Genomic DNA, 142,428 nt, shown 5'->3' with positions numbered 1-142,428 from the left:
GGTATTTGGTCACAGCGATGAGAAAGTGGCTGATACACATGGTGTCTTGGCATTTACAAAGCACCTCTACCTACTGTCTGCTGAGCTTCATGGCAATCCCACAGAGGGGTGCAAGTGTCCGGCTCCATTATCCTGGGATAAGGAGGCCTGAAATCTCTTTCTGTTGTTATTGTTATTTTGTTTGTTTTTGTTGTTGTTTTGGTTTGGGTTTTTTGTTTTTATTTTTGTTTTTGTTTTGTTTTGTGGCCCTGACTGTTCTGGAATTTGCTCTGTAGTCCAGTGTGGCCTCGAACTCAGAGAGTGAAGTGCTAGGACTAAAGGGGTGTGCCACCACCCACCCAGAGAGGCCATTTATCTGTGCACTCTTAGCTAGAAAGTGCCAGCGAATGGAAACTCCATTCTGATCTCAACGCCAGGGCTTTTCTGGGCTTTAATAACACTCTCACTTTCTCTGGCCAGAAGGGAGGAAGCACTGATTGTTTCGTGTTCCAACTGCTCAAATTTCCCACGGGAGTCAGTCCTAGATTCCTACTCAGAAGCCACAAAAGACAAGACATTCTTCTTCTAAACCCGTCCCTAACAAACTCTGCACTGTGTTTGTGGGGTGCTAACAGCCTTACCTCCCTTAACCAAAGCTGCTTGCAATCTGTGGGTAGACAGCATCATACTCATTTCACAAACACCGAATTTCAGAACTTGTGTACAATTTGTCCTCGATTCCTGCTAAACGGTAAAGCCACTTTCATATAGGTTTGGTTTGTTTTCAAAACTGCATAGACAGCCTCAACGCATGGCTTTTTCTAGAGATGAACTGTCTTCTTGTCCTTTAACAAAGGAGGTTAGGGGCTTCCAGAGCACAGGGATGCCAGCCGTTAGGGACAGCAGACATGTTCACAGGGCCACGTAAGCGCATCCTTGCAGTGACTCTGCCCTTCCCAGCACTTGCAAGTTACACAATTCCATCTTCTACAGTGTTCCTCATTCTCCCAGGTACAAGCAACCCGGACCTTTAGTGCAGAATCACTGGGCTAAGAGCAGCGGAAACATCCTGCCTAGTGCTGCGGACCAAAGGACAGTCCTCATGTCTGCTCATGGCAGACATCCAGAGACGTCTGAATAAAACCCTGGGGCACCTGTACCTGACCCAAATATTGACCGGATAACATTGATAAATGACTTAGGGGGTGTGTGAGCATGGTCCTCAGTTTTCCCTGGTTTTGTTCAGGTGTCGTGCGTGAGAGGCAAGGACTCCATCAGGAAGTTACAGATCTGGCCCCTTTCTTCTCACTCATTTCAAGCTTTTTTCGGTTGGAAATCTGTCCTGAGACAGACAGACAGACAGACAGACACACACACACACACACACACACACTCACTGTACATACACTAACAGGCATCTCCCTTTGCAGGTCTTTGGATTCTGCAGAGCACTTCTGTCCTACAATGTGGAAGCCTCTGATTTGGAAGCCCCAGAAGACACTGTCATCAACTGTGAAGTCTTCGACTTCGAGGTGGGTTGCCTGAGCATTCTTTGTCATCAGAAGGCCTGGGCCAAGTGATATTTCTACACATAGTTCCTTCGGTTCATTTAGCTTTTATGACGTGTGTGTGTGTGTGTGTGTGTGTGTGTGTGTGTGTGTGTGAGAGAGAGAGAGAGAGAGAGAGAGAGAGAGACAGAGACAGAGACAGAGACAGAGACAGAGAAACAGACAGAGACAAAAAATAGGTTTGTTGTCACCAAGAGCATGGCTCCATAGATGTTATTTGTTTGTTTGTTTGTTTGTTTGTTTTGAGACAAGGCCTCACTATGTAGCATTGGCTGGTCTGGAACTTACCATGGAGACCAAGCTGACCTCAAACTGCTAGAGATCTGCCGACCTCTGGTTCCCAAGTGCTAGGATTAAAGGTGTCCATCGTCACTCCCAGCCATATGTACACCACCATGCCCAACCATAGATTTTTTTTTAAGTTAAAGTCTGTTGGTATACAACTGTGATTCCAACATGTGGGACGTGAAATAGAAGAATGCCCAAGTTCCCTGCCAGCCTAAGCTACAGGGAAAGACTCGGGGTCTTTTGTTTGTTTTGTTTAAAAAAAAAAAAAAGAGCTAAAGTTGAGGGTGTAGACAGTGTCATCTGTCCTCTGGAAGAGTGTCTGAGTGTCTGTCCATCCTCTGGAAGAGTTTCTTGGGAATGTGTTGCGGATGTCAGACCCATCACAGGATGCTAGTTTAATAGACAAGTACCCTTCCTTGATAGAGTTTCATCGCTTTTCACTGAAATGAGAAAAATAAGAACAAAAAAAAATTTTTTTTTAGTTGTTCAAAACAGGGTTTCTCTGTGTAGTTTTGGTGCCTGTCCTGGATCTTGCTCTGTAGACTAGGCTGGCCTCGAACTCACAGAGATCAGCCTGGCTCTGCCTCCCGAGTGCTGGGATTAAAGGCGTGCACCACCACTGACTGGCGATTTGTGAAATCTTTGAGAGCCTCCAGTCTAAGTCAAGCCTAACATCTAATTTCTTACATAATTAATTATATTCGCTTTTCTGTGTCCTTTACCAGGAGAGAAACGTGAGTGACATAAAATCCCCTTGTGGCAAACATATGTGCAAGTTCAGTGGATCCGGGGGTCGTCATCATACCCACAAGGCACGTGGACATGGCCACCCACCTCCACCAGAAGGAACACACGACTCAGACAGACCACCACATCAAGGAGGGTCCCTCCCACCACGCCACTCCCATAGACCCCCTCATAATCACAGTTGTGAGCATCCTTCCCATGGACATCACCCACATGGACACCACCCTCCCGGACATGAGCGTCATAGACACCATCCGCATGGACACCCTCCCCATGGACACCCTCCCGATGGACATGATTTCCATGACTATGGACCCTGTGACCCACCCTCTAATAGCCAAGAACTCAAAGAGCAGCAGCATCGGGGCCACGGCCCACCACATGGCCACGGCCCACCACATGGCCACTCAGGAAAAAGAGGCCCAGGTAAAGGGTTCTTTCCTTTCCACCATCGACAAATCGGATCCGTCTACCGACTCCCTCCACTAAATACAGGTGAAGTTCTCCCTAGTCCTGAAGCCAATTTCCCCAGCGTCTCATTGCCAAATTGCAAGAATCCCCTACAACCAGAGATTCAGTCCTTCCCCGAGGTAGCCTCGGAGTCATGTCCTGGGGAATTCAAGAGTGAGTTTCTACAAATTTCTAAGTTTTTTGCAAATATGCCTCCAAAATAAAACCTGATTCCTTGGTAGGGGGAAAAGGGACAATGTCCTGAATAAATAAAATGTGAGCAGTAAGAAATGAAAAGTGTGGTTATTTTAACTTTATTATCATACTTAGGGAAGTATGGGAAGGAAGCCAGCACAAGACAGACAGACAGACAGACAGATGGAAGTGAGAGGAAGGACATCAACCCTATGAACCAGAGCTGAAGTCTGTCACTGCATCAGATGGGGCACATCTCTAACACTCAGAATTCCCCTCTTCCTTGGGTAAACACCCTAATTCTAGAGTCTCTGTTCACACTTCTGCTATGGCGTGCTGAGCTGAGAGTTCACATCACAAGCACAAAGCAGAAAGGTAACTAGAACCAGCATGGGGCTTTTAATCTCAAAGGCTGCGTCCAGCAAGGCCATACCTCTCAAACATCCCCAGAAATCCCCACAAACTGGGGACCCAGTGTTCAAATATCAGCCAATGGAGACATTCTCAATCAAACCACGGCAGTAGGCATACCAAGGAAGTATCTATTACTTTAAAAAAGATGATTATGAAAGTGACTCACATTGTCTCCTGGTGATTTCTCGTCTACATTCCATCATAAAGCACTTAATAAAACTGACTTGTAAGAAAGTTTTAGCATAATCACCAATGTCAATTCAGATGTTCAAGAAGTATCACCCATGTTCCTACTAATTCCCATTTCATGAAGGCACTGAACTGGGCTAAGGGGCACTAACCCTAGTCCTCACTGAAGTCCCTGCCTCTCCCCACACAGATTTGTACCACATAGTGCCACGCCTGGATGGACGCAGAGGGCCATCAGCCTGTGCACATCTCTCCTTGAGGATCAATGGCCACTTCTAGATCCAACTAAAGATAAAGGAGTCCCCAGAAGATCACTATGTGACAAGAGTGCCCAGATGATGCACCCATGGCCATTCCCTCCAGGGATCTTGCCCAGAATGTGTTTCAGAAGGGAGGATCGAGCTCTATGTCTCAGGAACCCTAGACTCTATACTTCCACTGTCCTCATCTCTTCCACAAGATGGCTTCTCTCTAGTCTCAGATGAGTTTGCCTTGTTTATTTTTGGTGCTAGACAATTGTTTTTCTTCCACTTTAATACTCTTCCCCTTTTTTTTCTAAGTCTGAACTCTCACACCTGGAGCCAGGTTAATCAATTTCAGATTTTCTCTACCTCCCAGCCACAGTGGTCATTAGTACTCTAACTACTGAATAACCGGCATGGCCCAGGCACTGACCAGTTCCAGCAACCTTTTAGAACATTTACCAACCAGAAATAACCAGTGTGACCATTCTATGGGGGACAGCTAAATGTTGCCCTAGGGAGACACGTTCGTTTACGGAAGCATGAACCCAGAGTCAGCTGCCTGAGTGAAGAGTTGAGAAAAGGGAGATATCAGGAAGCCAAGAACAAAACAACTTAGGTTAATAACTCCAAATATTATTTTCCCACAGATTTGCTTTGTTATTTATTTATTTTGTTGTTGTTTGTTCTTTTTTTTTTTTTTTTTTTTTTTTTTTTTGAGACAGGGATTCTCTGCATAGCCCTGGCTGTTTGCTCTGTAGACCAGGCTAGCCTCAAGCTCAGAGATCTGCCTGCCTCTGCCTTCAAGTGCTGGGATAAAAGGTGTGTGCCACCCACCACTGCCCAGCTTGGTTTGTGATTTATAAAGCACTCTGACAAATATTTCTTGAGTTTATGAAAATACATCTTGAAAAGCATCAATATTACAATCCCTGATTCATTTTAATAGGTAGCCTATTGCAGTTGCTAAGATAAACAATATAGCATTAAAAGCAGGAAACAAGCTGGGCATGGTGGCGCATACCTCTAGGTCCCAGAACTCAGGAGGCAAGAGGCAGGAGGATCTCTATGAGTTCGAAACCATCCTGGTCTACATAATGAGTTCCAGGACAGTCAGAGTTATATAATAGGGAGAGCTTGTCTCAAAAAACAAGCAAAACAAGAAACGAACAAACAAAAACTTCGGTCCTATAAGGAACGTCTTTACATTCAACGAGACCACACCTACTCCAACAAGGCCACACCTACTCCAACAAGGCCACACCTACTCCAACAAGGCACACCTACTCCAACAAGGCCATACCTACTCCAACGAGGCCACACCTCCTAATAGTGCCGCTCCCTCTGGGCCTATGGGGGTCATTTTCTTTCAAACCACCACAGTTAGTAACCTGTAGAACTCAGGTTAGAGCTCTGATCAGCCTCCTCCAGAGCTGTATTCTTTGCCCACTGGCTCTTCTGATTGTGAGTCTCCAATGGAAACGTCCACAGTGATCCAGGGCCTTCACGATAGTGCACTGTAACTCACTTCCTCGGCCCCATCTTCCAGCTCCTGTATTTCTTCCTCTTCCTCCTTCCACTCAAACTGGAAACTTATCTACAGTGAAGAAATACTGTGAAAACATCTTTTATTTCTTCTGCGAGCCTGGAACATTTGCTGGGCCTCCCAGCCAGAGTTAATAATACACCTTGAAGTCACTTAAGACCTAAGACTTGCTGTCCTACTGTGCACTGAGTATATTTGTTTGACCCGCCTTCTTGAGAACAGTGCAGTAACCAACCTTACTTGCCTTGGATTTCCTATGCAGACAGATTTTACAACCTAAGCTAATGCATAACTGTCATCTTAAGTTGTGTACTGCCCCGATACAAGAGTGATCATGTGTGTGTGCATGTGTGTTATGATAATCTTCGGCTGAAAACAGCAGTTTGAGAGAGGCTTGATAAAATGAGTATCAACCATAAACGTTGGCGGTAACACGGATATTGCTCGATAGCAAAATTTGTTTGTTGTCTGGGTCATTTTGATGTAGGAGAAACTTGAAGTAGTAGCATTGATGCTATAAAGGACTTACTAATAAACATCCTTTAGGAAACACTAAGTTACACAAAGTAGAATTTAGTTAAAGAAGTGCTGCCTCCCATCCGACGGGAAGGTAAGTAGTGTACTGACCAGACTTGTTAGAAACACTAAGAAAATTTTGTGCCCTAATTGAAGTGGTAGTGTGTGCTGTCGTTATAGGGAACCTACACACGGGGAGGCTTTGGCTTGTTCAACCGTGCACTGATACAGCGGATGTGTAACAGCGGCGTAAGTAATGTAACAGTAATCGTACATATTGCACAGCTGGGGTCGGCCTGGCTCCCACACATAGCAAGCAGGTTTTACAGCTTTAATGCTCAGGCTTCCCTTGCTTCCTCACAGCTACGGCTTTGTGTGCTGCTCTTATTTAATAGGACCTCCGTGGAGCTGATAACTTCTGGCTTTTCCTTTTTGGATTTTGTAAGCCAGAAGTTTTGGGCCACAGTTTGGAAGACAAGTCACATAACTTAGACACAAGTAGATGGGCTGCAAAAGATTCGAAGAACGGCTTGGACATGATGGCCTTGAACCTGCTGTTCCTGCTTTAACAAGAGCACCTTACCCGGGTGACATCTGCCCATTCCGCTGTGACTTGTGCGACTCCAGCACTTACCAGCCCTTGTGGAAGCCAGTGCTCTTCCCCGGGCCTGTGGTCTTGGGAGAGCCCTCTCTGTTGAAGACACGAGTGTGTGTGCTTGTGCACTGGCTATCGGGAGAGCCCTCTGTTGAAAATGCACTGGTTTTGTGGAAACTTTTACAGAAGTCTGTATGAATCCCCCCTTATTAGAAAGTGGATAATGTACCCACCAGGAGCGCACGTCTTCCCACGCAAGCTGCCCACCCTTGCTGCTTTTGTAGAATAGTTTCCAGTCTTAGAATATCATAATAGGGAGAGCTTGTCTCAAAAAAACAAACAAAACAAGAAACGAACAAACAAAAACGTCGGTCCTATAAGGAGCATCTTTACATTCAACGAGACCACACCTACTCCAACAAGGCCACACCTACTCCAACAAGGCCACACCCACTTCAACAAGGCCACACCCATTTCAACAAGGCACACCTTGTTGGAATATCATGCTGGACTCTACTCAGACTGCTACAGAACTAGGCTTCTCTTTTCGCTATTAATCTCCATGTCTTTTGGTGGCCTTGTACAAATGTGACATGTCACTTAGGCATATCTTTTGTTCCGTGCAGAGCATCTCATTTTGACTTTTATAGACGTTGCAATCTGTGTAATTTATATAAACCTTCTGACTGTAGAAACTTTTTGCTTCTGGGCTCAGCTTTGGGGAAACTAAAATCAAAGACTGGTGTTCTCTGCCTTGGTTTATCTTCAACTTCCACCTTCTCTTTTCTTTACCTCTGTGACCTGTGGTGTTGGGCTGTTTCATCTGCATGAAAGCTTATGTGTCTCTGTCTTTACTTTCAAATCTTGCTTAAATAAAAGGATTTCCAGTGAAAAAAGCAAAACAACCCCATTAAGATATTATGATTTCCAGTCAGGCAGTGGTGGCACACACCTTTACTCCCAGTACTCAGGAGGCAGAGGCAGGTGGGCCCCTGTGAGTTTGAGGCCAGCCTGGTCCACAGAGTGAGTTCCAGGACAGCCAAGGCTACACAGAGAAACCATCTCAAAAAAATAAAAACAAACAAAGATACTATAATTTCCGCATTCTTCAGGTGAAGAAACTGAGATGGGAAGGTTATGTGATTCTGACTTACAAACACGCATATGGGCATACATACAAACTTACACTCATTCACACCCAGACATGCAAGTACATGGAGACACACACTCAGCCAAGCATGAAACACACACACACACTGGCATACATGCACATGCCTGTACAGACACAGTCATACAGAAGTTCAGGAGTAGAGCCAGACTGACATCCATCTAGGACCTCTAACCAAGTGCCGGTCCCCCACATTGACAGCAACCCACCTCGGGGCCTCTCAGGCAGACTCCATCGCCCACTGGAGATTCCCATCAACCACACAGAATTCAACCTTTGGAACTTTGATTTCTTCTTTCTCTTCTCGTCTCCCTTCCTCCCCTCCCTCTGACCTTCCTTTCCTATCTTCTTTGTTATTGTTATTGTGTGTGTTTATGAGAGAGAGAGGATGAGAATGTACAAGTACAGGCACACAAAAGCCACAGGCCACATGTGGAGGTCAGCGAACTCGCAGGAGTGGGTGCCTCAACATCCACCGCCATGGTAAGATGGTCTCCTTGTTTCTCCTCCTCCCATACGGCAGGCCTGAGAGCTTCCCGGTGATTCTCATGTCTCCACCTCCTGGTTCCCAGTAGTAATGCCAGGACTATAAATGTGTGCCACCATGCAGAGGTTTTGTCTGACTTCCAGGCAGCAAACTCAGGTTGTCAGCATGAGGCTCGTGAGGCGAGCGCTTTTTCCTGCTGGGCTTCTGCTGGCCCCTTCTCTTCCTTTTTCACTTGAACTAATAGAACTGAGCAGAGAGGCTGGCTTTTCAGATGGGCCAGTGTCCTGGGTGGAGCGCCCAGCACTGGGCTGATTGATATTCCTGTGCTTGCACTTTTCAGGTACGTGTTAGGACTGACAGAAGCCTGCGTCTGTACACACCAGTATCCCAAAAGCAATACTGTGTGGGAGGTGTTTGTACATTGTCCCCATTGCTTACACACACAGAGACCTTTGTAACGGACCCAGTAAAGTCACAAGAGGATAACGGAATTAGTTTTAGCTCCTCTTTTATTGGTTTCTGCTCTAATTCACTGGACCAAGTTATGCGATGTTTTGGAAATGTGCTCTGCATTCCCACATTCCCCCGCCCCCCGCCCCCCGAAGGCAGACGGGAAGGTCAACAACCCCAGTGTTGCAATGTTCCAGCCTGAAACCAGCTTGGACATCGAGCAGAGTCCAATTTGCTCTCTGGGAAAAGGTCAAGCAGCTTGTGACAGTAGAAAACCAAGCAGGGTCCCAGCGGTGAGGCAGGACTGGAGAGAACAGACTCACCAGAGAGGCTGCTAAAAGCAGCTTCGGAGTTGGCTTCTCCGGCTCGGCAAAGGCATCCCTCCGATTCTAGAGGGAAACTTAAATCATGAAGCTCATTACTATCCTGCTCCTCTGCTCCAGGCTGCTACTGAGCTTCACGCAGGAAGAAGCCCCCCAGGAAATCGACTGCAATGATGAGGATGTATTTCGGGCTGTGGATGTTGCTCTGAAGAAGTTCAACACTGGGAGAACAATCGGCAATCAGTTTGTGTTGTACAGAGTGACGGAGGGCACTAAAATGGTGAGTGACTGCTTCACGGTGAAATCACTTATAATTGGTGCTCCCTAGCATGGGGATAGAGGACGGGAGATGGCTGGTCCTTGGGCAAGCAAGATTGGCCCTCTGGGTAATCATAAAAGCAGTGTCCCAGAAAGAAAGACACAGCAGGAGATGGAGGTGTTTGACAAGGCATAGTGGGGAGTCCAGCGACTTAATCAGCTTGCAACAGGAGAATGCACTGGGCCTGTGAACTCACTGACCTCCCAGTCTTAAATGAGAGTTCCGTATGCAGATGAATAAAGGGAATAAGAAGTTGGCATTATTGCCTTGGACCAAGTGAATACCACTGAGTATGTGTGGCTGAGTCTTTGAGGTTAATAGCAATGTTTCCATTAGTTTTCTTCAGTTTGGGGGCGGGTGGGGATGCAGAGAGGTTGAGACAGGCTGTCAGGTAGCTTTAGACTAGCCACGAACTTGCTATGTAGTTGATGATAAACTTAAACTTTTCATCTTCCTGCCTCCATCTCCCTAGTGCTATGATTACAGGCATGTGCCACAATGCCAGGTTTATGTGGTACTGGAGAATCAAACCCAGGACGTGCCAGGCAAGGGCTTCACCCACTATACCAGTAGCCCATTTCAGCTAGTTCTTACTATGCTTTCATTTCTGCGTTAGTGCACTCGGGTAGGAGACAAATGATCCTAAATCAGAGAAAGACAAAATCTATAAGAGGTTTTTTTTTTTTTTTTTTTTAAAAAAAAAAAAGCTGGGTGATGTTGGTGTATGCCTTTAATTCCAGCACTTGGGAGACAGAGACAGGTGGATCTCTTAAGTTTGAGATCTACAGAGTGAGTGCCAGGACAGCCAGAGCTACACAGAAAAACCCTGTCTCAAACAAACAAATAAACAAAAAAGAGTTTTTAAAAATAAACTTCACAGACTGGAGAGGTAGCTCAGTGGTTCAGGGCACTGGCTACTCCTGTGGAAGACCTGAGTTCAGTTCCCAGCACCCATGGTAGCTCATAACCATCTATAACTCTAGCTCCAGGGGCTAGTACCTCTTTTGGCCACAGTGGGCACCAGGCACACATGTAGTATACGTACATACACTCAGGCAGACACTCATACACATAAAATAAAAACTTTTAAAAAAAATGTAAACACTTTCAAAAAGATATATAAACAATATAATAAATTTTACTTTCAAAGACTCTTTTGCTGTGGAATAATCCTTTTCTACACTATGAATATGGATTACTCTCCCAGCCTGCCCCCTGTAACCCTCGGGGTTCTATACAGCTTAAAGGAAACAGTTAAACTGATAACAATTTATTAATTGGTTAATAAAAAGCTGACAGGCTGGTAGCTGGGCAGGAAGTTAGGAGAGAAAGCCACACTGAGAATGATGGGGAAAAGGCCGAGTGAGGAGACGCCAGCCAGCCACCGTGGAAGCAAGATACGTAAATATGAGGTAGCAGGCCACCAACCACATGGCTAAACATAGATATAAATTATGGGTTAATTTAAGTGTAAGAGCTAGTTAGTAATAAGCCTGAGTTGCCAGCCAAGTATTTATAATATTAATCCTCTGAATGATTATTTGAAAACAGCTGCAGGATGGGGCAGGACAGAGAAAAGCCTTTGTTTACACTCTTTCTTTGAATAAATCAAGTTACTTCAGCAGGAAAAAAAAAATGTCCAATCATTTGACATGATGATTTAAAAAAAAAAACAAAACCCTAATGTTGGTGGACTTGTTTGTTTTCCAAAGGTAAAACAAAGCCTTTTGTTTCTCACTCCAGCACAGTGTACACTCTGCTTCTTGGCACTCTGGAGCTGCAGTCCACTAGTGTCTCCATTGGGTGACGGATGGGGTACATGGGAGTTTTGTTGTACGACGTCCATGTAGTGGGCTTCCCCTCCCCATCACTGGGGATCCAGCCCAGGGCACACATCAGGCAAGCACTAGGCCACACCCTGGCCTTTGGGTTTATTTGAGGCAGGGCCTCATTCTGTAGCTCTGCTGGCCTTGAACTCAAGGTCCTCCTGTCTCAGTCCCCCAAGTGTGGTACCTGGATTGGGATTACAGGCTTCGCACTATGTTCAGCTTCAACCAGACATTTTGAAGACCCATATATGTACATGTAAACCAGGTTTTACAAAAAAAGAGGGCAGGATTAATACTGTGAATGCTGCTTTGGAATCATTAAGAATACAAGTGTATTATGAACATTCTCCCAAGGAGTATTTCTGCAGATGTAAACTTTGATATTTTAGTAGACACTCAGCTCTCCCTGAGTCCAGTCAGGACAGGTGTTTGTAACGTGTCAGGTCCCACATACTTGCTGCTGGGTCCTCTGAATGACTCCAAGTGTCACCCTTGCTTCCTCAGGTTGCCTCTGAAACGTTTTATTCCTTCAAGTATCAGATCAAGGAGGGGAATTGTTCTGTGCAAAGTGGCCTCACCTGGCAAGACTGCCACTACAAGGACGCCGAGGAAGCCGTGAGTGTGCTCTTTAGGCGAAAGCCCCCAGCCTGCCCCCTGTAGCCCTCGGGGTGCTATACAGCTTAAAGGAAACGGTTAAACTGATAAAACATAAAACTTGTACACATGGCGGGGTACACCTGACGATTTGATCCCCGCGCACTTGTTTAAAACCGGGGCACGGGTTTCCTCAGATTGTCATCAGTCCTTTACGGTGACAAAATTCAAAATCCTTCTGGGCCGTTCTGCCATGAGCAATATCAAATTGTTATCTGCATTCACGCCGCTCTCATCGAACTGTCTGTCACTCAGGGATCCTTGCCAGCCCTGTCCTGTCCCCTGCCTCCCGCTGCTGGAGACTAGTGTCCGGGCCCAGCTTCTGTGACATCACCCTTTGTTGGCTTTTGAAGTCCTGTGCCTACATGCTTTCCCTTACCTGCTGATTTCCAGTCGTCCCCGCCCCCATGTTGCAAGTGACAAGTTTTAATTCCTTACAGTTCTTTCCATTATGTGTACACACCAGCTTCCTTGTCCATTCCTCAGCTACAGACTTTTTTTTAATTACAAGGGGAAGATTTATATTACTGAGTTGGTTTATGAAGGATGCACAGAAACGTTCTAGTACATAGAAAATTTAGCCACATTGTATCTGAATTCTTGGGAAGACAGACAAACCAGGAATGTGCCACTCCTCAAACAGGCTCGTTGTCCACTCATAAGCAGGTGGTCCTAGTAACCAAACAAAGCTCCTGTGTCAGACCTCTGGGAGACAACAGATAGACATTTTGGCTGAGTTCAAGGAAGTGAACTGGTGAAGTGGCTGGTGAAGGAAGAATATTCGAGCTTCAACTATACCGGGTCTCAGTACAAATTTGTACCTTGCCTCCCTCAGTAGGTGCTTTACCCTATTAAAATGAGACGACATTGATCTCACTGGCTGTACGAGGCTGAAACAAGATGAATTATACAAAGGATCTTGTTGACAGCTTAAGTATCTTAAACTAACACCCGATCTAGCACCTGATGGCTGCCTTGCCCTGGTGAGAGGGGATGGCAGACAAGTACCCGGCCCGAGAAGCAAGCCTCTCTTCTCAAAGGCTGGGACTCCCTCTCGGGTCCATGTCAGCATCCTCCTCGGGTCGGATGTCAGCATCCTCCCCAGCGTTTGTTTACACACGGTGGTCGGTCATCCACGCTTGTAAAAGAGCACTGCTCTCCAGATTAGGAGACCAGGATGGCCACCCTGGCTCTGCCCCTCAGTGAGGGGCAGCTGCTCTGCCCTACACAGTCAATCTCTCGGAGCTACCAGGAAGCATCAGGGTGAGCTCTGGCCTCACACAACGGCCCCTGATGCTCAGGAGAGTGGGTGAGACTGAAGAACAACAAGATAAAGGAAGACAAAAAGCATTGTTCATCACTAACAGGGGACAGCCACATCACTAACAGTGGACAGCCACATCACTAACAGTGGACAGCCACATCGCTGACAGTGGACAGCCACATCGCTAACAGTGGACAGCCACATCGCTGACAGTGGACAGCCACTGTGCAAGCACCAACTGTGTGCTGCTTCGTTAGGTGCTTTCTGTGTGTTCGCACATTTACTCCTCACGGTAACCTGTTAAGTACATGCGGTGTATCTCTACAAGGTGGGTAAACTGAGGCACTGAGAGGCACCAGGGCAGAGGGCACAACTAGCAGGCAAGAGAATGGAAACGGGATATTCTAAGAGGTTGAACTGCAGTTCCTGGGAAGAGCATGGACCCACTGACATTGAAAAGGAAACCAAGCAGGAAGCACAGGCTGCTGGTCCTGAGGGACAGACAGTCTGCCTTGGTGACAGAAAAGCAGCTCCAGGACTCCACATAGAGGCTCAAGTTTAGAAGCTTGACTCTGCCTCTCCCCTGGCCCGTGAAGATCAGCGGCCTGCGGAAGCAATCACCAGGTCACAAAAGCGTTCATTCTCATGTCTCAAAACTTTGTTGGAGGCTGGAGAGACGGCTCAGTCATTAGGAACACTTGCTCCTCTTATGGAAGACCTGGAGTAGGTTCCTGGCGCCCAGATGGCGCCCGTAACCATCTGTAGCTCTAGTTCCATGGAATCTGATGCCGTCCTCTGGACTCTACAGGCACCAGGTGCATACACACACACACACACACACACACACACACACACACACACACACACACACACACACAGGCAAAACACTCATACATCAAACAAATAAATCTTGAAAGAATTTAAAAAAACTCTATTAAAAAATATTCTTTAAGCCACATTTAGTACTAGCTAGATGTCTCCATTAAGAAGAAAGATTAGAGCAAATGGCCTCTTTCTTTTCTTTTAGGCCACTGGAGAATGTACAGCAATCGTGGGAAAGAGAGGAGCTAAGAAATTCTCCGTAGCTATGCAGTCATGCGAGATTACTCCAGGTGGGTGCTTCATCTGGGGGACCCGCCCTGCTGGTGGCAGCGGGTAGGAGCCTGGGGTGAGGGGAGGGTAGGTATGTTGGCGTTAATTATTCCTGTGTACCGGGAACACAACCCAGAGCAGACCACCTCGCCCTCCCAGAAGGTGACAATGGTAACGCCCTCTGCAGTGTTGGGAGTGTGGTGGGTGTGGGGGTGGAGTAGCACCGCACCGAGTCTTTGGATTGGGTCAGGCTTGTGTCAATCATCCCCTCAGTCCTATCCTAACTCTTCCTGTGTCGCGTCAGCGGGAACTGGGGGGTGGGGACTGGCTGACAAAGGATGAGGAGACAGGGACCTGCCTCTCCTGCACAGCACCCTATAGGGAGGAGACTGTGGGCCTTGAGGTCTGCCCTGGCCTGAAATCATTCCAGATTTTTATCATCCTCGCTTTCTTTTTTTTTTTTTCCTTGTCTCAGAAGGGAGATAATAAAAGTGCACACTTCACAGGATTGGTGTGCAGGAAAATGAGAGGATAAAAGATGCAATGTCTGGGCATCATAAGACCACAGACACCTAGATGATGACGATAGCTAACACTGTCCGAGCGCTTATGTGCTGCTGTGGATCTAGGGACTTGACATGTATTGACTCATTCGACCGTTACAGCCCCATCAGGGTGGTCTATAGCCTGACTCTTCAAACCAGGAGACTGAGGCTGGAGCAGCTAAATAGCTTACCTAAGGTTATACAGAGACAGTCAGTGGGAGGGTTAGTAGAGTAGGCCCTGTGTACATAAAATCCCTGAAGAATCAAAATAAGGAGCCACCTATAAACAGATACAACCATTACTATCACTTTCAATAATGTAAAGGTACATTACATTATTATTATTACAGAGGGATGGGTGCATATGGGTAATTCCAGTCATGACAGCCTCCCTGGAGCTGGCCTCTTTGGAGGTGGAGAGAGAAATAGAGAGAAATCCAATGACAGTACACACCCAGGAAGTGTGTGCCCAAGGGGTACGGAGGCCTTCAATCCTGATGTAGTGTTTCCGCTGCACTACCCACTCTTCAGCTGTCCACGGCAGGGTGTTTTTCCATCACTTCAGAGGGTCTATGAGAACCCTAAAATCATACGTAAATGTTGCCATTATTGGCATTTTTCCTGGGGAGGAACTACAGCTCTCCTGAGATACGTGAGCCTTGGGTCTAGATAGTGACCGTGCATGCTGTTAGCAGCTCCTGTCTGGAGCACAGCCTTTCTCCGACTGTCCGTAACTCCAGCTGGCCCTCTCTGCATCACGTTGGACGCTACCTCCCGCGCTACTGTCCCTCGACTCATGATTTCTCAGCGCCATCTGTCCCTTCTCCCCCTGCCCCACACATCATGTTGACACCTCTTGCTACCTTCTTCCTTCCAGCTCAGGCATCCTCATCCTATTCTTAGACGTCTTCTCGGATCTCGTTTTAGCTTCCTGTCTTTCCTAGCTCTCGCCAACCCCCCATGAAATGATCTGTCTACACTCATTCTTTTCTACCTGACTGTCACTCATGGACGTGACACTTGGCATCTCCCGACAACCCTAGCTCAGCACCTGGCGTGTGATGGCAGGGGAAGATGGACTTCAAGGAGGGCTCCTCTTAGGCTGGCGAATGAGAACCTCTCGCCTTCTATGCTGGTTGTCTTAGTTAGGGTTTCTATTGCTGTGACGAGACGCCATGACCAAGGCAACTCTTACAAAGGGAGACATTTAATTGGGGTGGCAGCTTACAGTTCAGAGGTTCGGTGCATTATCATCACGGCGGGGAGCATGGTGGTGTACAAACAGACACGGTGCTGGCTACATCTTGATCAGAAGGCAACAGGAAATGGACTGTGACACTGACTGGAATCTTGAGCACAGGAAACCTCAAAGCCCATACCCAAAAAGACACAATTCATCCTACAAGGCCACACCCACTCCAATAAGACCACACCTTCTACTAGAACCGCTCCTGATGAGATTAAGGGGGCCGATTACATTCAAACCACCACACTAACCCTATGAAAACAGAGAGGCAGGTGCACCTTCTTGTCAGTACACAGCCATACATTTTTCTACCTGCCAATGACTTGTTTTAGAGGATGAAACCGTGTTGAATGTAAAGATGAACAAAGTTTAACAAAATTGTGTGCCATAAAAAAAATGGAAATACAAACTTATTTGGGAGGGTCCTTCTCCAACAGCCAAAGCATCAGGTTGAATTTGTCAGGGTCGATGACAGGAAATAAATGGAGTTAGGCATCAAGGAGCTTTAGTTAACACCGAAAATAATGATGTATCTGCAATGTTTTCCTTTTTATAAAATGGTGAGTTAATGTATTACTGTGATCATTAAAAATGCATTAAAATAAGGGCCTAAGATGCACCTCATTCTGGAGGTGGAGGGACCTGGGAGAATGGAGCTGATCAATGAGGCAGACTGAAGTCTCATGCGCTAGCCAACTTTATTCAAAGCTTCAGACAGTTTATACCCTGATGGTTAAGAAAGGTCACATGAGTTAAAGTTCTCATGAGCTCAATCTGTGTACAGTCACAAGGACAAGTCACACTGCAGCAAAAACATGTTTTTCCATAGAGGCCCATAAAGGATAATTTAAACATTTAATTGACTAGCAGCAGCAAGCAATAATGAGTAATCTGAAGTCAACTCGCTCCTATCCGCTACAACCAGGAGGAACACAAAAACACATTCCAAGAAAATTCTGTGTTTTGAAGAAACTGAGGTCACAAGACTCTTGTCTTGTTTTCTTGGAGTGTTCTCATAAGCACTCAGAATTCTCCTCACACGACTCCCTTCTGGGACTGTGTTCTGACCAGCTAGTATGGCTGAAGGCCTGGGTTCCTATCCTTGTCACCTCATAAAGCAGGCACAGAAGCCTGTAGAGAAAAATAGAGGAAGGAGGATCCTTAGCTACACAGATAGTCCCAGACCAGCCATGGGGTATATGAGACCCCTGTCTAAAAAAAAATGAAATAAATAATAGAACATAAAAAACTATTCCCAATACTCTCCATGTTTTCCTCTGACTGCACACGAGTCCTAAAATCTTTCATCGCACAGGAGTTACTGGAGAGTTAGCTTATCAGGATCTTCTAAATGGTTTGGGTTTAAGAGCATGTGTATGAGAGATGTTTTCAGTCGTTAATGCTGCCTTCTTGTCTGCTTTGTCTAGGTAACGGCCCCGTGATGGCGGCCAAGTACACCTGTTTGGGCTGTGTCTTCCCCATACCGACTGACAGCTCCGAACTGGAGCCGATTCTCAAACACGCCGTCCAACATTTCAACAACCACACCCGTCACTCTCACCTCTTCACTCTCGAAAAAGTGAAAAAAGCCCAGAAACAGGTTTGTCTTTTCAGCTTCTCCTGACCTGTGGTAAGGTTAAAACGGTGTCAGATTAGCATTTTGTCACATAAGATAACCCACTGGCAGGAGGAACCAGTCTGGCCACATGCTGGCATGGTGCTGGAGTATCTGAGGTTTCCTGAGAAGGACTCATAAGGCAAGGAGCTTTCTCCTGGGTCCAAGTGAGCAGAGTGACGCGTAAAAAGGAGAGGGTGACTCTCACGTCTTCTTCCCTTGGAGTTTGTTTTAACAGTCAGCATTGCATGTTTTTCCTGGAGATGGAAAAATGAAAATGTCATTCTAGGTTTAAGGTTTTAACACATCTGTATTACTATCTTGTTGTCATTAATGAAACATGGCCTCAAAATATTAAATTGTTCCTAAAAAGGTGACCATGATTTTCTGGGTACACCCTGAATTATACTGCCCACTTCCTTCTGGTGGTGGGGTAGAAACATCTAGTAATCTGATTATTTATTTATTTATTTGTTTGTTTGTTTGTTGTTTGAGGCAGAGTCTGTCAACATAGCCCTGGTTGTTGTGGAACTCACTATGTAAACCAGGAGGTGGGGTAGAAATAGCTATTAATCTGATAATTTTATTCGTTTGTTTGTTTGTTTGTTGTTTGAGGCCGAGTCTGTCTACATAGCCCTGGTTGTCCTAGAACTCACTATGTAAACAGGGCTGGCCTCAAAATCACAGCGATTTGCCTGCCTCTGCCTCTGTAACATCGTCTTCTTTTAGTTCAACTGCCACTAGGTGAGATTTGTACTTCGCCCACCTGTTTTCATGTACAGCAGTTAGCATAACAGGGTTGGGGGGTGGGGGTAGGGGGTGTTGTTCAGCATGGGATGGTGGGTAGTCAGCGTGGGGATGGTGGTCAGCATGGGGATGGTGGTCAGCATGGGGATGGTGGGTAGTCAGCGTGGGGATGGTGGTCAGCATGGGATGGTGGGTAGTCAGCATGGGATGGTGGTCACCTGGGGATGGTGGTCAGCATGGGGTTGGTGGTCAGCATGGGAAGATGGTCAGCATGGGATAGTGGTCACATGGGGTGGTGGTCACATGGGGTGGTGGTCAGCATGGGGATGGTGGTCAGCATGGGATGGTGGTCAGCATGGGATGGTGGGTGGTCAACATGGGGATGGTGGTCAGCATGGAGCCTGCTAAGAACAAAGCAGAAGAATTTCACTATCTGATGACCTGAGATCCAGAGGACTCACCAGGACAGGCCACTCCCATTTCACACTCCTCCGATGCAGAAAATCATATTGCTTCACAAAACTGGGAGAAACATGCCCTCTTGGCAACCCAAAAAAGGAAAAATTGTGGGGTCCTTGTTTGACAAAATATAATATTTCGTATGTATATTTATTCATTTGCAGTTATACAGAAAATATCGGGGACTCTGTGTGTGTAGACACTCAGTATTTACTCAGTGATACCTTTGCCTAGTAATAACAATGGTTTGTATTCCTGGAGCACTTATTATATTCAATTCAATGTTTAAAGATGTTTATAACTTTCACTCACTATAAATGATGTTCAAGCTGAACCTCTAGTACTTACTCAACCTAAAACCGTTTCAGGTGGTGGCTGGACTGAATTTTGAAGTTACCTACTCAATTGTGCAAACTAATTGTTCAAGAAAGCATTTTCGACTCTTAACTCCAGAGTGCAAATCCCTTCTGAATGGTGTAAGTAGGCAAACATTTAATGATCGTCTTTAACATTTTGTTAACAGCATCTACAGGACAGTCAAGCTCTGTGGAAAGAGTAGTTCCCATTCATGTTCACTGGGGATCTTTGGACCCCAAGGTTGGTCAGAGACTCTGCATATGTCACACTGAATGTTTACATTCGTCAGGGATTGGGAACGGGGTTCGGGTTGTCATACTCTCTTAGTCTCCTCCGATGTCGTGTGTGCTCAGTGTGCCGACAGGGTCCTCTAGACCCAGGTTCCTTACTTCAAGCTCTTCTCTTCTTGCTTCCTCCTCTTCCCTCGTCTACTTTCATTTTAATTAACACATTCTGGGATTCTCTCCCTTTGTGGATGACATCTTATCATTTCAACCACGATTACACAGAAATGACGTCAGTGACCTTGCTGTGGGTGGTGAACGCCAAGGTGACTGAGGCACGAGCCTTCCCAGAGTTCTTTAGTGTGGTAGCTCTGTTTTATGAATGGAACAGTGGGAAATCTAGACCACAATATGCTAATTTTGCGTAATTTTTTTATATAGTTTATTTTTATTTTATATGCATTGGTGTTTTGCCTTCATATATGTCTGTGTGAGGGTGTCAGAAGCCCTGGAACTGGAGTTACAGACAGCTATAAGCTGCCATGTGGGTGCTGGGAACTGAACCCAGGTCCTAGGGAAGAGCAGCTTGTGCTTTTAACCACTGAACCATCTCTCCAGCCCCCAATTTTTTTCTTTTGTTTTTTTTTTTTTTGGGACAGGGTTTCTCTGTGAAACAGTCCTGGCTGTCCTGGAACTCACTCTGTAGACCAGGCTGGCCTCGAACTCACAGAGATTGACCTGCCTCTGCCTCCCAAGTGCTGGGATTAAAGGTGTGTGCCAACCACTGTCTGGCTAATTTTGGGTATTTTTAATGATAAAGCATTGAGACAAATTATATATGCATCATTAGGAAATTGTTAGGCAAAATATGGTGGACCATAGATTAGAATACTTTTTACAGAGCCTTTAGTGACATTTCAGTATGTTAAGGAAAAAGCAAAAACCAGGATACAAATTGTACTCACAGGAGCCATGGAGACAGGAGGATTAGGAATTCAAAGTCATCCTCAACTGCACAGTGGGTTGGAAACCAGACTTCTGTACAAAGACCCTGTTTTAGGGGGGAAAGCAAATAAATAAATGAAGGAAGCAAGGGGTCTGGATGTGATGGCCCACACCTTTAATCCCAGCACTCTAGAAGCAGTAGATCTCTGTGAGTTCAAGACCAGACTGGTCTACAAACTGAATCCAGGCAAGCTAGGACTAGACAGACAGACCCTGTCTCAAAATTATTTTTTAAGTAATTTTTTTAAAAGAGGAAGAAAGGGAAAACTATGTATATAGTCATCCAGATATACAAAGTAAAACAAATTTAAACATAAAAAGTGATAGAAAATAGCCAGGCAATGGTGGTGCACACCTTTAGTCCCAGCACTTGGGAGGCAGAGGCAGGCAAATCCTTCTGAGTTTGAGGCCAACTTGGTCTACAGATCAAGTTTCTACAACCAGGATTACACAGAGAAACTGTGTCTCAAAAAAATCTAGATATATAGATGATAGATAGATAGATAGATAGATAGATAGATAGATAGATAGATGATAGATAGATAGATAGATCACCACACTCACAGTAAAAAGGGGGGGCAGGAGTGGTGGCATGTCCCTATACTCCTAGCACCGGGGAGGAAGAAACGGGGGGATTCCTGGAGTTCATTGTGCACATACACAAATGAAGGCATGCCCACCTAGTATACAAACAAATACATCAAACCACACTAAGCAGAAAACTGGTAGGTGACCTTGCAACTGCACTTCCAGGTGTGTCCCCAAAGGAACCCAAACCGGAAGCTCAAACAGATACAGTCATGTTCCCAGCAGCACTGCTCAGAGAACCCAAAAGTAAAAACAACCCACGTGCCCATCAACAGGGGTCCGCCCTGCTTAGGTTCTGTGGCTGTGGTAAAATATTGACCAAAAACAGCTTGGGAAGGAAAGAGTTTATTTCATCAAAGTCACAGTCCGTCACTGAGGGACGTCAAGGCAGGAACTCCAACAGGAGCCTGGGGGCAGGAACCGCAGAACCACAGAGGAACTGCTTCCTAGCTTGCTGCTCACGCTCCTGTTTAGCTCTTCCTTATACCTCCAAGGACCGCCTTCCCAGGGGTGGTACCATCCACAGTGGGCTGGGCCCTCCCGTATCAATTATTAATCAAGAAAATGCTTGAACTGGAAAGATGGCTCAGCACTTAAGAGCGCTTATTGTTCTTCCAGAGGACACAGTTTCCATTCTCAGCACCCACACGGTGAATCAAACCTTCTGGAACTCCAGTTCCAGGGTTTCTGATCCCTCTTATGGCCTCCATGGGCACCAGGCACATAGTGGACACACACATGTATGCAAAACACTCGTACATATAAAATACAATTTAAAAAGCAAAAGAAAATGTCCCACAGACTTGCCTACAAGCCAATCTGATGGAGGCATTTTCTCAGTTGAGGTTCTCTCTTCCCAGATGATTCTAGTTTGTGTCAAGCTAATTAAAATAACTAATCAGAACAGCAGGTGAATGGATGAATGGCATAATCTATATATACAACAAAGGATGTCTGATACACCTACAGCATGAATGAACCTTGAAACATGGTATAAACGAAGTAAGTCAGAAATGGAATTATAAATATTGTATGATTCCATTTATACACATGTACGGTGAGCAAGTTCATGAAGACAGGACGTAGATGAACGTTCAGAGGGGCCGAGAAAGGGCAGAATGCTCATATATTGGGCACTGGGTTCGGCACTTCTGTTGGATGAAAGGACTTTTCAAGGCCGTGGCAATGGCTGTGCAGCAAGGCGAATTTTAACTAACGCCAGCAAGTTCCACAACTTTTAAAGTTTTAGATGGAAAAGCTTACATTTTATATATAGACATCCTATCTATTTTTATATCTTATTTCATGTACACATAATTTTACTCTAAAAATCCATATATGCTAACTCCTATTTAACTGTCAGTTTGGGACGCTTCTGGCAGCCAAAGGCCTCTGGGTTTCTTAGACTTGGCAGCTACTGGAGGCTGTGTGGCTCTTCATACCATGCAGCACCTTTTTTCTGCATCTGTTTACAAGCCATCAGTCTAGTCACCTCTTGACAAAAGGAGGAAATCCCAACAGCTTTGGTACAACTTCTCTGAGACTTCATTTCCCTTCCTTGTAAGATAAGAAATGGCATTAGCAATGATCTCTCAGTTTTTATAATAACTAAAGACAATGCAATGGACAATATTTTGCCCATGGTTGGTAAGATTTAAGCCTTGCTCCTCGGCATCTGCAGGAAGCTAAACCCACATGTCCAAGTCCATCTGCATCCTCACAATCCTCTCAAACGACACCTGTACACACATTGTTTCATGACTGAAGAGGTTTCATGAGTCAGTCTCAATCTGGAAAGCTTACCAGAGTCACCTGAGGGCTTTTGGAAATACCTGCCCCAGGATCCCTAGAATGATCTGGTGTGTGGGCCAGGAGTCAGTGACCCAAACAGTAAAGCTTCTAAGCGAGTCAAAAGTGCTGCTGGAATTGAGAAGGATAAGCTACCACACTCCTCACCCAGCACTAACACATTACAATTGTGATGCCCTATAGCTTTGACACTTGACCTTTATTGTATATGTTGGCTTATTAGAAAGACACATATTGTCTTAAAGCTGTAGGCGATGTAGAAACATGGAGAAGGTTAATATTAAACCACAGTCAAAGGCCTGAAGACATACATCTTAGTGCATTTTCACGTCTTCATTTTGGCAGGGGGGGGGATAGAGAGAGGGGAAGAGTTGTGGGAACTTTTCGGGGACCTTTTCTCTCTTAAAGGTTGTGATGATTTTATTCAATTTTTTTGATTGATTTATTTTATTTCAAGTGTATGGGTGTTTCACCTGTGTGTATAATCTGTGCACTGTGTATATGCAGTGCCTGCAGAAGCCAGAGTGGGCATCAGATCCATAGGGGCTGAAGTTATGGGTGGTCATGAGCTACCATGGGGATGCTGGGAATTGAACCCCAGATCCCCATAAGAACAGTCAGTGCTCTTAACTGCTGAGCATCTGTCCGGCCCTATGATAACTTTACATGCTCTATTTCCTGTCACCTAAGAATTCCCCCATGCCACTAGAAATCTTGGTAAGCTTTTAAAATGACTGTATGATATCCAGGCAAGGACACCATAGGTTGTTTTTACAACAGCATTCCTACTCTGGAATACTGGGGTTATTTCTATCTTTCATATAATTACTAACAGCAAACATTTTTTATTTAAAAATCTTCATTTCTTCATTAGCATTAGCTTTTTGCTAAAATATATCAATTTACATTCTATTGGTATTAGAATTCACTATTTTATAGCTAAAAATAATTCAGTTTTAGTTTTCTCAATTTATAATTAAGTTAATGTGTTAATTTTCCTGAAATGTCTTTTTACAAATGTACTAGAAGTTTATGGCTTGAATTTCTGGATGAGAAATTATCATCTTTGCCCATTCTTTTCTTGGTGTGTGTGGTGTATGCACATATGCGCACATGTATGTATGAGTGTGCTCACCTGTGCGGATGCATGTGAAGGTCAGATGCTCAGCTGATCTTTGCCTCTAAAACAAAACAAAGCCAAAATTGGAGCTGTGAGAGAGTGGTCTCAGTCAGTAAAGTGCTTGTCTTTGTAGACCTATAAACCCAGAGCCAACGGGACAGCAACAGGACCCTGGGCTCACTTGACGCCAGCCTACTGGAATCAGTGAGCTCCAGGTTCAGTGAGAGGTCCTTTCTCATAAATGAGGTGGAGAGTCTGCAGAGGTGGCTCAATCATTGAAAGGAAGCACTGCTCTTATAGAGGAACTGAGTTCAGTTCCCAGCACCCACACCCCACTCTGGCAGCTCACAACCTCCTGTAAATCCAGCTTCAAGAGATTCATCATCCTGCACTTGTCTATACACACACACACACACACACACACACACACACACACACACACGTAGAGAGAGAGAGAGAGAGAGAGAGACCTACTCACTTATACAGTCACCGAGTAGTGGGCATTGTTTCATGCCCCTTGTGTTTACTTGTTACCACTAACACTCTTGTGTGCTTCTGATTTTCTCCTGCTTTCAGACACTGTCTTTTCTTTTTACTAGTCGTTTGCTTTCAAAATTGACTCCAGGGGCTGGAGAGATGGCTCAGAGGTTAAGAGCACTGGCTGCTCTTCCAGAGGTCCTGAGTTCAATTCCCAGCAGCCACATGGTGGCTCCCAACCATCTGTAATGAGATCTGGTGCCCTCTTCTGGCCTGCAGTCATACATGTTGTATACATAATAAATAAATAAACCTTTAAAAAAAATTGATTTCAGTTTCTGATTTTGAACCACCAGGATGTTGGTGAGTGTAGACATAATGCCTTTGTGAATATCAATCAAGAAATTGCTGCCTTCTCCCAGAGCTGTGACCTTTATCCAGGTAAGGAAGCACCTACCGGGCCGTGGTGAGGTAGTGGGGCTTGCCTTCTTACCCAGCTGCCCTGCGTCTGGAAGTGGCCAAGGCAACACAGTTGACAGAAGAAACGATATGTGTTCTTCTCCCGGCCAAGGCAGTCTTCAGGTGCACTGCCGGCTGGCTTTCCTTTTATACAAATTGTTCTTAAATTTGGCGTTTTGAGTTGGAGAGAACTGCATCTCGTTTTTAGCCACCCACAGTGGAATCTTCCAGGATAGAGGTGGTTTTCCCTGTGTGTTACAATGGGGGGGAGCTGTGTGAAAAGCTTATGCTTAAGTCAGCATTCCCCATAAAAGGGGGCCGGCTTCTCTCACACTTATACACAGCTCCGTGCATGTGTGTGTGTCATGACCAGACGCGCCACTGTGCACATGTCGTGGTGAGAAGCACCATGGCACTGTCTGCTCACAGAAGCCCCGCTGGAGGGGCATTCCTTTGGGTTCACTCTGGCCTTCCTCTAAGTTACACATTTCTCTTTAGTTTACAACAAAGATGGGAAGTTTTAAACTGGGCATGGTGGCACACACCTGCAATCACACCAGTCGGGAAACGGAAGCAGGGGGATCGGAAGTTCTAGGCCAATGTTTGCTATGTATAGAATTCAAGGCTGGCTTGGGACACATAAGACCCTGTCTGGCGGGGGGGGGGGGGGGATCAAACCAAGTACAGCATATGGCTCAATATGGTCGAACACATGCTTCCCTAAACATCTGAGCTGCAAGGAGGACAGAGAAGAGAGGAAGAAAGTGACTGTCTCATGGGCCACCTTCCCTTAACCCTGCTCTGGCTACCCCTCACCTTGTGAGATGTTGGGCTTCGGTGTGTGTGAGACAGGAGCCAGGCTAGACTGCTCTTTGGGTGGACCCACTGACTTTAAATCTGCTTTTCCAGGAGAAGATTTGTCACTCCCGGGAGGAGATTTGTCACACCCACCTCCTGAGAATTGCCCCGGATGCCCCAGAAGCATACCTGCGAACAGCGGGGACCTGACAGAGGCACTCGATCATGCTATCAGAAAGCTTAACACACAAAATAACCACCCTTTCTTTTTCAAGATTGACATGGTGAAAAAAGCAACATCACAGGTCTGTGAACAGTTACAAAGGTGGAGGGAGGTCGTAGCCTATGCTTGGTCGGTTGCTGATTTGACCCCTGGTCTTGGTTCTGGTTGAGGAAACTATACCTGGTCACAGGATTTGGTGGTTTAAATTCCAAGTCCCAACTCAGCCATGTGCTTGAATGTCTTGGACAAGTATCTTTAAAATTCTCTGTTTGCCAGAAGATGGTAGCGCACGCCTTCAATCCCAGCAGTCGGGAGGCAGAGGCAGGCAGATCTCTGAGTTTGAAGCCAGCCTGGTCTACAGAGCAAGTTCCAGGACAGTTAGGACTACACAGAGAAATTCTATTTCAAAAAACAAAAAACACCGGGCGGTGGTGGCACACGCCTTTAATCCCAGCACTCGGGAGGCAGAGGCAGGCGGATCTCTGTGAGTTCGAGGCCAGCCTGGTCTACAAAGTGAGTTCCAGGAAAGGCACAAAGCTACACAGAGAAACCCTGTCTCGAAAAACCAAAAAAAAAAAAAAAAAAAAAAAAAAAAAAAAAAGCTCTGTTTTCTACCTGTAAATGTCTGGGGTGAAGCTCAAATTAGGTAAAATCACTTCCAAACTCCAAAAGGCTATATAAAACTCTGGAAACCACTATATAATTAGTAAAATCCCAGAGAGGAAAAGCAAAGCTTCTATTTTCTGCCTTTCTAGGCTCTTATCTCATAAGAACATTTAGTGCCAGGTGTTGTGGCACACACCTATCCGAATCCAAGCCCTCAGAAGCTGAGGCAGGAGGATTGCCACAAGCTCTAGGTCAGCTTGGACTACATAGCAAGATCCTGTTTTAAAATACACACACACACACACACACACACACACACACACACACACACACACGCACTAAAAGAGAGAGAAAGAAATGCTAAACCATTTGGACTCATCCAAATGACTGCCCTTCATTCTCACATGGCCACGTTCTTTCTCCCTCCTCTCCCTCTGCTCTGGATGCCCTCATGTCCTACAACTATATCTCTGGGTGCTTAGCTCTTCTTTCACACCCTATCAATAAAGGCTAGTTACCTTCATCTGGGGACAGAGGATCAGCTCTACCATAGCCTCTATCCTTGGTGACTCTGTGTGGTTATTAAAATCTCAGGCTTTGTGGCACCACATGTAAAAAGAGCAGCTGGATTAGAAAAGCCAAAATAAAAAAAGAGAAAAGGAAGGGAGGGAAGAAGGGAGGGAGAGAGGGAGGGAGGGAGGGAGGAAGGAAGGAAGAAAAGCCAAAATCTCTAACAGTGCTGGCAGTCTATGACCGGAATGTGCAAGGACAGATTCCTACTCTAAAGAATCAAGGCTGGCTTTCCTAGATACAAGACTAAAAAAAAAAAAAAAAAAAAAAAAAAAGTAATCAAAATAGAACCAAGCTGTTACAGAATCCAACATGATCTTTGTAATCTCGTAAGAAAATTCTCACTTAAAAGTTCATACTTTTGGCTTAGCAGTTGGATTTCTAGGAATCTGAAACAAGAGACTTCATACACAACCATAGTCATTGTCGTTTCAATTATAAGAGCAAAAAGATGTGGTAAGCTGTCAAACTCTCGGGCCATTGCGATGGCTCCTGTGATAAAGGCACTTCCTACACCCGCCTGACAGCCTGAACTCCATGCCTGGAACTCACATAAAAGTGGAAGGAGAGATCCGATTCCACGGAGTTGCCCTCTGACTTCTACACGCATGCCGTGGCATGCACACACCCACCCCACCCACCACACACACACTAATGATAGCAGGATCCACAATGGGGAAATGGTTAAATGAAGCCTAGGAGATCCCAACAGTGGAGCGTTAGGCAGAAACTTAAAGGCGTCTTTGTAAGGCGTGGTCGATGGGGGAGTGTCTCGTGCTTTAGTATTCAATACAGAGCAGAAGGTAAAAGTGAATCCGCGTTATGCTCCCCCACTGTGCCGTACAGAAAGCAATACTGAAAAGAGATGAATAGGTGTAGTGTTGGTGTGTTCCTGGGGGTGGTTTGTAGGAGTGGTGTCATGGACTATTTATTCTCATCTTTCTAATTTCCTCAGTTTTACGACCAAAAAGGGTAAACAAATGTTATTACGATAACTCTCAACGGATCCTTGCTCTCTGTATGGTGTGTTACTCCTACCCCACAGTGCAGGGCCTCACTGCCTTCACTGTCCCGTGACCCATGCCAGCTCCTTTGAAGGGACTGCTGGTTTATTGCGCTCTTTCTAGTGCCAGCTTTACCTCCCGCCTGACATGTCTGCTGTCCTATGAAATTCCTTCATTCTTAGCGATGTCAGAATTGGGTGTCATGTACTGCGCACCCAAAGCTTGGGGTCTAGGAGGCTGCCCCTCATTCATCCCCCTTCTTCCCCATCCCCTCCCCACCCCTGTGTGTGTGTGTGTGTGTGTGTGTGTGTGTGTGTGTGTGTGTGTGTGAAGGGTGCCAAGGGAACGCTGTGAGATAATACGTGAGCCCAAGGGACCAGGAAGCAGACAACCCTCCAGCTAGCTGCCAAATCTACTAGAATACAGGATGGATTTCATTTGAAAATATCCACTTGATCCTTAGCCTGATTATTCAAAGCAGCCTTTGACGTAGCAGTTTCCAGGCAATCAATTAGCCGTGAGGAACTTGTTGCCATGCACTCTCTTCACAGAGATCTTGCTAAGTTGCTAAAGATGTTTTGTATAGTTTTAAGCTTGCCTAAACTTGCCTCGCTGTTATTTGTTTAGTCCTATTAGAGTGTGCATCCACTCCAAACTGGATTGATAATTGTAAAACCAAGCTCTAAACCACCACCCTTAGTGAGGAAGGTTTCTGCCACTCCCTGTCACTTCCTGTCACTTGCTCTAGCTCCACTGCTGCTGGTCCTGGGGCTGGGTATGGTGTTCCCTGAGGCTGTGGATGGTGTTCTCTGGGGCTGGGGATGGTGTTCCCTGGGGCTGGGGATGGTGTTCCCTGGGGCTGGGGATGGTGTTCCCTGGGGCTGGGGATGGTGCTCCCTGGGGCTGGGGATGGTGTTCCCTGGGGCTGGGGATGGTGCTCCCTGGGGCTGGGGATGTTGTGCCCCATCTCTGCTCAGATGAACAAATGTTGAAAATCTATGTTCACAGTTTTGAGAATGTTCCTTTTAACATAAGTCCTAAGACTGTAAAAGAATTTGTATATATCTAATTTTGAGGGATTTGTTTATTTGTGGTTCTGGGGACCAAACCCAAGGCCTTGGGCTTCTACACTGAACTAACCCCCAAGTCAACTTGTACACACCTGAGACTTTCGATGCAAACTCCCATGTGAGTGTTAAGGAAACCAAATGGAGAGATGGCAGGTAGGTTCAAGAAAGGAGCTGAGGGCAGAGTGGTGGTGGCACGCGCCTTTGATTCCAGCACTCAGGAGGCAGAGGCACATGAATCTCTGTGAGTTTGAGGCCAGCCTGGTCTACATAGTGAGCTCCAGGACAGCCACGGCTACCCAGAGAAACCCTGTCTTGAAAAAAAGGAAAGAAAGAACCATTTAGGAATGAACTCTGTGCTCGGAGAGAAAACTATGGGCAGACTTTTCTGTTTAGACTGCTGCTGATCAGTTCTGTCCCACCAACTGCTCCCCCAAATAACCCCACAGAATTAATACTAAATATAAATGCTCAGTTGATAACTTAGGCTCATTTTTACCTAGCTCTTATAATTTAAACTAACCCATTTCTATTAATCTATGTGCTGCCCTGAGGCTCATTTACCTCATGTACCTACTACCGATCTTGCTCTCTCTGTCTCATGGTATCTCCTCCAGTCTCCTCAGATTCTGCCCTTCTTCCCAGGGTTCTCTCTGCCCTGAAAATTCTGCCTAGCCATTGGCCAGCCAGTTCTTTATTAACCAATTAGAGTAATACATATTCACAGTGAACAAAAGGATTATTCCACAGCATAGGACCTCATAACAAGGGAGCCAGGATCCAGCCCTTGAGGTAGGAGGTCATAAAAAACAATCTGGTCTTGATTCTACCCTTTCCGGCAGGGACCAAATGTGCACTGGACCAGCAGTGGGTGTCTGCATGCCCTCAGTCCTTGCTGGTGTGGACAACTGAGGATGATGTTACTCTGCTTTCTCACAGCACCTGTCTCTGCTTTTTAGCAACATTAAGCCTTGTTCAGACTGGTGCACGCTGTAATTACTTTTCTGAGATACTCAGGTCCCATGTCCATTTTTCAACGTTGGGCTTTATGCTCATGGCAGTATTTATCCTATGTCTCAGTTTTACCCATTTGCCTTTCCACTTAGTTTATTGTGTTAACTTATGATTTTTAACAAACTTTAATAAACAAATAAAAACATCACAAACCAAAATTAACCACACCCAAATAATTAAATGAACTTAGCAAACATAATTGGCATCAAAACAGAAGCTGCGAAGCTTACATTGTTTTACATTTTCAGTATCAACTGTGTTTTATGTACTTACTCATCACCAAAATCAAAAAGTCCATGACAGAATTAACACTAAGAAAACAATTAGCTTTATATCCTCTTTCTTGTTCTCTTTTCTTCTTCTTAGACTATACTCACATGTACATTGATTTATGTGTTTTATTACCTGGGTTCCTCATAGGAAAACGTGATAAATTTCTTGCTGAGAGTGTGGGACCTTGTTTAATATTCATTCCACATGCTACGTCCATGCATTTTCTGGCAAATTTTTTGTTTCATTTTTTTCTTCAGAGCTGAGTAATATTCCAGTGCACATATATATATATACTAAATTTTCATTATCCATTCATCTGTTGATGAACAACTAGATTGATGTCAATTTTTTGCTGTAATGAATAAAACAGCAACAAACCCGAGGGTATAAATGTCTATGGTAGAGTGTGGAGTTCTCTGGGCATAGGCACAGAGTGAAATAGATGGGCTGTATGGTAGTTCTACTTTATTTTATTTTATTTTTTTAAGAATGTTCAAACTGATTTCTTTAACGGCTGTATTAATTTTCATCCCTACCAGCAGCAAATAAGGGTTCATTTCTCTTCGTATCTCTTCACATCATTGGTTGTTGGATTAATTAATGGTAGCCATTCTGAGCGGGGTGAGGTGTTTTCTGAAAGTAGTTTTAATTTGCATTTTCCTGATGGGTAGGGATACTGAACACTTTTTAAAATAGTTATTGGCCATTTGTGTTTCTTTTTTAAAAACTGCCTGTAGGTTTGTTTGCCTATTTGTTGATTGACAGTTTTATTCCCTTGATATTGAACATCTGCCACGCTTTGTAAGTTCTGGATATTGTCTCATGGGCAGCCGGTAAGGATAACCTCAGACGCTGTGAGCTGTGTGTGCCCTGCTGTTTCCTTTGCTGTATGAGACTGTATGTTCACGCAGTCCCATCTGTTGGTTTCTGGGTCTGGTTCCCGTGCTGTTGGTCTGTTTTGTGGCAGTTGTAGCTGTCCCTGTATCTACAGTACATATATTTGAGGTCAAGAGCCACAATACCTTCAACATTGTTCTTGCTCTTCAGGATTGTTTTGGTCGTTCACTCTTTTGGGGTTCCATATGAATTCTTGTATTATTTCTTTTTCTAAACCTGTGAAATATGACATGGGAACTTTTATGGGCATTGCATTAATTATGTATATTAATTTGGGTAGTATAGACATTGTCACGATATTAATTTTGTCTATTCAGGAATATGGACTATTTTTCTATTGTCTAGTGTTTTCTGTAATTTACTTTGCCAATATCTTGACAATGTCACTGTGGAGGTCTTTGACTTCTTTGGTTAGATATATTCCTAAATACTTTTGTTTTCATTTTATTTTTGAAACAGGAGCTCATTATATAGTCCAGGCTGGCCCAGAACTCACTATGTAGACCAGACTGGCCTCAAACTCACAGAGATCTACTTGTCTCTGCTCGCAAGCGCTGAAACTGAAAGCATACACCACTGTGCTAAGCCACTTGCTCTGATTTTTGAGAAATTATTCTCATCATCATCTATCCATTTAAATATTTCCTTTAGGCTTGCTCCCACCCTTTCTCCTAGGAATGCCCCTCCATATCCTGGGTTCTGATGAGTATTTACTCATTAGTCATTTTTTTTTTAATTTTCAAATACATTTGGAATTTATATTGACATACAGTGTTCTCTACTGGGGAAAAAAAACACACAAAGGAATGAACCTGGGCACAGAGGCTTTCAACTTCATGCACTGGAAACCTTGATCAGAAGGCCACTGGTGGTGGTGGTGTGGATGCAGTCTTAAGACCGTCCTGGGCGTGTTGAATTTGTTCCCCCAAGCTCTGAATCAAGTTGAGCCGTCAGCATCAGGAGGCCAGGATGGCGGCTCACACCTATAATCCTAGCACTGGGAAGGTTGAGGCAGAAGGTAGGTGGTTTCGATGACCACTTGTTCCAGGCAACTCTGAGTTATACAATGAGGTTATACCTCAAATAAAAAAATAAAAATTAAAAACTTGGAGAATATAGCTTAATGGTAGATCCCTGACAGGGTCCTAGCACCCATCCCCAGTACAACAAAGATCAAACAATAAAAGCATAAAGAGCTACAGAAGGTTTCAATTGTTTTTTACAAAATGAGATTGTAGTATCAGTGTGTAAGTCCCCTCTTTTTCAGTAAGAGCTGCCCTTCCAGGTCACTACATATAGATGCGTTCTTTTCAGTAGCTTTGTAATGCTCCAAACACACACACACACACACACACACACACACACACACACACACACACGCATTTCAATCCCACAATAAATAATTAGATCACAAAGCTGGGCTATAGACAACTGTTTATAGACAACTTCATGTCGTGATTAAAACCGTTACTAAATACTTAAATGGGAGGGCTGCCGAGATGGCTCAGGGGCTTAGAGAACTGACTGCTCTTACAGAGGACCCGGGTTCAGTTCTCATGACCCACATGGTGGCTCTCAACCCTCTGTAACTGCAGTTTCAGGGTATCTGATGTCCTCTTCTGGGCTCTCAGGACACTGCTGCACCCATACGTTGCACAGATGTATATGCAAGAATACCCACACATATAAAATCAGGATAAATAAATCTCAGGCTGAGCATGGTGGGGCGTGGCTTTAATCCTGGCACTGGAGAGACAGAGGCAGGGAGATTTCAGGGAGTTTGAGGTCAGCCTGGTCTATACAGTGAGTTCCAAGCCAGCCAGGGCTACATAGTGAGACCGTGTCTCAAACAAACAAACAAACAAACAAATAAGTAGTTTAAACATTTAAGAGGAGACACTGCCAGCTGCCGCCATGACAAGCAGCATGTGAAAACGCCAGTAGGCCACAAGTCACGTGGCAAGGGCACTAACAAGTGCTGGTAAGGAACTGCAGGATAATTTTCTGAAGGCCCTGGCCATGAGAGAAGAAGATAATCACAATGGGAAAGTGAGCCCCTGTCCTGGAAACATAACTCGCAAAGAACAGGCTGGCCTCCAAATCACTCACTCAATCTTGCTGAATTAAAGGCTGGATCCACCATCCACCTGCAAGTCTGGATTGACTGCAACTGCTCTCCTTCCCCAAGTCACAAATCCCACACCTACAAAAGAAGAAATTTAGGAAGACATCTCTTCCCCTCCAACCCATGCCCTCTTCCACAGTATACTCAAATTAATTAATTAATTAATTAATTAATGAAAAGTAAAAAAAACACTTAAGAGGTTTCTCAACATTAAAAATACAAGAGAAACAATAGACAATCTAAATATTTTCCTAATTGTGTAATTTAATCTACATAAGAATTTATGGATTCAGTATTTGGCAGCAAGACAGCAAACAATGTTAAAGAAGATATTTTAAGGCTGCATTCCATACCCCAGATTGTATTGTAACTTAAGCCCTGAGTTACTGGTGAGTGCAGTCTGTAGCCTTTGGACATTAAAATTGATATGTGCATATTAAAGTAAACAGTGTAGCCTGCTTTTCTTCTCCTCAGCAAAGGAACTTAGCCCAACTAATATCTAGAAATCTTAGATATGCACACAATCTGAAAGTCTGTATCAGATGTTGGTAGCCTGAGGAGTATGACTATTTAAGATGATCAATATATAATTAAAATTTCAAGGTTCTAACTTTAAACTCATCGGAGTAAAAAAGTATGATTTATTATACAAATCCTTATTAAACACTTGTTTTGTTCTAACTAACTTTACAGGTGGTGAGTGGAATGATATATACTATGGAGTTCATAGCCAGAGAAACTGAGTGTTCCAAGGAGAGCAACACAGAACTGACAGCCAATTGTGAGGCCAAGCCCGCCGGGGTGAGTAGCACTGAGCCTGCGTGATGCTCTAAGAATCACCTGCTCAGGCGCCTCGTGACTAACGGTTTTCCTCTTGGCTTCTGCTTTCCTGATTAGCAAAGTCTCAACTGCAATGCCAACGTGTACCTGAAGCCTTGGGAGAACATAGCGGATGCGACTGTCAAGTGCCAAGAGTTAGATATGGTAGGAACTCATTCAGTTTCGGTCAGCTTGGAGTCAGTTCTGCCTATTCCAAAAAACCGTGTCCGCGTATTGAAAACCCGTCATTACTGAAATACACTGGGGGAGGAGAAGCTGTCTTTTTAAAATAGGAAGAAGTCGGACGTTTCTCTGCTGATCTTGATGTTTATGGCTGGAAAGGAGAACAGGCAACCTGTTGGTCACTTAACTCATTGTCAGTGTTCCCTGGAAGTTCTGGGGCTCCCAGTGAGGAGCCTGCCCCAGCCCCAACACCTTATTAAACTGAGGTGTGCTCTGCATTGTACATTCAAGGACTTCGTGAGAAATGTGTACTCACTCCCCTTCCACAGTTAATGAATCCTAACCTGCACTTTTAAAAGGTCCTCAGGGGTTTCACACACATGATTCAAGTCTGTAAGGCATTACTCTGCATCGTCCTTTTAGGGCTTTAAAGAACGCCCCATGTGACTCACGCTTTGTTAGTTGTCAAAGATGGAACACTAAGATTTGAAATGCGAGCCATGTGGAGGCAGAGGCAAGCATTTCTCTGTGAATTTCTCTTTCGAGGTCTTGAAAGTGAGTTCTAGGATAGCCAGAGCTGTTACACAGAGAAACTCTGTCTCAAAAAAACAAAAAAGAAGGGCCAGGCAGTGGTGGCGCACACCTTTAATCCCAGCACTCAGGAGGCAGAGGCAGGTAGATCTCTGTGAGTTCGAGGCCAGCCTGATCTACAGAGTGAGTTCCAGGAAAGGCACCAAAACTACACTGAGAAACCCTGTCTTGAAAAACCAAAAAAAAAAAAAAATAAATAAATAAATATAAAAAGGATGTTTAGGGTTGGGGATTTAGCTCAGTGGTAGAGTGCTTGCCTAGCAAGCGCAAGGCCCTGGGTTTGGTCCTTAGCTCTGGGCGGGGGGGAGGGGGGGTGATTTGAAATGCTGTGAGGCTCCAGAGTGAATAACATCACGATGTCTCTTGTCCCAGGCTCTGCACAGCAGACTTTTTATACATTTCCACCAGTCCTTGGGACCCTGAGAGGCAGGTGCTGTTATTTTTATTTTGCAGAAAAGTGAAGTTAGTCTGTACAGCATTGAGTGCAGGTCAGATCAGAGCCCTCCATCTCCATCATGAGCCTGATTGCTAGAAGAGCTTGCCTGACTCTGAAGTCCAAAGTTCTTTTACCTCTGAGCATTGGCTTCAACGGCCGCCTTCTCACAGGTGGTGAAGTGGAAGTGGAGAGAGAGCACCCACAGAGCCACACTTTAGTGCAAGTGGCCACCTCTCTTTTTCTCGTTTAGACCCTTGTCACTTGTATACTATCTCTAACACACTGTAAAAAGCCTTCTGACCACGCTTTGTGAGCAAGCCCTGTGGTGGTTCAGCCGACAAAGTGAAGCTGTGAAGGTGCTCGGGCCTTTAAGGATAAGAACAGCAATGTTCTTGTAATAGAAATGGTATCAGTCATCCAACAGTGTACCCGAGCTATCATGTAGTTCAACCACCCACCCAGCTTTTCCAAATGAAGAAAAACTCTTAGCCTTGGATATTGTTAAGAACAATAGTTGGGCAAGGCTGGGGATGTAACTCAATGATGGAGTACTTGCCCAATATGTACAATGGCCCTGAGTTCAATCTTCAGTACCACAAACGAAGTCTACAAATTTTAAGAACAATCAAAAGAGAAACAATATCGTTAATTCATTTCCATAGAAAATTAATATAGTATTTAAAACCCGGCAAAGAATCACCCCATTGCAAACCAAAATGGCATCATCAGGTTCTTAGTCTGCCCTCATGAACAGCATGGTTCTAACATGATATATTCATTTTAATATTTCCCGTTTAGATTACAATGATGAGAAGGCCTCCAGGCTTTTCACCTTTCCGAGTCATCTCAGTACAAGAAACAAAAGCAGGAACAACTGTAAGTCCGCCCTATACTGCCATGGTGCAAGAAGAGCAGAATCCAGAAAATGAACAAAGACCCGCTCACGGGCATGAAAGACAAACAAAGAATAAGGCTGACCATGCCCAAAAGCATGGGCATGACCAAGGCCATTGGCCCCCACAGATTCATGGCCTTGGCCATGGACATCAGAAACAACATGGCCTTGGCCATGGACATCAGAAACAACATGGCCTTGGTCATGGACATCAACTTAAATATGATTTTCTTAAACCCCAAAGGGAAGATGGCTTTGACCATGGACATACAGTGGAACATGGTCATAAGCATGGTCATGGTCATGGCCACGGTAAACACAAAAATGAAGGCAAAAACAAAGGAAAGCACACTGACCAGAGAACAGAGCCTTTGGCAAGCTCTTCTGAAGACAGTACTACATCCTCTGCACAGACCCAAGGGAGGACAGCGGGAACCACCCCTAGACCTCCCCCAGCTCGGCCAAGTATTACCCCTTCTGGCTTCCAGGACTCAGATTTAATTGACAGTGTGGTGGCTACCACACAACCATATGTCGCAGAGATTGATGATTATTTGATCCCTGATATCCATGTACAACCAGATAGCCTTTCCTTTAAGCTGATATCTGACTTTCCAGAAGCAACATTCCACACGTGTCCTGGACGCCCATGGAGGCCAGTTGGTACAAAGGATCTAACCACAGAAATGGGAGACTTTTCTGATTTTGATCTTGCTGACGCTCTTTCTTAGCTTTATACAGCCTGCTAACTCAGAGAGGCAAAGAAAGCACCCAGCTGACATTTCTCCTCCACCATTGTCCCAGAAAACCTGTCCTCTCTCCTTGTCTCAAATAAGTCTCTTCCAACTCACTCTCCCTCCCCTCTACTTCCTCTGCATCTCTCTGTCCATCCTCCTGACTCCTTCTCTCTATGGTTTCTTACTAATAATCCTATGCTCACTTCCTGTCAACTGGTTGCTTGCTCCACCTCTCGACCTATGGTTGACTTTATTTAATCCTGTTTACACTATTTAAGCAGAAAGCTCTTGGGTTAAAGGTGTGTGCTATGGCTGAGTCACACCACAACTAGAAACAGGTTTTTCCAATAAGAAATGAAATCTTGGGGTTCAGAGTGTGATCAAATATCCTGCAACAATATGGCTTTTTGTACCCACTGGTGAGTCCACCAGGCTCCATTGGAAAGTTCCATACCCATGGCCACTGAGACACTCCAGTGGTCATTAGACAGACAGACAGACAGAAAACCTGAACATGAGACATGGGCCTGTAGGGGGGAGGGGCACTGACAAGTATGGGAGGGAAAAAACAGGGTGTGGGGTATGAGAACAACAAAATTATATATGAAAACTTCAAAGAACAATATATATGTGTACATATAGAAATATATATGTATATGTAAATGAATACATATGTATATATAAGTGAAATTGTCAAAGAACAAATTCAGCTTGTTAAAAATATTATTGATCGGGCTGGAGAAATGGCTCAGAGGTTAAGAGCACTAGCTGTTCTTCCACAGGTCCTGAGTTCAATTCCCAGCAACCACATGGTGGCTCACAACCATCTGTAATGAAATCTGGTGCCCTCTTCTGGCATGCAGACACACGTGCAGACAGAACACTGCATGCATAATAAATAAATAAATCTTTAAAAAAAATTATTGATCATAAACAATCAAACACATATAAAAAATGAAAAGTTTTGAAATACTCTAAGAATTACTGGAGCTGGAGAGATGGCTCAGTGGTTAAAAGCACTGGCTGCTCTTCCAGAAGTCCTGAGTTCAATTCCCAGCAACCACATGATAGTTCACAACCATCTCCAGCAGGATATGATACCCTCTTCTGGCATAAAGTTGTACATGCAGACAGAGCTCTCATATACATAAAATTAATTAATAATTAATTTAAAAGAAAAGAATTACCAAAATGTGAAAGAGACAGGAAGTGACCCCACACCACTGAACAAATGATATAAAGGGATTCCTGATTGCAGATTCGCTGCAAACCTTGGATTTAGAAAAAGCAAAATATATACAAAATGCAATAAAGTGATGTGCGGGGTGGGGGTGGGGGTGGGGGGGTGGCTTTTAACAGTTTAACAGCCAGTCTGTAAATGCTGCTGTTTGAATTTACTGGAAGCATCTGGGCCCTGAGTGTTCCTTTCGTTTCAAATATTGTCTACATTTTAAAATAAAGAGCCAATGACATCAGGAAACATTCTCACCTTGTCAACTGGCTTCATCGCTTTGCAAGCGTTGAGCAGAAATGTCAAATTAACAGAGTTTTGCTATACTTACAGAGGCTCCTAAACGCCTGTGAGTACAAGGGCAGACCCTCGGGGGCAGGGGCAGCGCCACCGCCTGGCAGTGAGGCCTAATCTTCACACTCGGCACAATAGCCCCAGCAGCGACCCCGAGTGGAAGGACCAGAAGAATCATGGGATACATGTAACAAGGAAGAATGTCCCTTCATCACTCTGCTCCTGGGCGAAATAAAATTCAGACTTGATGAGTTCATAGTGGTCTCCTTTCAGCCACACCTATCTTGTAGCACATTGTAGCTGTCATCAAAACTTGAGTTAGGCCACAGAAGCTTACCATGCCACTGTGGAACATTCTAAGTCAGACAGGAATCCTTAGATGAACTTCCTTCCCACTGAGACCCCACGGGTGCTAAGTGGAGGGGTGGAGAGTCGAACTTCTGCAGTGTCTAAGGACTCTCTCTTTCTTCTTCACCATGCTCCTGCTCACCAAGCCAGTGCTAGGAATAATTAGACTTGCTTATTAATATTTCTAAGTCTCAGTAAGTACCCAAATAGAAAGTAATCTATGTCAATATGATGTCTACTACCTTCTGGTTATCAGAAAATGGCCAGTGATCATGGTGGCATATACTTGTAATACCAGCACAGGGGAGACAGGGAAAGGAGGATTGCTGAGAATTTGAGGTCAGCCTGGGTTACATAGTGAGTTCAAGACCAGCCTGGGATACATAGAAAAACACTGCCCCCCACCCCCACCAAAAAAACAAAAACAAAAACAAGCCATGCAGCGTGGCTCGACCTGAATCCCAGCAATTGGGAGAAAGAGGCAGGCGGATCTCTGAGTTCAAGCCTAGCCTGATCTACAGAGAGAGTTCTAGGACATTCAGAGCTACACAGAGGAACCCTGCCTGCCATCTAAGAACCTACTTGAAGCAACCAGTCTCTCCGCAGACAGAGCTCCCCTGCTCCCAACCTCCCCTGCACTTGAACCCCCCAATTCCAGGACCTGCCTGAAATACTTGCTCCCTCCACAGATTCAGCCCTCACCCCAACTCCATCTGGAGCTTTAACCCTAGCCCCACACAAAGCAATATCCAATATCCCTTAATTAAAAAAAAAAAAAAAGCCCTGGAGAGAGCCAGACATGGTAGCACATGTCTTTAATCTAGCACTCAGGGGGCTCGCTATGAGTTTGAAGCCATCCTGGTGATCTACAAAACAAGTTCCAGTCAGCCAGGGCTGTGTAGTAAAACTCTGTCTCAAAAACAAAACAAAACATGACAACGACAACAACAACAACAGCTCCGGAACAAATATATCTCAACACAATGAAGGCTACACATGTCAGGCTCAGGAGCAGGATCATGCTGAATGGAGACAAACTTGAAGCCACATCATGAATATCATGAGCAAGACAAGGCTGCTAATTCTTTCCATTACTATTCAATATAGTTCTTGGGAGTCTTAGCTAGACCAATAAGAAAAAGAAAAGGGGCCAGGCGGTCGTGGCGCACGCCTTTAATCCCAGCACTCGGGAGGCAGAGCCAGGCGGATCTCTGTGAGTTCGAGGCCAGCCTGGGCTACCAAGTGAGTCCCAGGAAAGGTGCAAAGCTACACAGAGAAACCCTGTTTCGAAAAAAAAAAAAAAAAAAAAAGAAAAAGAAAGAAAGAAAAGAAAAGGGATATGAACAGGAAAAGAAATCAAAGTGTTTCCGGTATGATTTTAGACATAAAAGACTCTAGGGGATGACTGTGGCTCATAATAAATTTCAGTTTTACTCAATTATTGAAAAAAAATAGCCAAATGAATGGAAACACATGAACTATGAACCAAAGGCTGAGGGGCTCCCAGCTGGATCAGGCCCTCTGAATAGGTGAGACAGTTGATTGGCTTGATCAGTTTGGGAGGCATCTAGGCAGTGGGACCAAGTCCTGTGCTCATTGATTGAGTTGGCTGTTTGAAACCTGGAGATTATGCAGGGACACTTGGGAGGAAGGGACTGGACCTGCCTGGACCTGTCTGGGAGGAGGGGACTGGACCTGCCTGGACTGAGTCTACCAGGTTGATCGCAGTCCTCGGGGGAGGATTTGCCCTGGAGGAGGTGGGAATGGGGGGTGGGCTGGTGGTAAGAGGAGAGGGTAGGAGGGGGGAGAATAGGGGAACCCGTGGCTGATATGTAGAACTGAATGGTATTGTAAAATTTAAAAAAAAAAAAAAAAAGAACTTAAAAAAAAAAGACTCTAGGGCCAGCCTGGTGGGTCACTGAGTAAGGACTCCTGTGGCCATTCCTGATGACCTGAGTTCAATCCTGGGATCCATACAGTGGAAGGAGAGAAGCAACCCGTAAAGTTGTCAATCAGACTTCTACATGCATTTCATAGTCTATGGCACACGAGCACACACACATAAACACATACAAATGAATAAAGGTAATTTTAAAAAATTAAAAGAGACCTTGAAGATGCCACCAGAAAACTCTTACAGCTAAAAAAAAAAAATACTTTCAGCAAAGTGGCATAAAATAAAATAAATACATAAAATCAGGAGTCTTCCTATGTAGTAATGACAAATATACTGAGAAAGAATCCTGGAAACAATTCCATTCACAATAGCCTCAAAGAAAATATCCTGGAATAAACCTCCCAAGAGATTGAAAGACCTCTACAATGAAAACTTTAAATCTCCAAGAAAAGAAATCGAGGAAGACACAACAAGGTGAAAAAAAAACCACCTGTGCTCAGGGATTAGAACATACGTTGCGGAAACAACCACCTTGCCTAAAGCTGTCTCTGCAGATTGCAGGTCATGGGAATCCCAATCAAATCTCCTTGCTATTCCTCACAGAAATAGAAAAAAAATCTTAAGATTCATAAAACAGCACAGCAGACCCCAGATAAACAAAGCAATCCTAATCAAGAAGAGTGCAGCCGGAGACATCAGCTACCCGATTTCAGATTTCACTGCAGAGCCACAGAAACAAAGCCAGCCCAGTGCTGACATGAATGCAGACAAGCTCATCAACGGGAAGAATAGAAGCTGCAGAGAGAGGTCCATAGAATTACAGCCATTTGTTTTTTTATAACGAGGCCAAGGATGCACGCCAGAGAAAAGATAATGTCTTCAACAAATGGTGCTGAGAAACTGGACATCCAAACAAAAAAGACTAAGAAGAGATGCTTATCTCTCATTCGACACAAAACCCAGCTCCAGATGCATCAAGGGTCTCAGTATAAAACCTGAAACTTCAAGAACAAAGAGTAGGGTATCCACAACAAGACACGGGCATGTGGAAGGGCTTTCTGAGCAGGACCCATGTCGCTCAGAAAATAAGGCCAACAACTGACAAATGGGACCTCAGCTTCTGTGCAGGAAAGGAAACTGCCGATCAGGTGAAGAAACACCCTTCAGGATGAGGAAGTTACACATCTAACAGAGGATTCAAATCTAGACTACACAAAGAACTAAAAAAAAAAAAAATAGCAAGAAAATGGAACTAAACAGTTCTCAAAGAAGAAATACTTGCGGCTAATAAATATTGTTTAAAGTGTCCGGCATCAGGGGTTCGAGAGGTAGCTCAGTGGTTAAGAGCACTTGCTATTCTTGAGCAGGACCTAGATTCAGATCCCAGGCCCCACATGGTGGCTCACAACCATCACAACCACTCCAGCTTCAGGGACTCTGACATCCTGTTCTGACCTCCACAGATATCAGGTATGTACATACATACATACATGCAGGCAAAACACCCATAAAATAAAAAATAAATCTGCAACAATTTTTTAAGTATTCAACATCATTAACCACCAGGAAAATGTTAATCAAAACCAATCTGAGATTTCATCTTAACCTAGTCAGAATAGCCATTATCAAAAAAATAAATGACACCACCACACCTTTAATCTCAGCTAGGTTTTTCGAGACAGGATTTCTCTGTGTCGCTTTGGAGCCTGTCCTGGAACTCACTCTGTAGCCCAGACTGGCCTCAAACTCACAGAGATCCACCTGGCTTTGCCTCCCGAGTGCTGGGATGAAAGGCGTGCGCCACCAACGCCCAGCAAGAGGACCACTTTTACACTGTTAATGGGAATATAAACTGCTGCAGTTACTATGGAAATCATCAGAGGGTTTTCCCTAAATGTTAAAATAGAACTACCAAGTTTAGGGTTTCTATTGCTGTGAAGAGACACCATGACCACGGCAACTCTTATAAAGGAAAACATTTAATTTAATTGAGTGTTGCTGTGGGATGTTCTGTATGTCCTGTGGGAGCCTGTTCTTGGGTTCCTCGTGGCTTTATCCAGCAGGTCCGCATAAAGAATAGTTAGGACCATGGGCCTGAGTGCAGGTGTCTGAGATGGTCTGCACTTGGCTGTGCTGGGGGATGGTCTGTATGTCAAGTTGCTCTGATTGGTCAATAAACAAAACCTGATTGGCCCGTGGCTAGGCAGGAAGTCTAGGCGGGACTAACAAAGAGGAGAAATAAAAGAACAGGAAGGCAGAAGGAGTCACTGCCAGCCGCCTGCCAGGACAAGCAGCATGTGAAAAATGGTGGTAAGCTACGAGCCACGTGCCAATGTATAGATTTGTAGAAATGGATTAATTTAAGCTATAAGAACAGTTAGCAAGAAGCCTGTCACGGCCATACAGTTTGTAAGCAATAGAAGTCTCTGTGCTTACTTGGTTGGGTCTGAGCGGCTATGGGACTGGCGGGTGACAAAGATTTGTCCTGACTGTGGGCAAGGCAGGAAAACTATAGCTACAGAGTGTCTTACAATTCAGAGGTCCAGTCCCTTATCATCATGGTGAAACATGGCAGAATGCAGATAGCCATGGTGTTGGAGAGGTAGCTGACAGTTTTACGTCATGCACAGGCAACAGGAAGTGAACTCTCTCACTGGGCGAGGCTTGAGCATATATGAGACCTGAAAGCTGCCTCTACAGTGACGCACTTCCTCCAACAAGGCCACACCTACTCCAACAAGGCCACACCTACTCCAACAAGGCCACACCTCCTCCAACAAGGCCACACCTCCTCCAACAAGGCCACACCTCCTTCAACAAGGCCACACCTACTCCAACGAGGCCACACCTACTCCAACAAGGCCACACCTACTCCAACAAGGCCACACCTCCTAATAGTGCCACTCCTCTTAGGGGCATTTTTTTTTCAAACCACCACATACTGTATCACCCAGCTACTTCACTCCTGGGCATACACTTGAAGAACTCTGTACCCTATGACAGAGATTTGTATATCAATGTTCATTGCTGCCCTGTTGACAATACCCAGGAAATGAAATCAGCCTAGATGTCCTCCAACAGATGACTGGATAATGAAAATACGGCACAATTGCAAAATGAAATTCTATTCATCACTAAAAAAAGAAATGAAATTTGCAGGAAAATGAGTGGAGCTTGAAAATCCTCTACCAAGTGAGGTAACCAGGGTCCGGAAAGACATGTTGTAGGCTCTCTCTCATATGTGAGCCCTAGATTCAAAGTTTAAATTTCTGTTTACATTGGAGTGAATATCTGCAGAGGCCAGGAATCAAGGAAGGAGCCAAGAGGTAGACGAGGTGGCAGCGTGGAAATAAAACTAAAATAAGAGAAGAGCAAAATGTGTGTCATAAAGAGGGGAGAAAGCTGGAGGTGGTGATTAGAAGAGGAACCATAAGTGAGGGACAGTCTACATCAGATTGGCCTGTGGACGAGTCTCTAGGGCATTGTCTTGATTAATGATTGATGTGGGAGGGCCCAAGCCACTGTGGGGCAGTGCCATTCCCCAAGCAGGTGGGCCTAGGTTGTATAACAAAGCAGGCTGAGCAATCTATGGAAAGCAAGCCAGTACATGACATTCCTCCATGGCCTCTGCTTCAGCTCTTGCCTCCAGGTTCCTGCCTTGAGTTCTTGTCCTGATTTCTCTCCAAGTGAATCTTTTCCTCACCAAGCTGCTCTTAGTTAATGTTTTATCATAGCAACAAAAAGCAAACTCATATAGAGAGTAAGGCCTACCGTTGAAGAAATGACATTTTGGATACAGAACACAGAGAAATTAAGTTAGAAGTGGGCTGGAAGCTTCCTCCCTGATGATCAGTGTTAATGGTGCTCGAAAATTTTATGCAAAATATTTGGGGGGAAAGTCATCAAACATCTAACACAGATATGGACCATTGACAATGGTGGCATGTATGTTCCAGAGGTAACCAACTGCTTCCTGATGGGATCTGAGACATGCTTCATGGGAGGAAATGCGTGCTTCACACTGTAAACACGGTCAAAAGCCTAAGACCACGAACAAAGCCCTATGGAGGAATCTAGTACTGATGTTTTGCTAAATGGACAATTAGCCGGATATGGTGGCATCCCATAATCCCAGCACTTGGGAAGAAGAGGCAGGCTGATCTCCATGATTTTGAGGCCAGCCTGGTCTACATAGTGAGTTCCAGGACAGCCAGGGCTATGTAGAGAGACCCTGTACCAAAACTCACACACTAAATGGGCAATTAAGCTACCTGCTAAATACTTACATTTATAGGTGCAGACTGGCTCAGCTATCAGAGAAGTTTGTGGGGCTGTGAGCAACAGTTAAAGCAGGAATTCATAACACACCAAAGTCATAAGAATAAGGGACTCTTGAGAGCTAGCTACACACAAACTGGGACATCTCTATCACTCCAAGACCCAGGGAGTATTGTGGAAGAGGGTGTTGTAGAGACCATGAGGGCTGGAGGGTAGAGGGAAATGCTATAAAATGGCCATGCCATCATAGGTATATGGCAGCTGTGACCACCTGTGCCAGAAGGGCGCACACACAGAGACATTACGGTAAGAGGGTGGCAGGTGTGGAAGAAGAAGGGGTCAACAGAAATGGGAAGGAGATGAGACAAGATACTGAGGGTGTGACCAGGATAAAATGTATGCAAGTAAGAAACTGGAAATTTAAAAAAAATTTTAAAAAGAAAAAGAAAAAAATGTAACCTTCCCAAAGTTTAAGGAAAATCTGAAATTATCTTTTTGACCCAGGTGATGGAGGAAACAGAAAACTAATGAAGTCAAACATGGTAGATGATTTAGATTTCCTTTAACAAAAACCTTTATCCAATGCCTGTAATAGCCACTTAGTGTGCCAGACCACGTTACCTTTGGTCACTTAATCCTTGCAAATGCCCTGAGGTCTTGTGCTCAAGTTTCTTTTACATTGAGGAAACTTTTATTGTCAATACCTTGACCAATGTAATAAAAGATGATATTGAAGAGGTCAAGGAACCAGTGCCAGAGGTTAATAAATGAAAGAGCTGGTACTTCAACTCAGACCTTTAAACTCCAATATACCAATCGACTTTGAGACATTCTTCAAGGTTATTATTACAAAAGACATGCCAAGGAGTTGGAAAGGGCACTGACTGCTCTTCCAGAGGACCTGGGTTCTATTCCCAGGACCCCCACGGCAGCTCACAACTGTCTGAAAATAGTCTCAAGTGACCTGATGCCTCTTCCGGTTTCATCAGGCACTGTACACACGTGGTACACATGTACACATGCAAAGAAAAAAATCCATACACATAAAACAAACAAATAATGTTTTAAAAAACGTAACTCTCATTTATGACTCTGAGATGATCGTTATTTCAGCTAAAAAACTGTTAAATAGCTGTGGCTGACTCTGTTCTCAGTACTAAGGTAAACTGTAATTGATTAGACCAGGTCCTGAAAGATGAATTTTAGAAGATATAAAGCCTTTCCCAGAAAGAGCTTACAGTCTCACTGAAAAGTCAAGACAAAAGTATGTGGGTGGCTGGCGAGATGGCTCTGTATGTAAAGGCGCCAGCAGCCAAGCAGACAACCTGAGTTTAAGGCACAGGAACTTCATGGAGTAGGTGTCCTGTCTGCACACTCCCCCATGTTGTCCTCCACACGTGGCCATTTTTTTTTTTTTGGATCAGTGAACAGACCTGACCAATAAAATAAGAGGCTGGTGAAGAGGTCGAGGAACCAATGCAGAAGGTAGAACAAGACCAGGTTGGGAGCTGGGGTGAAGTAGGCAGGAGAATCCTTGTTATGGCTCTTGATACGCCCAAGTGCTTAAGGTGGATTGTTATGGAGATTCTGGGAGACATGAAAGTGAATGAGCCAGGGACTGTCTTCAAACTGTCAGGTTTTAACAGGATGACCCCCTCAGTGCTTTATTCTACAACAGAGTATTGTAGTTCTACATTGTGAAAGGACCAAGCAGATGCCATAACAGGCTGCTCAGTCTTCTCTCAGAGATCAGGCCTCAATTTCAGTTTCCTGAGACTGAGCAAGCAGTCTCTGGGAGGGCTGTGAACAAAAGACATAGTCCTTGCAGTAGCTCCCTTTCTGCATGTACTCTGACTGCTCAAAGTTCAGCCAGTTGTTTACTTTCTGGGACCCCTCACCAACTTACAGCTATGTGCATGAGTCAAGGACAGAGCCTGGACCACTGAGCCAAACCCCACAGTCAGTACGTGCTAGGCCAGCCAGCCCCCATGGCATCTCAAGGACAAAGCCTGGGACTTGTCCTTGACAGGCCCCAAAATGATAATTGTAACCCCCAATCCGAGTTGCACCCATGCCAAACCCCTAACCCCTCCCCAACCACCCTGAAGGGCTTGTTTTTTGCCTTTAAATAGCTAGCCTCACAAAGAAAGAGCAACTCCTCCCTGCCTCACTGAATTGGGTGTAGGAATGAGTTCTCTGTCTAGGCTTGTATCTATAGAATAAACCTTGCTGTTGCATTCTGGACATCCACGGTCTTCAGTGGTCTCTTTGGGGTCGAGATCTGGGCATAACACATTGGACATTTGCTACTGCCCAGTGAGTAAACACTTTTCTCCCATGTTGTTTTTGTTTGTTTGGTTGGTGGAGCTGAGTATGTTGTTATGTTGTTTTTGTTTGTTTGGTTGGAGCCAAGCAAAGCCGAGCCGGTGGTGGGTGGTGCATGCTTTCAATCCCAACACCCAGGAGGCAGAGAGAGGTGGATCTCAGCGTTCAAGGCCAGCCTGGTCTATAGAGTGAGTTCCAGGACAGCCAAGGCTACACCGTGAAACCCTGTCTCAGAAAACAACAACAAAAAACACAAACAAACAAACAAAAACCTGGCTGCAGGCAAGCCTGTAGAGCATTTCATTTACTAGTGATTGATATGGGAGAGCATAGCCCATTATGGGTGGGGACACCCCTAGGCTAAAGGTCCTGGGCTCTATAACAAAGCAGGCTGAGCAAGCCAGTAGGCAGCACCCCTCCATGGCCTCTGCATCAACTCCTGCCTCCAAGTTCCTGCCTGTAAGGATTATGTCCTTAATTGCGTCACCAGCCTGCAATGGCATCCCAGCCTAAAAAGTGGGCATGCTCTCTCTGTGTTCTCTTTTCCGTATCACCTCTCCTTCTGTATTCACCCTCCTCCGTGTTCTCTCTCTCTCTCTCTCTCTCTCTCTCTCTCTCTCTCTCTCTCTCTCTCTCTCCTCTCTCAATAAAGCTCTAGAAAGGTAATCATGGCTCGTGACTCTTCCTGTCACCGATACATCCAGCACTCTCCTCCATTGGCATGGCTGCCGTGGGCTACAGGCCAGCCACAAGCGCCGCCGCTTAACCAACACTGTCCTACTTGAGTTTCTGCCCTGACATCTTCAGTGATGAGCAGTGATGTGGAAATATAAGCCAAACAAACCCTGTCTCCCTAAATTGTTTGGTCACGGTGTTTCATCACAGCATTAGTAACCCTAAGACACCTGCTTCTCCTTGTCCAGCGTGCTGGTGTGCCATTTAAGTTAAGCTGAGTTTCCTCATCTATTCTGTTATACCTGGAATGTGTATGTCCAGAGAGTGATCAGTCCACACTGTTAGTCCTTCTTAGGGAAAAGTCAATTGGGAAAACTATGGAGGCACACCTGATTTTTATAACAGAAGACAGCTGATATATAACAAGCCAAGTAACACCAAAAGCTCCTGGGATTTGGCTTCCTCTGGAGGAATTCCCTGATCCCTCCAGGTAGTGACTTCGCCATACCCAGCCGAGTTCTTATGATCGATTCCTGCGGCCCGTGGCACTCATTAGCCAGTCTACTGCTGCTGCTGGCTCCGGTCTTGTGTGGACAGCCATATTGTTGGGGTATCATGGGTACAGCTTCCCTCGTCATTTCTAGGAAACTGTCTTAGGGCAGGCGTCCTGGTCCTCTGACTCTTACAATCTTTCCTCTTGCCTTCCACAATGTTCTCTGAGCTTTAAGTGCAGGAGTTGGGTTGTAGATGTGTCCATCAGGGCTTGGCTCTGTTGATGTCTGCATCATGACCAGTTATGGGTTTTCTGTAACGATCTCTGCTATAAAATGAACTTTTTTTTTTCTCGAGACAGGCTTTCTCTGTGTAGTTTTTGATGCCTGTCCTGGATCTCACCCTGTAGACCAGGCTGGCCTCTAACTCAGAGAGATCCTCCTGGCTCTGCCTCCCGAGTGCTGCGATTAAAGACGTGGACCACCACCGCCCAGCAGAACTTTTTTTGATGAGGGGTAAGAGCTACATTTACCTGTGGGTATAAGGGTGAGTTTTAGATTGTAGTTAGGAATCATGCTGGTTTAGTAAAGTGGTTGTAGTAGGTTAAGAGATGCAGTCTTTGGGGGGCGGGTGGGGGGAGGCAGTGTTCGATACAGGATTTCTCTGTGTAGCCCTGGTTGTCTTGGAACTCACTCTATATGTCAGGATGGCTTCGAACTCAGATATTGGCCTGCCTCTGCCCCTGGAGTGCTGGGATAAAAGGTCTGCGACAACACCACCCAGCTAAGAGATTTTTGGAGCCTTAAAGAGTTATGGTAAGAGCCCTGCAGTGGTGGCACATGCCCTAATCCTAGCACTTGGGAAGCAGAGGCAGGTGGAGTTTGAGGTCAGCCTGACCTACAGAGCTAGTTCCAGGACAGCCAGGGCTACACAAAGAAACCCTGTTTTGAAAAACCAAAAAAAAAAGTATCAGAAAAAATTCCAGCCAGACTAAAACTCAACAGGGAAGAGAAGAGCGGTCTTCTGCCACCTGGTGCCCATTTGTGAAATTGCATCCTGAGACTTCCCAAAATCCACCAGGAAGTTTAAGTCTCCAAGACTGAAACCTTAAAGGACTCCTACCAGGAGCAAACAGAAGGTGTCTTAGTCTATCTGGAAGAGTCTCAGCCTAGACAGCAGTTAAAACTGTAATTCACCATAATAAAATTTACAAATATGCCGGGCGGCGGTGGCGCATGCCTTTAATCACAGCACTCAGGAGGCAGAGCCAGGTGGATCTCTGTGAGTTCGAGGCCAGCCTGGTCTCCATAAGTGAGTTCCAGGAAAGGCGCAAAGCTGCACAGAGAAACCCTGTGTCTGGGGGGAAAAAGCTTTTTAGTTGGGAAGCCGGGCTTAGCCATTGTTGATTGCACTGAGTCCTTTGTTGTTTTGCAGACTCACAAAGGAAATAAAGTAACAACTCCCTTCAAAAATTATAGTTTCCCGTACTTGACCTCTGGCTCTCCTGGCGTATCTGCACACATGTAAATGATGATGCTATCAACTTGTTCATATTTATAATAACTAAAGGTGGCCAAACATGAATTATCCATGGTCTGCAGACCCCTAAAAAGGACCATTTGAGTCTGTTATGTAATGATGTAGAACTGATGTCCCAAGTACATTGGCTCAGTGGTTAAGCTCACTTAGTGCTGTAGCCAAGGACTCAGGGTGAATCTCAAGCACCCACATGGCATCTCACAACTGTCTGAGACTCCAGTCCTTGGGGATCTGACCCCCTATTCCTGACTTTGCAGGCATCAGGCGCACATGATATATATATAGGCAAAATACTCATACACGTAAATAAGAAAATTGGGCCTGGGGGTGGTGGTTGTGATGGTGGTGTAGGTGGGCTGAGCATGATGGCACATACCTGTAATCACAGCACTTGAGATGCTGAGACAGGAGGATTGCCTGGGCTATAGAAAGAGTATCATGCTAACATATCAAAACTGTCAAAAACAAAACAAATATAGAATAATAAGGCATGCTATCATTTTCTGTTAAAAAAAAAGAGATCACATTTCCTTGTATATATTAATATATATTGAGCACACACACACACACACACACACACACATATATATATATATATATACATATTGAGCACACAGAAGAATCAGTATCATTGGTTGAATCTTGAGAAAATAATTAGGTACAAGGAAATTGGGTAATTCTTGTGAATATAATGTCTATTCGAAAACTAAATCAAATATCAGGGGCCGAGCAGTAGTGGCAAATGTCTTTAATCCCAGCACTCTCTCAGGAGGGAGAGGCCGTCGGATCTCTGAGTTCAAGGTCAGCCTGGTCTACAGAGTGAGTTCTAGGACAGCCAGGGCTACACGGAGAAATCTGGGGGATGGGGAGGAGGTTAGTTGAGGTGGCACACTTCTACAATCCCAGCATTATTGGGGGTGGGGCAGTGGCAAGGGAACTAATTGCATTCTAGACCAGCCAGGGCTACAAAGCAAGACCCTGTCTCAAAAAATAAAACAACAACAACAAAAAAAAAAAAAACAATTAACGGGTTCCAAGATAGCCAGGGCTACACAGAGAAACCCTGTCTTGAAAAAACAAAAACAAAAAACAAATAAACAATTGTGCCAGCCACATGGCTCAGCAGATAAAGCCACCTGTCATCAATCCTGAAGATCTGGGTTGATCCCCAGGACCCACATGGTGGGAGGAAAGAATCAATTCTCACACATTGTCCTCTGATTGACACACAAGTGATTGTATACCCAAACACATAAACACACATGAGCACAAAATAAGCAAGAGCCTGGAGAAAGGACTCCACAGTTAAGAGAGCACACTGCTCTCACAGCACCCACAAGATGGCTCACAACTCCAGCTCCAGGGAGTCTGATGCCTCTGGCCTCTGCAGGAATCTACATGCACATACTGTACCCCCAACACACATACATATAGTTAAAACTAGTCTTTAAAATAAAGAGACAAGTCAGGCGTGGTGGCACACACCTTTAACCTAAGTACTTGGGAGGCAGAGGCAGGCAGATCTCTGTGAGTTCCAGGTCAGCCTGGTCTACAAAGCTAGTTCCAGGACAGCCAGGGCTGTCACACAGAGAAACCCTGTCTTGAAAAACTTAAAATTAATTAATTAATTAATTAAGAGATAAATAAATCAAATGTATTCATTAAACTCAGTCAAGCAATTTAATTTCTAAAGATGCCAGTTATGTTAGGCCACAGCTGTATCATCATTCAGGAGGCAGAGGAAGAAGGATCTTAGTTCAAGGCCAGCCTGCTCTACATAATGACACCCCCTTTCAAACAAACAGACAAACAAACCAACAAAAAATGCTGAAAATTATGAAGAAGAATTAAAATATCCCAACCAAAGCCCAGCTGGAATCCCAATAAAATCTACAGTGCTTAGGGCATATCTCATCAGTGGAGACTGACTGGTTTGTGTGGGCCATGGGCTGATCCTAGCAGTACAAACAAGAAAATGTGCTATGTCCAACTGTATCTTGGGACTGGATTAGAATGGACACTGTTGCAGCTGATCTGCTCTGTGGAGCTAGACTAGGAACCCAGGTAGTTCCTAACCACCTTTAAAATTTATTATTTTATATGGATGTGTGTTTGCCTGCATGTATGTGTGCCATGTGCATGCCCAGTGTCTGCAGAAGTCAGAAGAGGGTGTCAGATCTCCTGAAATTGTAGTTACAGAGGGTTGTGAGTCTCTCTGTGAGCTGGGAGCCAAGCCCTGGTCCTCTGGAAGAGCAAACAGTGCTCTTAATTGCTGAACCAACTTGTGAGACTGAAAGACCCTTGTGGTAATCTAATTGTACTGAAATATTATTTTGATTGTATGTTAATAAATGAAGTTGTCTGGGGGTCAGAGCTATTAGAGCCATAGCAAGAGTGTGGCGGTGGTGGCACACGCCTTTAATCCCATAAGATCTCTGTGTGTTCAGGGTCAGAGCTATTAGAGCCATAGCAAGAGTGTGGCGGTGGTGGCACACGCCTTTAATCCCATAAGATCTCTGTGTGTTCAGGGATACAGCCAGCATTGGAGACATATGCCTTTAAGACCTAGGGGGCTGTACATTCAGACAGTGACAAGGCAGTCATGTGTTTGGGTTTACAACCAATGAGAAGGCAGAACAACATACTATAAAAAAACAAGCCGACAGGAAGTAGGTCTCTTTTCGCGAAGCTGGGACAGCAGAAGGAAGGGTGAGATTTAGCTCTGAGCTCTGACCTCTCGACTTTCTCTTTTACATTGTTTCTGTGTTTCTTATTTAATAAGACGGTTGGTTACATCAACAACCCTAATCCTTCAGGTTTACACCCCCCAAGCCCCAGGAAAATGAGGAACTAAAAATCTAGTTCCAAGGGCAAGCTGACTCAACCATTGCTCAATCACCCCTGCCACAGTGTAACAATGTAAAGAGATTTCTATTAAGAGATGTGCTCAACTGTGACTGGGATAATTACAAGTGTTCCAGGAAAGACCACTGTAACCTTTGTGTAACTCTCACTCCCACCCTGATACCCACCTTGAGGTTTCGGGAAGAATGTGCATGCAGACGGACATGACTGTACCCCCTCTGTGATCAGACCATGATCTTGAGAAATTAGCCTCTAGATATAAATCAATCAAAATGAAATTGTATGGGAATTGTAATCTTGTGGCTTTTGTGGATTTTTCCTTTACAAGTATCTATGTAGCTGCAGTAGGATGCAACTCTTGCTCTCAGGACAAGAGTAGCCCGACTGTACAGCCGCATCAATAAACCTCTTGCTGTTTGCATCAACTGGATTGGAGTCTGGGTTCTTGGGATGCCCACTCAAGAAGGTAGTACCCTGGGCCTGGGGTCTATCAAGACCAAAATAGGAACAATATACCTTTCAGGTGAAGGGTTCTTCTGTTTGCAGTTAAGACAGTCAAGAATAGGTTCCTGTTTGTCCTGAGTTAAGCCCTTGCAAGTTAAGATTTCTTTTTGCAATTACTAATAAGTTCCTGGGGCTGGAGAGATGGCTAAGAGCACTGGCTGCTCTTCCAAAGGACCTGGGTTCAATTCCCAGCTCCCACATGGCAGCTCACAACTGTCTGTAACTCCAGTTCCAGGGGATCCAATACCCTCACATAGACACGCATGCAGGAAAAATGCAGACAAAACACAAATGCACATTTAAAAAAAAAAAAAAAAGAATAAGTTCCTGTTTCTTAGATCTGTTGTAAACTGGAAAACATGTTTCTCAACCCACACTAAACTCGAAGCCCCATTCACATGATGTATATTCTTACCCATGTTCCTTCCCTTTCATTGTATTTTTCTAGCTCTTGTACATTACTCTCTCCCCGCTGTGAACACCTTACCTCCCTTATATAAAGGCCAACAGGGCTGCGCTCTCAAATCCTGATTCAGAGTAAGACAGCCCCCGGCCAGTCCTGAGTGCACTCCAAAATACAGTTTGCTTTAACTGGACCCTCGTGGACGTGGTCTCTTCACGTCACAATTCTCAGGTTTCACATACTCCAGGCCCCAAACACTATCTCTCTCTCTCTCTCTGTCTTTTTTTTTTTTTTTTTGGTTTTTCGAGACAGGGTTTCTCTGTGTAGCTTTGTGCCTTTCCTGGAACTCACTTTGTAGCCCAGGTTGGCCTCAAACTCACAGAGATCTGCCTGCCTCTGCCTCCCGAGTGCTGGGATTAAAGGCATGCACCACTACCACCCGGCATCTTTTTGTTTTTTCAAGACACAATTTCTCTGTGTAGTCCTGGCTGTCCTGGAACTCGCTCTGCAGAGATCCACCTGCCTCTTGAGTGCAGATTAAAGGTATGCACCACCACCACCACCACCAGGCTCCTAAAACCTTTGTCAACGTACAGGTCCCCTAAGCAGCAGGTGTGGCCATATCTAGGGAGATGTTAGAAATGCAAATTCCCCTGAAATCCATGTTTCTCAGAATTGGGTGTTGGGGATGGGTCTGTTTAACCCCAGCACTATGGAGGCCGAGGCAAGTGGAACTCTAGAATGTGAGTTCTAGGTCAGTCTGGTTTACAAGATAAGTTCCAGGGGAGGAGAGTCACAAGCTACAACTTGATGAGACCCTGTCTCAAAATGTAAAGGCCTAGACTTGACTTTACAGGCTCCATCTTAGGGCAGGGCCACCATCTCAGACCACCTTCTGTACTCAGTTCCAGGAAGGACCTCAGGAATGTGCCATGACAACTTGAACAGATACAGAGCAATATCCTCCTACAGACATCCTGTCTGCAGTTTATGGTCCTTGAAGATATCTGATAATCCTACTAAGCAGTCCAGATAATCCTGTTCTAACCCAATGGTTTCATATGTGGTTTCACGCCCAAAGTCTAGACCAATAGTTTCAAAAAATCACCTTGCCCCATGTCCCTTCTACCCAATCCCAAATTGCCAATTCCCGGCTTGTGGTTTTTTTCTATAAAAACCTTCTATGCCTGGGCTTGTGGCTGCCACCACATTTCCTTCCATCTGCTGTTTGGTGGCCCAGGTTGAACCTGAATAAAAGGATCCTTATGTGCTTGCATCGGAAACCGGCTCCTTGGTGGTCTCTGGGGCTTTCTCGAAATGGATACAACAAAAACAAAACAAAATAAGAATTGTTTTGATGAAGAAAAGGAGAGGAGGATGAAGGAGAAACGGGTGCGGCTCAGAGGCAGAGGGCTGGCCTAGACAATGGAGGCTCTGGATTCTCTATTCCCAGCACAGAAGGAATGCAGAAAAAGAACAATAACTAACTAAAAAACGAGCATGCTGGGAGTGTGTTCAAGGGAGCCCAGTCGAGAAACTGTTGACATGACTGCTGCTCCCATGATGTAAGGAAGGTTTTCATCGTGCACAAGAGAGAGAAAATAGCAGCGTCTGGAAGGGTCCATGGTGGAGAGAAAAGGAAGCCAAGTGGACATGGCCAGGGCTATGCAGGAGGAGGGGAAATGGGAGGAGATAGGGAACAGAGAGAGCACAGTGACAACAGCAGGGGGCAGGGGAACCTTGCTTTATACCGAGAACAAATAGGTACCTGGGAGGAGGGAGGCCTAGGGAGGCTGGTGTCGACTTTCAAATGTCTCACAAGTGCTTGTGACTAGGGACTGAGGGAGCCTGGAGGCCAGCATGGCACAGATGTCCCTTTGGAAATGACTCCTTTGTCAACCGGAAACTGGTTTCACAAGTTCCTGAGGAATGCTGGCTTTTATCTGACTTCCACAAATCCTTCTATAGTACATACATAGCTGAAATGGGCCTAGACTCACTCAATTTTTGGACTGAGTCAGTGGGCCTGCCCTTTTGGGGAGTGAGGAATGGGGTACCCTTTGGACCTGGCAGTGAGCAACTACAGTCTATATATAGTCTTAGCTACTAGGGAGGCTGAGGCAGGAGGATCACTTGAGCCCATGAGTTCAACAGCAGACTGGGTAATTGTCTTGAAACAAAACAAAATAAATAACTGCTCCTGGCCATAGTGTTTTTCCCCCCAGAGATCTTTCTTTCTTTCTTTCTTTCTTTCTTTCTTTCTTTCTTTCTTTCTTTCTTTCTTTCTTTCTTTCTTCCTTCCTTCCTTCCTTCCTTCCTTCCTTCCTTCCTTCCTTCCTTCCTTCCTTCCTTCCTTTCTTTCTTTTTTTGGACAGAGTTTTCTCTCTATAGCCCTGGCTTTCCAGGAACTTGCTCTGTAGACCAGGCTGGCTTCAAACTCAGAGATCTGACTGCTTTTGCCTCTGAGTGCTGGGATTAAAGGGATGCCTACACCACCATCATCCAGACTGGTTTTTCTTAATTAAGCTACTAAAGGACTGTGCTGGCTAGTCTTGGGTCAACTTGAAACACAAGCTAGAGTTATCTGAAAGGTGGGAACCTTAACTGAGAAAAATGCCTCCATAAGATGTGGCTGTAGGGCATTTTCCTAACTACTGATGGATGGGGAAGGGCCTAGTCCATTGTGGGTGGTGTCATCCCTGGGCTGGTCATCTCTGGTTCTATAACAAAGCAGGCTGAGCAAGCCATGGGGAGCAAGCCAGTGAGCAGCACCCTTCCACGGCCTCTGCATCAGCTCCTGCCTCAGGTTCCAGCCCTGCTTGAGTTCCTGTCCTGGCTTCCTCCAATGAAGGACTATGATCTGGAAGTGTAAGCCAAATAAACCCTTTCCTCCCCTGTAGTAGGAATCTTAAAAGTTCTTATTAATAAAATCAAACCCGAGGCCAGTTATTGGGGTCAATGCTGGTAGATCAGAGAGACAGAACAAGCCACAGCTATCTCACCTTGCCAATTTCTCAGCTGGTCCTGTTTCCTCAGACTGGAGGCCTCTGAGTACTCATCCGGAATGGGTCTCAGCTGAACTGTGCTGCTCGAAAGCCTGAAGCTTAACCAGCCACATGCCTAACCAGCCAAATGCTTAAACAGCCAAATGCTTCTAGTTTCTGGTCCTCATGCCTTATATATCTTTCTGATTTCTACTACCACTCCCTGGGATTAAAGGCTGGCTTTCTGGGATTAAAGGTGTGTGTCACCATGCTTGGCTATTTCCAATGTGGCCTTGAACTCACAGAGATCCAGAGGTATTTCTATCTCTGGAATGCTAGGATTAAAGGTGTGAGTGCCACCATTTTCTAGCCTTTGTATTTAGTGGCTGTCTGTTCTCTGACCCCAGATAAATTTATTAGAGTACACAATATTTTGGGGAACACAATACCACCACACTCCCCAAGTTGCTTTTTAGTCATGGTGTTTTGCCGCAGCAATAGACACCTTAACTAAGACAGGGACTTTTGCCCTTCTCCCACTTTCATAGACATTTAAACAGAAAACTCAAAGAAGGGAAGATGGAAGGGCAGAGAAAAGGGAAACAGAAGGGGAGAGGCACCCTCCCCATCCACCTCACTTCCACATTCTTCTTTTGGGTACCATGTATTAATGTCTCATTCTTTTCTTAGGGGTCCAATTCTTTCAGGCTTTAGCCATTGTAAAATTTCCTTTTTTTTTTTTTGTCCTTTCTTGTAGACCCCTCTGTTTCCCTGAAGTTCATAGATATTGAATTCTACTGTTCCCGGCCTTGCTTTCTCTTGAGAGAATCCACTGTATCTTGGGTGAAAAAGAGATCCTAGCAGATGTTTCCCCTGCCAAAAGTCAGGAATATCATGTGCTTAGTAGACATATTCACTTATTTATGTATGTGTGGGAGTGTGGGGGGGAGGGAGAGAAAGGAGGGGGAGGAGAAAGAAAAAAAGAGGGGGGGAGAGAGGAGAGAAAGGGAGAGAGAGAGAGGGAGAGGAAAGAAAGAGGAGAAGGGAGGGAGAGAAAGAGGAAAGGGAGAGAGAGGGAGAGGAAAGAAAGGAAAGGGAGAGAAAGGAGAGGAAAAAGAGGGAGGGGAGAGAGGAGAAAGAGAAAGAAGAGGGAGGAGAGAGAGAGAGAGAGAGAGAACTACATCATTCATGTGGAGACCAGAGGACAATGTTCAGGCATTGATCCCAGCCTTCTGCTGTGGTGAGCCTGGTGTCTCTAGTCCACAGGCTGCGGTACTTCTGAGTAACTGGCCTGGGAGTGTAGATGTAACCAACCGTCTTATTAAATAAGAAACACAGAAACAATGCAAAGAAGAAAGCCAAGAGATCAGGGCTAAGAGCCTTACCCATATGCTGCAGCTAGCCTCTTCAGCCAAGAGACATACTTCCTGTGTGTTTGTCTTTATATAGACTTTCTGTTCTGCCTTCTCATTGGTTGTAAACCCAACCACATGACTGCCTCATCAGTGCCTGTCTGTACAGACCTCCAGGTCTTCTATGGTTGGTATTGAGATTAAAGGCATGTGTCTCCAATGCTGGCTGTGTCCTTGAACACACAGAGATCTACCTAGCTCTGCCTACCGAGTGCTGGGATTAAAGGTGTGCACCACCACTGCCCAGCTTTTGCTATGGCTCTAATAGCTCTGACCCCCAAGCAACTTTATTTATTAACATACAAATCACATTTTAGTACAAATAAAATATCACTATACGGGAGCTTCTGGTGTCCCCACATAGTTGTGCTGAGATTTTAGGCTTTTGGTCTTCTGTGGGGAGTTTGCCTATTGACTTTTCACAGCACTTTTCACACTCCTTGTCCAAAGCCTAGTGACATGAAAATGAAAAGAAAACTCACCCTTGACAACCAGGTCTACCTGCTCAGAGTCCAGAGATGTTTAAGGGCACTGGTGTGTGTTCTGATTTTCTTAAAAATAAATTCATGGGCTGGGGAGATAGCTCAGAGGTTAAGAGCACTGGTTGTTCTTCCAGAGGTCCTGAGTTCAATTCCCAGCAACCACATGATGGCTCACAACCATCTACAATGAGATCTGGTGCCTTCTTCTGGCCTGCAGGCTGAACACTCACTGTATACATAATAAATAAATCTTTAAAAAAATCGATTATTTAAAAATAAATAAATAAATTCATAAACTTTATTGTTATTGTATGTATGAGTGTGCATGCTTGTGTGCCATGAAATGTGTGTGGAGACCAGAGAATAATTTTGTGGACATGGTGCTCTCCTTGGAACATTATGTGGGTTCTTGCGTAGAACTCAAGCCAGACAAGTGTTTTTATCTGTTGAGCCATCTCCCACCCCTACACATCCCTCTACTCTCATGGGATGTGGTGGTTTCTTGTTATCCTTCTCCTTTTCCATAACAACCCAATGAACACAGCTGCCTAGAAGCTGTGTTTGTGTGAAGGGCTTCACAGACTGTGGGGGACCAGCCCCCACTTTTATGGCCAGGGTACTCTTGAGCGGGGAAAAGTGGGAAATATTTAGATAGAAAGAGATACCTAGATGAGGAGAGGAAAGACAGAAACACAGGATAGCCTCGAGAGGGCCTGGGTCCAAACCCACCAGGGTTTATTCAAACTTTATTCCAAAGGGCTTTTTATAACAATGCCCAGAGGCAAGGCAAAAAGATCTCCCCCTGCTAGATACAACCAAGTGTAGACCCTTTCAAACACCTGGTACCCAGGCCCGTGGTCCAATCATCCTCTTATGCAGTCCTGCTGGGTACAGCCACTAGGAAACCTCGGTGGGCTCCAACAAGGGACCCTTGAAGATGTGCCTCAAATTCTAGTCTAGTCACCAGGATGGAGAAGGACAAAAATTGGGGGAGGGGAGCATGAAAGAGAGAGAGAGGGTCCTCACCTCCACATCCAGTTGAAGCCTCTTACCTGTTGTGGAATAATTCTTTGGTATGCTGTGAAGATGTTTTGCTCTCATTGGTTTAATAAAGAGCCAACTGGCCAATAGCTAGGCAGGAGAGTCAGACTGAGAGAACTCTGGGAAAAAAGGGGGAAGAGTTGCCTACCAGGCAGATGCAGAGGAAGCTAGAGATGAACATGCCATGGTGAAAAAAGGTACCACCACGTGGTAGAGTGTAGATAAGAAATATGGGTTGATTTAAGTTGAAAGAGCCAGTTAGTAACAAGCCTAAGCTATTGGCTGAGCACTTATAATTAATAATTAGTCTCTGTGTCATTTACTGGGGAGCTGGTATGTCACTGTGGGGGTGCTGGAGAAGGAGCTCAGAGTCCTATATAATGATCCATAGGCAGCAGAAGAGACTGTGCCACATTGGGTGAGGTCTCCACTTGAGCATAGGAGACCTCAAAGCCCACCCCAACAAAGACACACTTCCTCCAACAAGGCCATATCTACTCCGACAAGGAAGGCCACAACTCCTAATAGTGCCACTCACTATGAGCCAAGCATTCAAACACAGGAGTCTATGGGGGCTATACCTATGCAAATGCAAACCACCACATTGTCCATGCATGATTGGATGACCCCATGCCTGTGTGCATTTGGGTGGGCAGCACTAATTGGACTGAAAAGGAAAAGGACATGAAGGTAGGAGACAGAAGTGTTGCAGGGGGCATCTTGAGGAAAGTGGTGGGGTGGATATAATCAGGATAAACTGCATACATGAATAGAATTTTTAATAGCGAAACAAGCAAAAGATACAACCGAGGAAGCGGGGGAGGGAAGGAAGGAAGGCGAATTCCAGAGCGGTCACCACCTGCTGGAGCTCTCCCCTTCGAGCCACAAACCTGCAGTTTTCTAGGAATCTCCCCATTCCCACATGTGCTATACTCATTGTGCAACCCTGCTGGCTTCTGGATCATTCCATCCACGGATCTCTAGAGCCATCTCACTCATCTCTCTTATTGGAGGGAGAGAGAAGGGAGAAGAGCTTTTTTAGCAATCTTCTGAGATGTCACCTGACAGCCACCAAAAGGGTTATACGTCAAATGTTAAGACGGTTGTTTCCTCTTTTATGGGGAAACTGAAGTACCCTTGGGCACATCTCACTCCCCACCCTCACACACTTGGGAGACACACATACACACACACACACACACACACATACAAACATATTCGCGCACACACACACACACTAAAAGCATAAATAATAAAATTTTAGAAGCAGGGCAGTGGTGGCTCCACATCTTTAATCCCAGCACTCAGGAGGCAGAGGCAGGTGAATCTCTGTGAGTTCTAGGCCAGCCTGGGCTACAGAGCAGGTTGCAGGAGCCAGAGCTACACAGAAAAACCTGTCTCAAAAAACAGCAACAGCAAAGTAACATGAATAGTAGAGCTAGGTTTTTGTTTTGGTTTGGTTTTTCAAGACAGTGTTTATCTGAGTAGCCCCGGCTCTCCTGTAACTTGCCCTGTAGATCAGGCTGGACTCAAATTCAGATCTGCCTGCCTCTGCCTCCGAGTGCTGGGATTTAAAAGCATCCACTAGGGGCCTGGAGAGATGGCTCAGAGGTTAAGAGCATGGGCTGTTGTTCATCCCAAGGTCCTGAGTTCAATTCCCAGGGACCACATGGTGGCTCACAACCATCTGTAATTTGATCTGGTGCCATCTTCTGGTGTGTAGATAGAATATTGTATACATAATAAATAAATCAATAATAAATAAATCAATCTTTAAAAAATAAAAATAAAAAATAAAAGCATCCACTACCATGTCCGGCTGAGCTAGGTCATTTTAAATCAAGTCTATGGAAATTTATCTAGAGGGCAGGAGAGTTGACTCAGTGTTTAAGAGCATCGGCTGTTCTTCCGAAGGCCCCAGACTCGATTCTGAGCACCCACATGACAGCTCACAACTGTAGCTCCAGTTCCAGGGGATCTGAGACATATGCATTGCAGGCAAAACACCCATACATGGAAACCTAAATAAAAACAAAGCTTTAGCCAGGCGGTGGTGGCACACACCTTTAATCCCAGCACTTGGGAGGCAGAGCCAGGTGGATCTCTGTGAGTTCCAAGCCAGCCTGGTCTACAGAGTGAGATCCAGGACAGGCACCAAAACTACACAGAGAAACCCTGTCTTGAAAAACAAAACAAACAAACAAAAAAAAAAACCAACAACAACAGCAAAACAAAACAAAACAAAAACAACAAAAACCAAACAAAACAAAAAACTTTAAAGTTTATCTAGAATTTAAGTGAGCAAATCCATTTCTTACTGCACACATAGACTGTAGATAAAGACACAGGCAGCCGGTGTGGCTGCGGTTCTAAACTCCCTCCGCAGAGGAGTAAGTGTGAGTATGGAGATCTGAGAACAACTTGCAAGCGTCAGTTTTCTCCTACCGTGTGGGTCCTGGACATTGAACTCAGTTATTGGGCTTGCTGAGCCCTCTTATTGACCCCAAACGCCATTTTCCAACTACCAGCAGGAGTAACAATCGAATAATCTCTAAAAATAAACGGAGAGTGTTGACACTCTAGACTGCTGGAGGAAACAGATAACGGCCATGTGTCTTTGCGGCCCTCCTGTTCTTCCTACTCATTCTACAGCTTTCACGGAGTGGTGGTGTGCAAAGAATCTGCTGGTCTGTTCGCCCTAAGGAGTAAAGGACGCAGAATGTCGTTTGTACACTTTTGGGCAGATCTCACCGTTCAGAAGACTCAGTGTCATCAAGCCTTAGCCTCCTTTTCACAGTAACAGCTTTTGCTCGTGTTTTAGAATTCCCTTTCTATTGAGTTATTCAGGGCTTTCAATGTATTTTTAGACACTAGTATGGCTGGTTTGCAAATATTCCCTCCTTCCTGTGTAGCTTGTCTTTTTATCTTTACTTCAGGGGAATCTTTCAAAGGCAAGATATTTATTTCCACACAGCAGGCTGGGCGGTGGGTCCTTCCAGGCTCTAGCACAGTGCTGGGGGTTGGGAAGTGGAGGGGGTGGGGGCTGGGCAGGGGGTGCGGCGGGGTGCCGGGGGAAGCAGGAGGTGGATCAGAGGAAGGGTCCGAGGGTGGAGGAAGAAGAACAGGAGAAAGGCGGCGAGAGAGAAGATACAACCAGAGGGCACCGGGGACAAATTCTGAAGCTGAGCCACCTTTCCCACAGCTCAGAAAGTGAAGCGTGCAGCGGCTGCGGCTTCTCAGGGGAGCCCACCTCTGCACCCCAGGAGCGCGGGAGGCACCAGCCCAGGGCACTGATCTGGCCACACAGATGTTCCCACGCCAAGCCTTCTCAGTCCGGGTTCCACTCAGGGGCTGCCTTTGTAGGGACCCAGAGCAGGGGCTCCCTGTGGGGGTCCCGGTGCGGCTCAGTCCCCATCTAGCTGTGGGCCACGTGGCCAGCCTCTAATCATTAGTTCACAGCAGTCGAGCATGTCTCGGCTGCAGCCCAATCCTCTGCCCTTTGGGCCCCTTTCCCAGCTAGGCCGGCCCTTCTAGCCTGGTTGTGCCCCCACCGCTAAAGGATAGATGGAAGATACCAAACAGAAAACTGGCTTCTTGGGTGTCTTCTGGCCCCAGGCTCAACGCCCAGCCCTGCTAGCTAGCCCCAACTCCTTGCCTTCTTCCAACTTGCATGCAGACAGAGCGTTTGAGCATTGAACATATCAGCGAGCGTGGCTCCTAGTGCTGCTGTATCTGGCCCAGCCAGCACCTTGGGACCATCAGCTATTCTCAGTCCCATCCCTCATCCGCACAAACCATGGTTGTGAGTTCTCTGTGTGTCCCAGTTGCACAATCTTCCTACCTTTGGCGGGGTGGGGGATGGGTGGTGTGTGTGTGTGTGTGTGTGTGTGTGTGTGTGTAGAAGAGGGACAAGCAAAGTTTATTTTTTTATTTTTAATTTCTGAAACTTTATTATAACCAGACACAAAGACTATACAACTCAATGACCTATACAATTGGAGCAGACATTTTGAACAGAAGCAGGGGAGCTTCACATTGATTTTACACTTCACTATCAAATATATTTTTATATACTCATCCACCACCCAAAACAAAAACAACAACAACAAAATTACAGCGGAGTTAGAACTAGAAAAGCAATTACCCTTATTATATCTTCCTTGTGGAACATGTGTTTAATACTTGAATTTGGTTTTTGTTTGTTTGTTTTGTTTGTTTTTGTTGTTGTTTTCGAGACAGGGTTTCTCTGGGTAGCCCTGCTTGTCCTTGAACTTGAAAGGACCAAGCAGATGCCATAACAGGCTGCTCAGTCTTCTCTCAGAGATCAGGCCTCAATTTCAGTTGCCTGAGACTTGAGCAAGCAGTCTCTGGGAGGGCTGTGAACAAAAGACATAGTCCTTGCAGTAGCTCCCTTTCTGTGCCTACTCTGACTGCTCAAAGTTCAGCCAGATGTTTACTGTCTGGGACCCCTCACCAACTTACAGCTATGTGCATGAGTTAAGGACAGAGCCTGGACCACTGAGCCAACCTCCACAGTCGGTACGTGCTAGGCCAGCCAGCCCCCATGGCGGCTCAAGGACAAAGCCTGGGACTTGTCCTGGACAGCCCCCAAAATGATAATTGTAACCCCAACCAGTAAATTCAAAGGTTACATACCCTCACCCAATTAAAAGAGAACAGAGATAAAAATAAACCAATCCAAGTTGCAAAACCCCCAACCCCACCCCCCCAACTGCCCTGGAGGGCTGTGGTTTTTGCCTTGAAATAGCTAGCCTCACAAAGAAAGAGCAACTCCTCCCTGCCTCACTGTATTGGGTGTAGGAACAAGTTCCCTGTCGAGACTTGTATCTACAGAATAAACCTTGCTGTTGCATTCTGGACATCCACGGTCTTCAATGGTCTCTTTGGGGTCGTGATCTGGGTATAACAAATTTACTCAGTAGACTAGGCTGGTCTCAAACTCAGAGATTTGCCTGCCCCTCTGCCTCCTGAGTGCTGGGATTAAAGGCATGCGCCGCTGCTGCTGCTGCTGCCGCCGCCGCCGCCGCCGCCGCCGCCGCCACCCGGCCAGTATTTATTTTGTTCTATTTTTTTTAATGCCAAATGCCGGTTATTGAAGGAGGGAGGAGCTCTTAAATATGGGCTTACAGCACAACAAGAGAACCCCAGAGGGCAGAAGTTCCCTACCTATGTTTTACAATCTTGCATCTAAGCTGCTAATGCCTGCCCATTATGCAGGATACACAGACAAGGAACTTCCCTTAAGCATTCAGGAGGGTGAAACCCTGCAGGGAATTAGCATAGGGAGGACATCAAGGTCAAGGTCGTCAAGCAAGGCAACAGCTACCCAAAATGGGGGGCCAGGCCCCTACGGGTCCCCCCTTTACAAAAAATGAGCTTCTGACTTAGGCTGTGTGGGATGTCAGCAGGACACCTTACCCATCATGGAGACGCCTGCCTTTATTTTATTTTTTAAGAAAACAAAACAAGGATAACCTGAAAATCCAAGAAGGACTATTACAGCAAGTAAGGAAAGGGATGGGTGGAGAGCAAAAGTGGGGGGTTTTAAGGGGGATACTGCCATGCAGAAACCAGAGACACAGACTGTGAGTGAATTTGGGGAAGACAGAGGAACTCCGAAGTAGAGAGCTGCTTTTGTTGGGCTGGAACTCTGAGCTGGCAGTCCGCATTTCAGTGTCGGTGTTCTGGAATAGTTGCAGTTGGGATTGCCTGTGGCTAGCAGTAGTCTGGCCCCGAGGCAAGGACAGTCTCAGAAATGCTGAGCATGACCACCCACCCACGGTACACTGGCATCTGCATTTTGTAACTAGGGTTTTGTTAAGAATAACTCTTCAGGACAGGCGCAAAGCTACACAGAGAAACCCTGTCTCAAAAAACCAAAAAAAAAAAAAAAAAAAAAAAAAAAAAAAAAAAGAATAACTCTTTTGACAAGGTAATGATCCTGCCTGAAGACAGTGGTGACTATGCCCTGAACATAGCCTTGTTTTGAGGTCAGAGTGCAAACAAAAGTTTTTAACTTTAAGGATCAGTCCAAGTTATCACCCCACTCATCACCAACACACACACACACACACACACACACACACACACACACACACACACACACACACTTGCTCAAGCTGGTTTTGGATTCTCAGTCCTCCTGCCTCAGTTTCCCTATGGTGGGATTACAGGAGAGACTGACTCAGAACTACATGTCAAGTGGAAACTTCGTTCTAATACATTGACTGGGAACTAAACAAGTAATTCTAAAAAACAAAACAAAAAACCAAAACACTTTCTTTTCATTATTATTAACTTTTTTTTTGTTTTTGTTTTTGTTTTTGTAGACAGGATTTCTCTGTAGCTTTGGAGCCTGTCCTGGACTAGCTCTGTAGTCCAGGCTGGCCTTGAACTCACAGAGATCCACCTGCCTCTGCTCCTGAGTGCTGGTATTACAGGCGTGCGCCACCAGCGCCCAGCTATTATTAACATTTTTAATAGACAAGATCTCTCTCTATAGAACAGACTGAGGCTATTCGAACTCACTGTGACTCTGGCCCCGTAAGAAGATGGGAGATCTATGCAGCAAACAGTACCTATTGTCAGAATCACTTAAAATACACCAGTGGTTTTGCTGTTGTTGCTGTTGCTTTGTTTTTTTGAGACAGGGTTTCTCTGTGTAGCCCTGGATGTCCTGTAACTCACTCTGTAGACCAGGCTGGCCTCGAACTCAGAGATCTGCCTGCCTCTCTGTCCTCAGTGCTGGGATTAAAGGAATGTTCCACTAACTCCAGCTTGTTGTGCTTTTTAACAGTTGTTACAGGGGTCATCTTACCCACCTGGCAGAATTTTGTTTTCCTGATAATGGCAAACAGACTTAATGATGGTTGTGATTCTGCTCTGCCCCACATGAGCTGCCCATGAGAAATTTGTCTTTAGTATGGGAATCAGGGACTATGTGGTGTTAGGTCCCCTTTGTGATGGCAATGGTCAATCTTTTTCTTTTTTCTTTTCTTTCTTTTTTGGTTTTTTGAGACAGGGTTTCATTGTGTAGCCCCGACTGTCCTGAAACTCACTCTATAGACCAAGTTGGCCTTGAATTCACAGAGATGCCTCCTGAATGCTGGGATTAAAGGCATGCACCACCACTGCCCAGCCTTCCAACAGTTTCTTAAATGACCCTAAGTATATGCTTGTCATCTTTTTTTTTTTTTTAAGAGTTTATTAGGGGTTTACAACTTCAGAGGGTAAATCCATGACCATCATGGTGGGGAGCATGGCAGCAGGCAGGAAGGCAGGTGTGGCACTGGAGCAGTAGCTACAGGTCATGTCCTTATCCATAAATGAGGGACAAAGAAAAAGCTAAACTGGAAATAGCACTGGGTCTTGAAGAATCAAAGCTCGTCCCTATGACACACCTCCTCCAACAAGGCCATGCCTCCTAATCCTTCCCAAATAGTTCCACCAACCGGGTGTAAGGATTCTGTCCTTGATTACGTCATCAACCTGCGAGGGTGTCCCAGCCTAAAAAGCAGGTGGGCCCCCTGTGCGTCCCTCTCTTTTCTTTCCACTCCTTCCTTCTGTCTGTCCTCCCTCTCTCTCTCTCCCTTCCTCTCCCTCCCCCCCCCCCTCAATAAAGCTCTAAAAAGGTAACCATGGCTGTGATTCTTCCAACCAGCTCTCCTCTGCCAGCATGGCCACTGCAGGAGGCGTCCAGTCACGAGGAGCGCCCCGTTTAACCAACACTGGGGACTAAGCATTCAAATATGAGTCTGTGGGGGCCGTTCTCATTCAAACCACCAAAGTAACTGTTCAGAATAATTATTAGTTATTATAATTAGTAAAATAGACAATGGAGCTATATGTTCTTCATTTCTTTCTGGAACTGGGAACTCAAAATTATAAAAATGACACAGTAGTAACAATTTCAGAACTGAAAAATACACTAACCAAAAGAATCCTATGGTTAGTTTAACAGAAGATTAGAAATGGCTAAAGAAAGAATGAGTGAACTGGAGAGGTCTGAAGAAACTATTTAGGATGAAGACAAAATAAAAAGAGAAATATGAGAGGAGCTGGGGAGCTGGCTTAGCAATGAAAGTGCTTGATGGCAAGAATGAGGGTGGCATTTGGACCTCAGAAGCTCATTTAAATGTCTGGTGGGGCCGGGTGGTGATGGCGCACGCCTTTAATCCCAGCACTTGGGAGGCAGAGCCAGGCAGATCTCTGTGAGTTCGAGGCCAGCCTGGACTACAGAGGGAGTTCCAGGAAAAGGTACAAGACTACACAGAGAAACCCTGTCTCGAAAAGAAGAAAAAGAAAAAGAAAAAAAAAAATGTCTGGTGGGCACAGTGCCCTACATATATATAAATCTGTGCCTAGGTGGTAGAGACAGAGGATCCCCAGAGCAAGCCGGCTAGCAAAACTAGCTATATCAGTGAGTACTGAGTTTGAATGAGAGACCATGCCTCAATAAATAAAGTGGAAGAGCAATTGAGGATTATTCTGGGCATCAACCTGTGGCCTCCACATGTATGCCCACCCAGGTACGAGCGCGCGCGCGCGCGCACACACACACACACACACACACACACACACACACACACACACACACACACACGGGTTGGGAGGAATAATAAAATAAAATTAAGGGTTGGAGATTTAGTTTAGTGGTAGAGCGCTTGCCTAGCAAGTGCAAGGCCCTGGGCTTGGTGTCAGCTCTGGGGAAAAAAAAAAGAAAAGAAAATTTAAAAAGAAATTGACAAGAGAATTGAGAATTCTGTAAGACCATCTTAATGTTGATCTTTGGAATCTAATCTGAGGAGGAAGAGAAGTGGGAGAAGAGAGGCCTTGATGAAGGTGCTGGGCAGTAGGAAAGTCATGAAATTAACAGAATTGGGGGGTACTAAGAAAGTGACAGGTTTAGATTGAAAGACCCTAACCACCCTTCAGGCTTACACCCCCAAGTCCCAGGAAATGAGAAACTAAAAATCTAGTTCCAAGGGCAAGCTGACTCAATCATTACTCAACCACCCCTGTAACAATGTAACAATGTAAAGAGATTTCTATTAAGAGATGTGCTCAACTGTGACTGGGATAGTTGCAAGTGTTCCAGGAAAGACCACTGTGACCTTTGTGTAAACTCCACTCCCGCCCTGATACCCCTCCCCCTTGAGGTTTCAGGAAGAATGTGCATGCGGATGTGACTGTACCCCCTCTGTGATCAGACCATGATCTTATGAAAATAGCCTCTAGACATAAATCAATCGAAACTAAATTGTATGGGAACTGTAATCTTATGGCTTTTGTGGGTTTTTCCTTTAAAAGTAGCCATGTGATTGCAATAGGCGAGACTCTTGCTCTCTGGAGCTGAGTTAGCCCAACTGTACAGCCGCAATAAACCTCTTGCTGTTGCATCAACTGGACTAGAGTCTGGGTTCTTGGGGCGCCCACTTGAGACCCTAGATTTTGGGGTCTATCAAGATGAGCTGAAAGGGTGGGAGGTGGAAGCAAGTGTCAGGTTTTTTTTTTTTTTTTTGAATGCTGAATGCCATTTATTGAAAGAGGGAGGAGGTCTTAAATACCGACTTACAGCCCAATGGGAGAACCCCGGAGGGCAGAAGTTCCCTACCTATGTTTTACAATCTTGCATCTAAGCTGTTAATGCCCATTATGCAGGATATACAGACAAGGAACTTCCCTAAAGCATTCAGGAGGGTGGAACCTGGCAGGGAATTAGCATAGGGAGGACATCAAGGTCAAGGTCAGCAAGCAAAGCAACAGCTACCCAAAGGAGGAGGGGGGCACCAGGGCCCTACAGGCCCCCTCTTTTGCTAAAAAATGAGCTTCTGACTTAGGTTGTGTGGGACGTCAGCAGGTCACCTTACCCGTCATGGAGACGCCTGCCCAGGCCACACAGGCGCTCTCTCTTAGGTTGGTAAGCGCCCCCCAGGCAGCCTGTCATACTACATATTTATATAAAACTAACCATCAGAAATGATGGTTATAAGATCAAGTACTGATTAGCTGTGAAAATTCTGATATGCTCTGTGTCCTGAAATTGAGATTTATTTATATAAAAATAATTAAGTTCATCCATTTTTTATTTTATTTACTTATTCATTTATTTGTTTGTTTGTTTTTCGAGACAGGGTTTCTCTGTGTAGCCCTGGCTGTCCTAGAATTTGCTCTGTAGATCAGGCTGGCCTCCATCTCAGAGATCTGCCTGCCTCCTGAGTGCCTATGACACCACCACCCAGCTTTATTTAACTACCTTTATCTTTGACTAAAAAAAAAAATAAAAAAAACCCCAAATCTTGGTTTGTTGTTTCCGCTTCAGTAAATTTCAAACGCTATTTTTTGCTTTTTTTGAATGATCGCAAATACTATAAATAGAAGCAAACAAAGCCTTTCCCCCAAATTTAATAATGTTTTCTCTTCTTCCTTTTTGTTTTTATTTCTTTCTTTTTCTTTTCTTCCTTCTTTTTTAAACCAGGGTCTCACTCTATAGTTAGCTCAGAACTGGCTATGTAGACCAGACTGGATTTGAAATCACAGAGATCGTGTCTCCACTTCTTGAGTGCTGGGATTAAAGACGTTCACCACCACACCTGGCTCTGCTTTCCTTCTATTTAATATTTAGAAAGTCATTCAAGGGCTAGAAGGCCATGCAGGTGAAGCTTCCTGGAATCAAACCTGAGGACCCGAGTTCAACACCCAGGATCCATGTGGTGGAAAGAGCACTAACTCCTACAGGTTTTCCTCTGACCTCTACATATGAGATGTGGCTCTTCCTCCTTCCCCAAATAAGCACACGTTAAAAATGTAAACCAATTATTTTATCTATCTATTTATTTATTTATTTAAAACATTTTAAAATGTACTTATGGTATGTGTGTGTGTGATGCAGTGTGTGTGGTGTGTGTATGTGTGTGTGATGTGTGTGGTGTCTGTATGTTTGTGTGATGTAGTGTGTGTGGTATCTGTTTGTGTGATGTAGTGTGTGTGTTGTGTGTATATGTGTGTGATGTAGTGTGTGTTGTGTTGTGTGTGGTGTGTGATGTGTGTGTGTGTGATGTAGTGTGTGTGTTGTATGTGTGTGTGATATAGTATGTGGTGTGTGTGTGGTGTGTGATATAGTTATGTGGTGTGTGATATAGTGTTTGTAGTGTTTGTGTGAGTGTGGGGTGTGTGTGTGTGAAGATGGGCATGAGTGTGGAGGTCAGAAGACAGCTTTCAGGAATCTGTAAACGCCTTCCACCTTGTTGGGGCCAGGTCTCCTGGTTTCTCCTGGCTGTGCACTCCAGCACAGCTGGCAGGTAGGCTGTTTCTGGCAATTCTCCTGTCTCTGGAAGTCGGACTGCTGGGATTGCAGATGCATGTCACCACACCCAACTTTTAAAGTGTGTTCTGACCACCAGAACTCAGGTCATCAGGCTTGTGCCCCCAGCTGAACCATCTGGGCCCAGCTGTTTCCTCATTAACAGTAACACTAAATTCCTGCAGGTCAGTGCTCTGTCCTCCTGGGACCCAAAATTCTACCTCCGTGAAAAAAGCATATTATCTACCGACACTTACAACTGTTAGGTGATCTAACTACACTGGTAAAGCAGTTGTGGTGGTTTGAATGTAACTGACCTCCATGAGCTCATAGGAAACGGCACTACTGGGAGGTGTGGCCTTGTTGGAGTGGGTGTGGCCTTGTTGGAGGAAGTGTGTCGCTGTGGGGTGGGCTTTGAGGTTTCCTATGCTCAGGATACCTCTCAATGTCTTAGACCATTTCTTGTTGCCTGCAAGATGTAGGCCTCTCAGTTACTCCTCCAGCCCCATAACTGCCTGCATGCAGCCATGTCCCACCATGACGACAATGGACTGAACCTCTGAACTGTAATTGAACCACCTCAATTAAATGCTTTTCTTTATAAGAGTTGCCCTGCAAATGGAAGGAACTAGGAAATATCATCCTAAGTGAGGTAACCCAAACCCAGAAGGACAAACATGGTATGTACTCACTCATAAGTAGACTCTAGATATAAAGCAAAGAACAATCAGACTGCAACCTACAGAATCAGGGAGGCTATATAGCAGGGGGACCCTGTAGCTAGAGTTTTCCTGCCTGGCCCACAGTCAGGACAAATCTTTGTCACCTGCCAGTCCCACAGCCACTCAGACCCAACCAAGTAAACACAGAGACTTATATTGCTTACAAACTGTATGGCCGTGGCAGGCTTCTTGCTAACTGTTCTTATATCTTAAATTAACCCATTTCTATTAATCTATAAGTTGCCACATGGCTCGTGGCTTACCGGTATCTTAACATGTTGCTTCTCATCACGGCGGCTGGCAGTGTCTTTCTGCCTCAGCCTTCCTGTTCCCAGAATTCTCTTCTCTGCTTGCCCTGCCTATACTTCCTGCCTGGCTACTGGCCAATCAGCATTTTATTTATAGAGTGATATCCACAGCAAGGACCCTAGGATGACTGTGGCTTATAATAAGTTTTGGTTTTACTCCATTACTGGGCAAGTCTCAATGAAACATTTCACAATAAGGATAAGAATTTATACTGTATCAAGCTGATAATAGAAAAATAAATAAGGGTTGGGAATTTAGCTCAGTGGTAGAGCGCTTGCCTAGCAAGTGCAAAGCCCTGGGTTTGATCCTCAGCTCAAAAAAAAAAAACCAAGAAAAAAAAAAGATTTGCCAGGCGGTGGTGGCGCATGCCTTTAATCCCAGCACTCAGGAGGCAGGCAGAGCCAAGTGGATCTCTGTGAGTTCAAGGCCAGCCTGGTCTCCAAAGCGAGTTCCAGGACAGGCGCAAAGCTACACAGAGAAACCCTATCTCGAAAAACAAATAAATAAATACATACATACATAAAATAAAAAAGAAAAATAAATAAATAAATAAATAAATAAAAAAGAGTTGCCCTGGTCATGGTGTCTCTTCACGGCAAAAGAGACCCTAACTAAGACAGCAGTTAAAAACATAAAATTCGCCAGGCGGTGGTGGCGCATGCCTTTAATTTCAGCACTTAGGAGGCAGAGCCAGGTGGATCTGTGAGTTCGAGGCCAGCCTGGTAAACAGAGTGAGATCTAGGACAGGCACCAAGGCATCAAAACTACGAGAAACTCTGCCTCAAAAAAAAAAAAACAAAAAAACAACCAAACAAAAAACCCCATAAAATTCAAAAGGTGGTTGGTTATTTTTATTTTGGAGGTGGGCAGTAAGAGAATGGAGAATAACAAGTGATTTAACAAAATATTTTACCATTAAAAAGGGAGGGGATAGTCACCGCTTAAACCTCTAAAATACATTTGATCTATGCACTGCTTACATGAAATATCATTGTTTTAAGGGTATATAGGTTGTGATGGTAAATACCTATAATCCCGGTACACAGGAGGCTGAATCAGAATGATCACTGGTTCAGGACCATCCTGGGCTGCATTGGGAGGTCCAATTCAGGTCACTGGGTCTGGCAGCAACTCCTTTTTCCCACTGAGTCATCTCATTGGCCCACAAACGCTTAGACGTTATTGTGAAGACCATGACAAGAGTGGATGCTACCTACTAATTGACTTTGGGAAACACTGCCTGCATGCAAACAGAATCTGTCCTCTGCTCTGCTCTAGCAACTGAGTAATAAAGAGAGGCAGGCAGCAGAAGTCGCCATTCTAATCCAGTGTGGGATTTGTCTTTTTGGACAAATCACAGATTAAGACAGCAGCAGGTACCAGGCTGTGAGCTTATTAAACAATAAACGTCATGTAGTAACTAGGTCTTAAAACATGCATGAACAAAAGTTTGTTGATCACTTGATTACCAAAATACTGCTTTATTTATCTTTGCTTGCCTTTTATTTTACTTTATGTGATGGATGGGTGTTCAACAGTGGCTGGCCTGGAACCTGCTATTACAGACCAAGCTGGCATCTAACTCACAGGGATCCACCTGCCTCTACCTCCTGCCTGCTGAGATTAAAGGCGTGTGCTATGCAGGGCTCTACTTAATGTATGTTTGAATTCTCTTTATACACTATTTCATGTAGCTCAGGGTGGCTTTAACTCATGCTGTAGCCCAGCAGGACCTTGAACTTGTGATTCTCCTGGCATAGCCTCCTGAATAGGTGGGATCATGGGCCTGCTGGCCTGGCTAAGAATCTATCTTTTTTTTTTTTTTTAATCATTTGTAGTGTAACTGTTCTCACAAATTCCAAGATTGCTAAGGATCATTTTTAGCTAATTTTGAGAAGGCTAACTTCAGACTGTATTTAGAGACACTTATCTTAATGAAAAGAGTAGACAACTTCTATGCAGATTTGCAAAACATTAAAATATATGTGTTATTTTCAGCTCACATGTTACTTGATGCTAATTATATGGTGAGAATAGAAGACACACGGGAGTTACTGGAAATACATTACAGGGTGACAGATACTTTGATTTTATTATCCTTATTTATTTATTTGATTGTTTTGTATTTTTGGCTAGCCCTAAAATATTTCCTTTTAAGAGATTTAGAGCCGGGTGGTGATGGCACACACCTTTAATCCCAGCACTCGGAAGGCAGAGGCAGGGGGATCTCTGTGAGTTCAAGGCCAGCCTGGGCTACAGAGTGAGATCCAGGACAGGCACCAAAACTACACAAACCCTGTCTCTAAAAACCAAAAAAAAAAAAAAAAAAAAAAGGAGAGAGAGAGATTTAGAAAGATGCTTCAGGGCATCTAAGGGCAGTATAACTCTACAGAAAACACTCAGCTGGAAGGTGTGTTGACCTATATCCATCTCAGTTAAAGTGAGCCTAGACAGTAAACAGTCACATTTCTGATTTAGTACTTTGAGTTTCTTAGATCAGGCAATTTTTTTTTCCCCCAGCAACTTTGAATGAGACCATGAAGGCCAGTCCATTTTGTCTCTCACACACACCTCTCTCTTGCGGCAAGGTCTCATGACACAGCCCTTGGATCCACAGGCCTCTGCTTCCCCAGTGCTGGGGTTAAAGGCCCCAGCCACCACACCCAGTCTCTATTTTGTCATCTTGATTTTGTTACAGTTTCTGACTCAATAACTTCCAAATAAGCAAACAACTTATTTTTGAATAAGGACAGTATTTAGGGCTGACAAGGTGGATCGGTGGGTAAAGGTGCTGGCCTTAGGGCCTGATGATCTGAATTCCATCCCCTGGAGCCTCTTGTGGGAGCCACATGGTAGAAGAAGAACCAACTCCCAAGGGATGTCCTCTGACTTCCACAGACGCTGAGGTGCACACAATGAGTAAATAAATAATTGCAAATGTAATCATAAAAAAGATGGGTTTTTAGAACCAAGTATTACCCGTAAAGTAGAAAAGTGAGCCTTTCCTCACCTCTTGTAGATCAGTGTTTGGTGTTGGTCTTCTGAATTAATGAGAAAAAATTTGAGCGTTCACGATACTGTCTTTAACAGAGACCAGAGTTGTGTTTTAAAATAAAATGATTAAATATATTTTTAGCAAGGGGCTGGAGTTGTGGTTGACTGAAACCTCTGGGCATAAGCAGCCATGCAAGTTTATTATGGGCAATAAGAACTATTGCTCTCAATTTCAGGAAGGCAACAACACCAGACGATAAAAATTTTTGTTTTGTTTTACCAGAAGGGAGGGAATCTACTTTTTTTTTTTTTTTTTTTTTTTTTTTTAAGTGCTAGGGCTGAACCTGCCAGAAGCACCCGTTTACATTTCTGTCTGACAAAGGAATGACAGGTCCTTTGCAAAAGTTGGTAACGATTCTATCAAACATTTCTCACACCCGCGAGGTTTAAATTATTAGCATTATTTTTTCAAACCAGAGCTAAAGCCGACCAGGAGGATATGAGAACAGAATCGCCACTCAAGGGACATCTGTTAATGACACCACACGTCCTGCCCCTCGTCTTACAGAATGTAGCTGCGACCTGGATTTCCTAGGAGGTGCTGGGTGGCCGACATTTTCCCGTGGCCGGGGTTTCACACGTTGCAGATCCGAGTGGAGAGTCAATGGCTGGGCGGAATGCCAGGTAGCCCTTTCCCGACCCATTAATAAACGGAGCAGTGAGAACGGACGGAGTAACCCGAATCCGCTCCGGCCCGGAACGCGGGGGCCCGGCCCGGCCCGGCGGCGGCACGCTGACGCGCAGCTCACCCGGAGCCGCGCGACCTGAGGACGCCGCCCGCCAGCGGAGAGCGCCACCCGGCTTCCGCCCGGGCCGTCCCCGGCTCCGCCGGCCTCTGCGGCAGGGCCGCGGAAACCCCGTAGGAGCCGGGCGGCCGAGGAGCGCGGCGCGCGGTCGCGCTGCTGCAATATTCTTCCGCCGACCGCAAAGAGTCCCAGCGGCGCTGCCCGACTCCTGCACCTCCAGGGCCCGCTCTCACACCCCGGGATAATGAAATGTGGGTTTCGGTCATCGACCCCCGTAGGGTTTCACCGGCGGTAACGACCCCGAGCGGCGCAATTTTCTGCGGCCCCCGAAGAGAGGGAAGGAAATTCCTCCGCGAGAAACGGGTTCCGGCCGCGAGCCTATAAAAAACGGGCGGCGCCGTGCGGCTGTCTTTTCAGTCGGGCGCTGAGCGGGTTTTCGGATCATGTCTGGTGGCTCCGCGGATTACAACAGGTACGGCGCTCCCGGGGCGGCCGGCGGCCGGTGGTGAAGGTCGCGGGCCCCCGCAGTTGAGGTGGGTGGCTTTCTTGCGGCCCCCACTGCAGGAATGCGGGCTTTCTCTTGGGGGCACACACACAGCCCTCCCTTGTGTCCTTCGAGAAGCTTCCATGATGGTAGCGGTCGGGGTGGTGGGGAGACGGGACGGACACGAGGACGGAGTGTGAAGGATGTCCTTGCTTAGGGAGACATTGTGACATCTGGGCCGCTGCCCCTCCCCGGGCGGGACGTGGCAATGGCAAGCAAAGCCGTGGCGCAGCCCGCTTAGGGCAGGGGCCGCCGGGTCCCGACTTCATGGGCGGCGGGTGGCGCGAGCTGGGGCTGCTAGGGTTCTGTGGAGGTGGGAGATTGGACGGCCGGGGGGACGAGGACACCGGCCCGCAAACGGCGCCGGCGAACCGTTGGCATGGTCCTGGCTGGGCCTCGGCGGCGTCAATCACGCCGGCTTGCGCAGAGTTAGGGGCGGAGCTCGGCGCCCGCAGCACTCGCGAGAGCGGCTTTTCCCAGACGGGAGTGCTTGGTCCGAGGGCCGTGAGTCAAGGGGCTTCTGCACTTTTTAACGGCATTCTCAGCCCTTGGGGCAAAGGGGAGGGTGTCTACCCGCAGTGCCACCTTGCTAGGGCACTGTTAGTAAGACTGCACGTGCGTGCAGGGTAAAGGAGGCACCGGGTGGGAAGGGCAATCCGTGTAAAGGCTCGGAAGGGGTAAGTTGTCTAACTGCAGTGTTCTTGCCAGCAGAGAACATGGCGGCCCAGAGGGAATGGACCCCGATGGTGTTATCGAGGTAAGAAATGCTGGTGGACGTTCAAGGCTTGGGAAGGTGGAGCGTTTTGGTTTTTTTTTTTTTAACCTCTTACTCATCGTTTTGTTATTAACTTACAGAGCAACTGGAATGAAATCGTTGATAACTTTGATGATATGAATTTAAAGGAGTCTCTTCTTCGAGGCATCTATGCTTATGGTTTTGAGAAGCCATCAGCTATTCAGCAGAGAGCTATTATTCCTTGTATTAAAGGTAAAACCCACTGACACTTAGAGTAAATGTGTTCTGCATATATATGTGGACCATAAAGGGAAAGTAACCTTTGGGGAAGTAGTAGCACCTGTTTGTATTCCTTAAGTGAAATGATGGCAATCATCTTTCGGGACTGACCTGAAATGAAGAAATCACTCTTGCTGATCACTTACTTGGACATAACTTATGTTCCAACTGGAATACATGGTGTATAGTAGACGTGACAATTTGATGTGGGATCGGTAAATATGTATCCTACTTTTTTTAGGGTATGATGTGATTGCTCAAGCTCAGTCAGGTACTGGCAAGACAGCCACATTTGCTATTTCCATCCTGCAACAGTTGGAGATTGAGTTCAAGGAGACCCAAGCACTAGTATTGGCCCCCACCAGAGAACTGGCTCAACAGGTATTGATAGTGTAGTTCAAAAACTGCTTGCGTGTTGCATAGGTTTCAGGTTTCACAACTGTGAAGAATTTAATATTAAAACGTATGAATTTTCCTAGTAACTATCAGAGCCTCCTTTTTAATTATCCATGCATGCAGGGAGTTTTGTTAAAAGCTAAGCAGGATCTGGGTATTACATAGTTATGCCTTGTAGGGTTGTACTTCTTCAGTTGAGAACTCGTAGGTTTCTCAAAGGGTGGATTATATCTGTACCCATTTTAAAACTTGCAATCCAGTTGTGCAACATGAAAACTGCAGTGACATGTTAAACATTTGACTGTCTCAGTAGTTTGTGATGCATCTGTTGCATGCTCTGTTTCAAAGCACTGCTCTATTGGCTTTGAAGTAGCAGTTCCTAATAAAGCTGGAAGCTTTATTCAGGTCAAAATTACAATGCACAGTGCATTGTGGGAGGAAAATTACCAACATTTGCCCTTATAGAATATATTTCAGTCTGTTCACTACACAGTGAAGAGTGTAGAATTTTTTTTCTACTTTCCCAAATGGTGTTTCAGGCAACAGGTTTCCCAGTTCTACAAGACAGGAGGGAGCAATAAGAAGTTACTTGAAGTTTCATTGTGCTATGCATGCATTAGAGCTGTTGGCAGTCAAGATAGTTTAATTTTATGCCTTGGAGCTTAAGTCTTATACCTTAACAGTTTTATAGGATGATAATTAAGATTTTTGGCTTTTAGATCCAAAAGGTAATTTTGGCTCTCGGGGATTATATGGGAGCAACTTGTCATGCCTGCATTGGAGGAACAAATGTTCGAAATGAAATGCAGAAGTTGCAGGCTGAAGCCCCTCATATTGTTGTTGGTACACCAGGGAGAGTGTTTGATATGCTAAACAGAAGATACCTTTGTAAGTATTGTTTCTTAAAGAACCTTTAATTGTCAAAAATGGCTACGAGAACTTTGAGATGCAGTATGACTTTCTTATTAACAGCTCCAAAATGGATCAAAATGTTCGTTTTGGATGAAGCAGATGAAATGTTGAGCCGAGGGTTTAAGGATCAAATCTATGAGATTTTCCAAAAATTAAATACAAGCATTCAGGTAAGGTTTATTCCTACACATTTGGGTTTGGTTTCATGCAGGTACAGTTACAATAAAACTGAAGTGTTCTATTGTCGTTCCCCCTGCTGAAAGTATTTGATACATTACTATCTCTGCCTGGCTCTACCATAGTAAGGCAGAGACGCTTGGTTTCAAACATTTTCTCCCCTCCAGTATTAGCTGAAAGTTCTCAATACATAGTTAAAAACAACCATTTCTCTTTTAAAGGTTGTGTTGCTTTCTGCCACAATGCCAACTGATGTGTTGGAAGTGACCAAAAAATTCATGAGAGATCCAATTCGAATTCTGGTGAAGAAGGAAGAATTGACTCTGGAAGGAATCAAACAGTTTTATATTAATGTTGAACGAGAGGTAATTGGTCTCATTGTTAAAAATATAAAAGATTTTTCTTCTACCTTCTTGTATAAGCACTGTGCTAAAATTGCAGAAACTAGGATTATATCTTGGTTTTTGTAATAATGCTAGCAGAGTACACACAAGAAGAAAAGTAACTGCACTGGATCCCAAAGACAGGGGTGGACCTCTTTCTTAATGTCCAGTGTCCTTTGTCTTAAGATTTGGTGCAATAATTCTTTAGACTAGCAGTTTTCAATATGGGTGGGTTGCAACACCCCTTTTGAGGTTCTGTCAGATAACTACATATCAGATACTTAGGATTCATAAGAGCAGCAAAATTAGTTATGAAGTTAGCAACTATAATTTTATGGTTAGGGGTAACCACAACATGAGCTGTATTAAAGGAGCTTTGAGAACCACTGATTTAGACAGAACATTTTTTTTAAAAAGGAAAGTTTGACTTATCTTTTTTTACATTAGGAGTGGAAGTTGGACACTCTTTGTGACTTGTATGAGACATTGACTATCACACAAGCAGTTATTTTTCTCAATACAAGACGCAAGGTGGATTGGCTCACAGAGAAAATGCACGCCAGGGACTTCACAGTTTCTGCTCTGGTAAGAGTTGGGTTGAATTTGCATCAAATTCAATTATATCCACTAAGCAGGATTTAACTACAATATGGCTGTTAAGTGCTGTGTTGTCGTTCCCCCTGCTCAAATCAATATTGTTTCTTAACTATACCTGTCTGCTCTACACCTGTAGCAGCCAGGGACGCTTGGTCTCATACATAGTAGAACTTAACTCTACCTTACTAGAAATTCTTAAGTGTTGTTACATTTGCAGCATGGTGACATGGACCAGAAGGAAAGAGATGTCATCATGAGGGAATTCCGATCAGGGTCAAGCCGTGTTCTCATCACTACTGACTTGTTGGTAAGTCGAACTTTTTTTTTTTAAGATTACCAAAAGCTAGATTTGTGGGAAGGTTTTTTTAAATAACCTTAACCAACTTGGGCTATTTGGCAGAATGAGTAAGACCACACTCCACAGTGAGCTATACCACTTCGTATAGTTCATTACTATCTTGTGGCCTACACTGAATTTTGGGATGTCCAGCTTTTTTTAATTGGGGTATTGAAAAGCCTTGTTTTTATTTCAGGCTCGTGGGATTGATGTGCAACAAGTGTCCTTGGTTATAAACTATGATCTACCTACCAATCGTGAAAACTATATTCACAGGTGAGAGGAAAGCATCTCTAAATACTTGTTATTTGAGAAGTAAATTCAAACATTTTCCTACAGTGTTGTGTGTGTATACAAGGTAATGGCAATTCAGGGAATAGATTCCAGTAAAAAGGCAGTAATTTATACCAAGGTCTGATTAAAATCGGATTTGGGAAGATTGGTCAAAAGAACAAAGTGGGAAAACTTGTAATGTGGCCAAGGTTGTGTACATACATGCAGATTAGGTTGCTTTAGATTTTTTTTGGTCTTAGCTTATGTTTGAGCCTTATCTTGTAGTGATTTTCCTTGTGTTCATGTGCTTTTTCTTGGTGATTGTTTCTATATAGTTGGGATTTTCTTGGTGTCGCTGGTAGCATTTTGAGTGATTCCCTGGTTTAGTTATAGTGGCTTTTATCCCTAAATAAATTGAATTGTACTTTGTTATATGATGTAAAAAAAGACTTTTTAAAAAATACAGGAGTCGATAGCGGCAGTTGATGACGAGATGGCGCTCAGAAACGGCGTTGACGTAATTTAGGACGTGGAATCATAAGCGAAACAGCACACTGTTTGAATAAAGAGCGAGTCGGTATTTATATTTGATTTTCTTTTGTCATGATTATTTGATATTTTAAGTTGTTCCAGCCCAAGGCATTTTGTTATGTTAGCATTTCTGATAGGGAGCATTAGGTGGTTTGTATTGTCTGGTACTTGGTAGGTAGAGGTGTTTTTGGAGGTAACACGTTTGAATAATTTTTGAGTATATAACGTGTAAAAATGCTGAGCAAAAAGCAGTGATAAGTTTGGGCTACCATACCAAATACTTGTTTTCCCACTGGAAAAAAGTAAGTTTTAGAAAATAGTTAACCTTGCAGCATTTGTATTTACAGTTTACAGTTCCAGAAGTGCGTCGAAATGGATTTTATAACTGTTTTCTTTTATCCCTGGTGTTCACATCTGTCCCAGGCTGACAACTGCTCCTGGCTGGCCCACTTTGGTATGGGCTTTAATTTCACCCCAAACACAATACTGTCATCTGCTTTATTATAATGCTCAAGGCGCCTATCTCATTTTGCAGCCAGACAAGCCTTGAATTCTTTTGGCACTAACTGCAAAGGAAGATGGTTTCCCCTACCTCTGGATATTGTTTTTAGCAGCTAGTGCTCCACTTAGAAGCACGAACTATAACCATAAGTAAACAGCAGCTGATGGTTAACAAGTGGATCGTCATATTCAGTAGTTCTAAATAATACTAAAGCAACTTTCTGACTGCTGGTTTCTTTTTCTTACACAGAATTGGCAGAGGGGGTCGATTTGGGAGGAAAGGTGTGGCTATAAACTTTGTTACTGAAGAAGACAAGAGGATTCTTCGTGACATTGAGACTTTCTACAATACTACAGTGGAGGAAATGCCCATGAATGTGGCTGACCTTATTTAATTCCTGGGATGAGATAGTTTGAATGCAGTGCTCGCTGTTGCTGACTAGGCGATCACAACGTGCATTGTGCTTCTTTGAGAATATTTGAATCTTGTCTCAATGCTCATAACGGATCACAAATACAGATTCTGATAGCAAAGCGACTTTAGTCCTGAGCTCTTGTGAGGAAAGGCATTGGCTTTATCCTCTTTAGAGTTAGACTGTTGGGGTGGGTATAAAGATGGGGTCTGTAAAATCTTTTTTTCTTAGAAATTCATTTACTAGTTATGTAGAAATGGTTGTATTAGATGTTCTCTATCATTTAATAATATACTTGTGGACTAAAAGATATAAGTGCTGTATAAAATCAGCCAATTATGTAAAACTAGCATATTTGCCTTTATTGTGTTTGTCATTAGCCTGATTAGAAAGGCCTTTAAAAGTGATCTTTCTTTTTTAGAAGAATTTGAATGCATTTTGTTGGTATTGTATTTATTCAATAAAGTATTTAATTAGTGCTAAGTGTGAACTGGACCCTGTTGCTAAGCCTCAGCAAGCAATCATCCTAGGTAGGGTTAAACCCCCAGTAAAATTGCCATATTGCACATGTCTTAATGAAGTTTGAATGTTAAATAAATTGTATATTCACTTTATAGGTTTTTTGTCATTTATTTGTTATCAAAAAGTCGTAACAGACAAGTTATTGTCAGAGTTCCTGTCTTCAACAGTTCTGAGTCAGCTGCTGCATCACAGTTGCACAAAGGCTCATCAACTGCAGGTGTTCATCCGCACCATCTGCTAAACATTTATCCACTTCCTGTAAAGGGAAATGGGAAAGTTAAGTCGGGCACATAAAGCATGGATGGTCTACAAATGTTTATGTGCAGTACTTACAGCAAGTTTTTCTGTAATAATGGACTTCTGTTTATCAGAAAGATTGTCATTTTCTACAACCACATCATGAAGTTGATTAACAAGCTGAATAGCTGCATGTCCTTCATCTATTAGGTCCTACAACAGAAGTGGTTTTAGATAGTGGTCTTTCTAAAAGTAAGTAAATTTGGGGTGTTTTGAGACAGGGTTTCTCTGTAGCTTTGTGTCTTTCTTTCCTGGAACTAACTGTAGCCCAGGCTGGCCTTGAACTCAGAGATCTGCCTGCCTCTGCCTCCTGAGTGCTGGGATTAAAGGTGAATACCACCACTGCCCAGCCTCGGAAAATGGTTTTAAATTAACATTACCTTTACCACAGCTTCTAGTTTGTCAAAAGAGCCACTGTGACATGCAGTGAGTATTCCATCAATGGTTATAGCTGGTATTACCTGAATAGACATTAAAAGAGTCAGGACAAGGCTAGCTTGAAGAGGGCTGTTGTAGCCAGAAGAGTTGCCAAGATAAAACAAGGCTCACCCCAGCAATGTCTGTGATTACATCTTCCATGACTTCCTTCCCACCTGTTAGTCGAGTAGCACTTTGAAGAAATGTAATGGCTTTCCGGAGATCTCCCTCTGATACTTTAACAAGATAAGCTATTCCCTGGAAAGGAGAAAATTGGGCAGACCAGATGTCTTACCCAGTAAAGGTGCCTGACAAACACACACAGGAACCCATAGTGTATTAAGTAGTACACCTCTGACCTATTACACTAACAAAGGCTAAAGAAGCTCCGTACCCACACCCCCATTTGGGGGGAAGTTTTCAGTCTTGTAGCTGGGTTTGTGGAGATTGTTGGTTCTGAAAGGAATCAAGTGAATGGCCACTTTGTACTAAGTTCTGTCAAAGGATAAGGGCATTACATAGTTTACACTTTTATTAGGGTACTAATGTGTGGGATTGTGTTTCAGTTTGTTCACTTAGCTCAAATATGCCTGAAAAACATCGAATTACAGCAATGATCATTAGTTCTCAGAAACTCTTACGATGTATATTTTTATAAAAGAAGTATTTTAAAACCAACTATAACCATTATAATTAGTACTACTTACCTCATGGCTAATTTTGACATTTTCCTTTTCAGCAATATCCAGTAATCGCTTCTGCTGAATTTCATCTGACAGAGGCTTGAAGCGGAACTTTGAACATCTAGAAGTGAGGGGTTCAATTATTCTGGAAAAGATTAAAAACCAACCATGATATATTTCAGAGTAGCACAGGGTGAGACTTTGGATGTTCTCACTACAAGTCCAAAGTGAAAGATGAGTCAGTGACTGATCCAATTATTACACACGTGTGCATATAGACGTTATCTGGTGCACCACAAATATATACGCTACTACATGTCATTTTAAAAAGACTGCTTAGCACCTGCCTTCAGGATGTATACATACCGACTGACATAGTTACAGATGAGGCAGAATCTGGTTGTCTTAGACTCTTTTTCCATGGTACGTCTTAAAGCTGCCTGAGCAGCTGAGGTCATAGAATCTGCTTCATCCAGAATTACAATCTTAAAGGGAGGACATGGCTTCCCACTAAATCAGAAACACAAGAGTTGAACACTGACAAGTATCTTTGCTGAGATACAATACACAGTTCACCCACTTTTATCTTTCAGTATATGTAACCTGTACCTTGGAAACTAACTCAGCTTATTACAGTGTGTGTATAATGTGTATGTGTAGTGCATACGTGTCGCAGCACTCACGTAGAGATAATAGGGTAACTGGAGTTGGTTCTCTCCACCATTACAAGGGTTCTGCAGAATAACTCGGGTTGTCAGGCTTACATGGCAAGTACTTTTCCCTCTGAATCATCTCTAAGCCTATATTGTTTAATTTAACAAGTAAAACATTACTGTTCGCGTGCTTTAGGGTTATTAAAAGTTATTTAACTTCCTTTCATACTCCTACAACAGTTAATAGGCATCCTGGGGCGGTGGTGGCACACACCTTTAATCCCAGCACTGGGAGGCATAGCCAGGCAGATCTCTGAGTTCAAGGCCAGCCTGGTCTCCAAAGCGAGTTTCCAAGAAAGGCGCAAAGCTACACAGAGAAACCCTGTCTTGAAAAAAATAAAAAAACCAAAAACAAAAAAAAAAACCTGGGCAGTGGTGGCGCACGCCTTTAATCCCGGCACTTGGGAGGCAGAGCCAGGCTGACCTCTGTGAGTTCGAGGCCAGCCTGGGCTACCAAGTGAGCTCCAGGAAAGGCGCAAAGCTATGCAGAGAAACCCTGTCTCAAAAAAACAAAAATAAAAAAACAAATGAATAGGCATCCTGGACAAACAGATGACTTACGTCCTAGACAGGTCAGAATTTCAGCTACAGTAGTAGCTCAGAAATGTCTAAGATCTTTGCCCATTTTGTAGTTGTATTTTTAATTGAGTTTTAAAACTATATATTCTGGACATAAGTCCTTTTCTAGGTATGACTTGTAAACATTCCATTTTATTTTCTGTACATTGATTTTGCTTTGTTTTGTTTTTGGCTTTTACTGTTCACTTAGTTGGTCCAGGATCATTTCATGCTATTCAGGAAATGACTAGAACCATTCTAATGCTTCTCAGCCTTCATGCTGCCATGCTGTTACTGGTGTAATGCCACCGCACAGGGCTCTGGCTGACACCAATGCCTTCCATGTAACAACAGAGAGGAAGGGGCCATGACTTGACTACCCATCCCAGGGAGGAGTGGCAGAAGCAGCTGCAGCATCGGTTTAGGGGAGGGATTAGGCTCTCATAGCAAGGCCACATGCTGAGGGAGAACCAGTCTGCAGTAGCATTAGGACCTTGCAGGGCCTGGCTGTGTCAAGAGCAGGGAACCTAAGCTGCTGCCCGCCCTTCCCATTCACTTCCCACTCTCCCATTCACTCTAGGTGTAAGCACTTGCCACTGCCAACTCAGAATGTACTTGTTATAACATGGTATCTGAGACGGAAAGACTGTGAAATCTGATCTTATCAAAACACTACAAACGAAATCACATGGTCAGACTGAATAATTGTGTTAAACAGGGTTTGTTGTCTTAGAAAGATACCAGGGGGACTTACCTTCATAACTTCCAATTATCCCAAGCAAATGCCTGAATGGAGGCCAAATTCAAACCACAGCCTACATTTAAAGCAAATATAATGAATTGTATTATGGGGGGGGGGGGGTGTAAGTTACTTACTCTGAACGACTTCCTGACACAGTTAACTGAGCAAAGTTTTTCACTTTCTCTCGGACTACTTGTATCCCACGTTCATCAGATGCATTTAACTCAAGAACCCTTAATCGAAAGAGTTCAGGCCTGTTTCAAAATGAAAAGCATTATGAAACATCAAACAGCACTAAGTAGCCCAGGTACTAATTCAGCTGTTGTAACTCCGGAGTTTAGAACCCACCCAGTGAGCAAGACAACCGAAGGCAGAGCCACACACATGGTCTTTCTTTGCAGAGCTAGTCAGTTAACATTTTGGTTAAAAACGTTAGAGACCAGGCATGGTGGCCAACACCTTTAATCCCAGAATTTGGGAGGAAAAGGCAAACAAATCTGGGGTCTCTGTAAGTTCAAGGCCAGCCTAGTCTATTAGAGTGAGATCCTGTCTTTAAAACAAAAACAAAACCCAAAACAAAAATATATACAAACATTTAATTTCTCAGTTTTGTGCAACAAGTATCTACTTTCTACTAAAACCATAGTAACATATTCCTTAGGTAGTTTATTTTTCAATTGTTAGATATCTATTGAGTTTTAAATGTTATAATTTAGCACGTTTGAATTATCACCATACAATAGCTTGCTATAAAGAAAATCACTGGATTAAAACATGAATGAAGGCTGTCTGTGGCAAGGGATCAGACTCAGGGCCTATACCTCAAGCCTAAAGGTGGACTTTTTAAAAAATAATTTTTTCAGCCGGGCGGTGGTGGCGCACGCCTTTAATCCCAGCACTGGGAGGCAGAGCCAGGCAGATCTCTGTGAGTTTGAGGCCAGCCTGGGCTACCAAGTGAGTCCAGGAAAGTCGCAAAGCCACACAGAGAAAAACCCTGTCTAGAAAAACAAAAAACAAAAAAAATTTTTTTTTTCAACATATTTCCATTGATTGTTTTGGAATTTCACACAATGCACCCTATCACATCTGCTTCTCAGTCTTTCTTTCAGGTCCACCTGACCACAAAGTAGAAAAAGATACAACACACCAACTCCAATTTGTGTTGCCCATATACTCATTAGAGCATGGTTAAACCCCAGTGGCCTGCTCCTTAAAAATGGAGTGAGCCCCAGACACCGCCTGCTAGAAGCCAACAACTAGGAAGAGCTATTTATTTCCTGTCTAGACTGTTTCTTGTTTTTTGGAATGGGAGTCGGAGAGGTTGTTGCAGAAGCCTTCAGTGTCTCTCATTGTCAACTTCGAGACTGCAGTCATCAAATAACACTACAAAATAAGCTTTCTTGTCCATAAAAGATGGATTCTCATAGCCAGGCTTGATTAGAACTATACAGCCCAGAGTGGCTCAAACTTCCAGTTAGTTCTTGTTTCCACTTTTTAGTAGAGGATTCATAAGCATCTACCATCACACCTGGCATTTGTTGTTTTTGGAGGCAGGATTTCTTTGTGTGACAGCTCTGGCTGTCCTGGAACTTGCATTGTAGACTAGGCTGGCCTTGAACTCACAGAGAACTGAGTGCTGGGATCAAAGGCATGCGCCATCACTCTTGGCTGGTATATAAAATGAATATTTAAAGTAATATATGCCACTATAGAGATCTGAGAAATAAAAATAAAATTATGCTCCAAAAAACTATTGTTCTCTCTAGTATTTTCTCTACAGACAAATGCACACATGCACTGTTTTTTTTTTTTTTTTTTTTTTTTTTTTTGGAAACAGGGTCTTGCTGTGAAGTCTTGAGTTCGAGTTTAATTCCCAGCAACCACATGGTGGCTCACAATCATCTGTAATGAGACCTGGTGCCCTCTTCTGGCCTGCGGGCATACATGCAGGCAGAACACTGTATACACAAATCTTTATTTATTTATTTATTTATTTATTTATTTATTTATTATGTATACAGTGTTCTGCTTACATGCATGCTTGCAGGCCAGAAGAGGGCACCAGATCTCATTATGGATGGTTATGAGCCACAATATGGTTGCTGGGAATTGAACTCATGACCTCTGGAAGAACAGCCAGTGCTCTTAACCACTGAGCCATCTCCCCAGCCCATGTATACACAAATCTTTAAAAAAATTCTTTAAAATTATGTGTGCTTTTGTGTGTGTGTTTACATACACTCAAGTGCAGGTGCCCATGGAGGACAGAGGCATGGGATAAGCTGGAGTTACAGCATGGTTGCTGGGAATTCAACTTGGGTTCTCCAGAAGATCAGAAAACCCTCTTAACCCCTAAGTCATCTCTTCAACCCCTAGTGAAGAGTCTTAACCACTGAGTCATCTCTCAAACCTTTTTTTCTTCTTATTTTATTTTTATTTATACATGTTTCTATGTGAGTGTATGCCATGTGTATTCGGATACCCTCAGAGGCAAGAAAAAGGTGTCTGATCCCCAGGAGCTGGAGTTACAGGCATTTGTGACTCACCGGATGTGGGTGCTGGAAACCAAACTCTGCTCCTCTGGAAGATCAGAAGCTCTCCTAACCCTTAAGCCACTTCTTCAGCCCCTTGTACATAGTCTTTAAAAAGAAACTGACCAACTGTGGCGGTTTGAATAAGAATGGACCCCAAAGTCTCATTTATTTGAACGCATAGTCATCAAAGAGTGGCACAATTAGCAAAGAATTAGGAGGTGTGGCCTTGTTGGAGGAAGTGTGTCATTGGGGTGGGCTCTGAGGTTTCCAAAGAGCCCATGCCAGGCCTAGGCTCTCTCTGTCTCTGCCTAAGGATGTAGTTCTCAGCTCCTTCTCCAGCAGCGTGCTTGCCTGTGTGCTGCCATGCTTTCCACCATGATAATGAACTAAACCTCTGAAAAACTGTAAACAAGCCCCAATTAAATGCTTTATGAGAGTTGTCATGGTCATAGTGTCTCTTCACATCAATAGAATGGTGACTAAGACCTCAACCAATTTCAACTTACCCAAAGAGTTCTCTAGCTGCTGCCAAAATTGTGGATGTTTTGCCAGTTCCGGGTGGCCCATAGAATAAGAGATTAGGAAGCTGCAGAAATTAAATTTTAATTCTATAGATTATAAACAGATGAGACTGACAACACCCAAATGTTTGTGGAATGGTGTGATGACTTTCATAAGACTACATATAGCTAAAGATTTTTTTGATATAAGTGGTATCACAGTATCTAAAATTCTAAATACGCCTTTGAACTTGCTATGTAATTGTAGATGACCCTGAACTCCTGACCCTCCTGTCTCCACTCAGAATTTCAGGCCACTCTACCCTGATAATGCATTAAGTTCTAATTCAGGTAGGAGAATTCTGAAGATAAGAAAGTAGGTGGGAGTTTAACTTTTGCCAACATTGTCCTTCCTGTTCATTTGTACTTTACCCAAATCAGGTGTCACCCTGGGTGCTACTTAAAAGCTTTCATTGGCTTCATACTCCACTCGCAAAACAGTAAGAAAACCTCAAGCACTTATAATGACTTCCAATAAGAAAGAACTTTCTCCTCTCTATATACTCTCCCTCTGTGCATGCTCTGTCTCTGCATCTCTTTGGCTTTCTCTCTAGGAATGGCGCAAAGCTACACAGAGAAATCCTATCTCAAAAACAAAACAAAAAACTACTACCTTAACAACACACAGTTTAGACAAAACTATGAGACCCTATTTTTCAAATCAAAATCAAAACACCTTATGTGATGATTAATATTAACAGGTCCTGGTTCCACAAACTCCTGGGCTTGTCCTTGAGGAATAAATCTAGGAACTGTTTCCTCAGGGTCAGCCCAGAAGACACACAGGTCCATGCAATGGTGGTTCAGGCAGACCAGACTACATGTTATACTGGAAGCAGAGCTTAGCATCATCACCTACATGGTACTAGTACATTGTACTAGTTTTACAGACACGAAGGATATAAGAATAAAGCATAATGTTTATGCCAAGGTTCAGAAAGGCTGCTGAGGTCACTGCATGAAGCAGTCTATGAAAGTGAGGCAGAAGTTGCAATAGAGACCCCAGGATTTAGGAGAACTAAGATTGTGGGATGTCTGCCGAGGAGCTGGACCAAGACAGACACTATGTGTGCTGTAGGTGGCAGAGCTGGAGGGATGGGGCTACCTAAGTTCTTGTTTAGAGCCTCAAGTGTAAGACTTGATGTCTGTCCTGCTGGGTTTAGGATATGCTTTGGTCTCCTCTTCTGTGCTATGCCTCCTTCCTCCTTTCTTGGGAAAGGGATGTTCACTCTGCAATTGTATATTAAAATTATGTAACTTGGCTTTGATTGTAAAGGACTCACAGCTTAGGGAGTCTCAGAAGAGCCTCTGCTCTTATGCTTTTAAACAGTTTTAGAAATGCTGAAAACTGAGAATTTTTGAAATTGTTTTGAACACATTTTGCATTATGATCCAGCCATCAGCCTATGGGGACAAGAGTTAGAACATCATAGCTTAAAAGTTGTATGTTTGGATGTCAAGTTGACAAGGGCTCTCCTACATCTCCGACTTGGGATTGTAAACTTGTAAACTGATTGTAAACTTGACATACTCTAGATTTACTGAGAAGATAAGCCTCGGAGCACTCGAGAGTCAGGGGTTAAGCACTAGCATTCATCTCTATGCTTCTTGATCATAAATGCAGTGGGACCAGCCAATTCCAGTTCCATGCTTCCCTAGCCTGTACTGTGAGACAGCATAAATTCTAAGCTGTTTAAGTCAGGGATCTTGTCATGCAATGTGCAAATTAATTAGCATACCTCCCCAGGTTCCATAATTGTTAAGGTTATTTTGATATTTGATATTTTTATTTTTGATATTTGTTATTTTGATATGTACATGGCTCTATTTGTAATGACTAACCAAGGTAACTGTAACACATCTCAATTCTTTAAGACAAGAGTAAAATTATTCTTTTAAAATGTTTTTAATTCACATTTATTAGTTATACATTAAATAATGTGTGTGTGTGTGTATCATATTTTTACCCACATTACCCTCTCTCTCTTTTGTCTTTTGAGACAGGGTTTCACCGTGTAGCCCTCGCTGTCCTGGATCTCACTTTGTAGACCAGGCTGGTCTCAAACTCAGAGATTCCCCTGCACTTGCCTCCCAAGTGCTGGGATTAAGGTGTGTATCACCACTGCTTGGCTACCTTCTCTTAATATTACCCATTTTTTTTTTTTTTTTTTTTTGAGGGCACCAGATCTCATTACAGATGGTTGGGAGCCACCATGTAGTTGCTGGGAATTGAACTCAGGACCTTTGGAAGAGCAAGCAGTGCTCTTAACCTCTGAGCCATCTCTCCAGCCCCCAATATTACCCATTTTTATACTATAGAAATTGATCTCCGAGGAAAAAAACAACAAACAAACAAAAAACAGAAAAACTACTGCAGTTCAATTTTAAAATATTTTAAAGAAAGGACTTTTTTTTTTTTTTTTTTTTGGTTTTTCGAGACAGGGTTTCTCTGTGTAGCTTTGCGCCTTTCCTGGAGCTCGCTTTGGAGACCAGGCTGGCCTCGAACTCACAGAGATCCGCCTGCCTCTGCCTCCCGAGTGCTGGGATTAAAGGCGTGCACCACCACCGCCCGGCTCAAAGAAAGGACTTTAACTCTTTAGTGTAAAAAAAAAAAATCACATTATAAATTTAGTCAGAAATGAAGTGTAAAATATTCAACAAGACCTGCAGCACTGGAGATCAAACCTAAGGCTATACCTAGTACATGCTATTTAAAAATCTGCCAGTGAACACCCCTACCCTTTTCTTTATTTTGTATTTTGAGGCAGAGTTGGCTTAGATGGCCAGACTGGCCTTGAATTTAGAATTCTCCTGCCTCAATTCCCTGAGTAGCCAAGATTATACTTACACTTGTAGGCCCAGCTAAGTAAGAATAGGTCAACAAATGTTATACTAGGAGATAGACTTACATTTGTCTAGAAATGTTAGTATTTAGATTTTATAATCTGTTACTAGCCAATTAACATTGTATACTATTCTAGCATCAAAAGTCAAATGGGTATTTGGATCAAATCAAAATGAATACTGGAAAGGGTTTTAAAGTTTTTTTCTCAACGTGTACTATATTACAAGCTGAGCATTCCTAATTGGAAATCCCAAATCCAGAATATTTTGAACATTAGTGTGATGCCACAAGTTCATGGTTACTCTGAACACATTGTTTTCTACTGTATGGTAAGGGAATGTTAAACTTACTAAGTACTGATATGTGAATATAGAAAATAATAACTTATTGGTTGTACCCAAATTAAGAATCAGTGATGAGCCAGGTGTGGTGGTACACACCTTTAATCTCAGCACTTGAGACAGAGGCAGGGGGATCTCATGAGTTTAAGGCCAGGCTGGACTACATACTGAGTTCCAGGATAGTCAGAGCTACATAGAGAGAGAGACTCTGTCACAAAAAGGAAAACAAACAAACAAAAGAAGTGGGAAAAAAGTCAACAATGATGTGATACCAATCCACCAACTGCCTACATGGGTGGGTAAAATATTTACAATTTTGTTTTTGATTGTATGAAAATCTCAATTCATGAAATGTCATTGTATAACATTCAGGGCATGGGCATAGCTATGCGGCATAACTGAATTCTGTGTTGACTTACGAGTCTCATTTCAAATACACTTAGTTTGGGTTTTAAGTGATTCCCAAAGGCCCACGTACTAAGGCTCTGTCATCAGCCTGTGGTATGAATGGTTAAGGAAACTTCTCAACTGTAAGCCAAAACAAACTTCCCTTTTAAGTTGTTTATATCAGATATTTTGTTAAAAGATGTAAAGTTGCCTAATCCAACAAATATTCCAAAATCTGAAAAAACAAAACAACAAAGAAAAAAAACACAATCCAAAATCCAAAACATGTTTGGTTCCACTCACTGGGAAAGTGATATTCCCTAACCTTTACTATAACTTTAGAAATGAACAATGGCAGGCCAAACCAAATATCTAAGGCAGCCAGGTTTAGGAGACAGAACTGAAGAATGAAGCAAAACTGATTTCCTATGCTCACCTCAGGTTCCTTTTCTGCACTGAGCTCATGAGGCATGGGGACACCTCTTCAAATACCATTTAAAACTGCTTACTCAGCTAGGTGTTCTGGCACACACCTGCAATCACATCATTTGGGAGACAGAAACAGGAGGATCTGAAATATGAGGGTATCTCAGCTATGCTGAGAGTTCAGGCTAGCTTAGAGTACATAAAACCCAGTCTCAAAAAACTAAACCAAACAAACCTTTTAACTCTTCAAATGGGCTTATGTTGACTCTAATGATTTAAAAAACAAGTTACCTAAACATGGCAGGAAATGTACTCTATTTTTTTAATAAAGCTACGATAAAAAATTATGCAGTCACACATATACACGTTTCAGACAGGGTCTCACTGCGGCTGTCCTGGAATGTACTATATGTAGACTAGAGTGGCCTGTGCCTCTGGAGTGTTGGAATTAAAGGCACATGCCACCACACCCAGCCAACTATACCTATTTTAAAATGGATTCTTCTATAACACATATTTGTAATTACTTGTAACATGTTTAGACCTATCTGATTTACTTGTTTAGTCTCTTTCCTCTCCAAAATAAAAGCTCATGGAGAAAGGGCCCTAATCTATCTTCTTCAGTGATCTTTGTTGTTGTTTTTCCAGACAGTTTCTCTGTGTAGCCATGGCTGTCCTGGAACTCACTCTGTAGACCAGGCTGGCCTCAAACTCACAGAGATTCCCGCCCCCCACGCCACCCCCAATGCTGGGATTAAAGGTGTATGCTACCACCACCAGCTTTATTCAGTGATCCTTACTTAAATACTACTAAGAATGCTACATAGACGATGATTATTGTTTTATAAATAGTATCAAGACTTATAGCATATATTTAAGGTTATATTTATGGATAAAAGGTTAAAATAAAGGAAAAAGTGAATAAATTCTAACTTCCCAATGCCATCAAACACCATCTACTTACATCAGCTCCTTCTAAAGACTTTTTAAGCACTGCAACCACTTCTTCCTGGAAAGCAACTTCATCCACACACTTTGGACGACTGAAGGGTAGAGGGAAGGAAGGTTATTTAGCATATGTGATAGCTGTAGAATAATCAAGTGTTCCTTCTGCTAAAACACCAATGATAGCTCTTACATATTAGTTATGAAATTGGAAGTAGGCAGAACCTTCATTTGTATTTACCTTAAGCAAATACATACTACTGGATGCAATTATTTTTGCTTCTACCTGTACTGCATGCATAAAATATTAAGCATAGGAATTTAAAGTGAACCAAGTGTGTAGGCTCACCTCTTTGATCCTAGCAACGGGGAGGCAGAGGTAGGAGGATCTCTGCGTTTGAAACCAACCTGGTCTACATAGTGTATTCCAGGACAGTCAGGGCTACAGTCAGACCTTGTCTTAAAGAAAGAAGAAAAAAGAAAGCGAACACTGGTCTACAAAATGGCCTCTCTAACAATTGGGCAACTACTTTGCTTAAAACAAATAAACAATCACACACACACTCTCTCTCAGCTAAGACATTAAATGGTTAGTACCATTTTTTCTAACACCCAACTACAACAAAATAAAGGAGATCTTTTTTGTTTTGTTGGAGACCGTTTTGCTCTGTTTTGTCCTGGTTGTCCTGGAACTCACTCTGTAGACCAGGGTAGCCTTGATTGACCTCAGATATCTGCCTGCCTCTGCCTTTTATCGTAAGTCATTTATTAGTAAAATTAGTAAGTCATTTTTTATATTGTGAGACAAGGTCTCACTCTGTGGCTCCGGCTATCTTGGAACTCACTATCTGTACTACAGATATCCGCCGGACTCTGCCTTTCCAGTACTCTGACTAAAGGTGTGAACCACTGCATCCAGCCACTAGTTAGTAATTACTATGACAAACTTGTTCTCCCAAATTCTATGACTGAGGTTTCTGCTTAGTAAATTAATGAAACATTCTTTTAAGAAAGTTTTATGAGGGGCTGGAGAGATGGCTCAGAGGTTAAGAGCACTGACTGCTCTTCCAGAGGTCCTGAATTCAATTCCCAGCAACCACATGGTGGCTCACAACCATCTGTAATGAGATCTGGTGCCCTCTTCTGTATACATAATAAATAAATAAATCTAAAAAAAAAAAAGAAAAAAGAAAGTTTATGGGGCTACAGAGATGGCTCAGTGGTTAAGAGCACCTGCTGCTCTGCCAGAGGACCTGGGTTCAATTCCCAGTGCCCACACAGTAGTTTATAACCATCTCTAACTGTAGTCCTATAGGCTCTGATACCCTTTTCCGGCCTCTATGTGCACCAGGTAAACACATGGTGCACCGGCATACACTGCAGGCCAAGCACTCATACATGTAATCTAAAACAATTCAAACTTATTTGTTTGTGTGTGTGTGTGTGTGTGTGTGTGTGTGTGTGTGTGTGTGTGTGTGAGAGAGAGAGAGAGAGAGAGAGAGAGAGAGAGAGAGAGAGAGAGAGAGATAGGTATACAGATGATGTAAGGGAACAACTTTCAGGAGTCATTTCTCTCCTTCTACTGTGGTGTTCAGGGATCACACTTATGTTGTCAGGTTTATACAGCAAGTGTTTTTCTCCACTGACTGAGCCTTTTCACTGGCCCCAAAATTCTTCGACCCACATTTTTATAATTAGTCAGGTTAACACTGGGCAAGAATCACTGTGTGTGCTCTAAGTCAGAGTCTCATCCAAACACCTGCAAGGATTAGACAGGTAACAATGAAAACGATGAACAGCAGCTACACGGTGATGATGTAAGGCCTTCTCCAAAGGAGAAGCAGCACAGTCTGACTGTCCTGTAAGAACTTGTATCCACAACTGTCTGATACAACTGTCCTCTAGCCCCCAAGTCTGTATTTCTTCACATTTATTGTTGGGGAAGGAGGATGCATGCTATCCATAGCAAGCATGCCTTGAGTCACACGTGGAAGTCAGGACAGCTTTTGGGAGTTAGGTTCTCACCTTCTATCACGTGTATTCCAATATCAAACTGAAAATGGAGAAGCTGAAAATAGAGATCCCTCTCTTCTTCCCCATATATTTTTAAATTAAAAAAAAAAAATCCATTTTGGGGGCTGGTAAGACAGCTCGGGAGGCAAAGGCACTCATTGCCAAGTCTGATGAACCCAAGTTTGATGCCTGGAACACACGCTAAATTAAAAAAAAAAAAATCTAGATTGTTATAAGCACTGGCTTTGTGGGGAGGGAACATGGGAAAAGTTGGGGCAAGGGAGGGATGGGAATGATGTAGATGTACTCATAGTTAAATTTCTCAAAAAAAAAGAAAAAAAGCCTAAATCAAGAAAACAGCCTTGTTTGGCTTGTAAATAACCTGAAAACCCTTGGTAATCACAGAGGTTATATCTAAGCTAATGGTTACGATTACGTCTAGTATCACTTAGCTGATGACAATTTAGTGCTACTTCAAACCTCCTTTTTTAATGCTAAAAAACAAAACAAAACAACCCCAACAATTTCCAGTATATAATAAAAGGGGGACAGATTCTAGATTTCAGTATAACTACTGTGTATAGCCAGCTCACAGAAACGTTTTCCTCATTTCTGTATTTAAGACCCTAAAACTGCACTTTATGAAAAATCTTAGCTCATTTATAAAATAACAGAGTTAAACTCAGCTACTCTATCAGTCCAAGGATCCATGACTTTTATAATTGAGTAATTCCCCCCCCCCCACTCAAAGGTAGCATCTAAATAAGGCAATTCCCCCTTACATTAAAAAAAAAAAAAAAAAAAAAAAGTGGACTAGCACTGGTTAGAGAGGAAACTTATTAGTTATTTCAACAAAAGTGTGAGTAATTCTTACTATTTTTCCACCCAAGGAACCGGTTTGGTTTTCTTGGTTTCTCCACTGCTTCCTGCACTGGCAGATACTGCCCGGTCCTTGGTGAACTGAGGTTTGGTACTGCCAGATGTGCCTTTTAGAAATGCCTGCATGGTTTCTTCTCCTGGGTATAAGACAAAAGAAAAAGAAACCATTATGCGCAAGTTCCCTGGGAAAGGGCACCTAAGCTATTGCAAAGGCATTCAACCATTACTCAATAAAGTGCATCACCTCATGACCTAGGATGCTCTGAATGCACTCAGGGTCACAGGGTCTTAAGAGGGGCCAAAGTCCTTGAAGAACCTATAGGTAAGGAATTCTGAGACACATATAAACAGTTGACCAATATCTCTTCCTGGGCCTTGAGCGCAGCTGTACTGGCAAAGCCAATGCAGGTCTTCAGAGACTCGCGGGCGGGGAGGGGGAAGGTGGGACCTTGCTATGTGGGCAACAGCTACTGTTCCGATAAACTCGTATCAAAACGAGAAAATGTTAAGTTTTATACAAAAACTATTTACTGATACATAAACACACTTAGGGGGCTATTTTCAGGGGCTTCAAAAACCACCACCCCTCCGCTATCACCGGCTTCTCTGACATCGCCCAGCATCGATGGCAACGTGGATTTTTTTTGTTTTGTTTTGTTTTGTTTTTTCCTTTCCCCACTGCTATACCGTCGGGGCTTAGACGTGCCCGGCTCCACAACATTCGGCAAACGCTTTACCAAATGAAATGTGAAGACGGGGCTAAAGGCGAGTCCATAGAGTCAACGAGAGCAAACGCGTGGCTCTGGGGCCGGGCACACAGGTTCTTCACTCATGCGCGGGGAAACAGCGCGCGGTCGCTGGACTGAGGCCAGTCTCCGGTCGCTGCCCCCCGCCGCGGGCTGCCGACGACAATGCCGCCCGAGCCGCGGTTTGCAGCGACCACTGCGGAGGTGGAGGACTCAGCCCGGACCCCGCCAAACCCGGACCCAGGCCGAGAACAGCCAGAACCGACACTTACAAGGCGCCGCCGTCGCCCCCCCGGAGCCGCGGTTCCCGCCACAGAACGGCGGCGCAAGGCACGGCGGGAGCGCGCGGCACCCGAAACGTCACTTCCGGCGCGCGAGTCCCCGGGACGCGCGCCTCTTTGGTTAGGCTTGGGGAGGCCCCGCGCTCCCGGCTCCGGGCGGCGGGGGTCCCGCTGAGGTCCCCTGGGCAGACTCCTGTCCCCTGGGCAGACTCCGCCGCGCTCGGGTCACTCGGGGTGCGGCGGGGCATGGCGCGACCGCAGACCCGGCATGCTCCGCGGGGAAGGGCTCGAAGGGCCCGGCCCAGCGCCGCGCTAGCATCTGCTTTAAGCAAGCGGCTTGGGGTTGCTGCCACCGTCGCCCCAAAGGTCTGGGCCAGGAGGCTGTCCCCCGACCTTTCACCGGAAGGAGGCACCCCGCAGAGTACTGCCCCCCCCCCTCCGATCCTCAGTGGGCAACCCGCAAACTGCGACCAGAAATGCGGCGTCTGAAGCTAGAGAGACGGCTCAGCGGGTAAGAGCATTGGTTGCTCTCGCGGAGGAGTTGGGCTTGATTCCCAGCGCCCGTCTGGTAGCTCATAACTGCTAACTCCAGTTCAGGGGCTCTAACGCCCCCTTCGGGTCTCCGAAGGCACTGCATGTATGTGGTGCACAAAACACACACACACACACACACACACACACACACACACACACACACACACACACACGGCGAAACCAAAGGGCACTGCATGTATGTGGTGCACAAAACACACACACACAGCGAAACCAAAGAAAGGAGATACCTGAAGAAGTTGCCGTTTGGGACTGGAGAAATGGCTTAGCGGACCCGGGGTTCAATTCCCAGCACCCTCACAGCAGCTCACAACTTGTATGTAACTCCAGGTCCTGAAAGACCCCCGAAGGTAGTCTTCCCTCTGGAGAGACCCTCGCCCAGAGATCACACTGAGACCATAAGTCAGATGCAAACAGCAAGAGGCTTTATTCAGGAACACGGGTACCCGGGGCGACACAGTCACTCAAGAGGCTCAAGAGCCTGGCGCACCGATGGGCTGGAGTGGAGGGTTTTTATAGGGTCGGGCAGCAGAAGGGCGGGTACAGAAGCGAGAAGCATGGTTTACAGGGTTCTGATTGGACGATTCATATGAGGCCAGGTTCAAACTCAGGACAGTTCGTGGTCCCCCCCCCCCCCCCCCAGCTCGACACGCCTGCTGACTTGGCTCTTGTCTAGGGTACAAGTTGTTTTTCTGACCTTTTAGTTCCCTGTTCTGGGGCCAGGTGGCCGACCGCAGATACCCTGGGATGCTGATTGGCTTGATCTTGTTCAGGTCTTGGGCAGGTAACCCCAGCTGCTGGGAGTTCATGAGTACAATGACCGTGTCGTATCCAGAGGACATTTCACAGTCCTCAACCTCTCCACCTTTTACATGTTTTCTGTTCCCCCTCCTATAATGTTCCCCAAACTTTGGGTTGTGTAGGCTGTTGGTGTATTGTTCCATTTAAGGCTGAACACTCAACAGTTAATTATCCTTAGCATTTTGACCACTTCCAAGTCTTCACTGACAGCTGCTCACTGCACAGAGGCTTCTCTGACCGAGGTTGAGAGGAGCACTAGTCTATGGATATAATTATTTAGAAGGCACTTTGAAAACATGCCCATTTAACAACAACTACAAAACAACAATCGGTTCCCATCTAGGGCCTATAAACTCCTGAACCGTGTATTCTTTTCTGTTCACAACACCGGGCATACATTTCCTCCTCTGGAGCAAACCTCAAATCCAATCAGAAAGTGACGACTTAGCTCCCTGGCAGTCATGCCGTAATTGCATGAGCAAGTGTATCTTGCCTGGCAGGTTAGCATTGTAGCATTCATGGTCCATTGTTGGGTGAATTCGCTGATCATTTTTTCTGCACCAGGGCCCTATTTCCACCAGCATGAAGGCTAGCCAGCAGGGAGGAAGTTTCCATGTCAGTTCCTGACTGATTTCTCTTCGACCTGCAACCGAAGTGTGTTATGTCTTCAGCAATAATGTCTAGCTGTGGTGGGCAGCCGAGAGCAACAGCAGTAGTTTGTATTGTTTGGGGGACCTCTGAGGACTTCCTGGTCAATAACTCACAGAGGGGTAATTTTTACCAGGCTCTGAGTAACTCATTTCTTCAGGGGAAAGAATTGCCCACCCATTAAGGGAACCTGTGTTCAATCTCCTAATATATATATTATTATATATATATTATATATATGATATATTACATATCATATATATATGATATATTACATATATATATATATATATATATATATATATATATATATATATATATAGGGATATGGTTTTTTCCAGGCAGGGTTTCTCTGTGTAGCTTTGGTGCCTGTCCTGGAACTCACTCTGTAGCCCAGGCTGGCCTCGAACTCACAGAGATCCGCCTGGCTCTGCCTCCCGAGTGCTGGGATCAACGGCATGTGCCACCACTGCCCGGCTATATCTTTTAATTAGCTTACAAATAGTGGGTTCCCATTAAGATTTTTGGTATATCCTCAGTGTTGCCTAACCATCTCACCTCCTCCCCACCACTTGTCCCTGCTTAGATCTTGACTTGGAGTAGTTCTCACGCCCTTTCGCATCACATGTGTTAACTATCCACTCTCCTTTGAGGTCTGTTTCCCTCCTCACTTTCATGTGTCCTTTCTGTTACCTGACCTTTACAGGTACTGTAGGTTAAACACAGAAACCTGAGAAATTGTAGCTCAGATCCACATATGAGAGAAAGTATGTGACGTTTGTCTTTCTGGGTCTGAGCTATCTCATTTAGTATAATATTATCCAGTTCCGTCGATTCCCCTCTACATTTCTTTAAAAGCATTTAAATCAGAATTTGAAGTACGTCATTCCAAGATCTTCCAGCAGCATTTAAAGTTTGTGTTTAATGTAAGGATCAAACTAATCTGTCGTTAGTCTTATGGGCCTGCCATAAACATTTCTTTTAGATTTATTATTTTATGTTTATGAATGCTTTGCCTGCACACATGTATGTCTATCATGTGTACAGTTGCTGGTGCCGTGGATGGTTGTGAGGCGCCATGTGGGTTCTGGTAACTGAACCAGGGACCTCTGCAAGAGCAACTAGTGCTCTTAACCCCTGAGCTGGCATCTCTCCAGCTCCCTGGACCTGCCCTTGTGTGTGATTTAGTGGGTTTCTCTTGCTGCTCCCAGCAGACTTTCCCTGTTTTGGATATTTAGTGTTGGAATTGCGATACTGTGAGGGGGGGCTGTTTCTGTTTGCTGTCCTGAATGCCTCCTACATCTGGGTGGCACTTCTCTTCCTTGCTCTGGGGAATTTTATAGTATGATTCCTTTGAAAATATTTTCTATTGATTTAGAACAAGATTTTTCTTTCTCTATGTCCAGAACTTGTAGATTTGTTTTTGCGAGAGTGTCATGTGTATCTTAGAATTCCTTCTGATACCTTCTTAACATCCATCCTCGTCTTTGCTTGATCGCTCCAGCTCCTTTACCTCCTCCTCAAGCTCAGAAAGTTCCTCTTGACACAGTCGAGAACTGGTGAAATGTCCCACAGAAAATTTTATTAGACTTACCGGGTTTTTTTAGTCCTGTTTTTCTTCAATATTTTTATGTCTTGTTGAATTCTTCTTTCATTTGTTGTATTGTCTTCCTTATTTCCTTCAGCTGTTTATGTGTTTCTTCGTTGAGGACATTATTTCCTTCTTTCCTTCTATGAGCATGCTTACAATCATTCTTTGGAGTTCTCTGTCTGGGGTTTTATTTAACTTACTATCTAGATGCCATTATTGCAGTCTTAGCGATTTTTGGAGGAGTTATATTTTCTTGTCTTTCATATTATTTAAGTTACTGCATTGGGATTTATATACCTAGGGTTGTTTCTTTCCTTGAGATTTTAAAAACCAGTGGTACTTGTTATGTTCAACCAGAGTTGGATGAGGTAGAGTTGAGGTGTGTAGTTCAGAAAATAGTTCCATAGTCCAGGAGCTCAGGGCGTTTGGTGTGGACTCTATTTTATTTCCTGAATGAACAACCGTGGCAGGATGAGTGGACAGAGGGGCAAAGACTGTAATGAGCCAGGGACTGCAGAGTGTTTTTCTGAATAGGAGACAGAGAAAGGGTTAGAGAGGGAATTCAAATACATTCCTCTAAATGCATGGCTATAGTATTTTATACACATGGTGAGCAGGTTCTTCTAATCCTGTTGATGCATATATGTGTGTAAGATAAACTAAAATTGGCTTCAAAGATGAAAGATGCTTTTCCATTTCTGTGTGAAATAAACCTATATGAAACATGAAAAATTGCTGCCTTGAGTAAATATGATTGTTTTATTTAAATGAAATAGCAAAATACATTTTAAAAGGTTTGTTTCAAAATGCTTACTTTATTTGATTATTTTGCCTGCATGTATGTCTGTGCATCATTTGTGTGCCTGGTACCCGAGGAGCCTGGAAGAGGGCATTGGATCCCCTGGCCCTGGGATAGTTACAGACAGTTGTGAGCTGCCATGTGGGTTCTGAGAATCAAACCCAGGTCCTCTGGGAGAGCAGGCAATGTTCTTAACCTCTGAGCTCTCTCTCTCTCCAGCCCCTCACAAATGCCTTAAGTATTCATGTTGATAGTTGGTTTTCTTTTCTTTTTCTTTCTGTGTGCATGGAAAATGTTTAGCATTTAATGAACCTCCCTGGGTGGCTTCAAGCCACCAGGACACAGGCACCTCCAACACTTTCCACCATCTCCTCAGTTCCTCTGCTGAAGAATCTGGTTGTCTCGGTTGTGACAGGTTGCTCAGGGAGCTTTCTTTCCCTTCCCCAGAACTCTGGGGTAGCCCGATCATACAACATGGATGATGAGAGCAGTTCAAGTCTTGTTTTTTTTTTTGTTTTGTTTTTGTTTTTCTGCTCACTGCCCAGTGTCCACAGTTTATGCAGGTTGACAGTTAGGCAGGAGTTCTGGTTCCCCTTCAAGCCATAAGGCCTCATACCAGCTCTCCCAGAGTCACCTGGATGATGGTGATGCGTGCCTCCAGCCGTCCGGAGGCCTCCCAGATGTTTACGGTGCTAACCGATGCTGCTGTGGCTCATGTGGCCCTGGAGTTTCTGGGTCTTCCTCAGTCTGGATGGCATGGTGGTGGCAAAGAGGAAAGAGAGAAACACTCCCAAGTCTCAGCGATAGCAGACTGATAACTGATTTTCTTAGCTTATTACCAAGTTATTTATCTCTTTATTTACTTATTTTTTTGAGACAAGGTCTCCTTATGAAGCCCTGGCTGTCCTGGAGCTCACTATCTAGACCAGGCTGGCCTGGAACTCACCGAGATCTGCCTGCTTCCATCTCTTGAGTGCTGGGATTAAAGGTATGTACTACCATGCCTTGCTACAAAGTAATTTTAATTTTTAAATTTTATGATAAATATTCCAGTTCCCTCTAGTGATTATTTGTAACTTGGATTCATGCACTTCAAGATATGTACAGGCTTAAGTTTTGGTTCACAGAACAAAACTTTGCAAAAGACAAGGATTCGGTTTAGGAATGTAGATTATTCTCAAAGTTCCTAGGCCAGTGCTTTAACACTCAGAGTGGGAGATGAAGAAGGTACCAGAAGCAGCAATAAAGAGAAAATGAGTGAGGTCCTGCACCTCCAGGTGCAAGCTCAGCTCTCTTTTTGGGTAAGCTGTTTTAATGCACTATGCTTTAAATCAACCTTCCTCCTCCTCCTCCCCCTCTTCTCCCCTCCTCCTCCCTTTCTTCTTTTTCTCCTCCTCCCCTCCTCCCCTTCTCCTCCTCCTCCCCTTTCCCTCCTCCTCCCCTTTTCCTCCTCCTCCCCTTCTCCTCTCCTTCTCCTCCTCCCCTTCTTTTCTTCCTCCCATTCTCCTCCTCCTCCCCCTCCTCCTTATCTTCCTCCCCCTCTCCTCTGTCTTTCTCTCCTCCTTCTTTGTGTGTGGGAGATTTAATTAATGCATACTAGGTACCTGCTCATCCACTGATCTCTTCCCTAAGCCCTGAATTCTAAATTTGTAATTGCCTTACAACAAGAAGGTGCAAGTATGTGGTCTCTGTGTAAAGATGGGGTGAGCTGGAGCTGTAAGCACAGCACCATATTCCAAGGAGTTTCATCTCGGTTAGTATGATGGCTCAGTCAGTTTGCCTCCACAAGATAAAGCCTGTACCGAAGCTGCAGACAGACAAGGACTGATAAGGCAGTGGGGTTCTTCTTAGACACGGTCTGTCTATTGGTATGAAGCGGTTTGGTCCAGGCTAGTGTTGTAATCACCATCCTTCCTCAGACTCCTAAGTGCTCTGGTTATATGTGTATGCTACCATGAGAAGGATCTTTAAGACAGCTCCAGTGTCTCAGTCAAGATGTCTCTTTTATATGCTAGAAAAGGCCCTGTACTTTTCTTTCCCACTAGATAAAAGAAGGGAACCAAACAAAATAATAGCTTGACCGGTTAAAACTTGGGAGACTTGCAAATGTCCTCTAGCGTGGCTTCATTCTGCCATCTAGTAGGCAAGAAGAGAAAAGCCGGACCAGAGCAAAATTAGTTTATCACGATTTTGCTGATTGTCATTTACCAAGTGTTTTCTGGTTAGTGTAGTGGGGTGGCAATTCTTGGCTGTCAACTTGACTCTATCTGGAATGAACTACAATCCGGAAATGGAGGGCACACTCATGATCCGGATCCTGAGGCTGGAAGACACACCTTTAATCTGGGCTACCCCTTCTGCGGGAAGCCTATGTACGGACTATGGAAGAAGGAAGGGATTGTTCGTTCTCGCCCTGCTTGCCCTGACCTTGTCGGCACATCCATTCCTTCACTGGTGCTTCCGAGGATGAAGACAGTGGCAGCCAAGTCCCCCAATGGGAGGAGAAGCAGCACACCTAGTGTCTAGTGAGGCTTGGAGGACGGCTCATGCTCTTATTGCTGTTGACGGCGCTGGCTAGTGCCCCTCACCTCCCCCAGCTTCCGTGATGCGTCAGACACCGGCACATGCGCTTTGTGATCTTTCCACTGTCCAAACAGTGGTTCTCACCTTAGGAACAGACCCTCATGACCTCCTGGGAAAAGCTCTACCATGCTCACCCCTGCATGGTGAATTTCACTGATTGGCTGCTGGACCCTCGGGAGTCACTTTCCTTTCCTGCAGAAAATAGTTTTGCACCATTTTGTGGACACAGGAAAGGGAGAGCATCTGTGTAAGCAGAGCTGGAGGGGAGCAGGTGGGCCTATTGGTACCTTAGGATTTGAGCTTCCGCTTTTTGAGTGCAGGATCTAGAAATGCATCGAGATTCCTACCTACCCATTGGACTGTAAAGTTTATGTGGGTAATCTTGAAAACAATGGGAACAAGACTGCATTAGAACAGGTGTTTGGCTATTACTCTGAAGTGTGTGGATTGCTGGAAACCAGCCCCCCCTCCGCCCACGACTTTGTGTTCCTTGAGTTTGTGGATCCCCGAGATGCCCCGATGCTGTCTGCAAGCTAGATGGAGGAACACCATGTGGCTGGGGCGTCAGAGCGGAACTGTCGAATGGTTGAAAAAAGACGTCGAAATCGTGGCCCACCTCCCTCTTGGGGTCAGCCCCCTCCAGGTGACTCCTGGAGGAGGAGTCCTCCACTTTGGGACAGTTCTTAAAAGAGAAGCTTCTCTCGAAGCCGGAGGAGGTCACTTTCGAGAGATAGGAGAAAAGAAAGGTCTCTGTCTCTGTGAGAGAAATTGCAGGACGTCCAATCCTGCTCTAGATCTCTCGTGGCAGATCTAGGTCAAATGAAAGGAAGGAGAAGACCAGTTTGCACAGGAAATACAGGAGTGTGCACAGGAAATTCAAGTGCATTTTAAAGATGTTTTAGCTGTTCAGATTTGTTTCGTCTCTTGGAACAGTGGCACACACATATAGATGTAACCAACCGTCTTATTAAATAAGAAACACAGAATCAATGCAAAAGAGAAAGCCGAGAGGTCAGAGCTCAGAGCTAAAATCTCACCCTTCCGCCTGCGGTATCCCAGCTTCCCGAAAGAGAGCTCTATTTCCTGTCTGTTCGTCTATTTAAAGTATTTTGTTTTGCCTTCTCATTGGTTGTAAACCCAAACACGTGACTGCCTCATCACTGTCTGAATGTACAGCCCCCTAGGTCTTAAAGGCATATGTCTCCAATGCTGGCTATATCCCTGAACACACAGATATCTATGGGATTAAAGGCGTGTACCACCACCGCCACACTCTTGCTATGGCTCTAATAGCTCTGACCCCCGGGCAACTTTATTTATTAACATACAATCAAAATCACATTTCAGTATAATTAGATTACCACCACACACACATAACGATGTAATTCTCTATGGTTTCAAGTGGGTTGTAGGAAGCATGTAATATCAAAAATTGTTACTCTACAATGCTCCCTTAAGCAAGGTTGAATTTGCTTTGAACGTTAGTTTTTCATAGACTGAAATAAACCTAGATCCTGCCCAGTTAAAGTGGGATGTGCTAATGATATAGAAAGAGCTGGCGGCAATTGATAAAGCCGTAGATTCTCTAGTAGCTGGGATTTGCTGTGGAGCTGTGTGAAACAAGAAGCAGTCTTTCAATATGTTCTAAAAACACAAACAAACGGGTACATGGTAGGAAGAGCACCCAGAAGGCTTCAGAAGATATTCCTTACTGGTTGCTATATATGGCCACACAGCTGTTTTTTTTTTTTTTTTTTTTTTTTTTTTTTTTTTTTTTTTTTTAGCATTCTTTATTTGGAAATGGAAGACTTTTAAGATTCCAGTGTCAGTTTAAGAGTACATTGTAAGAGCTGAACTTTGGAATAACTGTGCAAGATTTCTTTTTCATGCTGTCCTTTGTAATAAGTTTGTGAGAATCCTTGGGATTAAAGTTTTGGTTACAAATTGTTTTTTTATTTGAAAAAAAAAAAGAATAGTTTTGATGAAGGAGTGTTGTACATGGTGGCTCTGTGGTCCCTGGCAGCATCGGAGATACTGAAGCTATTGACTCTGGAGATACAACTCTTTCGGTTCATGCAGAGGATAATCAAAGGTTCTCCAACATTCACAGGCTGAAACTGTAGCATGTGAGGGGAGGCATTCGGACAGCACACTCTGAGTGGTGGCATTCCCCCAACATTCACAGGCTGAAACTGTAACATGGAAGGTGGGGCATTTGGATGGGAACAGTGCCCACATAGATGGCCAGGAGGCTCCTTGGCACCTTGCTGGGAACACAGCTAGAAGCCGCCACTCACAATCTGGAAAGCGGTCCTTTGCCAGATCCATGACCTTTGACTGCCTAGTGCTCAGGACTGCAATGCAATTTTGTGTTTTGTAAGTCACTCAGTTTATAGTGTTTCGTCACAACAGCCTAAACAAGCTAAGATGGCCATCTGCTTATCCTGTGGATCACAATATAATCATTTCCTATGTGAATGTGTCAGAGCTTCAGCTGGCATACTATGTTAAGAGAAAATCTTCAGGATTCCGACTACTTGCTTCAGGAACTGCTGCGTGGATCACTCGGTTTGACCACTGAGTAATCTGTTGCTTATTACAGAAACACAGTACCGAATATTCGAAAGCTGAGCCTTGCTCCGAATCAGGAAAGTGTCTGTGCTTGATGATGCCTGCAGAGGGCAGAGGGCAGAGGGCCTGAACCAACCCAGAGAGGTTCTCTGATAGTCACAGGTCACAGGTCTGTGACTAGAGGAGCCTTGCCTGCATCAGTCATTGAATGATGTCTCCAGGTACTTCATCAAGTGCTCCGGGACACACCCGCTCTGGCCCAGAGGACACTGCGCCTTCTTCTCCAGGGTCTCCAGCATGACAGCCTTTCAGAAAACAGTTGTCTGCCCAACTATTGTTACGGTAGTTATTAAAGCAGTTTGTAAGTAAGATGAGAAGAGACTCTCCGTGAGTAAAATTTTTCGCCACTTTTCTGTTTGTTTAAATGAAAAATAAGACAGGAAAGTGAGACAAAAGTCTCTTAAAGCTTTTGGAAGAATTGTCCTGTTGTGGGTTAGCCACCGGAGAGGACTGCTCAGACATGGGTTCAAGGCAATAGGAGTCTTTACTAGCCGGCCAGTGACTGCACTGGGTGTTCAGGACCCAAGTTGAGTCTGAGCCTTTCTCGGGATGAGCTTTAAAGCACAGAAACCATGTCCTGGGCTGACCCACCACAGTTAGCAAGAACAGTCAGTAAGAAGCAGAACGCCTGAAGCCGAAAAGCCAGGTGAGTACATCTAGGGACTTTCCCAGAACTGTGGACTTGGATGGTGCAGGTCTTTGTCTTTGTTTTGGCAGGTGTTGCTGCTTATGTGCTGGGTTCCAAGCCTGAATGGTACTTCCATCATGGCGTCCATTGTGCTAAGGTCTGGGGCTTGTTACAATTCAGACCCCTTATAGCTTTTTTGTTTTGCTTTGTTTTGTTTTCTAGACAAGAGTTTCTCTGCATAACAGCACTAGCTGTCCTGAAACTAGCTCTGTAGACCAGGCTGGCCTCAAACTCACAGAGATCCACCTGCCTCTGCCTCCCTAGTGATGGGATTAAAGGTGTGGGCCACCACTGCCTGCCTTCTCTTACAGCTTTTTAATGTTGCCTTAAGGTTCCCAATATTAAGTAGATAAAAGGATAATGACACTGGTTGTTCAGTGGAAGAATCACGAGCGAAAGAGTCATGAGCCATGGTTACCAGAGTTAGAATGGGCTTTGTTTGAGAGAAGAGGGGATAGGACAGGAGATGCCAGGTCTGGCAGAAAGAGAGACAGAAGGAGAGGTGCAGAGAGAGAGGGAGGTCATGGCGCTGCCTTATAAAGGCCAGGATGCATCTGCGCACATGTGCAGAGATCACGAAGTCACGTCCATGTGACTACGTGACCATGCAACCATGAGGCATGAGTCACACAGGATGTATGACCCAGAAATGACTAGGGGGAGATAGATGACTAAGTGTCCTGCCGGGCATGCGCGACCATGGGGTATGGTTGGAATTCCTATTAGTAGAGAACATGAATAAGGCCCCAATTCCATTCAGTTTGGTGTTCTGAATGCCAAATGCTGAGTTTTATGTGGTATTAGAGAAAAACCAACCAAATTAACATTTCTAGAGCTTTTCAGAACCAGCCTGAGAACGCAAGAGGTCAGCAATGTCTCCTATATTTCCACAAGGAAAAGACACACACACACACACACACACACACACACACACACACCACACCACAGAAAAAAAAACAAACAAAAACTACGCAGGCTCAGAGAAGTTTTCTCCGCTCCCTCCCCCTCCCTTCCTTTCCTGTGAATTTTTCTCTTTTCTTACCCTCTCCAGGTAAGGATCTAGTTCAAGCCTTGCATATAGAAAGTAAGAGCTCAACCAGTGAGTTCACCAGAACCTTTTTACCTTTAAAAAATTCCTATTATTTATCTAAGTCTTGGAATGCAAAATTCTTTCCTTTGTACAAAGGCCTATGCCATGTGTGTTACTAATCTGTTACAACAAAGTCTCTCTCTCTCTCTCTCTCTCTCTCTCTCTCTCTCTCTCTCTCTGTTTTTTTGAGGCAGGGTTTCTCTGTGTAGCTTTGGAGCCTGTTCTGAAACTTGCTTTGTAGACCAGGCAGGCCTTGAACTAGCAGAGATCCGACTGCCTCTGCCTCCTGAGTGCTGAGATTAAAGGCGTGCCCTGCCCCCCACTATCAGCCTGCTCCCTTATGTCATCCATGATCACCTGTCCAGAGGTAATACCGCCCACAATGGGCTGGCCCTTCCCATCTCAATCATCAAGGAAGAAAAACAAAACAAAACAAAACAAAAACCATGCCCGCCCTCCCAGGCTCACCTACAGGGCAAGCTGGTGGGGGCATTTCCTCAATTGAGGCTTTCTTCCCAAATGACTCCATCTAATACAGTAGCCATCAGAGAGATGCAGATCAAAACCTTGTGGGGGGCTGGAGAGATGGCTCAAAGGTTAAGAGCATTGGCTGTTCTTCCAGAGGTCCTGAGTTCAATTCCCAGCACCCACATGGTGGCTCACAGCCATCTGTAATGAGATCTGGTGCCCTCTCCTGGCCTGCAGGGATACATGCAAACAGAACACTACATAATAAATAAATAAATCTTTAAAAAAAAAAAAAAAAACGAAAAAAACCCACTTTGTTGTGACTCCAGGTTACCCCTAGTCAGAATACCGTTCATAAGAAAACAAATAACAATGAATTCTGTCAAGGATGTAGACAAACAGGAACCCTTATGCACTGCTGATGAGAATGAAAGCTAGTCCAGCCTCTATGAAAATCAGTCTGGAGGGTTCTCAAAACAGGAAAAATAGATCTACCGCACACAACCTGGCTCTACCTACTGCTGGGTGTTAACCCAGGTCAGCAGGTCACAGAGGTGTCTGCACACGGACGTTTCCTGCAGCTCTAATCCAGCGGACTAGTTTAGGTGGCCAACAACAGAAGCTGCTTAGAGAAAATGTGGTTAGATATGCTCAGTGGAATTCCTTTCAGCTGTACAGAAGAATCAGGTTACGTGGTGTGCTGGAAAATGTGTGTAACTGAAGACAGCTACAGCGAGTGAATGGAGCCAGTCTCGGAAAGACAAGTGTTGTGGGTGTTCCCTCATCTGCGGCTCCTGGATTGTATAAACTTACATAAAACCCTGTATGAATATATAAAACACAAACGAGAGTGTCTGGGAGAAAGAAGAGCCCAAGTGGGGGGTGGGGGAGAAAAGGGGAGTGGGGTGTAAGGATTATGTCCTTAATTATGTCCCAGCCTAAAAAGCGGGCGTGCCCTGTGTGCCCTCTCTTTCCGCACTCTCTCCTTCCGTATTCCCCCCTCCATGCGGTCTCTCTCTCTCTCTCTCTCTCTCTCTCTCTCTCTCTCTCTCTCTCTCATCCTCACTCTCCCAATAAAGCTCTAGAAAGGTAACTATGGCTCCTGACTCTTCTGTCACCGATACATCCAGCACTCTGCGCCGCCGCTTAACCAACATGGGGGGCATGAAAGGGAGTGTGTTCAAAGTGGAATAGACGGGTGGTGGTGGCGGCGGCGGCGGTGGTGCACGCCTTTAATCCCAGCACTTGGGAGGCAGAGCCAGGTGGATATTTGTGAGTTTGAGGCCAACCTGGTCTACAGAGCGAGATCCAGGAAAGGCGCAAAGCTGCACAGAGAAACCCTGTCTCAAAAAACCAAAAAAAAAAAAAAAAAAAAGAATTCTAAAAAGTAAAATGCAAGTGTGGTCCAAAGACATGGAGTTTCAACACACGAGCCTAAGTTTGCCCATCTAAACCACGCAGGCCTGAGTCAGCACGGGTCTAGCAGAAGAAGCCGGTGGCTGCTGACCACTGACGCAGGTACCTCAGTTCCCATCAGAGCTGCCTTGGATGAAGAACAACTGTGGATCTGCCTTTGGAGAACGCATAGGCTGTTTTATTTATTTATTTATTTTCTTTCCTGGTACCAGGGATAGGGATGGGGGTCAGTGTACCACTCTACCACTGAGTTATTCTTCTAAGACAAAGACATTTTTATTTCTTGAATGTTCCAGGATTTGGGGTGCTGCAGGATAGACCCACTCTTCCACAGTATTATGTCTCAAAACACGATTTTATGTTTAGTTATTTCAGTAAAAAAATTTTTAGAGTCATAATTAAGCAATAATACATAGCAAAATTTAGCCACACTTAAGGGAACTCAGTCATCTGGCCTTTTGCTTAAGTATCTTACTTCACATGGAGACAAAGGTTAGAACTGTGGACATGAAAGCCTGAAGGAAATAACCAAATTTCTGTGGCTATTTCATTCTGGGCAGTAACACATCTGTCCTAAGAAAAACTGACCTCAAGGCGTGTGGTTTGATGTTTTCCCCTTCTAGTCGCTAAGCGAGCATCTGTTTCCACATAATACCCTCTGTGGTGGGAGGCAGATCCTCCGGAGGCCTCATACAATGACAGGCTTTCACAATGCCACTGGCTGACTGCCAGAGCCAGCCAAGTATTGGTGTAGTTTTGGGGTGAAAGTCACACCACCTTGTGCAAGAGTTAGAATCTGCAGAAACCAGCAGTGCAGCAGGGTGGGAGATGGGGGGGTGGGAGGCAGGGGTGGGGGGCGGGGGGTGGGGGGTGGGGAGCAGGTGTCCAGAGCTACTCTGGAGTGTATAAAGGAGGAGCGGTGAGGGCCATGAGGCATGAGAAAGCATATGCCCTTTGTGGTCAGAGAGATCCAGCTTCATGCCTTGGGTATGTTTCTCTTGCTCTTACTGGATTCTGGATTCTCCATTAAGTGGGAGACAACCATAGCTCTATCTCCAAGGGAAGAATGAACATGGCCATTCATTCATTCCTTGATTCAATGGTTGTTACTTACTTTGTGCAAAGCACTACTCTCGGGGCGAGGGAACGTAACCCCAAATAGGCAAAGCCCCTCTCCAGCATGTTTACATTCCAATAAGGAGCAAGAGACAGTCACACACGTACAAAATAGTAAGAACAATGCTACGTTAAGGATAAAGAGTGATACGGCCTTGAGTTACTATAGTTCCCCTCTCTCTGCTTGATACAATTTGCCTGGGAATTTTCCAGAGCCATGTATTCACACCTAACAGCCCTTGGGAAGGGGCTCAGGTCTTAATCTTCATGGCCTAATGTGATTTCTCTAGAAACATCTGTGTATTAAAAGGAAGGCAAGCTGGGTGGCGGCGGCGGCGGCGGCGGCGGCGGCGGCGCATGCCTTTAATCCCAGCACTTGGGAGACAGAGGCAGGCTGATCTCTGTGAGTTCGAGGCCAGCCTGGTCTACAGAGTGAGTTCCAGGAAAGGCGCAAAGCTACACAGAGAAACCCTGTCTCAAAAAACCAAAACCAAAAAAATAAAAGAACATGATTGGACTTCCCTTTCTTGGTGGGCTTGACAATGCTGTCCCATCTACCAGTAAAGGCAGACGCTTAGGCTCTGTGTGGCCAGTGAAAGGGTGTAGTTAGCAGCAGCAGACTCTTGCCCAGTCTAGGCCTAGGAGCATTCTGTTTCTTTTTTCTTTTTCTTTTTGTTTGTTTTCAAGACAGGTCTCTCTGTGCAGCCTTAGCTGGCCTGGAACTTGCTTCTATAGACCAGGCTGGCCTTGAACTTACAGAGATCCACTTGTCTCTGCTTCCTGAGCGCTGGGATTAAAGGTGTGCACCCCCACCGCCTGGCTGCATTCTGTTTCTGAAGGTCTTACTGAAGATGCTGCTTACATCCAGAGCTTCTGGAATCATGATTCAGTTATTCAATTAATCTGATTTGTGCTCCTGAGAACCAGCTCTGGTCTTAGAAAAAAAAAGAAAAAAGAAAAGACGTGGATTTGTGGAGAGGTCCCAAGATATTGCCTTTCCAACCCAAGCCCTCTAGGAATAGCTTAGCGGGCGGTGACTGCTGCTGGTGCACAGGTTGCTGTCAGCCTGGAGCTGGGCTTCCCAAGGGCTGGGAAGGTGAGGTTTATCTATACACAGAAAATTAGTTTTTGAAATTTTATATTGACATTTGGAACTAGAAAAATCTTAAAAGATGGTGCTCTGATGTCAATGTAAGCTTTCTGTGATATTGGGCTTGAATTATATAGGGACTGTGGATTTTAGAATTTGGAGCTGCTAATGGCTTTGAACTTGCTTCTATAGACCAGGCTGGCCTTGAACTTACAGAGATCCACTTGTCTCTGCTTCCTGAGCGCTGGGATTAAAGGTATACCACATCAGGAATTTTCCTGTACCTCAGCTGCCAGAAGTCATATATATCAGCATTTATCAACCTGTGGGTCATGACTCCTTTTGGGGGTGGGGGAGTCGAAGAACTTTTTCACAGGGATCATCTAAGACCATCAGAAACACCAGACATTTACATTTTATCATTCACAACAGTAGCAAAATTACAGTTATAAAGTAGCAATGAAAATAATTTTATGGTTGGGGGTCACCACAACATGGGTAACTGTGTTAAAGGGTCGCAGCATTAGGGAGGTTGAGAACCACTGATATACATGGTCTTTTCTCAATATGGGATCCAGGCCAGAGAGCAGAGGATGTCTTCTACTTCTTATCCTAGTACAGTCCCCTCTGAAATACTGATGTCTGAACCTCATAGCCTCACGGTTAGTTACGTATGCACAATGGGCAGAAGTACGATGTGAGAATTAGTGTGCTGACTGACCAAGGCAAACTTGCCGGACAGGGAGGTCTCCTGATCACTGAACAATTCAGTTTACTTGAGGACGTCTCTCATTGCATTCAGAAGCCTCTTGTTTTGATTGTAGTCCTTACCCTTGCCCCATCTGTTGCTCTGGTAGAGCGCGGCCAAAGCCTGGGACCACGAGGGCTTGGCTAAAGCTCTACTTGGCTTCCCAGACCCAGACTGGATTAAACCAGGTTCCCTGGGGTGGAGACTTAGGGGAGCTGCCAGGGGCAAGGGCCCCACTCACTGGCTGCTCTCCCTCCCTGGGCTGGCCAATGGTGAAATGGGGACTGCCAGACTCACTCATAAGATGAGGCCATTTTCTCCGCATTTTCATCCATACAGTAGACTACACCAGAAGGTAAGACCAATTCTGCTGAATTCCTGGCTGGATGTTTATAAATGCCTAATCCTGGCTGAGATGTGTTTAGGTTTTGTTCTCTGTAGTAGTGTGAGGATGGATGTAGAAGAACCTCAGATCAAGGGGGCACTGGGTGGGCCAGATAGGCACTGGGCTCTTCCTCAGTTCCTCAGAGCTCTAAGAGAGAAAGAGTTATCTCCTTTGGTCCAAATGCCTGAGACCATAATGAACTTTGCTCAGTCTGTTTGATAGCAAGGTGCTTGCTGAGAAAAACACAGGGGGTTAGTGAGGTGGGAGGGTTCACCCACGGATGGAATTCAGCTGGCAAAAGGGATCTATTGCCTCTCAACTTTGTGAGTTAAGATGATAGAAGCAGGCAAAGAGGAAGCGTGGAGAAGCCAAGTTGAGGTGTGATGTCAGACTGAAGTTTAGAATCCGTTCCCACCACTTAGCTCTACTCAGTAGCTAAGTGCGGAGTAGATGCCATGGAATACTGTCAGGACTGAGGGGGAAAGTGGGTGTCGTCTGGCAGTTGTCTGAAGAGCTGGTGACATTTGTCAGCATGAGACATTTTAGGATGCTTGAGGGAATTGGGTGACACAAAGAGGCAAGAGCCTGGAATACGGTGGCAATCTGGACAGAAAGCCATATTTTGAAAGGTATTTTCTGACAGAAGCATTGGACCCACTCGGTCTTTGCCAAACCCAATCTTGGCCCCAGTGAACACTGCGTAGGAACCCTGGTGGTAGATGAGATGAAGGATGGAGGGTTGAGAAGTCAAGGCAGCCCTTGTGAGTCATGGGATGTAATTCCCTTATCTGGAGAATTTTTGTTTGTTTGTTTGTTTGTAAGACAGGGTCTCACTAGATATCCCCAACTGGCCTGGAATTCACTACAAAGACCAGGCTACCACTGAACTCACAGAGATCCACCTGCCTCCGCGCCTCCTGGGTGCTTAGAACCGTTGTTTTGAATCGAGCCTCACAAGGGTAGAGCCATCTCTCTCCTTGTGACTCCATTAAAAATGAGGAAAGGTAGTTTGGTCAGATGGATTTGGGGAGCAGGAGGGCTAGTGAGTGGAAGAGGCCAGAGCGTAGCGTGGTTCTTGGAGCAGTTTGGTTCCCAAAGCTTAGTAAGAGATCCTTCAGGCCCCCTTCCCCGTGTCTGGAGGAATCCTAAGAAGAGACAGGGCTTGTTTCTTGTCTCGTACAAGTGAGCATGTATGCGTGTGCGCGTGGAAGCCAGAGGTGTCTCCACCTTATTTTTTGACGAGAGAGACAAGGTCTCTTACTGAACCTGGAGCTCGACGAAGTCTGGACCCACTGGTCATTGACCTCCAGGGAGGCTCCTGTCTCTGGCACCCCACACCCACCCCAGCATTGGGGTTGAAGGTGGCAGGCTTTTAGACGAGCTCTCGGGACCGAAACTCAGGTCCTCCTGCCTACACAGATAGCACTCCATCAACTCCACCTTCTAAGCACTTAAAAATATCTAGTGTGTATTTGTGTGTGTGTGTGTGTGTGTGTGTGTGTGTGTGTGTGTGTGTGTGTACCACATGTGTACAGGGACACTCATTCTATATCGGGCATGTCAGGGCACAGCTTTGGGGAGTCAGTTCTCTCCTCCAACCTCGTTTGAGGTGGTTCTTCCTTGTGGACTCCTCCACGCTGTGTACGCCAGGCTGCCCAGTCCACGAGCTTTGGAGCGATCCTCCTGTCTCCACTTACTTTCAGCCTTAGCAGTGTTGTGATTACAGATTTCTGCCGCTGCATCTGGCTTTTTCTGTGGGTTCCGGGGACTGAACTCAGGTGGCCATGCTTGCCCAGGAAGTGCTTGTCCTGAGCCATTTCCCTCACTTCTATTTTTGTCGTTTTTTTTTTAATAAAGGCGTTTGCAGAGACAAACATTGCGTTTACTTGCCAACCCAGAGGACCGTTAGCTCCCAGGTGCTCTGCTGAGGTTAGGAGGCTATACATTTGGAAAGCAAAAGAGTCAATCATGCTAAAAACTTCTTGGAGGGATGCTCTGCTTTTCCAGTTTCTGGAGAGTGTGCGTGTGTGCACAAGTGTGTAAGGACATAAGAATGCAAACAGTTTTCTTGAGGCCATGTGAGAGCTTTCAGATAATCAATCTCTTTAGGAGCTAGACAGAGGTGACTCAGTTCCTGGTCTGGCCATTTATGATTGGGTTGTACCATTGTGAAACAGACAATATTAACCCATCTTATATTTTTATTACTTACTTTTTTTTTTGTGGTACTGAGGGTTGAACGTAGGGTTTCACACATACTAAGTAACGGCTCTAGCCTCAGCTGCCGCTTTGAGTTTTAAGAATGGCTGTTTCATGTCATTCAACCCAAAGACTGCATGATCTTTTTGATTTTTTGAGACAGGGTTTCTCTGTGTAGCCCTGGCTGTCCTGGAATTCTTTCTGTAAACCAGGCTGGCCTTAGACTCAAAAATCCACCTGCCTCTGCCTCCCGAGTGCTGAGATTAAAGGCATGTGCCACCATCGCCCAGCATGATCGTAAGCTAGCATCTTGGTCTCGTCAAGTCTCAGGTTCTCCTGATTAGCACGGTGAGAAGCAAGGGTATAGGCGTGTTAAATAAGATAAAATGCCAAAAGTACTTTATACTGGGTGTGATGGTGTACACCTTCAAACCCAGCATTCAGGAGGCAGAGGCAGGTGGGTCTCTGAGTTCAGGGCCAGCTTGGTCTACACAGAGAGCTCCAGGACATCCAGGGCTACATAGGAGCCCCCCCCCCCCCCGTTTCATAAAACAAAGAAACAAAAAGAAGTACCTACTCCACAGAATCGTCACCACTGTCAGAGCGTACTCAAGTTCCTCATGTCCTGTGACCCCACTGAGCAGGGTGGGACACTGGGCCCGAGCTCTGTGGGCAACCTCAGAGGCAGTGCTGCTGCGGAGCACGCTGGCCTGTAAGTCAGAAGTCTCTCAAGGCTCATTTTCCTGCTTCCCCAACTCCCTCCCCTCTTGTGCAGTCTCACGAAGGTGAAAATAACTAGCCCGTCAAGGCTCCTAGCGCGGAGCCCTTCCACGGGTGCAGGAAGGTGCACACCCAGCCTTTCTGTTTCTAAGAGCAAGGATGGGAGGATTCCTGGGCTCGCCTTTGGCTCTGGCGTTTCTTGTGCGCTTTGTTCAGCCTTTGCTGGCTGGAGGCGTTGAGATCCTATTCGGTGACCTCTTCTCTCAATGTGGCCATCTCTGCTCGTCCCAGAGGAAAGCCCCGCCTTGCGTTGTTTCACAAGACTCTGCTGTTGCTGCTGGAAAGGCAGCAGGTCAAAGTGCAATTTCACATCGACTTCACTGTACTGTGCTCCTTTAGGATCCTGGCACATGGAAGCCATTCCTTTGCATAACTCCTGAGGGGCTTCCCAGGAGGGCAACTATAGGGAAGGGCAGTGTGGTGATCTGGTTCTACCTCCTTTGCTTCTTATGCTTGGGCGGAAATGACTGGACCTTTCTGGCACCCAGATGTCTCTCTCACGTGGAGGTCTCCCTCCTGGTGCTGTGTAGGTGAAATGAAACGCAACAGCCGTCCAGAGTGGGTCGTTTATAAATATGTGTTTGCTTCTCTTTTCTCACATATGTGTGTAGCAGTTTATAAGCTTATAAAACACTCCATACTTTCTGCCAAGTGGGTCTCATGATCCTATTGTGAAATCACATTTCTAGGCAGAGCATAAAGCCAAGGAGGCAGATGTGGGCAGAGTGAGGAGTGGGCTAGCTGAGAAGCCAGGTCATTTGATTGACAATCTTCTGTCTCTCACCCCTCCCTCCCCCCATGGGGGGGATAGTAAAAGGCAAGGTATGAGACTTTAGTACTTTTCCTCGACTGTGTCAGAGAGTCTGTTACTAGGTCAGGGATCAGCTTCCACCCCTTCTGTGTTTAGTTCTGGCATCCTGGACTATCACCTAACCGCTCAGCAGCCCCCTTTCCTCACCCCTAAATCAGTGCAGACGTAATTGACAGTCGTTGACTGTCAATTGACTGCTCACCAGCTTATTCCACACACCCCGCTAAGCATGGTTTGTCCATGGTGTCATTTAGTCTTCAGCAAACACACAAATGGTGAGAACTGGTCATTTGCTGATTATTTGTACCCGAGCATGGGTTTCCCTGAGTACCCCATATTGTCTCCTAGATGGTTGTGGTGATTAAATGAGATGAAGATGCAAAGACTCCCCAAATGTAAAGCACGATTCTCGCCATCTGGCTTCATGACCTATCCAAAATGTTTTCTTTGTAGGGTGCTCTAGCTGTCGATTATGTACAGTACTCAGTTCCATTCAATAGTGTTTCCCCTACAGAAATAGAAGTCTTTCAAAATCAAAGTGTAGCAATTGTTTTGTCTATGGAAAGAACAGAAATAATTTCAAATTAAAAAAAAAAAAGATGCATTCTGTGTCCTTCGGTGGTTATCCTTAGCTGACTTTCCACCCAGAATTAGGTGGAAACGAAACCTTCTTCAATTAGGATCTGTCCTTAGCAAATGTCTAGGGGCTGGAGACGTAGCCCAGTGGTTAACAGCACATGCAGAGAACATCATGCAAAGGACCCGGTTCACACCCGTCGGTACCTCCAGCTCCAGGAGATCCAGTGCCTTCTGCCCTCCCAGGGCTCCTGGACACAGGTACACCCCCCATGCATATTCCAATAATTCAAAAAACAAAAATAAATCTTAAAAAAGAAACAGCCAAGGATACGTACTGTGTAGTACCTCCACCCCATGCCACTCTTGGGGTTCCTAGAACAACTGCCCCTGAGGGGAGAGAAGACCGTTGAGAACACAGGGGTGTTGGGGAAGACTGTGTTCTTTTAGGTGAGAAAGGATGCTGATTTTCCAGCAGAAAGGGAGAACCAGAAAACTCTAGGGGTCTGCCTTTGCCTTCCTTCCCAGCATTTGGGATAAGTCCTGGGCCACCCTCCATCCTGGAGGTCCTCCTTAACTGCTTACACTAGCCCACACATTCTGCATTCTTGTTTCCCTTGGGAAAAAAAGACTGTCGCTTCTTAGACTGTTCCCTCTTCACTTCTGGGGGGAAGAGGAGAGCTGAAGTTCTCAGGAATTTGGTTGCTGGAGCTGTAAGAAGACAAAAGCTGAGACGACACAAGATGGATGACATCTTTAAAGTCTCAGAGCAAGGGCCCGTGAGATGGCTCAGTGGGTAAAGATGTTGAACCTAATGACCTGAGTTTGTTCCCCAGGACCCAGTTGGTGGAAGGAGAGAACTGACCCCCTACAAGGTGCTCTCTGACTTCTGTGGGTACATACCCACAGGCGTAAACACACACATGCTAACCAGCTAACCAGCCAACCAACTAACCAACCAATCGACTAACCAACCAACTAACCAACCAACCAACCAACCAAGCAACTACCTACCTACCTACCTGACTGACTGACGGTAATAAAAAAGTTACAGGACAGTCATTCTTCCTAAATACAAAAGGGGAGCAGGGAACTTTCCTCTGGTCTCCTCCTTACCTCTTTTGCTCTAAGCTAGACCTAAGCTTTGCTTCATTTTGTTTGTAGCAGTTACTGAGACTTTGCTCCTGAGCCCTCCAGATTCAGTAGATGGCGACAAAGGCACACAGAGACTATGAGGCAGTCTGGGGCTGACACTCAGGGTCTCTAAGGGCAGCACTTGCTCCAGGCCACTGTCTCTGGCCCTCTCCTCCTCACACCTGCCAGTTTCAGTTCATCTACAGTTATACCAGAACTGGATATTTAGTAAATGATGTGTCCGAGCAATAGAGAGTGGAAAGATGAATTTAGTTAAAGGTGTTTAAAGTGATCTTACACCACAGTTTACAGCAACACACACACACACATATCACAGATGAGCTAAAGAGTGGTCTTTTAAATAGATAGGGTGAAAAGAAGAAACAGAAAGAAAACGGAATATTACCAAATCTTTCCTGTGATAAGAACTGTTTAATGGGAGTTGGGGATTTAGCTAAGTGGTAGAGCGTTTGCCTAGCAAGTGCAAGGTCCTGGGTTCGGTCCTCAGCTCTGGGGGTGGGGGTGGGGTAGAGGGTCGTTTGATGCTCGGAAGCAAAGCAAAGGTTAAGAGAGCTGATTACATGAACTCTAAAATTTCTGTACACCTAAAACCCGGACAAAGAAGTCGAAGGATGATCTTCACAGTGCGGGAGAAGTCACAGCGCGGTGGCACGAGCTCACACAAGCTGGTTGAAGAGGCGTTCGTAGGGGATGGCATGCAGCTGAGTGGTCGAGACGTTGCCTTGCACCGGTGAGGGCCTGGGTTTGAGTCTCAGCACCATAGAGGGTGAAAGACAACCTCCAGACTAAACCAACCAGACCTTCTATGAGCTAGGCATGCTGCTACACCCGTGCAATCCCAGTTTGGTGGAGGCTGAGGCAGGAGGAACGCCCTGACTCTGAGGCAGTTTGAGCTACATACTAAGACTCTGCGTCAAACAAACAAACAAACAAACAAAACCTAAATGGCGGCTCTTGCTTGTAATCCCAGGACTTGGGAGGTGGCAATTACAGGATCCGGAGTTCAAGGCCATCTTGAACCCATCACAGTAGGCTTGAGGCCAGGCTGGGTTACATGAAACCCATTCTCAAAATGACCCCTCCCCCCTCACAGCAAAACCCAAACCAAAACAGATCAAATAAATAAAAATGCAGAAGGAACCCATTGTGATACTCAGTAAGTTAACCAACAGAGAACACTTACAGATGGAGATACTTAGTGAGGAAATTAAGAGATAGCCCTCTCAATAAAATGTATAATTTATTAATGACTGGGGAACGAAAACCATTTATTTTGCTCACAGAACATCACAACAACATCTTCCGTTGTTGAGACAGAGTCTCACTATGTAGCTCTGGCTGTCCTGGAACTCACTATGTAGATCAGGCTGTATTCAAACTCACAAAAAACCCTCCTGCCTCCGTCTCCCAAGGGCTGGGATTAAAGGCTTGAACCACAGGGCTCTAAAGTGTGAGAATACCCAAAGCTGGTGTGAGTAATTCAGCAAGGCTTGCTTATTTGTTTATCCTTTGTTGTGCTGAGGACCCAGGCCCCTGCAAATGCTAGGCAGGTGCTCTGTTACAGAGCTACACCCTCAGCCTGCGAGAGGTCCTTCTTGTGCACACTAACACTTTATTGGGGGGCAGCATGGCATCTTGTAATGTTGGTATGTGTATTAAAAGATTTTTAAAAAGGGGTTGACGAGAGGGCTCAGTGGTTTAGAGAGCATACCGCTCTTCCAGAGGACTGACAGTGGGCAGGCAGGTCACAACTGCCTGTAACTCCATCTCTGGAGGGTCTGACATCCTTTTCTGGCCTTCTCAGACTCCTGTATACACGTAGCACATGCAAATGCTCACACAAACAAAAATAAAAACATTTTTTCTTTTCTTTTCTTTTTTTTTTTAAGACTTAAAAGTGTTTGGGCAGGCTGGAGAAATGGTTCCCTGGTTAAGATCTTGTATTTGTTATGTTCCCAGAGGACCCAGGTTTGGTTTCCGGTACCCACATGGTGGCTTATAATCATCCATCCCTCTGGTTCCAGGGGATCTGATGCTCTCTTCTGGCCTATGAGGGCATTCATATATGTGCCTCATACACATACACAAATAAAAATAAGCCTTAAAAAAAGAAGATTAAAGCAGGCACAGTGGCACATGCCTTTAATTCCTGCACTTGGGAGGCAGAGGCAGGTGGATCTCTGAGTTTGAGTCCAGCCTGGTCTACAGAGTGAGTTTCAGGATAGCCGGGGCCACACAGAAACTCTGTCTCAAAAACCAAAAGGACAAAAGTTTAGCTTTCAAGTCCCAATAATTTGTATCTGGGAACATATCATAATAGAATGATACTTTTGAAAAAGCTATCTGCCTAAGGACATTTTAATATTAATTTAAAATCAATATATGAGAAAAATCTGTTGAGAATATAAAATAATATTTTAAAGTGGAAATAAGCTAAAAAAACAACAGAGAAACAATTGCACATATCTTGGTTGTATCCACTTGATGGATTGTCAATGTATATACTTTAAATGATGTTCATAAACACTAGCAAACGACAGAGTTGGAACAGAAGCGTCTCAGGTGAAGGATGATTTTGCCTTTTTTTTTTTTTTTTTTTTTTTTTTTTTTTTTTTTTTTTTTTTGGTTTTTCAAGACAGGATTTCTCTGTGTAGTTTTGGTGCCTGTCCTGGATCTTGCTTTGTAGACCAGGCTGGCCTTGAACTCACAGAGATCTGCCTGCTTCTGCCTCCCAAGTGCTTGGACTAAAGGTGTGTGCCACCACTGACTGGCAGTTTTCTCCATTTTAAAAGAATAAACAGATTCTTCAGAATTAGAGTTGCCTTTTTTTTCCCTGTAGTCTCCAAAGAGTTTGTGTGTGAGTGTGAGTGTGTGTGTTCATGTACACAAGTGCTCACAAGTGTGCATGTGTATATGATAACGAGGGAGAAAAGAAGAGCCAGGGAGTGAGAAGTTGTTTAGAGTTGAATAGAACTACAAAAAAAAACAAAACAAAACAAAACAAAACAAAAAAAAAAAAAAAAAAAACCCAGGACAGGATCTTGGAATGTTTGCTGTGTCAGGATGGGGAGACTAGAAGCAGACCATCCCTGCCATCTGTGAATTGACAATCTGGCAGCTAAAGGAGATTATGTGCAGGAGATTATGCTATGCATTGTAAATTTCAGAGAAGGATGTCTAAGTGAAGGCCTTCTGGGAGAGGTGAGGACTGGGTAGCCACTGAAGGCCTTCTGGGAGAGGTGAGGACTGGGTAGCCACTGAAGGCCTTTTGGGAGAGGTGAGGACTGGGGTAGCCACTGAAGGCCTTCTGGGAGAGTGCTGCAAGCCACAGAATACATTATAGAGATTCAGCTGTGTATAATAAAGCTATACCTAGAAAAGTCCAGGAATTTTTCTAGAGGGAAGCCATTTATCAGGGAGTATTTGGTGTTACTCGGCTTTTAATATATCAGCTGTCTTCTGCTATGAATTTCTTGTGTGCTCATATACTACTAGGCTATATGGCAAACAGCATAAGCTTCTCAGACCTACTGCTGATCCACTAGGTAACACCCCTACAGAGCCTGGGAGACGGGTGGGCTGTAGATGCATAGCTTTGTTTCTTGTGCTAATGAGGCTCAGACCATCCCTTTCCTTCAGGCCTAGTGGCATTGCAGAGCTATTGATTCAGGACAATAGGTTGTTTTTTTTTTGTTTTGTTTTGTTTTTTTTTTTTTGTTTTCATAACCAGGTGCAGTAAAGACTGGAGCAGAATTCCTGGTCTGGGCAATGTCGCATGGCTGGAGGATAAAGGAGAAGGCAGAGTTTTTGTAGAGTGTGGCTCAGGCTGAGGGGTGAGGAGCAAGGAAAAGTTTTTGTAGATTGTAGGTGGATTGGGTCAGATCAGGAGGAAAGGAAGGAAAGATGGAGGATGGAGAAACGGGGGATGAGGATGAGACCGAAAGAATAAGAGCTGAGTTATGACTAGGGCTATGAGAGGACAGAAAACAGAAGGACAGAGAGGAGCTGAGTGTCAGAACAGAGCTGAAGCTGTGTAGACAGAAGTTTGTTATAGAGAAATAAAGTAAACGGACGTAAGAAACTGGTGTGCATAGATTCTTTTCCCTCAGATAACCCCATGCTGGATGTAGCGTCTTCCCCGGGACTCTGGAAAGGATTTTCTCAGGGCTGGGGAAATTCCTACAGGAAAGGTGATTATTAAAATGCAGACCTTTGGAGCAGGATGGATGGAACACGACACAGGTCCTGATTGGAGGTACTGTGTGGGTCTGCTGTGCGGGTCTGCCCTTCCCACGGCTATGCACTTGCTGATTGCAGGGCTCAGGATGCTGCTGCTGTGGCTGCAAGCTGTCCTGTTGCTGTTAGTCCTGCCCATCCATGCTGAGGTTACCCCAGCTGAAGAGCCGGGAGTCCTGGTCCCTCCACCCAAGGAAACTTGTGCAGGTTGGATGGCAGGCATCCCAGGACATCCTGGCCACAATGGGACACCAGGCCGTGATGGCAGGGATGGCACTCCTGGCGAGAAGGGTGAGAAAGGAGATGCAGGTACGAAGGGGCTTGGGCAGAGTGGGGGTTTGCAGGGTGTGTGATACCATTTGCTAAGGCAAGAAGCAAAACCTTATTTTATGTGGATCATAAGCATCCTGGGGCTTGAGTGGTCCTCTTTGAGAGAGACAAGGTGGTACCTACTGAGCTATCCATGACTTCACTCTCTCTGCCTCTACTTCCCTGTGCCTACCCTTGTCCATATTCCCAATGTATTCCTCTTCTTCTTTCCCCCTTAACTCTTGTTTGACTCATTGGCACTCACCTGGACTTTTAATGCACTCCTGGAACACTCGAGCTTTTAGAGAATGCTTGGCTTAGTTGAGAAGACAAGTATAATGGACAAGACTCTGGGCAGTGGTTGCAAAGGACACAGTGTCTTCCAACACGCAACCTGCCAGTCTGAACACGCGCAAATGCTGAAGGCATGGGGTATGGGAAAAGTGCACTCGGTGAGGATGCAGATCAATGATCGGGCTGTGCTGAGGAGGCGGGGCTTGAGCCACACCTCCAAGGATGGCTTGAGAGAACAGAGGAGGAGGACATCTGGACAGAGGGGACAGAAGGCAGGCACAGTGGTCATTTGGCCCATGCACAAAGGACTTATAGGGCACATGAACTATGGTGGATACTTACAGGAGATACATTTCTGGAAACCTGCTGGGCTATGGGGGGCATGGAAAGGTACGAGACGAAGGAATGAATACATGAGTGAGTAAATGGATACTTCATGATCAGAACGTGACCCCAACTGACTCCTACTAAGAGCCTCTACCAGGCCAACTCATTCATGTGTCAAGCAAAGAGCAAATGAACCAGGATGTATTATCTAGTGTGAACGTTCTAAATATTAATCAGTTTGCTCACTCATCTTTTCATTCACTCATAACTTTAAAAATAAAGTTGGAGGGGCTGGAGAGATAGCTCAGAGGTTAAGAGCACCAACTGCTCTTCCAGAGGTCCTGAGTTCAATTCTCAGCACCCACATGGTGGCTCACAACCATCTTTAATAAGATCTGGCACCCTTTTCTGTGTACATAATCAATCAATCAATCAATCTTTAAAAAATAAGGTTGGAGAGATAAACTTATGGGAGCCCATCAAGCTGAGGAGGGTGTGAGAAGTGGAGATGGTATCCTTCCGTGTCCTGTCAAATGGGTTGTGGGTGGAGGCCCTGGAACCAGCCTGGGCAGCTCTGTTCCCGGCAGTCACAGAGCTCTTCTCACTTTCCAGGTCTTCTTGGTCCTAAGGGGGAGACAGGAGATGTTGGAGTGACAGGAGCTGAGGGGCCCCGAGGCTTTCCTGGAATCCCCGGCAGGAAAGGAGAGCCTGGAGAAGGTGCTTATGTGTACCGCTCAGCGTTCAGCGTGGGGCTGGAGACCGGAGTCACTGTCCCCAATGTTCCCATCCGCTTTACTAAGATCTTCTACAACCAACAGAACCATTACGACAGTAGCACTGGGAAATTCTACTGCAACATTCCAGGGCTCTACTATTTCTCCTACCATATCACGGTGTACATGAAAGACGTGAAGGTGAGTCTCTTCAAGAAGGACAAGGCTGTTCTCTTCACCTATGACCAGTATCAGGAGAAGAACGTGGATCAGGCCTCCGGCTCTGTGCTCCTCCACCTGGAGGTGGGCGACCAAGTCTGGCTCCAGGTGTATGGAGATGGGAATCATAGCGGACTCTATGCAGATAATGTCAATGACTGTACCTTCACAGGCTTCCTTCTGTACCATGACACCAACTGATTGTAGCTAACTCAGAGCTTCCCCATAGCCTAAGCACCCCGAGAATCAAATAACAGCCCACAAGCTTCCAGCATAGCTCGAAAGATTGATTTTATGGTTTAGTTTGAGGGTTCTGAATATTAGCCACACATGTATTCATTCATTCATGAAATGACTTCATAAAAAATCTTTTCTGGGCTCCTAGTCCAGAAAAAGAAACATTCCTTGGTCTTCACAACTCTTACATAGTAGCAATAATAGAATGAAAATAACGTTTAAGGGAGGAGTTTTACCATACCCTCACTGACTATAAGGAAGTAGACAACGCTATTTTGTGTCCACTCTCTCTAGATGTTCACACAAATCCTGTAAGGTACACATGAAATACACGATCTCCTCTCTTCACAGCTGGAGTCTTTAGGATGTGTTTATGAATGTCTAAAGTCCTACACTTATTAAAATAGCAGAGCTAAAAGTGAAGGCCACAGCATGGTCTGTTCCCATTGGATGAGACCATTTTTCAAAAGCACATGCTTGTTTATAGTGTTGGTAGAGGTCTCTGTCCACCTCATCTGAGGGTCGCAGTTGACATCCATCAAGACTTCCCTCCAGAAGAGCTCTCTCAGAGAAGGTGGTCCTATGTCGACGTCCTGGTCCAGCTGGACTGATACTCATTGGCTCCTTCCCTACTCTGCGCATGCGCTCCTCTGTGTCCGCGCTCCTGCGCTTCCTTCCAGCTAGGGAAACCCCTACCACCTTCACGTGTCGTTCCCCCCCGCCCCCCCGCCCCGCTATCCCTCAAGGCCACCCGGAGAGGAGATTTTCTGATGTGATCTCAATCCAACTCCCTCTGTGTTTTTCCACAGATGAAAGCCTGTGTGTGAGACAGATTCTCCTCAGACTAGGAGAAATTGCCTGTTAAGACTGAGCATCCTCTCCCTGCGCCCCCTTCCCCCGAATCCTCTGAAGGTCCTTGACAATTGCTTAAAAAAGAACAGTCTCCTGAATCCCATTTATACCCATAATTTACTTCAGTTCAGTCTCTACAATACTCATTCTTATCCAAAGAGCCATCTCATTTAGGAACACTGTGATTTTAATAACCCAGTCCCACTGTTCAAATGGATAGCTTCATCCTTTCTTACTGAGGTGAAGGATGGCTGTGCTTTCCACAACACCCGCAGAATTATCACTCAGACTGTTGTGGCCGAATCTCCAGACCCTTGAGCAAGACCACCACAGAGCTGATATCTGATGCAAAACACACAGGGGTTTATTGATAACAAGCAACCCCGGGCTTGGTCCATGTCCAACACTCAACACAGCGGGTGGAGGAGGACGGCCCTGAGCTCTCAGGGTGAGGGCTTTTTAAAAGGAAAAACTGCAAACAGGGTGGTACAAGCCTTGGTATCATATGATTGGATGAGGGTGTGTAATCTTTGAGTTTACTGGCTGGGGGTTACAGTTATCATTTTGGGGGCAGGCCTGGACAAGTCCCAGGCTCTGTCCTTGAGCTATCATGGAGGCTGGCTGGCCTCACACGTTCACACTGACCCATGCACGTAGCTCTAAGTTGGTGAGGGGTCCCAGACAGTAAACAACTGGCTGAACCTTGAGCGGTCAGAGTACGTGCAGAAAGGGAGCTACTGCAAGGACTATGTCTTGGCCCTCCCAGAAACTGCTTGCTCAAGTCTCAGGAAACTGAAATTGAGGCCTGATCTCTGAGAGAAGACTGAGCAGCCTGTTATGGTGTCTGCTTGGTCCTTTCAAAACAAGTCATGAAACCCAAAAGCACAGAGGAATGTGCCTCCTTCTTTCCATGAGCACCGGCAAGGTGGGGGAAGAGCCGGCACCCCTGAATTGATCTTGTTTTCCGAGACTTACAGGTGGAAGGGCTGGAGAGATGGCTTTGTGCTTCCGAGCATTTGCTGTTCTCATAGAGGACCTGGGTTCCGATGCCAGCAGCCACACTGGACAGCTCACAGCTACCTATAACTTCAGTTCCGGGGGATCCCACGTCCTTTTCTGGTTTCTGTAGGCACTGCATGCACGTGGTGCTCTTGAATAAACTCAGGCACACACATATGCGCATAAAATAGACCAACAAATAAACCTTAAAACACAGGCGGTTCTCTATAAGAGGCAAAGTCCTTTGATAACTCTGCCGTAGGAGCTAGTTAAACACACTTGGCCCGAGACCTTGGTTAGTGCTGGCCTTTGAAGGACCTCCTTGACACAAACTGCCCGGCTCTCAGTGTGTGTTAAGGATGTGAGTAGGCCTCCCTGGCTTCCCCATCATGACGTCCTACAGTCCTTTGTGCCTTCTATCTGTGAGCAGCAGGCCTGTGCAGCCCCTGGGCAGCCATGCGTGACTGAATTAAAGGTGGTACTTGGAATCAACCTAGACCCTTCACACACTGCTCAAGTGCTCACCACTGAGCTGTAGCTCAAGCTCTGAATCTGGGTATTTAAAAATTGATCCATCTGTAAAGCCAAGAGATGTTTGAAAACTGAAAAACAAAAGTCCGTGCAAATGTTGCTTTGTTTTCAAGTTTATGTTCTGGATGATTCCCTTTGGTAAGGATGCTGGGGCTTTGTCCTTTAAAGTGCTTGCTTATTGCCATTTTCTGCAAATAAAGGTCCACTCCAGTGCTGCAAGTAAAACTATGCTATGCACCACTTCTCTTTTTATTTCTGGAGGAACATTTGGGATCAAGAGAAGGATAAACAGTATTAGGACTCAATGTTGCAAGTGGCGGAATACCCAACCTCAGACAAGGCAGGCAAAAAATAAAAACATGGCACTTGACTGGGACCCAGGAACACTATGTGTGGGCTCCTTCCGCTCCCCCATTCTGCTCCCTCCTGAGTGGTTAGAGCCCCTGCTGCCTGTCCGACTCAGTCCCTCCCCCTAGCTCACCACCATCCCCTTTAGCTGCCATCCTTGCCATCCTTGTCCGGAGCCACAGTGCCCCTAGTTCGGCCTCTGCCGTTCTTCATGGAGCTGGACCCCAAATCCTCCAGCTGGATCCCAACTCCAGAGTCAGTTCCCTTCCCCCTCCCACTAACCCATCACCCACCCCCCAACCCTCTGCATCAGTCTATGACTGTTGGGCCTGAACCCAGAGCTCCAATCAGAATTTCAGATCCGGGACTAGTGACAGTTGGAAGCTTAAAATCCAGAGTGACCCAAGACTGAAAACCAAGCATCATTCTGGGCCACAACCTACCAGTTTAGGGCATGAGCACCCGAAGAACCAAATATCTACCCAACAAAAATAAGACCAGATATCTACGCAAAGCAATACCACAAATGTCATAATTCCAGATGTTTATTCCCAACGCAAAGGAAAAAAGGTGGACAATCCAGACAGTATGTCTCTCCCAGAGGCCAGCAACTCCACTGTGATATTCCCTGAGAGAATCAACTTATCTGAATCACCAATGACTTCAAAATAGCAATTATGAATATGTTCAAGGCCTTAAAAAAGATGTGAATAGTTGGGCAATGATGGTACATGCCTTTAATCCCAGCACTTAGGAGGCAGAGGCAGGCGGATCTCTGAGGTCGAGGCCAGCCTGGTCTACAGATTGAGTTCTAGGACAGGCTCCAATATTGGAGAAATTATTTTGGCCACTCCACGTAGTTAAAAGGATATTTATTTAATGGCATAACTCACAAATTAAGTGAAAGGTAGGTCGCAGGGTCTGGGGAAGGTGTATTGCAGTCCAACGGTGTTCTCCAGAGCTCTGCACAGTACACCTTCACCGTTCAGCGTCCCGGCACAGAGAGAGCGCACTGAGAGAGCGCTGGCCCATCCAGCTCTCGGGTCTCCAGGCGCCTCCCCTGGCCCCACCTGGTAGGCGTGACAGTTGTCAGAGTCTCAATGGGGGTTGGAACTTCCAGATCCAAGCTGGAATGGCTACCCACTACACTCCAAAGCTACACAGAGAAACCCTGTCTTGAAAAACCAAAGCGTGGTGGTGGGGGGGCGGGGGAAGGATGTGAATAAATGCCCGAATGAAGACTTGTGAGTGTACAAACAGTTGAATTAAAGGAGGAAAGCCATTTAAGACATGAAAATAGACAGAGAAATAGCAGAGAAATAGAATCACTAAAGGAAAACCAAACTAAAATAAACTCAATGGAAACCTCAGATTCAAGCTTCAGCAACAGATTAAAAGACATGGAAGAGAGAATTTCTGATTCTGAGGATAAAGTAGAAGAAAGAGATCAATAAGAGAAAATGTTAAGTCTAAAAAAAAAAATTCCAAGCACAAAACATCCAGGAAATCTGGCACACTAGGAAAAGACAACTACAAATAACAGGTATAGAGGAAGGAGAAGAAAACCAGATTGACGACACAAAAAATATTTTAAACAGAATCATTTTAAACAAAATCAAAAAAAAAAATTTTTGCCAGTCTAAAGAGATGCCCAGCAAGGGGGCAGGAGGCATAGAGAACACCGAATAGACAAGACGAGAAAAGAAAGTCCCCATGGCACGTACTGATCAAAACAATGTGCAGAACAAAGAAGGGATATTAAAAGTTGCAAGAGAAAAAGACCTAAGCCACATATGAAGACAGGCCCATTAGAGTAGCACCTGCCTTTTCAGTGGACTGTCTGAAAACAGAAAGGACCTGCGTGGATGTTCCACAAGCTCACAAAGACCACAGATACCAACCAAGACTATTACACCCAGAGAAACTACCAGTCACAACCAAGGGAGAAAGAAAAAAAAATTTCATGATAAAAACAAATTCAAACCCTTTTTTTCATCAATCCAGTTCTGCAGAAGACACTAGAAGGTTGAAGAGAGGTTAAACACACCCAAGAAGAATTAATAATCCCAGAACAGTTCATCCAAAGAAGAAAGAAAAAAAATGCTACCACAACAAAATAATAGGAATTAATGAACACTGCTCAGTAATCACTGATAATGTTAATGGCATCAGTTCCCCTGAAAAGACACAAACTAGCCTTAGAAAACAGCATCCATCTTTCTGAGGCATCCAAGAAACACACATTACCAGTAGGAACAAACATTGCCTTAGAGTAAAACAATGGAAAGGGTGTCCTAAGAAAATAGAAACAAGAAGCAAGCAGGTGTAGCTATTGTAGTAACTAATAAAATAGTTTTCAAAACAAAACTAATCAGAGGAGGTGGGGAAGGACCCAACATACTCCTTGAAGAAAAAACCCACCAAGAAGATATTACAATTTTAAACATTTATACGCCAAACAGAAGGGCACCCAAGCTCATAAAAGAAACATTACATTCAAAACCACATATTGAGCCTAACATAGTGATGGTGGTTTCAGTATCCCACTTTTGCCAATAGATGGGGCATCCAGACAAAAGCTAGACAGAGAAATGCTGCAGTTAAACAATGTCATACATTAGATGGAACTAATAGACATTTTGTCTTGTTTTGCTTTGTTTTTTTTTTTTTTTTTTTTTTTTTTTTTTTTTTTTTTTTGAGACAGGGTTTCTCTGTAGTTTTGGTGCCTGTCCTGGATCTCACTCTGTAGACCAGGCTTGCCTCAGACTCACAGAGATCCACCTGCCTCTGCCTCCAGAGTGCTGGGATTAAAGGTGTGCGCCACCACTGCCCAGCCCTAATAGACATTTACAGAACATTCCACCCACTGCTAATGAGTACACTTTATTCTCAGCAGACCATAGAACTTTCTCCAAAACTGACCACGTATTAGCGGACAAAGAAAGACTTGGCAGCTAGAGAAAACTGAAATAGCACCCTGCATCCTGTCTGACTACATAAATTAAAGGCGGATATCAACAACAGAAACTGTGATAAGCTCACACACTCAGGTAACTAAACAACTCACGCTGAAAGAAAATTGGGTCAAGTAGGAATAAAGAAGGAAATTAAAAACTTTTTAGAATTGAATGAAAATTGAAATGTAACATATCTAAAATTATGGGACACAAGGAAGGCAATTCTAAGAGGAAAGTTCACAGCACTAAGTGCCTACATAAAAAAAACTGGAGATATATTGTATTAATAACTTAATATCACACCCAAAAGCTCTAGAAAAATAAAAAGAAATAATGCCCAAAAAAGAGTAGACAGGAACAAATAAGTTTAGGCCTGAAATCAATAAAATATAAGCAAACCAAGAGAATCACAAAGAATCAATGAAGAGTTTTCTTTTTTTGAGAAAAATCAAAACTTTAGTCAAGTTAACCAAAATATAGAGAGAAGAGGCAAGCTAATAAAATTAGAGATAAAAAGGGAGACATTACAACAGATACCAAGAAAATTCAGAGAATTGTAAGGGAATACTCTTAAAATTTAATCTGTATTGTACCAATCTGGAAAACAAAATAAGAAATGGATAAATTTCTTGATATATGACCTAACAAAGTTGGATCAAGAGAAAACAAACAATTAAAATAGGCCCATAATCCCTAGTGAAATCGAAGTCATCAAAATCTCCCTCCCTCAAAAGGCCCAGGGCTAGATGGATTCAGTGCAAAATTCCACCAGATCTTCAAAGAACTGACACCACACTCCTCAAATTATTCCACAAAATGGAAACTGAAGAAAAGGTTCCAATTTTTTTTAATGAGGCTGTTATTACCCCTATAAAAAACCGCACAAAGACTTGACAAAAAATTATTGCCCAATATCCCTTATGAACATAGATGCAAAAATGCTCAATAAAATACTTGCAAACCAAATTCAAGAACACATTAAAAAATCAATGATGATAAAGTTGGCTTCATGCTAGAGATGCAGGAATGGTTCAACATTTGTAAATCAATAATTATAATCCACTATATAAACAGACTGAAAGACAACACCCCAAGACCATCTCATTAGATGCAGAAAAAGGCTATGACAAAATCCAATACCCCTTCATGGTAAAAATTCTGAAAAGTCTAGGAATATAAGGGGCATACTTCAACATAATAAAGACAATTTACAGCATTCCCACAGCCAATATCATCCTAAATGGAGAGAAACTCAAAGAATTTCTATTAAAATCACAAACTATACAAGGAAGTTCACTCTATCCATACTATTCAGTACAATACTTGGAAGTCTTAGCTTGAGTAATAAGACAACTGAAACAGATCATAGGGGTACAAATATGAAAAAATGTCAAGTATCCTTATTTGCAGATGATATGATTTTATATATAAATGACCCTTAAAACTCTACCAGGAAACTTCAACAGCTAATAAACACTTTCAGCAAAATAGGAGGATACAAATTAACACACAAAAATCAGTAGTCTTCCTATATACATACAACAAACAGATGGAGAAAGAAATCAGGGGAAAAGTTCCTTTCACAACAGTCCAAAACAAAACCAAAACAAACTCTAACTCTAACCAAGTAAGTGAAAGACTTGTATAATAAAAACTTTAAGACACTGAAGAGAGAAATTGAAGAAGACATCAGAAGATATGAAGATCTCCCATGCTCATGGATTGGTAGGATTAATATTGTGAAAATGATCATCCTACCAAAAGCAATCTACAGATTCAATGCAGCCCCTTACAAAATTTCAAGACAATTTTTTTCACAGAAATTGAAAAATATTTGAACTCTCTATAGAAATATAAAATACCCAGGATAGCTTTAAAAATTCTGAATAATAAAAGGATTGCTGGAGGTATTACCATCCCAGATTTCAAGTTGCATTATAAAGATATAGTAATAAAAACACACTGCATTGTCATAAACACAGTCACATTGATCAATGGAATAGAACTGAAGAAAGATCTGGATATGGTTCTACATATCTGCAGGGAGCTGATTTTTGACAAAGAAGTCAAAAATACACACTGGAGATAAGACAGCATCTTTGATAAATGGTGCTGGTCAAACTGGACGGCTGCATGTAGAAGAATGCAAATAGATCCATATTCATCACCCTGCACAAATTTCCATTCCAAATGGATCAAGAACCTCAGCATAAGACAAGTGCTCAGAATCTGATAGAAGAGAAAGTGGAGACCAGCCTTGAACTCACTGGCACAGGAAAGGACTTTCTGAACAAGAAGCTGGTAGCACAGACACTAAGATCAACAATTAATGAATGAACTCTTCAAGCTAAAACGCTTCTGTACAACAAAGGACACCATCATTTGGGCATAGTGGCAGCCTACAGAACTGTAAATAAAACATCTTTACCAATTACACATCTTATAGAGGGTTAGTATCTAAAATATATAAAGAACTACAAAATCTATGAACTTCAAGAAAACAAATAACCCAATTTAGAAATGTGGTAGAAAACTAAATAGAGAGTTCCCAAAAGGTGAAACACAAATAACTGTGAAACATTTAAAAAAATGTACAACATCCTTAGCCATCAGGGAAATGAAAATTAAAGAGATTTTGAGATTTCAAATGAAATTTACTTTGATATTTTATTTTACCCCAGTCAGAATTGCGAAAATTCATAAAACAAATGATTATCAGATGCTAGTGAGGATGTGGGGAAAAGGGAACACTTACTCATTGTTGGTGGGAGTGCAAACTTATACAGTCACTATGGAAATTGGTGTGGCCATTCCTCAAGAAGCCAGGAACAGATCTACCTCAAGATCTGGCTATATCACCTGTGGGTATATACCCATAGGTCTTTACATCTTACTACAGAGATACTTGCTCATCCATGTTCATTCCTTTCTAAATTGCAGAAATTCAAGACATCAGTCCATCAGCTAATGATGGATAATGAAAATGTGGTACATTTGCACAATGGAATATTAGTCAGCTATTATGAAAATTGAAATTGTGAAATTTGCAAGTAAATGAGTAAAACTAGAAAAATCATCCTGAGTGAGGTAACCCAAACTCAGAAAGACAAACATTGCATGTTTTCTTTTCTATGTGGATGTTAGCTTTCAAGCTTTAAATAAATGTGTTTCAATTAGACTAACCACAGAAGTTAGGTAGTTAGTAAGAGACCAGGTGGGAGATGAGGAGGGGATTTTCCAAGGAAGAGAAAATAGAATATAGTTTTATAAAGGAATGACAGGGAAATTGGACTAGGAGAATTAAATATAGAGGGATATGGAAAGGCAGGGTAAAGGAGGGAGTATGGGGAGGGACAACTAACACTAAAGACAATTAAAAAAGCTAAATGGAAACCTACTACTGTAGAAGCTTCCTAAAATGTATGCATATGTAAAAGGAATTTAAATGGAGTCTCCATTAAATGAGGAGACAATTCCCCAAGTAGACATCTTATGCTACCAAGTAAAATGCCCAGTTTCAGGAATGAGTTACATCTGCTGAGTCATTGACTAAAGTAGTCCCATAGATCCTCCCCAGACACCCAGGCTATTGCCAAGGATATTGGTTACCCTTTATAACCTGGTGGTAAGGCCCTATTGTTGAAGAGACCACTTATTTATGTCATTGAATATGGAAAAGTCAAGCTGGTCCTCAACAAGAAGCTTCACCCTGACTGACTAGCATTCATGTTGCTGGAAGGTACTCTACACACTGCCAGAGGAGAAAGGTAATCATTAACACTACCAAGCCACAAACACTGAGACCTACAATAGAGACCTTCCTGCAAGTTATACTGGTGTAATAGTGGCACAAATGTTAGGGGACTAACCAACGCCCTTTTGTTTGGATTCAAGGCCCACTCCATGAGATGGAACTTATACTTCAATACTGCCAAAGTAGCCAAGAACCCAAGACTACATAGGTTATGGGCCCTGGGGGGAAAAACCTACTACTATTATTCTGCTAAATGAGCATAGTAATAAAAATGACTTCTAATGACACATTTATTGCTTTGGGTGGTTTGATTGAAAATGGCTTCCCTTGGCTTATAGAGAGTGGCACTGTTAGAAGATGTGCCCTTGTTGGATTAGGTGTGGCCTTGTTGGAAGAAGTGTTGTCATTTGAGAGTGGACTGTTAACAAAGACTATTGGGGTCCAGCCCCTCAATAGCATTCTCCCAGAGTTCGAGAAGAGATACTACCAGTGGTGGATTAATTAATTTGAGGGATACTTGAATCTATGTACACAAAACTCTTTAGTCTATAAATTATATTCTTTTGAGTCAGTTCTCTCTCCACACAGCTTCTATTCTGCTCTCTTATTTGGTTCCTTTCTTGCCTGATTTCTCTCTACATTTTTCTGCTGTTCCCTCTAAGTGCCATCTTAATTCCTTCATCTAGTTCTGCCCCATTTAGGTTCTTGTCCATCTAGTTCTTTTCCATCTTAGCTCCTCTCCTGTCTCCTTCTTTCTCTTCTTGTTCTTCCTCACCTGGCTCTTCCTCATCTTCCCTTTCATTCTTCTAGTTCTGTCTTCTAGTCCTCCAATCTAGTTCTCCTCCAATCTAGTTCTTCTTAAGTCTCTGAGGTTTACAGTTATGTACCCATGCAATAGCAATGCTCTGGATAAGGAAAGATCACCAGGCTTGAATTCCATCAGAGTCAAAAGGAGGAGCAATAAGATCACCACAAAGGGCAGTAATTGTCAGCTATCATTTACAATCCAAAAGGGAAGTGACTAATGCAGAATAGAATCAACTGAGGGCTAAATTCGGTTAGAAGGGAAATTATGTGCTCAAACTATATTCTTAGAAGTGGTTAGGTAAAGTGCAAGGAGTCTGTCAGTGATGAGTGAAAATAAAACTGCTTTATTTTCTTTTGGCAACTTATCTGTCCAAGTTATCTCTGCTGCTGTTTTCTGGCAGGGCCGGGGAGTGCACTCGGTAGCAACCTGAGTCACAGCTTGACGTACCTGGTAGGTAAAAACCCTTTACTTCCGAGTTAATTTATTTGGAGCAGAGATAGCATTAGGAAGAAAGAAGGTTAAGCTTAATTAGCACATCTGCCAGGACTTCTTAAACAGGTAGTCTGGATGCTTAAGTCTGTTCTTAGACAGTCTGGGAAGTATCTCAGATAAGATACTTTCATCTGGAGAAGGTCCTGGCCAGATGTTGCTAATGACGATGACAGAAAGGCCTGAAGTTAGGGATCTGCCTGTGCTGCTGCACTAGCACAGTTGGGGAAGGTTGTCTAAATATTCCAATAGCACAGAGGAAATTGTGCCCAATGAATGATCAACACATTGTTCTAAAAATGGAGAAGCTACAACAGCAAGCAAGAAATTCACAGCAGGAAAATGGCTAATATTCAAGAGCCAATATCACCAAGACTTCCTTGAGTCTTGGCTTTATCCTCTGGAAATGCCCTTGGCTTCTTCCACATATTACCTTTTGCCATAGCCAGCTGAATTCCTACTGCATATTCCTGTGGCTCCCAGCAGACCTTGAGGTTTCAAATGCTCACACCAGGCCCAGTAGGTGTTTCTCTCTTTCTGCTGCCTGCCAACACAGATATAGAACTCTCAGCTACCTCTCGAGCACCATGTCTGCCTGTGTGCTGCCATGCTTCCTACCATGATGATAATGGACCAAACCTCTGAACTGTAAGCCAGCTCCAGTTAAATGCTTCCTTTAAAAGAGTTGCCATGGTCACGGTGTCTCTTCACAGCAATAGAAACTGCCGCGACCCGCACAGCTAGAGCACGAAATCTGGCGAGGGATGCCGAGTTTAAACAGCACTCCAGACACCCAGTTTCAGTTCGTCAAGGAAGCAGCTCTCCTTTATTCGTACCAACATGGGCTTATATACTCCTCTAACAGCAGGGGTCAAGGAATGGTTACTCTGTATCTGGAGGCAAGCCAGACACTGTTTTCAAAACAGGAAAAACCACAGGAGAATGGATCCCCAGCACCCTCTGGAACCCAACTGCGCGCATTTTTCACACAAACAACTTAATTTAAGGGGCATTTAAGATTAAGGCAGCCAAACTTACTGCTGCCAACAGAAACACTAAACATTTCTATACCTGTAGATTAGTGTCTCACTCAGCCCTCATCAGAAAACATTCTTCTTACAGTATATGGTAATTAACACAGAGACCCACAACTGGAAAATGTGCAGAGAGTGGCTTAGGGACACTCAATCCTAAGTGGATGTTCTCCTCAAAGCCCTCACCTCAAGGCTCAGGTATCTGTGCACAAGAGGAGGTGGAAAGATTATAAGAGCCAGAGGTGGTGGACGACTCCAAGGAAACAGCGTCTTCCAGACACAACAGGATTGATGCACACATGAACTCACAGAGACTGACAACATCACAAGACCTGCAGAAATTCAAACCAGACAAAATTCCAACAAAGAGAAGTGGAAAGCGAATATAAAATCCCACCCTAACCAAGAGGCTATAAGCAATTAGTAAGTTCTGGAAAAGGGAGAAATCAAATCAGTGTTTGATTTCAAATCCAATGGAGTGTCACTGGACAGACGTATCAAGTACACTTCAGGGCAAGCTCTGTGCACAAGAGTAGTTAGCCAGCTGTGTGTGTGTGTGTGTGTGTGTGTGTGTGTGTGTGTGTGTGTGTGCATGATTTTTCATTTTTTATTGTTGTTTTGGTATTTTTTGTCTGCTTAATTATTTTTCTGAGAGAGAAAACATGAAGTTGGGTGGGGAGGGAGATGGAGAGGGTCTGGGAGAAGTTGGGGAGAGAAAGAGAAGGATCAGAATATACTGTAAGAAAACAGGCAATAAAAATTAATGTCTTAGCTGGGTATGGTGGCACACACCTTTATCCCAGCACTCAAGAGGCAGAGGCAGGCAGATCTCTGTGAGTTCAAGGCCAGCCTGGTCTACAGAGTGAGTTTCAGGACAGCCAGGGCTATACAGAGAAACCCCGTCTTGAAAAAAATCAAAATAATAATTATAATAATAATGAAGTCTTTACCCACATCTAAATTATAAAAAAATTATAAAATATGATGGGTAACATTTATTTTTTTAATAATAGAAACCATCAGAGTTATCTTCTTATTTTTTTTGGAAATGCTTTAACAGAGGCTCAAAGTCATCAAGCCCCTTTTCTGTCTTTCCCTCCACACAGCCTCTCACAGTGTGGGTGCCACTCTAGAACTCTGATTCCACCACGCTCTGTCTCACACAGGCGAAGAAGCTACAGCCTACTGAACATTCGTCACCACAGTCTCATGTCACACCATTTATCCAGGTGACAGTTGTCTTTTCTGATAGTTCCCAAATTGAAACGAAGGCTTTATTTTCTTCAGAAGTCCCAGCATGCACGTCCTTGTATTTCATTGGCTGTGGCTGGGGGGTGTGCCCATCTCTAACCAATCACTAGAGTCAGGAGAATGGAATACACTTACTCACTTTAGGTCAATTGTAAGTCAAGGCATGAGTATTTAGAGGTATTTTCCTTAAAAAAAAAAAAAATTTTTTTTTAAAGATCTGGAGAATGTCACCAGAGTAGGAGAATGGCCTATGGGTGAAAATGAAAACCTGCTTATAACAAACTATTTGAACATTCTCAAGAGATCTTGCTGGAAAATTACCACTGATTTTTATCTACATTATCAAGGACCATGATAATGGGGCAGCCTAGCATTACTGAACTTGGGTCTCCATTCCATCTGAGCTCCAGGGCATAGAGAGGAATTGTAGCTAAGATTTTAGGATGAATGGGCTTATAATATCTTGAAGAAGAATCATGTCCTCCCTGCTGACTAGCCTTATGGTACCGGAAAGTCCTCTGTAGGCTACTGGGGGGGGGGGGGGAGAAGGCATCGTTAGCAGTCTTACCCAGCTGTGAACAGGTGTGTCACAGTGTGAACTAGGGCTGCAATAGTGGTATGGAAGTCACGGGGTTATCCACAGACTTCTGATTGGAGGACACTCATGCCTGGGGCTGTAAATCTGACCAAGAATACATGGTGGGGAGCTCGCAGGCCCCAGCGGTGAACATACTTCTGTTACTCTACTAAATGGTCAGAGGGTCAAACCGCCCTCTAAATTCTTGTCTCCATGCCCATAGATTAGGACAGCTCTCGGGACCTCATCAGAGAAGTTTCTCTGGTTGACACAGAAACGCACAGCTGGTCAAAATGCAGAAAATATATGCCAGGAGAGACCTCACCCGGAGGTGTTACATCCGTATCACCCTGCACTGAGTCTTAGGGGCCATTGCAGAAGAGAAGGTGGAAAAATTATAACAGGCAGAGGTTGGGGGAGGACCAGATTGAAGCAGATCTTCTAGATAGGACAAGATCCTGAAATCTTACTCAAAGCAGCTGTATTGCCTACAAAACAAAACACCCTTCACAAATTCAAGCCTGTCGACATAGTGAGAGGGACTCAGGAGCCCCTTCCGCTGAGGAGCTATGGACAGTTCATGGCTTCTAGGAGAGGAAGAGTCAGTTTTCTTTAAAGGTGTGGCTCCTTGAAGGTTGAAGACATTCTACTGGATGGCCGTACACTCGTGAGTACAGAAGGGGCACAAATTGGACCTGGGTTGAGAGAGAGAGAGAGAGAGAGAGAGAGAGAGAGAGAGAGAGAGAGAGAGAGAGAGAGAGGGAGGGAGAGGGAGAGGGAGAGAGAGAGATCACAAAGTTGAAAGGGGTTAGGGGGTGGGGGTGGATCTGGGAAGAGTTAAGGGAGGAGTTGGGGTGAATATGATCAAAATACGTTGTAAGAAATTCTCAAAGATTTAATAACAGTTTTAATATTATACTAAAAATGAATAATTTTAAGATTGTCTATTTATTTTCAGTTCTGACAGCTTTTGCTTCATGTATTCTGAAGCTCTATCATTAGGCACAGACACACTTGATACTGTGTCTTCTTGGAGAATTCACTCTTTCAATCCTGAAAGGGGCTCAGAGTTGGCACAGAACACACCCAGGACCCAAATTCTCAACACAATGGAGATTTTATTACTCCAGAGGGACAAGTGGGGGTGGAGGTGGAGGGGGTGTTGCATCTGGATGGGCAAAGACGGCAGCGAGTGTCTCTGCAGGAGTGGGGTTTTAAGGAGAAAAAGGGAAGTCTGTGTTAGGATGAGATGGTAAGTCCCGGTTGGACATGTCCATCAGCCAAACAATGAATTTTGATTACTGGACCTTGGAGTTTTAGTCAGGCACAAGGAAGGGGCCAAACAAGGGACTAGACCTTGGTGGCTAGCTTTAGGGATGTTATCTAAGGGTTTAGCAAGGGGAGGAAAGGGGGAAGGGGGAAGGGCAAGGCCTGCCAATGCCATGTTTGTCCTTCTCCAGCCTGCTAGAGAGCCTTTCATTCACTACATAATGTCCTGTTTATTTTTTAATTAATTGATCGATTAATTAATTTGTAATTTTTATGTGCACTGAGGTTTTGCCTGTATGTCTGTCTGTGTAAGTGTGTAGGATCCCCAAGAACTGGAGTTGCAGACAACTGTGAGCTGTCCTGAGGGTGCTGGAAATTGAACTCGGGTCCTCTGGAAGATCAGTCAGCACTCTTAACCACTGAGCCATCTCTCCAGCCCCATAATGTCCTATTTTTTTAAAGTACTCTTTTTTATTATTTTATTTTATTTTTTCTTAACATTTATTTTATTATGTATACAGTGTTCTGTTTGCATGTTTGCCTGTACGCCAGAAGAGGGCATCAGATGTCATTATAGATGGTTGTTAGCCACCATGTGGTTGCTGGGAATTTAACTCAGAACCTCTTAAAGAGCAGCCAGTGCTCTTAACCTCTGAGCCATCTCTCCAGCCTGAATGTCCTATTTTTTAAAATGAAAACATTCATTTATTTATTGTGTATGAGTTGTACACACTATAACACACGTATGGACGCCAGAGGACAACTGGCTGGAGTCAGATCTCACCTTCCATCATGTGGGTCCTGGGGATTGAACTCAAGTACTTTAACCACTGAGCCGGTATGGAGACCCATGAAGGTTTCCTAGTGAGATCTGAGCTTGCTTTACCCAGCAGAGCTGCATTAGAGGATGGATTGTCCATGTGCATGGTTACTAGGTGATTGGAAGGGTCTACACTTGGCTGTGGTGGGGGGGTCTTAAGCTCCACCCCTTGGTATTCCTA

At 44.5% G+C, this 142,428-nt stretch overlaps 5 protein-coding genes, 5 non-coding genes and 2 pseudogenes across 20 annotated transcripts in view; 10 read left to right on the top strand and 2 right to left on the bottom strand.

Moving 5' to 3' along the window:
• Positions 1-3,329, top strand: part of Hrg (histidine rich glycoprotein) — a 10,408-nt gene extending 7,079 nt beyond the window's left edge. Inside the window, exons 6-7 of the mRNA XM_028875210.2 lie at positions 1,410-1,511; positions 2,561-3,329. Coding sequence (XP_028731043.1) covers positions 1,410-1,511; positions 2,561-3,256 — 798 coding nt within the window. The 3' untranslated portion in view covers positions 3,257-3,329. The remainder of the gene's footprint in view (positions 1-1,409; positions 1,512-2,560) is intronic.
• Positions 3,330-9,057: 5,728 nt separating this feature from the next.
• Positions 9,058-38,983, top strand: Kng1 (kininogen 1). 2 transcript variants are annotated; one of them, XM_028875205.2, is made up of 11 exons: positions 9,063-9,437; positions 11,810-11,920; positions 14,251-14,335; positions 17,534-17,706; positions 19,296-19,403; positions 24,864-24,948; positions 25,876-26,069; positions 34,237-34,344; positions 34,441-34,527; positions 36,371-36,448; positions 38,769-38,983. In XM_028875205.2, exons 1-11 carry the CDS (start codon positions 9,243-9,245, stop codon positions 38,844-38,846), a joined length of 1,302 nt encoding a protein of 433 aa, XP_028731038.1. In that variant the 5' UTR covers positions 9,063-9,242; the 3' UTR covers positions 38,847-38,983. The 2 variants fall into 2 exon arrangements, with proteins under 2 accessions (XP_028731036.1, XP_028731038.1); XM_028875203.2 differs by lacking the exon at positions 38,769-38,983 and having other exon boundaries at positions 9,058-9,437; positions 36,371-37,578.
• Positions 38,984-76,248: 37,265 nt separating this feature from the next.
• Positions 76,249-82,821, top strand: Eif4a2 (eukaryotic translation initiation factor 4A2). Of its 7 annotated transcripts, none has more exons than XR_005092549.1 (12): positions 76,249-76,600; positions 77,384-77,429; positions 77,528-77,660; positions 77,929-78,068; positions 78,803-78,971; positions 79,056-79,165; positions 79,394-79,537; positions 80,003-80,140; positions 80,370-80,459; positions 80,686-80,765; positions 81,229-81,335; positions 82,045-82,821. XR_005092549.1 is itself a non-coding variant. In XM_028875207.1 (11 exons), the coding sequence occupies exons 1-11, from the start codon at positions 76,572-76,574 to the stop codon at positions 82,187-82,189; spliced, it is 1,224 nt and encodes a 407-aa protein (XP_028731040.1). In that variant the 5' UTR covers positions 76,249-76,571; the 3' UTR covers positions 82,190-82,821. The 7 variants fall into 7 exon arrangements, 3 of the variants coding, with proteins under 3 accessions (XP_028731040.1, XP_028731039.1, XP_028731041.1); XR_003735118.1 differs by having other exon boundaries at positions 81,229-81,339; XR_003735117.1 differs by having other exon boundaries at positions 76,496-76,600; positions 77,381-77,429; positions 81,229-81,339; positions 82,045-82,162.
• On the top strand, positions 77,764-77,831 carry LOC114697132. Its single transcript, XR_003735123.1, has one exon. It is a non-coding gene; the product is annotated as a small nucleolar RNA SNORD2 (small nucleolar RNA).
• Positions 79,201-79,325, top strand: LOC114697135. The gene has a single exon (XR_003735126.1). It is a non-coding gene; the product is annotated as a small nucleolar RNA SNORA63 (small nucleolar RNA).
• On the top strand, positions 79,580-79,757 carry LOC114697131. The gene has a single exon (XR_003735122.1). It is a non-coding gene; the product is annotated as a small nucleolar RNA SNORA81 (small nucleolar RNA).
• LOC114697134 lies at positions 80,185-80,315 on the top strand. Its single transcript, XR_003735125.1, has one exon. It is a non-coding gene; the product is annotated as a small nucleolar RNA SNORA63 (small nucleolar RNA).
• On the top strand, positions 80,486-80,624 carry LOC114697136. Its single transcript, XR_003735127.1, has one exon. It is a non-coding gene; the product is annotated as a small nucleolar RNA SNORA4 (small nucleolar RNA).
• Rfc4 (replication factor C subunit 4) lies at positions 82,818-98,196 on the bottom strand. 3 transcript variants are annotated; one of them, XM_028875209.2, is made up of 11 exons: positions 98,088-98,196; positions 97,065-97,206; positions 94,197-94,275; positions 89,180-89,259; positions 86,274-86,393; positions 84,493-84,636; positions 84,151-84,271; positions 83,576-83,701; positions 83,407-83,487; positions 83,063-83,179; positions 82,818-82,985 (listed from the first exon to the last, which is right to left on the bottom strand). In XM_028875209.2, exons 2-11 carry the CDS (start codon positions 97,193-97,195, stop codon positions 82,890-82,892), a joined length of 1,095 nt encoding a protein of 364 aa, XP_028731042.1. In that variant the 5' UTR covers positions 97,196-97,206; positions 98,088-98,196; the 3' UTR covers positions 82,818-82,889. The 3 variants fall into 3 exon arrangements, with proteins under 3 accessions (XP_028731042.1, XP_037065722.1, XP_037065723.1); XM_037209827.1 differs by lacking the exon at positions 98,088-98,196 and adding an exon at positions 97,807-97,984; XM_037209828.1 differs by lacking the exons at positions 94,197-94,275; positions 97,065-97,206; positions 98,088-98,196 and adding an exon at positions 93,243-93,339.
• Positions 98,197-102,663: 4,467 nt separating this feature from the next.
• Positions 102,664-103,399, bottom strand: LOC114697108 (annotated as a pseudogene).
• A 585-nt stretch (positions 103,400-103,984) lies between these two features.
• On the top strand, positions 103,985-106,075 carry LOC114697127 (annotated as a pseudogene).
• Positions 106,076-114,568: 8,493 nt separating this feature from the next.
• On the top strand, positions 114,569-126,976 carry Adipoq (adiponectin, C1Q and collagen domain containing). Of its 2 annotated transcripts, none has more exons than XM_028875201.2 (3): positions 114,569-114,672; positions 124,541-124,768; positions 126,002-126,976. In XM_028875201.2, exons 2-3 carry the CDS (start codon positions 124,549-124,551, stop codon positions 126,520-126,522), a joined length of 741 nt encoding a protein of 246 aa, XP_028731034.1. In that variant the 5' UTR covers positions 114,569-114,672; positions 124,541-124,548; the 3' UTR covers positions 126,523-126,976. The 2 variants fall into 2 exon arrangements, with proteins under 2 accessions (XP_028731034.1, XP_037065720.1); XM_037209825.1 differs by lacking the exon at positions 114,569-114,672 and adding an exon at positions 124,326-124,413.
• The last annotated feature ends 15,452 nt before the right edge of the window (positions 126,977-142,428 follow it).

This window comes from Peromyscus leucopus, chromosome 12 (assembly GCF_004664715.2).
Source record: "Peromyscus leucopus breed LL Stock chromosome 12, UCI_PerLeu_2.1, whole genome shotgun sequence".
Classification (NCBI taxonomy): domain Eukaryota; kingdom Metazoa; phylum Chordata; class Mammalia; order Rodentia; family Cricetidae; genus Peromyscus; species Peromyscus leucopus.
Note: the sequence above shows the minus strand (reverse complement) of the source record. Positions and strands in the feature narration are given on the sequence as shown.

Bases quoted from the DNA above. Each gene is read 5' to 3' on its own strand.
- Eif4a2 (XM_028875206.1), top strand. From the start codon at position 76,572: ATGTCTGGTGGCTCCGCGGATTACAACAG. The intron at 78,069-78,802 runs GTATTGATAGTG...TTTGGCTTTTAG, and splicing joins CCAGAGAACTGGCTCAACAG to ATCCAAAAGGTAATTTTGGC. The intron at 80,460-80,685 runs GTAAGTCGAACT...TTTTTATTTCAG, and splicing joins TCATCACTACTGACTTGTTG to GCTCGTGGGATTGATGTGCA.
- Rfc4 (XM_028875209.2), bottom strand. From the start codon at position 97,195: ATGCAGGCATTTCTAAAAGGCACATCTGGCAGTACCAAACCTCAGTTC. The intron at 86,394-89,179 runs GTAAGTTGAAAT...ATTTTGAAACAG, and splicing joins GCAGCTAGAGAACTCTTTGG to GCCTGAACTCTTTCGATTAA. The intron at 83,180-83,406 runs GTAATGTTAATT...CTTCTGTTGTAG, and splicing joins AACTAGAAGCTGTGGTAAAG to GACCTAATAGATGAAGGACA.
- Kng1 (XM_028875203.2), top strand. From the start codon at position 9,243: ATGAAGCTCATTACTATCCTGCTCCTCTGCTCCAGGCTGCTACTGAGC. The intron at 19,404-24,863 runs GTAAGTAGGCAA...TTGAACCACCAG, and splicing joins GCAAATCCCTTCTGAATGGT to GATGTTGGTGAGTGTAGACA. The intron at 24,949-25,875 runs GTAAGGAAGCAC...CTGCTTTTCCAG, and splicing joins GAGCTGTGACCTTTATCCAG to GAGAAGATTTGTCACTCCCG.
- Adipoq (XM_037209825.1), top strand. From the start codon at position 124,341: ATGCTGGATGTAGCGTCTTCCCCGGGACTCTGGAAAGGATTTTCTCAG. The intron at 124,414-124,540 runs GTGATTATTAAA...TGCTGATTGCAG, and splicing joins GGGAAATTCCTACAGGAAAG to GGCTCAGGATGCTGCTGCTG. The intron at 124,769-126,001 runs GTACGAAGGGGC...CTCACTTTCCAG, and splicing joins GGGTGAGAAAGGAGATGCAG to GTCTTCTTGGTCCTAAGGGG.